Genomic DNA, 144,179 nt, shown 5'->3' on the forward strand with positions numbered 1-144,179 from the left:
TGACAGATCCCTGAACTTTAAACATCATTTGCTGTACCCCAATTTTACAAATGTAAAGCCCAGAGGGACTGATTTACCCAAAGTCCTATCATTGTAAGCAGAACAGGGGTCGGAATCAGGTTTTTGGACTTCTGCTCCAGGATGGCTTCTCCTATTACATTTGGTCTCTAAACTGTAGTTTACTGCAACCAACTTGCTCAAGGATGCCAGGACTTTCTGCACATACTTGGAATTCTCAGAAAAATCAGCAGATCATGAAAACACCTGGGCTTTTCTTATGGCTTCTTTTAACTGACTGTGGTTTTAACATATGATCATGTGTAAACTATGAGAGCTCCACTATCAGAGAGACTTTAGGCCAACATACTCTTTGCCATGGGGCTGGAGTTGCACTGAAGTAGTTAATGGCATTCTCTGTTTCATTTTTGTATGCTAGTTTTCTGATACTTAATACATATTGATGTTTGGGGCAAAGTTAATATATTTAACACTAGAGGCCCAGTGCAGGAATTCATGCATGAGTAGGGTTCGGTCAGCCTGGCCCCAATCAGGGAAGATTGGTGGCAGACCTGTCGGGAAGAGGAGACGCCTGGAGGTTAGCCAGCAGGCCCTGCCCCCGATTGGAGTGTGTGTGTGTGTGTGTGTGGGGGGGGGGGGGGGGAGGGGTGATTGGGTTGGGGCTGGCCATGCTAAGGGACTGTGGGTGGTGGCCGGCCAGACCCACCCCCAAATGGGGTGCAGGGGGCCGATGGGGGCAGATGGCCTGGGGGAGGGGCCATGGGTGGTTGGCTGACTATCCCTGCCCCTGATTGGAGTGTGTGTGTGGGGGAGGCTGATCAGGAGTGGAGCTGGCTGGGGGGAGGGGCTACAGGAGGTGGGCTGGCTGACAGCTTTACCCCCTCTCCCCCTGCTCAGGCTGGTTTGCTGGCCGCAGTGGGCATCATAGTGATCAGTCGTTCTGGTGTTCAGGTCGCTAGCTTCATATATATATATATATATATATATATATATATATATATATATATATAATTTTATAATAGTATGATGTTCAAATTACCTCATTTCCTATTCACATACAAAAGTGGTTCCCAGATTCTTGAATTTAGAAACCAGTAAATCAACACCCTTGAAAATTAGAAGTAACAATATTATGGTCAGCTTTTTTTTTTTTTTTTTTTTTAAGGATTTTTTATTGATTTTTTAGAGAGGGGAGGGAGAGGGAAAGAGAAACATTGATGTCAGAATGAAACATTGATCTGCTGCCTCCTACCTGGGAACAAACCTGAAATCTGGGCATGTTCCTGGACCAGGAACTGAACTGGCAACCTTTTGGTGCATGGGACAACACCCAATCCATTGAGCCACACTGGCCAGGGCTATGCTATCAACTTGTAATTTTGCCAAATAAAAATAAAAAATATTTTTACAACTATAGCATATTACCATATTGCATAAAAGAAAGAACTTTTAACACCACATGAAGAAGAGACCTTGTAAGCTTCTCTTATGTATTCAGATGGAATGTCATATTTCAACAATATTCCTAGAGAATTCAGGGAGAGGAGAGGCATACATTATTTGACCATCTCTATTGTCCAAAGAAAGTAAGAAGACTGGCTCATTACAACGTTAAGATAAGTTATGGGAAAATGCTTCCAAAACTAAAAGGGGAAGTGGGTGGTGGTACAGGATGAAATGAGAGTTGGTAATCCTGAGTTGTTCATTGTTGAAGTGGGTGATGAGTACACTGTTACTTTCTGTACTTTTGTGTCTATATTCAAATTTTCCTCTAATAAAAAGTTAAAAAAATGTTTTCCAATACAGCATAATGTTAAGATTTGACGAAGCTGGGTATGAACATACAGCGGTTATTCGGTATCCTGTGAACAGACTTTAACTTTTGCGTTTATGATCACTGCTTTGAAGTTCTTGTGGGCTACATCCAAAAGGTAGGTCTACACAGTTTCTTCGGACAGCTTCTTTTCTGAGTATGGGTCATGCTTTCTTCTTTGCATTACTCATAGTTGTTGATTGAAGTCTGGACAATTTAGATTATATGTAGCAACTACTGATTGCGATGTATTTCTCTGATTTTAACATTTGGATTTATTATTTTTTAAAATATATTTGTATTGATTTCAGAGAGGAAAGGAGAGAGAAACATCAAAGATGAGAGAAAATCATTGATCAGCTGCCTCCTGCACGCCTTACACTGGGAATCGAGCCCACAACCAGGGCATATACCTTTGACCCTCAGTCCGCAGGCCGACGCTCTATATCCACTGAGCCAAACCAGCTTGGGCTAACATTAAATCTGTCTTCCCTGCAGGAGAGTGTGGCTGCTGATGTCTCTGCTGTTTTACATCATTAGTTTAATCCTTCACTCTGGCCTACCAGAGGTTGCTGCTACAGGGCTGGATGGTCAGCAGGAGGCTGTGCTCATTAGACACACACAGCCCCTGTGGCTTCCAGCCGCTGCCGATAAATGTGGGTGCAGATTGAAAATACAGGCCAGGCTCTGGGTGGCTGAAGCTTTCTTCTCCTGGGCTCTCTGGGTTTTCCCTGGGCACGGCTTTCTTAGCTCCTCATTCCATTTCCACTGGCCGGCATTTGCCCCACCTGGAGTTGCAACCGCAGCCTAGCAGAGCTGAGTTTTCTCCAGGTTTCCTTCCAAGTTCACCACTTTTAACTGGCAAAGTCATGGATTTTGCTCAGCTTCCACTCCATTCCATGGAGTTCATGCCCTCGGGCTACAAAGCAGCTGGTTTTCAGACTGGCTGCGGTGGGGGGAGAGAGGAGAGTTGGGGAGCTTCAGGCAGGAAGCTACGGACTCCAGTGGTTCTTACCTGAAGCTCTAGAGTCTAGATGGTTTTAAAAAATCAACCATTTTCCATTTCTTGTCTTTCACCATTTTGGTTACATGTTTTTTTTTGCAGGGAGGATTGGCTGACCTCTTCACCCTACCATAGCCAGATGTCCATCGGTCCTAATACCCTTTTGTTTATTCCTGAATGATTGAAATATTTGAAACCCCACAAATAAAGGATAAAGGCATAAGTAAAATTACTTCCAGGTAAAGCTAATGTTTCAAGGGAAAAAATTAAGAGTGAAAACACTTTAAAAAATGGAAATCCATTCCTCAAGTAGCAACTCTACGGAGAACTGATTTCAACCATCAGTACTTTTCAACACGGGAGCGACAGTTGGCGAGTGTGATCCTAAAGAGCGCCACGGGTTGAATGCATACATCTAGTGAGCCTGCATGTGCGAGGCATGCCAAATGCTTTAGGGAGATGACTTTGAAATAATTCCAAAAATGTTCAAAGACTACACATTCCATATATGTTTTCAAAAATAAAAAATTACCTCATTAGTCTAGAATGTGTAACTTTATCACCATCACCCCATTTTTTATTAATGGAGAGGGCCTGGAACTGCCTTTTAGACAGAAATGAATGTGTTAACTCACAGATGACACCGTGGTGCTTTAAATATGCTTAAACGGACAGAGCTGCTTGGAAACCTAAAACAAAGCTATGTTACTTTGCTTCCAATTCTTTTCTTTAAAAGAAATGCTTCCCTCCACCATCTGGAATGGGCCTTGCCCTTTGGGAAATGAATTCATTCAAGAATATACATTGACTCACCACTGTTAGAGGAAAACTTCTCACAGTCTAAGTCCTTCCACATTGAAATGCCTTACATTCTACAAAAAAGCATTACATTTTTAACAGCCCAAGGAAAACTAGGAAACAACTTCACCAAGCTCTTCCATTAAGTTCACAAATATTTTCAATCACTGAGATTTAACTTCTGAGGGTCAGAAATAGTTCACTGAAGACCAAGAATGTTAGAGCTGAAAAGAGGAGTAACTCGTGTAAAAACAGCCACAGCTGAAAATGATCACAGTTAAAATATCATCATAGTGCGAATTATTAATTTCTTAACCCACGAAGGGCTTAACGTTTGATGCACAGTAGTAGCCAAGGCAGAAAACAAACTAAGGGGTCAAACATTTGCCTTAAGTGATCCATTTATTAACATTCTTGAATTTTTTCTTTATCTCCAAAAGAAATATTGGTGTATTTATAAAGGATTCTTAATTTGTTGGATGTATTAAATTATGACAATAACATGCTGTACAACCTCCCATCATATCATATCCTATGTTCACATGACCTAAGCCCCAAGGACAGGAAAACACGTTCAGGTTAGTAACATTTGTGTTCCATTAGAACTGGTTGGGGCAGGACCGCTGGACGTTAGCTTTGCTAGCTCGCTTCCCCCTAGGGTGCTCAAATGTTACGTCTTCTAACCACCACACCCTCCTCCCATTTGCCTGCCAGGGCCAGCCCAGGGTTCCCCAGCCCCTCACTGCTCTGGCAACGTGGACATGAGGCTCTCTCCCACTAGACTGAGTTTCTCAAGCCTCACACCCCTCATTTTTAGTCCATAAACCTCCCTGCCGATCCCACAGAAGAAAATTCCCACAACTACCCAAGTCCATTTGCTCTCTGCATCTCCCTCTCTTCCACTGCATCTGTGCCAGCAAAGGAGTCTTTCCATCCAAGGCCGATGCCTCCGCTGTGTTCCGGTGCTATCCATTCCCTCTCAGGAACTCTTCTCTCCGCTCTCTCCATCCCGTAAGCATTTTACATGCTTAAGCCTCCCAACTTAAACCAATTCTCCCTCTACCCCATTCTCTTCTCTCCTCCCAGTTCCTTTCCCCTTGACAATGTAGTTTCTCAGAAGAGTCGCCTACAAACACTTAGCTCCAATGGCTCACCACCTACTCAGCTCACTGAAGACTGGCGTTTCCTCCCACCATTCCGCCAGCACCAAGTCAGATCCAACAACGCCCTGGTCCCAGGATCCAGTGCAGTCTTTTCAAGCTTCTCTCACTGGAGCAGCAAGCACTCCACACTCCCACCTCTCCCACCTTCTTGAAATAATTCTTGGCTTTGGCAATACCCCCACACCTGACATGCTTACCCCCTTTTTGGCAATAATAATCTCAAGTTCTGACATCTGTATAGAATTAGATTTTATAAAGCATTTCCACAAGTGGCACATTTATCATTTAATAAATACTATGAATGAATGCATCATTTGATGTTTACAACCCCATAAGCTTATTACACAGGTTATTTGAGATGAGAAAAATCAATTCCATCAAAGTAATGCTGTTAAAAGTCAAAAGAAGCCACCTCCCAACTTAAAAACCTATGATCCTTACAATGCACGAACAGTTAAAAATATTCAAATTCCACATCTCAGAAAAACGAAGACAGGATTTTTTTACTGATCATCTTGCAGAAACATGAAGGCCGGATGATGCATAATATCCCCTCTGAACAGGCTGGCTAAAACCTCTCAGATCCTCTTTTCATCCGTTATCTTACGGTAAGCCTCTATAAAACTTCATACTTAACATTTCCAAGGCTCAAACAGTATGCTCACAGCAGACATCCGGCGAGCACTTGAAGACATTAGCTTCAGTAGTTGATCAACGGCTGCTATAAACAACATGTGTAAGTCATTTCTCCCCCTTCTAAAGAAAAAGTCAGCAGCTGTTTGCTAAAAACTTTTTTTTTTTTATTGTGGATGCAGACATCGCCAACTCACATATATCATTTTTATTTGGAGTATTTTTTTGCCTTGCAGTGCTCCTGAGAAATTCAGAAATGCATTGACTTAAGTTTTATAAAATACAACCCAATACTATAGTTGGGTTATAAATTTCCCCCATTAAGTTATTTCCCTAAAAATCAAGACAATTTATCAATTTTAAGTACAGAAACCTAGAAGTTAAAAAGTAAACACTGGCAAATAATCACAAATGTCAGAACATTAAAAGTGTCTTTACTTTTTCCATAGGAATATATAAAATAAATATCAAGTATAACTGACTTGATATTTACAAAATTAAATTTCTTGATGGAAGACGCTTTAAATACTTTGATATATGAAAAACTTCATTAGCTTTATAAATCAAATTCAAATGCTCTAAGTTTGATACATAATAACTTTCTCTAAGTATTCTCATCCCACCCCTGTCCCTGAGGACACTTTTATATTTTCCACCTAATGTTAAAATAAGTTATTTTGAGAACGTTTTTCTCACTTTTGATAAACCACTGAATGGTTAAAATAAACTGGAGGCTTTATTTGAGGGGATATTTAATATTTTAAGTGGCTTATTTTAAGGAATTAAATTCTTTCCCCTACTTTTTTCTCTTAAATAAATAATGGCAGGAAACTAAAATTCAAACAGCCATATGATACAGAATTGTACTAAATCAAATTCAATGTCTGGCTGGATTTTCTATTATAGTATTAACAGTTGAAAACCATTAGGAATGTTGTGAAAAACTGTGGCAGCTAAAGCAAAATTCAACCACAAATCCTAGTAAGTTTGCAGAAAAGTAAACAGTAAAATTACTGTCGTTAAACTACTGCAGTAAATTATTGTTAGAAATGTCCTATTGCTGACATTAGAATTATATGCCTCATCATTGTATGGCTGGTTACTAAGAAGATTCCTTGAGCAGATGGTTCATCTCTGACACAACTTAGTTTCAGGAAAGTAGATGAGTTATGTCTGGTTTAGATCAACAAACACTTAGTATGCATACCAGTCAGCTATAGTTTCAATGATGATACGACTGAAACATTAGGTACTACAGCTTCAGTTCAAGGTCTCACAATTAAATAGCAGCCATGTAAGGTCATGCTGTATGCCCATAACAGCTTTCAAACTCATGTTAAACTATGGGGTGAAGGGAGATAGGCTGTTTTGAATCGGGAAGGAAATACTTAAGATGTCATAAAAGGCATTTAAAATATGATGACATGCTACTTAAATACCCACTACTTAAATTTTAATTTTCAAATTATAGGAGAAAAACTCTTTGCATTTTCTATTTCTTCAAAATAAAGGATCATGTCTTTTCTTTTTTTTAACTTAGAAATTTTTATTTCAGATGCTCCACACTGAAATGAAACTTCAATGGCAAGCAGCAAATAATTTAGGCCGGTCAGTGAAAGTACGTTTGAAAGGATCCCAAGGGTAATAATTTTATAAGAGAAATAATGGGCAAAGCAGACAGGAGGCAGTTTGGCAGTTCTAATATAGAACTGGATGGCCTCTCCTTAAGTACCCTAAATAAAGAATGGCAATATAAATAAGTTAGCTAAGGAGAGGGGACGTAGTGAAGCAGCAATGTCTCAGTTACTGAATTTCTCAGAAAAACCAGTTTCACCCATCAGCACATAAAGACTTCCAATCTTCTAAATACAGTAGGAAGTATACAGTTAATCACAGCAAAATTTACAAATGATCAAATTTAGCCCTGGCCGGAGCCAGAACTATTTACATATTTGGATTAATATCATTTCCACCTTTCCTTGTTATACAGATGTTTCCATTTTAAAGGCATACTGAAATTTACAAAATTTGCAAAAAAAGGTCTTTAAATATACAACTTCAACAACTAATACAAACATGAACATTCTGATTAAGTTTCATGCCAGGATTTATGACAGGATTATAAAAAATTAAAGAAATACTCCCTTATTCTTAAGTTCCAAACACCAGGTGCTGGTGTTGCTGAAGTAATTCCACTGCCCTTGATGACCATGAAGATGCGAGTGGACAACTCCTGGACATACGGTACCTCTCACATGGACAGCTCAGACAGAGGAAGGAGGGGCCGTGTTTAGCGATATTACTAATTATAGTTCTGTAAATGCACCTGTATGATTTAACACTTACATGACAGTTGTGTGTATAGGTGTGAAAAAACAAGTACTGGTAGTTTTAAGATGATAACTTTAAAAAGATACCTTAGCTCTTAAAACCAAATCATATACCCATAGTATGCACTTGACAATAAAAAGAGAAAGGCCGATACATGCAATAATTTGGATAGATTTCGAAGGGCATTATACTGAGTGAAAAAAGTCAATCTCAAAAAAGGTTACATCGTATAGGATTCCATTTACATAGCACTCTACAGAATGGGAGAACAGTGAGTGGTTGCCACAGGTTAAGGGAGGGGCTAAGGAAGGAGGCGGCTATGACTGTAAAATGGCAGCACGAGGGGTTCTTGGTGTATCTTTTCTGTAGGGGAGTTCACATGGATTTACACATGTGATAACGGTGCATAGAACAAAATACACACATTCCCCCTCAGGACACCTATGTCCTCCCAGGGGCAACCTTGCTCTTGTCCTGTCTACACCAAGTCCTCTATACAGATGATTACTATGTAATCAACTTATAAATTTTCTGCGTGATGCAGCGAAGCCATAGCTATCTATTACTTCTTCCTTTTCTTTTCTTTTTTTCTTTTTTTCTTTGGGGGGTGTGTGTGTAAATCTCATGATTATCTTTAAAAGACAACCACGTATCTCGACTAGCCTAAATTAACTTGAAAATCAGAGAAGAAAATTAAAAGCTGACATACAGCTACTTTTATTTTACTTATTTCCGTAAGTTAAGATTAAAAAATCAAATGTTTCTAGCCTGAATTAGGTTAAATTAGAGAAGGGAAAAAATATATAACAAACACTTCTTCCTGTGACACCTGTAATTTCTAAAAACAATAAGAATATGTTTTATTAAATTTAAAGAAAGTACAACTGCAAACAAATACATGACTTTTTCCAAAAGGCCACTTCGTGATAAAGTACCTACGTTTAGTGTTTCTCTAAAGTGCTGTGCATGTCGTCTCTGGCTTGAGAGTCATCTATTGATTCAAAAGGTCCTTCAACACAACCCCGGCACTGTTGTCAGGCGACACTGGCAAAGGCGTAAACGTGGGCAGCACATCTGAGATGGGCTTCAAAAGGAGGTGCCCAGGCCCACCAGGCCCAAGCCCAGCCGGGTTCACGAGAGGCACAGCCGCAGAGCGGGGGGCCAAGAACGGACTCACGTCTGCTCTTCTCCCAGACCTGGGTTCTGCCGTATCTGAATGACAAAATGTGAATTATTTAGTCTCCTACATGTTATTTATTCAGCACTATACAAGTGTTTTAGGTTCCAAGATTTGAACCCTAAATAAATTTAATTCATATGCTGCTGGGTCCTGGATCCAATGCCCAGGGTCTATGAAATAAAGAAGGACGAGAGAAAGAAATGGGAGAGAGGAAACAGGACAGAAGGATATTTTTGAATGTGTTACTAATACTTCATTAAACTCATTAATGTTGTCATTTTATATTTAAATACAAGTTACATAACTGATAAACTTAATTTACTACTGAAGGGGAACAAAGTTTTGCCTCTTAGGACATTGATTTCTAAGCGGCAATTGACTCAGAAAGGAACTTTGAGCCTCCCCAGCAGGGGCTCTCGGGAAGCTGGACTGTGTGGTAAACAGGAGGACTTGGGCAGGGCCTGCTGGCTAGATGCCCACCATGTGCCAATGTACCTGATTGCTGAGCAAGGATTTTCCTGCCACGGGCGCTCTGGTCTTCCTCAACTACCTGCCCATTCTCACTTCTGACATCTCAGAACCCTGCCCGTCTCCGCTTTCTCTGCTGTCCAAAACTTCATATATATCCAATGCTGCCTGTCTTTGGAATTCTCATGTGTATGTGAGCACCCTGCCCATGTACATATATTAAAAATTTGATTTTCTCCTATTATTTTGTCTGTTAATTTATTAGTCCAGATAAAAGAACTCAGAAGGTGGGAAGAAAAGTATTTTTTTAGCTCCCACACTACAACAAATCCAGGATCAAAAACTAAACTGATCCTGCAACTCCTGGAGCAATCAGAACATCAGGGGCTTTGGAGTCTGATTAGTACAAATCAGCTGGTGCAGGACTTGTAAGGGAATGGAGGAGAGGAGGAAGAGGGAGAGGGGGAACAGACCGAGGGGAGAAGGGGTAAAAGAGAGGGAGAGCCTGCCATAATGAATTTTGGAATCCTCTTTAAGCTGTTATAACCTAGTGTAACAAGAAAAAGTATTTTTAGTCTACATCTGTTAAAATTAAGACTTTTCACTAAATTTGGCAGTCAAAACTTTTATCTGAACAAATAAATTTTACTACTTCCTCTTTCTCTCTAAAAGTTGAAGAAAATATAGCTATTTGTCTAAATGACTAAGCAAGTTTTAAAATTTTCAATATATAAATTATTTAATATCTTTTTCAAAATGTAGTATCTGACATGTGATATAATTATAACATACTATAGAAGCCCGGTGCATGAAATTTGTGCATGGGGGAGGGGGTCCTTCAGTCTGGCCTGCACCCTCTTGCAATCCAGGCCCTCAGGGGATGTCCGACTGCCTGATCACCCCTAACCACTCTGCCTGCCTGCCTGATTGCCCCTAGCCGCCTCTGCCTCAACCCCCGCCACTGCGGCTTCATACAGAAGGATATCCAGAAGGTCATTCAGCTGTCTGGTTTAATTAGCATTATTACGCTTTTATTATTATAGATATGTACCTTTACAATTCCACTAGCAAACATGTTAGTTTGAATTAAAATATAAAGATTTCAGAGGGGAAAAGAGACCTTACGATAAATAATCTTTTTGTAGTTTAGAGGATATATTTAAATTTCAACTCAAGAAATTTTACTGCATGCTAATATAGGAGATATGAATATAAATAAGACCCTTATAAATTAGTGGAATAAAAAATTATGTACACAGCCCTGGCCAGTTTGGCTAGGTGGTTAGAGTGTCAGCCAATTCACCAAAGAACTGCAGATTCAATTCCTGGTCAAGGTCACATACCTCAGCTGCAGGCTCTATCCCTGGGGCCCTGCAGGAGGCAACCAATTGATGTCTGTGTCTGTCTGTCTGTCTCTCTCTCTCCCCCAACCCTGTCCCGTTCTTCCCTTTCATTCTCTCTGAAAATCAATGGAAAAAATATCCTCAGACAAGGATTTAGATAAATATATAAAACACATACTGTGGTACCACCAAACTACTTGCTTCCAGGCACATCTTTCATTATATAAGAATGTTTCATAACATTCTTGGATATCTAAGCCAGTTTATTAAACTACTCTTATAAATATTATTAACATACCAAGGTTGGGGTACTGAGCATAACAGATTTTCACAGGGGAAAAAAATATTTCTCTAACTGTAAACTACACTTCTCTGATTAGAAATAAGTACCATGAGTGCGAAAGGAAAACAGGTGCCCAAACAAAGGCTTACCATTTAATCACCTTTTCCAAGAAGAATAATTCACAGTGGCTTATGCAGAGAAAACAATGATACCAATATTCAAAGGAAAAATATTACATATTTTTTAAATTAATCTAAGCCAATTAAATATCAGGTTACCACAAGAATATATGAAACCAAAATATAATGTCTTATTGGAATTTTAGAAGAAATCACTGCACATTTTCAAAAACATTAAAAATTTAGTTAATACTGCTGTAAAACATCAAAACTTAAACATTTCATTTCTTAAATTGAATAAATAAATATCTGGTTTTACCTTTAAAACTTTCCGGTACATTTATATCTATTTTTCTCCTTCTTGGTGAGTCTAAAGGTTTCATATCATGAACAGAAAGCTTTGGTGGTGGAATAGACGGATGAGATTCTGTTTCTAGAAATTTAACAAAAAGTTCTGAAAAAGACTAAAAAAAAAATATTTTAGTCATATTAGGCCAATATTAAAACTGTATTCGCTTCAACTCAGAAAATATACCAGTATTCTAATTAAATATTAAAAACTAACCATGCCATCTGAATCATCTATCTATCTATCTATCTATCTATCTATCTATCTATCTATCTAAAAGCCTAAGTAACTAGCCAACCGGCTGGTAGCTATGCTGCACAATGATTATCGGGGGCAGATGCTCAACGCAGAAGCTGCTGAGTGACAGCAACTTTGCAGAGGGCCCTCTCGCACTCTGGGAACCTTAGGGGGGATGTCGGACTGCCTGGTTTGGCCCTATCTCCGAAAGCCAGGCCGAGGTACCCCACCTGCCAGAGGGACCCCGCTCACTCCCCTGATGCCTTTCAAGCCCCAGAGCCACTCTAAGAGCAGACAGCCAGGGAGGGACTGCAGGAGGTTCGCTCCAGGGCCTGTCCGGCCCATCTTACGCAGTCCCACCCCACTGACCACCTTCTAATTAATTTCCTTTCAATGTGCACAAATCCGTGCACTGGGCCTCTAGTTTCTTTATAAGCTTTATGAATAATTAAAATGCTAGCACTTTTAACCCCCTGGCAATGAGCAAGGAGACACCTGATTGGTGGTATTGCTCTTATATCGATCAGGGGCAAGGCAGATGTACAATCCTTAGTTCATCCTAGCTTGATGCCTGTATCAGTGGCCAGAATTGTTTCATGCCTGAGACACATAAAATTATAATTCCTAGTTCTTGGAGGGGAAAAGATTAAAAAAAAAAAACTGGTCTCATAACAAGTAGATTATTAATATTAACTGAGGCTTAGGAGGGAATGTAGTTTTAAAATGTTTGTGGAGACATTGTAATTAGTCTAGTAACTTCCAGATAATAGTAAGTAGATAGTTCCAGCACAACTCCATTAAGAGTGAACATGTCACCTAACAGTTTTTGTGGCAGTTGTGCAAATGGATATATGTCATTCTGCACATAAAACTGGATGCTATGAGAATAATAAGTGGATCACTATTGACTTAGTGAAAGTTGGGTGGAGGTTTAGTATGGTAATATTGTAATTATTTCAGAGGGCGGTTACTGTGAATCATATATTCCCAGGAGCCAGAATGTGTTCAAATCCTGAGTCTCTGCCATTTAACTGTCAGTGTAGTCTTAGATGCATTTAAGCGGCCTGCTTCTCACCTGAAAAGTGAGTTTCAGTGATGGTGCATATGAGTTGTTGGGAAAAATAAAACACGAGAAGTACTTAAAATGGGGCCTGGCATTGGTAGCCAATAACATATATGTGAGCAATTATCTTCTCCTGGGTTCAGGAAAAAAAGTGCTAGCACTTCGGTGACAGAGGTATCAAGTAAAAACTTTAACGTAATAATTTCTGATGACAACACTTCACGAACCTATGGTTAGAATTAGTCACCTGTTAGCACTTAAATTTCTTAAATAATTTCAATAACTTTACATACACAGGCAAACTTGTATTGACAGAAAACAAATATTAAACTCATTCTTCTAAAGTAATACACAATCAGTGAATATACAAAAGCTCACCAGTAACTTTATTAGATTAAAATCATGCAGTGTAGACCTTTCCTTTAAACTTTAGGCCACCCCATTTAAAACAGGGCTTTATCTTTATCAAGTTGTGGGTAGATCACCTATCCTCAGTTTCTCTTCATTAAAAAAAAAGAGAGAAATAAACTCCACATTCTATCTCACAGTGTTAGGCCATTCAATCAGCCCACTATGTAACAGGCACTATTTTTCATGTTTATTAACTATCTGCCTCCTCCAACAAGAGGAAGTTCGGCGAGGGAGGCACTGTATCTGGTGTGCTGCTGCATGCCCAATGCTTAGCATTCTCAATGCTTACAATAGTTGGGTACACAGCAGGTGCTCAGTAAGTACTCATTGACTCAATGACTAAGTAAAATCTCATAATTTAGTAGTAAGACAAATGACTGTATGCTTATAGCACTATGATTAAATACAAATAAAGGAATAATACTATGAAAAATAAAAATGCTATATAAATAATAAGATATTAAAATAAAACCTATATGTAGTAAACTTATTATACCTGGCTTATTATCCTTAAGCTAGTTACATCTCTGGATCTCAGTTTCTAGAACTTCAAAATAAAAGGGCTGTATAAAATCACCTAAAAGAGAAATCTGATTCTTGCCAATGAATGTGAGGTACTATCATGTGACTATTCATATTCAGCAAAAATAAAGTCAGCTCTTACACTATTAAACACAGATTGCTGATTTGGTCTCAGAGGTGTGTTGGGGACACTTTTTGATCCTCCTCCAAGCCACCCAGTCATCCATCTGGTAACTCCACCCTGATCTTCATTCAACAACTGAAAAATTATTTTAAAACAGAAAAGTGTTATCAGTACAAGAAAAGAAAAAATAACCATATTTCAAATCCAATTCTTAGCAATTCTTAGTGAGAGAGGCTACAAATACAATGAAATCTTGAATAAAAGTTGAGAACTATCAAAATTTCAGGAGAAGAGGGGTGGCATATAAGTTATAAAATATTTAAACTGATATTATACAAATTGCACAAGTCCACACCTTTACTGTAGTATGAAATTATTCCATTTTCAAATTATTGAGAAAATTGTATTCAGGAAAAGTTATATAATATACAGTAAAAGAAAACTTTATATGATGCCACTACTTTAGTTAGAAATGTATTCAGAAAGGTTTTTATTATTCAGTTACCTGCTCCATATCCTCCTTTTTGATACCCAGAATGCTTCCCATTAATCTTAACACTTCATGACGCTGGTTCTTTGGTGTGTGGAAATGTCCAATGAAGAGGTTTCTCATTAGGATTCTATGAAAATGAAGGCAGAAACAGCTCAAGGTAACTCTACAAGCTCTCCCCAATATTTAGTGTACCGAAATAATAAATATGTGCTAAGCATATAAATACTTAGACTTAAATAATACTTAATTATAAAAAGCATTACCCATATTTTCTGGCGTATAAGACGACCCCCTAATTTTACAGTTAAAACATAGGTTTAGGCCTATATTCGCTGTATAAGACTACCCTTCCCCCCCCCCCCCCCCCCCCCCCCCCACTTCAAAGAAAGGACTTACTTTGCCGTCAAGATCTGCAGGTAATTTTTGTGCAATTTTGGTCTTTTGCCCCTGATTTTCGGTCGACTTTTTTTCGTTTCAAAAGTCGTCTTATACACCGGAAAATGCGGTAAGCATATTTTAAAGTAACACTTAAAAAATTTTGATGTGTCTAATTAAGAATATTTCAAACAACCCAAAATTATACCCAGAAAACATAACTTATTATGAAACCACTTCCTTCAACAAATCAATCAACTGAGATGGTGACCATTAGTAATACTCAGTGCCTAGCTGCATTGAAGTCAACCTTAAGGAGACACTTCAAATTTTCCCACCCCACCTTAAATGGTGATGACAGTTCACATGCTTCATGGCTATGTTTATATTTCCCCATTCACACTTATTAAAAATTTGCTAATAACATGGAAATATTTAAAATTTTAATGATGTACTACATATATACTTAGATTTGAGATCTAATACATTTGAGCAAAATATGCTCATTTAAGAACAGTAAAAAGAGCATAAAAGCCCTGACCGGTGTGGCTCAGAGTGTCGTCTCATGCACCAAAAGATTGCATGAGACGATTTTTAGTCAGGGCATATGCTCAGGTTTCAGGCTCAATCCCCAGGAGAGGGTGTGCAGGAGGCAGCTATCAATGTTTCTCTTTCTCTCTTCCTCTCCCTTCCTCTATTTAAAAGAATGGTAAGAATAAACTTTTTATTTTCTAAGTATGGTATTGTTTTAACTTTTCCATATAGTTTTAAGAAAAAGAATTTGAGCTGGAAAAACCTATTTAGAAGCCAAGAGAAGTCCAGTCAGCATGGCTCAGTGGTTGAGCATCAACCTATGAACCAGGAAGTCATGGTTTGATTCATGGTCAGAGCACATGCCCAGGTTACACTCTCAATCCCCAGTGAGGGGCATGCAGGAGGCAGCCAATTGATGTTTCTCATTGATATTTCTCTCTCTCTCTCTTAAATCAATAAAAACATATCCTAAGAAAAAGAAATAAAAGCCAAAAGAAAAAAAACTACTTTACTGTCTCATTAAAACTACATATATCTCATCATTGTATAAGAAAAAGAAGATTTTTAAAAAAACCCAATCCTATCTAATAAAGAGGGAATATGTAAATTGATGCCACAAGATGGCGGCACCCAGTCCTTTCAGCCCTGCCAGAGGGAGTGGGTGGTGGCATGTGCCGGTGTGGCCGGACCTGCCCTCAGTCCCCCAGCCGCCCAGGGCTGGCCCAAGGCAGAGGCAAGCCTGGGATGTCGGCTGCCCAGCTGACGCCCCAGGCACAGGCAAGCCTCAGATGTCAGCTGCCCAGCCGCACAGGACCGCCCAAGGCTCAGGTAAACCAGGGCAGGCTGAGGTTTGTGCTGTGGATTGTGCTGCCAGCAGTGGCAGCAGCAGGTGGGGGTGTCACCTTCCCTACTGCCGCCTTCCCCTGATTGTCGGGTCACCTCCCACCCGAGGGCTCCCGGACTGTGAGAGGGGACAGGCCAGGCTGAGGGACCACCTCCTCCAGTGCTGGGCCTCTAGTTACATATACACATCTACATGTAGAAGTTTTACCATAAAAGGAGTCTTCATAAAATACGTAAAAGTAAAAAGAAAGAGCATACTTGTCTACTTTTCCTTCTGTGCTGTTTACTAAGTTCATCAATTTTTTTTGTACATCATCCAGCATTTCTTGTCGGAGCTCATCTGTTTTAAAACATGAATAAAGATAGTCATTAACTGATTAAAACAATCTGGGTGAATATGTAATGAGATTTAGGACATCTTTGTTGTGAATTCTGAATGTACGTACTTATTCAATGTACGTACTTCCATTTCATCTCTTCTTTGGTTTAGTGGATTAGGTTGGCTGGTACACAATCTACCTGGAAGCTAGGGTATGAATTTGCTCACACAGTTTACCCCCAATAAAATAATCAATTCTTTAGCAGAAAATATAAAAATCAAAGAAAATGATTTTCCTTCGCTTCGGAAGGAAATAGCAAAGAAGAGATTCCCCCCACTGCTTCCTTGCAGGAAACATTTCCAAGCCCTCATTAATGGGAAGAAATGGAAAGGACAATTTTAGATTTTCCTTTTTCCATTTTCCTGGCTAGACTCAACTTTTCACGAGCTACAAAAAGTATCTAACAAAACTAAGGCCACTGCTCTGGATGTCGCTCATAGGGCAAATTCTGTAAAAAAATTGCAAAATACAATTTATATCACTGGTTCTAACATACTAATCAAGATACTATAATTTATGACTGACTCAGAAGGATGTTTGGACTCTTTTATTTTCAAATTCTTACTTTAAAAGAAAGCAGAATCTGTAAAATGTTGGTGGAATAGTTCAAATTTGAGCAGTATTAAAAGCAAAGTCTAGAATTTCAACAGGAAACAATACTCTGTTCATAAATCCAACCATGCCATAGGGCCAAGAATTCCTAGACTAAGGAGCTCTCAGCCAAACCCATGGAGTTTTCACCTATTACCTCAGAAATGAACAGTCTGAGCTGAAGGAGATGCTTATTAACCTCAAGCTACATTACACATTTCATTCCGAAAGAAATGAAGACTGCTCTGCCTCAGAGCTCCATTTTTCAAATTAAGAGACACATCCACACACTACACTCTGACCCCTTTCCACAAACCTACTCTGACTTATGCTGCATTTTCCTAGTAGTAGCTGGATACAAGTTCCCTTACCAGAGATACGACTTGCAAATATTTTCTCCCCCTCTGTGGGCTGTCTTGTCATTTCACTTTCTTGATGGTGTCTTGAAGTACAAAAGTTTTTAGTTTTGCTGAATTCCCAACTTTTTTTTTGTTGCTTGTGCTTTCCATGTCAGAGTGAAGAAACTGTTGCCTGACTCAATGTCACAAAGATTTAGTACTGTTTTTTTTTTTTTTTTTTTCCTAAGACTTTCACAGTTTTAACTCTAAAATGTATGTCTATGACCCATTTTGAGTTATTTTTGTGCATGGTGTAAGGTAGTTGTCCAACTTTGTTCTTATGTATGTGGAAATCCAGTTGTCCTGGTACCATATGTTGAAAACTATTATTTTGGCACTCCTGTTGAAAATTTATTGACTATAAAAGTATGGTTATAGACCAGGAGGTCACAATTCGATTCCTAGTCAGGGCACATATGCCCAGGCCCAGGCCCAGGCTCAGGCTGTCTTCAGTGTGGAATGTGCAAGAGGCAGCCAATCAATGATTCTCTCTCATCATTGATGTTTTTATCTCTCTCTTCCTCTCTGAAATCAGTAACATATATATAAAGTATGGCTTATTCTGGACTTTTAATGCCCACTGCAAGACTTCTGTACATGATTTTTTTGTCTGCCTGAAAAGCTCTTCTCCATTGGCACTACCTATTAACCCCCTAGCCACTCTGCACATCTTAGTTCCTAGGTCGATTCCTCAAACAAGTTTCCTCTGAACCTACAGATTGAGCCAAGTCCATTTGCTTTCTGTTTTTTGTGTTTTTTTTTAATTTTATTTTTTTAATTTTTAATTTTTTTTTTAATATTCCATTGTCCAGGTGTTCCACAGTTTATCCATTCACCTACTGAAGGATATCTTTTTTTAAAATTATTTTTTCTATTAAATTATCATCTGTGTACATATTTTACCATTGCCCCCCCCCCTCCCCCCCCCCCATACATACCCACCCTCCCCAGAGTTTTGTGTCCATTGGTTGTACTTATATGCATGTATACAAGTCCTTCGGTTGATCTCTTATCTCTGCTTTCTGTTTTCATCTGTTAGGACAATGACTAAAATTCAGACTTACATATAGTACTAAATATATATAGAAAATATCCAGTTTAACTGTTTGCAATGCCTTATGGGTTTTCTAAATTGCCAAAATCTAAATTGCAAAATGTAGTAATTCATATAATAGGCTAACTTTACCAAAATAGAGATGGTTGCCATAATCATATTATAAAAGTGAGGCTTGTGTTTGGAAAATTTATTATAGTTTTCTTTCTTTCCAGTAAGAAATTTAATCTTGGAGGGGATGGGGGGTGGGGGGGGGATGGGGGGGGAGAGAGAGAGAGAGAGAGAGAGAGAGAGAGAACGAACACAAGACTGCTATTAAAGTTGGAGCCAGTAAAGACATTTTAGATTATTAATGTGCACATATATACTATGAACACATGGTGTTCTTTGGGCTTTTCTAGTACTACATTCTGAATATAAATAGAACTCGCAACTAGTCAGAGGAAAAATAGCAAGTAACTTAACCATTGTGAATTAACCATTCCGCTCACGAGCTAAAGTCAGACCAGAGTCAAGATGGGCAGTCTTTGCTTTCTCTCCTTCCCAAGGTGAAGAGAGACAGTAGAGAAAAGATCAAACTTCTCCTGACCCTACCCTTCCTTCCTCTCCAGGATTCCCTTCTCCTATCTACTTTCTTTTAATATTTAATAATTTTTATATTGATTACATATCAAAATGATATTCCTGACATATTGGGTTATATAAAATATAGTACTAAAATTAATTACCTTTTTAATGTGGTTACTAAGAAATTTAAAATTATACATGTGGCTTGCATTATTTTTGGACAGCACTGCTTTGGAGCATAACCAGGATATAACCACTATCCATACTGTAACTTATTTAAATAGAAACAATAAAACTGTATGATAGACATATTCAGAGTAAAATTCATAAAGCAAAGAGCTGATTCTGATAAAAATGATTTTACTAAGGTAAATTAGAAAAATATAACTTTGCTCTATGAAAAACTGATCAAGAAATTTTTCTTAAGAGTTTGTCAATATTTTTTTCTTAATGAAAATTCATTAATATTTATATAAAATTGATAAGAGTAGGTGTTCTGAAATATAGGGTCAAAACGTCCTTAAGGCCAAAATATCAAGGTAAACATTTCTTACACTCACTATCAGAATCCAAGCTAGCCCTGAGCTAATGTGACAGAGAACTGGTAATTGCACCTCCCTGTAGGCATGCGCGGGGCTGTTTCAAATCTAAGCAGTAGTTTAAATGTGTTCTGATATTTGAGTCCAGATAAAAACTTCAGAATTTGGGGGAAGAAGTTGGAAGGCTGGTATGAACTAGGAAAGGTTTAGAAAAGCAGAGACTTCAGGGTCCCTACAGACTGTCTTTCTCTCCAGGCATCCTGCTCTCCTCCCATCAGAGATTCTGAATATTTCTCCACAAAAACTGAACACTAATTCAAACCACAATTTGAAATCAGAACTGTATTTATATAGGCAGGCAAAACATGGTTATTCAGAAATGTGTTTTTAGCCAAATACAATATCCCCATGAAATAATCTAACATGCCAAAAAAATACTTTGAAATTTAAAAAGAGAGAGAGAGAAAGAGAAGACAGTAGGTACACTTTAAGGTTGAGCAATAGTCTAGTTTTAGTCTAAGATTTAATTAGTTTAGGGGAGAATTACTCTGAAAAAATGACATCCTAAGACCTGCCACATCAGAGCCTCTTCTCCATAATGCCTAGAGATGGCACCAGGACCTTCACCACTTGATTTAATCAAAACTAAACACAAAATGCAATTGACTACAAAAGATTAGTACATCATAACTTTACATTTTACTTATGATTAGTAACACTGCACTGTAAAACCATCTTCAGAGAACATCATAAAATTAAGTCACAAAGTCATTTGGCTACTTCTTGACTAAGCTCTCTTGGACTAGACTTAAGCCAATGTAAACAGTCACTTGACTTGAAAGAGAATGGTGGCTGGAGAAGGACTTGAGAATCAGACCTGCATATGAATTATGGTTCTGTCATAAGACTTGGGTATGAATCATGGTTCTGTCACCAGGGTCAATTTGTTGCCTATTTTATAAAAAGAGCATGTTTATCTCCAAGGATTTTTAGAGAGTCTGAGTGATTAAATGTGACTTTTCTAAACAGAAAAGTACTATATAAAGCATAAGTACTCATTCATCTGATTTCGTAAAATATCATCTCTCAATCTAGCCCTAAACAATATCAATAATATGTATCACTTTGGTTAACATTAACATTGATATTTTCCCTCCATTTTGCCTTGTCATCTTTACAAACCAAGGCAAAGGAACCAAAAGAAGGAAGAAAAAATATTAAAAAAAGATTATTCTACCTATGGATATTTTAGTAAATAAACTGGGTCTTGTGTCTTACTTGCACTGGTTACCTAAAAAAGAAATTTAAATTTAATAAATTAAAGCTGATATAAGAAAATTCACCTCTTCATTTAATTAAATTAATCAAAGCAAAAGCTAGCAATTAGATGCTTTCTTATCACAGAATTTCAACTTATACTAGATCATTTTCATTAGAGCACCAAATAATATTTTTAAAAGCTTGGCCAGAGTGGCTCAGTTTTTTGGAGCGTCAATCCCATGCACTGAAAGGCAGATGGTTTGATTCCTTGCAGGGGCACCCACTTGGGTTGTGGGTTCAATCCTCAGTAGGGGTATATACAGAGAGCAACTGATTGATGTTTCTCTCCCTTTCCCCCAACACCTCTCTCTAAAGCATTTCCTCCAGTGAGGATTAAAAAAAAATTAAAGGGCATTTTATAATTTATTTATACCTGAAGACAGTTTGCTTTGTCTTTTAATTCAATCCTTTCAACATATCTGACAGAATTTTAAGGGGTAGAATACATGCTGAATATTTTCTTGTTCCATAATTATAATTATTACTAACTGAAATAGCAAAGTTGAGGTCTACTGGATTATTTGTACAGTTAAATTAGAGTTACTATGTGCATTTGAAAGATATTTTATATAAATATTTAATGTGACCAGATTAAATTTATTCTCTCTACAATCTTTCAGCATGAAATCTGATATTTTGTACAGCACTTTCCATATCAAAACATTTTGTTTAAATGTGAGTCAAATTATATTTAATTTATAAAGCTTTACACAGTCCAGCTAAGTCCCCGACAAAGGAAGGCAATTTTGTAAAAAAAATTTTAAAAAGTAAAGTCATTATAATAATCTTGCCACTTACTGAATATCATTCTCACTATAGAAAACATACCAATGACAAAGGCTTTCTAAGCTGCAAACTGGACCTCACCTCATTCCTGAAAGCTCCCTGTTGCAAATCAGTACAGAGTAACTCTGATCCCAAAAGGTATCTTCAGCCAACACAGGGTTTTTAGAAAAAATTGAATTAGGTGTCACAATAAAAAAAATGAAATATTTCACATTAAAGACTATATGTCCAGTGTTTCTTGAAAGAGCTGAAGATCTACCAACACTGGGCCCACATTCCTGCATGGCAACAGCTGAGTGGAGATGAGCATTTTCTGCCCCCCTCTAAGAAACTCTCCAATTCACCATAGTCTCCACTCAGTCCTAATTGATCTTTCATGTTATAATTTGGGCCTCAGTTTACAATTTGTGTTTGTGATTCACACTTATGATTATTTCTTCACATAGCAACCCACTTCCACCTTTGTCCACTAGCGCGCACGCGCACACACACACACACACACACACACACACTCCTTTAGTCATTACTAGTTCACCAGACCTTCAGCCAGTTTTCAGATCATGTCACATAGCTTCACATGAATTCCTCCCTCTGTCTAGAATGTTCTTCCCCCATTCTAGCAAGCTTGGCTCAGTGGATAGAGCGTTGGCCTGGGGACTGAAAGGTCACAGGTTCAATTCCAGTCAAGGGCATATACCTGGGTTGTGGGCTCAATCCCCAGTAGGGGGCATGCAGGAGGCAGATGATCAAAGATTCTCTCTCATAAAAACATCAATGATCACTGATGTTTCTATCTCTCTCCATTCCTCTCTGAAATCAATAAAAACATATATATATATATATATATATATATATATATATATATATATATATATATATATATGAATGTTCTTTCCCAACTTGCTGTTGGCTTAGCTGTGCCTATTCATCATTCAAGTGAGGTCAAGTATACCTTTCCTACTCTTCCATACCACGTCTACCAAGTAGAATGGATTTCTCATTCCTTTGTAAACAATTTGTTGCCTGTATATGATTACATGTAGCTTTCCCCTTCTTGCCTGACAGTAAACTTTCTAAAGGTAGGACCCTTGTCCCTTATCTTTGTATCTCTAGTGCCTATTTTAGTGCTTGGTACACAACAGAAAACAATGAGTTTTTCATGAATAAATGAGTGATTTTTCTGTGTGAAGGGAGACTAGCTGGGAATAACAGAACACTGGACAAAAGGAATAAATGATTTATGTTCTGAATTATGCATCCATATGAGAGAAAATATACAAAATGTTAATTCAAAACACTCATCTCTACATAACTAATTTTCCCCTTTATATTTATAAGAATTAATAAAACACACATGTAAAATATAACCATTAAATTGAAAAGGACTGAATTATTTACTGATATAAACTTTTTTCACAACTAAAATTTTGGCATTGTGTAGTGTATACCCAGATGTTTATATCGTCATAAATTACTTTTTTAACCATTTATGGCAATTCAGAAAACTGCATCTGGTATTTCTTATATGTTTCCTCTAAAATCACCACTTCTGCCAAAAACATCTATAAAGAAATCCCTCAAAAGGTTTGGGTAACAAAGCGTCTGGGAATGTATTTGGCTTATGTTCAACAGGACATTATATGTTTTCTTATATAAATCATGTCCTGGAAAATGGAATGTCTTTATTTAAAATAAAAACTCTGCCATCCAGCACCCAAAACGTAGTTCCATAAAAAATACTGTAAACTTCTCTTATATTTGTAGTTTTAACTCATGTTTTTATACTTCATTCTATAGCAGGTTTACTGGGTCTCATTTTTACATTCTAGATTTTCTTTAAAAACAAAACAAAACACACTAAGGCAATTTTCCATTCTCAACTCATAAAAGACTTTTTTTTAAAAGCAGTGACCAAACATTCCCTAAAACAACAACAACAACAAAAACAACTACCAGTAATGGAGCCCTTTAAAATAAGGGTATAAACTAGCAGACAGGCTAAAAGATTTTCCCAAAGCTAGAATCTAAACTTGCACTGTTTATGAAAACTTATTTTTCTTTGTGTACCACAAAATTCACCACCATTTTGAATAATAGTTATTAAAACAAAAACTATTTTGTTCTTTCCATTTCAAATTTATTCCATCTTCTTCATTTCAGCAGAGATTTATTTTAAGAATGATGGTACAGAACAAGATGTGAAAGAAGAAAAAGAAAAACATCCAAGCTGGCTATAGACACAGCAAGATAACACTTCTTTCAATGGTTCCACTGTAGTCTACCGTGCTTCCCCAAAAATAAGACATCCTCCGAAAATAAGACCTACTTAGAAGTTTCCTTCTGAGTGAAATATAAGGCATCCTCCCGAAATTAAGGCCCCCCCAGGCTAAACATGAGAGATTTGGTCCACTGATTCTGAAAGAAATGGGGTCACAAGAAATTCACCAGGAAATTCAGGAATTGGATTGTTATGATGTCCCAGAAGATGATGACATGATTGTCACTGAATAAATGAATAAATTCTTGATACTGTAGGATTCACAGTTTATCTGGTTTGTGTTGACAACTACCGTACTACCATACCGTATACAGGTAATAAATTTCCTTTATTTTCATTTAACAATAAATGTGCACCGTATTCTTCTTCATGGAAAAATAAGACATCCCCTGAAAATAAGACCTAGCGCATCTTTGGGAGCAAAAATTAATATAATACACTGTCTTATTTTCGGGGAAACAGGGTAGGTTTACATAGGTGTGTGTTTTCTCATGAATAACAATTTCATGGAAATTATGAACTCTGATCAACTCAGAAGAATTAATGAGTGGTACTGACCTATCTGTTTCATTAAAAAAAAAATCAATAAAAAATAGGGTGACATGTGAATTAAGTCTTTGGAACTATATTGAAAAAGAACACTTTCAGCCCTAGCCAGTTTGGCTCAGTGGATAAGAGCACTGATCCCCAGGTTCAATTCTGGTCAAAAGTATGTACCTTGGTTGCAGGCTTGATCCCTGCCCCATTTAGGGGCATGTGTGGGAGGCAACCAATTGATGTGTCTCTCACGTCAATGTTTCTCTCTGTTTCTCTCCTCTCTTCGAATGGAAAAATATCCTTGGGTGATGATTAACAAAAAAAAAAAAAGGGGGGGGGGAGGAAAGAAGTGAGGGAGGGAGGGAGGGAAATAGAGAGAGAAGGAGGAAGGGAAAAAATAATAGAAAAAGAATATTTTCTGGCAAAATGTTGCAAGAATAACTTCTAAAAGGAAGGAATGCACTAATTCTTCGACAAGCCAACAATATCTATTAAAGTACAGCAGCACCTCTATCATCTTAGGATTTTCTTTTATTGTTACTTTCTCTTAGGAGGTAGGGGATGAGAGAGAAGTTTGCACACTGTCAAGGTGAAAGTCCTGGAAGGGTTTGGGGCTCTGCTCAAGCTCCTTCCCATGGAATATTCCTGCCCCTTAATGGGGTTCTCTAGGAACTAAATATGCACTGTCTGAAGAACACTGTTGTACACCATTGTCTGAAATTATGAACCTATGATGTACCTGTGCTCTGTCACTTCCTTGAAAAAAGGAATCCTATCTAGTTTCTCACACAGCATCAAAAATGAAGCCAAGTAGTTGGTTGTCATTAAGTATTTAATGCCTGATAAGGCATCTTCATACTTTCCACCCAGAGCCTAAACTCACAAGCACAGTTACACGTACATGGCACTAACAATTACGTATTCTAAGAATAATAGAAATCATCAACAATTACTGTTTTAATCCTGGTATTATATACAATAGCTCCCTTTTCATGTTCAACAAGACTTAATCATCTCATTTCTGGTAGCAATGACATAATCAGCATTTTGAATAAAATATCACTTTTTAAAATAAGTTTCCTAATATTGTTTAAATGTTGAAACTGCATATCAACTAATCATCAGTCAACATACGCTTAGAAATAAAACAATACTTTGCCTCTACGATTCAAGTCTCTATGTACCTTCTTGCAACAAAAGCCAATCTGTCCTTTTCAAACTTGTTTCTCCTGGCAAATATTTTTGCTGTCTGGCCAAGTTTTGTGTTAAAAATAAAGTACAGTATTACAACATCAATCAACATTTAAAGTACTTAATGATCTGTGAAAGAAAATATACAATGATTCTTTTGAAACAACCAAGCCAATCAAAGTTTTATTTATATTATCAAATCAAGAGTGTAGCTTTGAGAAAATAAAATCACATTTGGGTTTAGAGATATAAAAGCAATATCAAGTACTTAGGTAATAAAAGAAAACAGAATGTTAAGAACAGTGTAAATGGCAAGAATAGCTTAAAGGCATAAGAGAACTCTCTCTACCCCCTACTTCCTGTCTATGCAGTACTGGCCTTTTGCCTGCCTTTCAAATATCAGTTGTATAAGCATAATTAGGGCTTTTTCTACAGCTAATATTGACTCCACAAAGTAAGTCCAAAGGTACTATACATTTACAATGAATATTAATTGTAAATTTTTTACATGAATAGGGACCTAGGCCACTTAAGTCTTGTCATTTATAACCAAAATTTGAAAATCTACTACTGAGAGCTTAAATGGATGCCTAAGTACTAAGTAGTGTAGGAATTCTGATTTTTATCTACTATGATAAGAATAACTCAGGTAGATGTCTAAAAGGGGATGTGGCTTCAGACATTCTAATAGCATGACATACAACACTGAGCTGTCACCGACTGAGGAGTGACAGAATACCGCTTTTCACCTCCATTAGTTAGCCCTGCCCTAAGATAGCAATTCCCTCTGAGTTGCTCATGTCTTCCAGATAATGCTGCAGCTGCACTAGCCTTCAATCTAATTTTCCCAATAAATTCTGTCTCCAGATAAGAGCAACCATTTCAACATTGAGGATACTGTCCTCCTTCAAAAGGGATGGAGATATACAGAACAAATATAAGTCAGTCTATAAAAAGCCATTTTCCTGACAGGAAGAAAAGACATAACATGAACTTTGGCCAAAGGTAAAGCATCAGAGTCCAAATTTCAGCTTCTTTAACTTATAAAATGGAACTAGTACTACCTACTTTAAAGTTGCTGTGCAGAGTAAAAGAAGACTTAATATACAGTAAATGTTATAGAAAATGTCCATGGTGCTTAATATAAAACTGTGTGCTTGCTGCCAGCTTCCAGGCCCTCTGAAGCATTTAGAATTCCCAGACTAGCCAAGTCCTTCAAAGTAAACGGAGGACTTGAAGTTGGCCAGTAATCTGCCTCCGAATGAAGTTATTTCGAGAGAAATGACCTCACTTGATCTACCTTATAATTTTCTGAATTCCTAAAAACCTCTTATCTCCTGACTCCTGCTGGATGTAGGCCCACTTACTCTGGCTTGTCATTTGGTATCCATGTTTCAGAGGTTCTTGTCTGCTTGCCTCTTTAGCCTCCAAGTCCTGTTTCTGTTGTATGATAGTATCTCTGCTGTGCCACCTTCTAGTTCTTCCTGTTTCTAATTTCTATTTTATTTTAGGTGGTACATAAATTTTGGCCAAGGGAAAAGTTCATTCTGTGCTATGGTGCTACTATGACTAACCCAGAAAACTCAAGTTGCTGCATTTCTAGATCCCTTTATCACCTTTAGACAATCTTCCATTGTTACCTACTAAATGCAGCCCTACTTGAGGACTTTTAAGCAGAGATTAAATGAGCACATGCCATCCTTGTCAGATGTTAGATTCAACAAAGCACTTGAGAACCACCTGATTTTCTGAGATCCAATTCATATTCCTAAGTACAGCACTCAACATAGTGAACTGACAAGGCTTAAGAGAAACCTTATAAGCATCAAAAAATACATGAGTGGCCGTTATGTAAAGCACCATCTATAATCATAAAAAGCTATTTATGCCCAGACATTCATTACACAAAAAGTTACTTTCACTTGATGATACTGCACTCTCTAACATAGGGGTGTCGAACTCAATCAGAGAAGGGGCCAAAATCTAAAATCCAGCCTAAATCGCGGGCCCAATGGTTTACTGAACAGTCATAAACTGACAATGTCATAAACTGACAGCGGAGTGCAGTGATGACAGTGCGGTGTGGGCCACATTGCAAGGCCTGGCGGGCTGGATTTGGGCCTTGTGTTTGACACATGTGCAACACATCCGATGGCTTTAAGTAGGATGGCTTTAATTCCCTTTAAGCTATTCTTAAGTAGGACTGATTAGGGAGAAGACATAAACATAAAAATCAGGTAAATCAAATTAATCCCCTTGATGGTCAACAGTCAAGCCCACACAACTGGACTGCCTCGATACCAAGGAAAACTAACCGGACAGCCAGGGCCAATTTATGAGTCTGATTTCACTAGGACCGTATTCAAATGGAAGCAAATTCGTTAATGGGAGATGGAAATGGAAGCCACACAACAAAGGAAGTTGGTCTCACTCAACTGTACCAATGCACAGGAGACGGTAACAACTAATTCAATACTAGTTTGTAGGAAAAAGAAAAAAAGGAAAAGAAGAGAAAAAACCTACTTTGTTTTTTAAGTTGTTCAATTTGTTCTTCCTTTAAATCTAATTGCTCTGTGAGTCTTGATGCTGAATCCAATGCAGCATTTGCTTCATCCAAACGTTCCTGAAGAAGAAAAGTTCATTAAAAAGCAGCAGGTAGCCCTAGCTAGTTTGGCTCAGTACTATAGAGCATCGGCTGCAGACTAAAGGGCTGTGGGTTCAATTCTGGACAAGGGCATTATCTCAGTTGCCTGAGGGAAGCAACCAAACAATGCATCTCTCTCACATCCTGGTTTCTCTCTGTCTCTTCCCCTCCCTCCTACCCTCTCTAACAATCAATGGAAAAATACCCTCCGGTGAGAATTAAAAACAGAAAACAAACAAACAAACAAACAAACAAAGCAGCAAGTAAAGCCCTGGCCAGAGAGCTGACAACTGGTTAGAGCATCATCCCAATATGCCAAAGTTGTGGGCTCAATCTCCAGCCAGGGTACATATATACATACATAAATATTTAAAAAATAAAAAGCAGCATGTAAAAACTATTTCACAAACAGGGCTATTAGACTTCCTAGAGTCATCAAAACTTTTCATTTCTGCTGATGACCTTGGGCAAGATGAAGCAACTAAAGTGTGAAAGACAGAACCCACACTTTACAACACAATACTCTGTTAAGAGGAACTAATCAGAAAAGAGTACTACAAAAAGACAACATAGTGACAAAAGTTAAAAAAAAAAAAAAAAAAAAGGCCGAAACAGGTTTGGCTCAGTGGTAGAGCATCCCTCTGCAGACTGAAAGGTCCCAGGTTCGATTCAGGTCAAGGGCATGTACTTTGGTTGCGGGCACATCCCCAGTAGGGGGTGTGCAAGAGGCAGCTGGTCGATGTTTCTCTCTCATGGACGATGTTTCTCTCTCATGGCCGTTTCTAGCTCTCTATCCCTCTCTCCTCCTCTCTGTAAAAAACCAATAAAATATATATATATATTTTTTTTTTTTAAAAAGGTAACAGTACTGAATAAAAGCTACAAAAAGCAGATACAGAAAATCAAGAAAGATAGTAACAAATGTTCTTTTTAATTTCTGTAAGCCTGATGGGTATAAAGTGATGTTACATCATTACTTTTTATTTCCTTAACTACTAGTGAATTTGAGTGTTTTCTCATGATTACAGGACAGCTAGATCTGCTCTTCTGTGAAAACCTCTTTACATACATGTGATCTTTTAGATTTTCTTACAAGAAATTTAATATTTTTAAAAATATTACCCTTTAATTTGCATATTACCCTTTAATTATATAGGATACTGTTTTACAGCCACTCAATAGTTAATAATTTCAAAACTTTATAGGAAATATGGCTTTACCTATTTGGAATATTAATGAGCCTGAACAACATAACAGATAAACAAATTTTATTTTCCACTAGTGTCAATTTATGACTTAGAAAAGTTTATCCTAAATCTAAAAGCAAGTCACTTTGGTGTCTTATCTGTTCATGAAGGTTCATTTTATTTACATCTTATGATTTTTGTATATATGAAATATAGCATAATAATAAAGATAAAAATATTTTAAAGGATTATTCTGCAAAAGAAAAATCTAATGGGATAACATAAATTGCATCATAAAAAATAATATTTTCAAGGGAAATTATTTCAACCAACCTGTACTGATATCAGTTTTCCTTCCAAATTTTCTGCCTTTTTCTTCCATTCAGCTCCAAGCTGTTTGTGCTTTTCTAGTTCAGCAGAATACATAGCTTTTTCCTCTAAAGAGGAAAAAAGTTACATAGTATTTTGCAATTGTGTGATAAAATTAGAATTTTAAACCACTAGAAATTTTAACAATTCAACAAAAACATTTCATATGTCTCAACAATTATACATGCCTTAGTGATAGGGTTAATGGAATTAAGGTAATGAGATCAGTTTCCTCTGCCTAACTGCTTCTCCAGCTTGTCCATCTTGCAAACTCTTCCCCCCCTCCAGAACTCCACCCAAATATTTCCTCTTTGGCAAAGCTTTTCCTATGGCCCCAGTACCATATACTTTGTACACATGTTCCGTTTAGTATTATATAGAGTAGATCTAAAATCTTATGTTTAAAATTCATTTCAACCATGAGTAACCCTGAAGGCCTAAATATGTACAAATTTAAAGTATGACTAAGGCACAAAACTAGAACTCTGTTGCTTCATTAGCCTCATATCCCCTAATCACCCACTTGCCTTCACTAGCAGTTAATTCATTGCCAGTAATTACTGAATGTATGAATAAACAAATGGATGGGTGAATGATCTAAGGGGGTAAATCGGAGGATGAGAGATAGATGTGAGAAAGCATATTCATTTATCAGGGTAAAACTGCTCCAGCCATTATTGTGTCTCCAAAAATTATTTTCCACCAGGACTAGAAAACATAATTACCTCAAAGTATAGATGAAGAGCTAAGAATAGGCTCATCAATATTTCAAAGGACAGCAGTTACTGATGATTAACTTTTTGAAGTGGATTCAACCTCCAACCGATACCTTAAAAACCTAACCATCTTTTCTACCAGTGCTCTCTCTTCCTTTGTATCCCCCTCATTATCGCGTGATAACTTATAGTTAGTTACCCAACACTAATCTTAATAGCTCATGACATACTAAAATAAATTTTAATAATTACTACATATAGTTTATGTTCTCTAGTCTTAATTATAAAAGCAGTCTAAATTAACTTGTTGATGGCTACTTATCTTCCCTCCCCAACTAGTGGGTAACCTTTCAAAGATATCCATATCCCCAGGCCTAATCTAAAATGGCACTGAAATAAGCCATAATTCCCAATAACTAGGATAATTTTTCTTCAGTGAGAGACTAACCATACTACTCACCTTGCTGGAAATGCTCTAGGACCATCTGCAGGTTGGAGAGTGATAGAGCATACTGCTTTACTTGTTCCCGAGACATAGAAAGCTGCAGGGCAGTCTCATCCCTTTGCTTGGAGACTACATTCAATTGTTCCTGCAATGACTCTACCTGCAAATTGGCCTGATGGCTTCAAATAAAAAAGAATAAAAGTCAAACTGTTTCTATTTAGGTTCTTTACAAGCTGAAACATTTTCTGTACATTTTGGTGGAAAAAATGCAAATTAGACTTCATAGTATTTAGATAACTTAAACAAAACGAAGTCTCGTTCCTACTTTTTTTATTTTGGTAAAATATATATAATATTTACCATTTTAATCATTTTTAAGTGTAGAGTTCAGTGGCACTACCAGTAAGTGCATTCACATTATTGTATAACCATCACCAACCACCATTCACCTCCAGAACTTTTTCATCTTACCGAGCCAAACGCCACACACATTAAACAACCCCCCATTCCCCAGCAACCATAATTCTACTTCCTGTCTCCATGAATGTGACCTATATTTTATTGCATTAAAGAAACTTGAAGAGTGCCTCTGATCTTTGTTCTCCCTGTTTTTAACCATCCTTCTTGTGAAAGTGACTCTAAATGGCAATCAATTTTACAGACAGCATTGCGTAAATAAGAACTGTCACCACGAGGAAAATTAAAAAAAAAAAAAATAGCAAGCAACTCTATGATGTAATTTATTATAAAATTCTAAGTTCTAAGGGCCCTTGGAAGGCATTTTGTCCAGCTTCCAATCTAATGAGCAATGATTCTATGACACCTCATGCTGTTAACATGTGAAGTCATGATGAAGTCACAGCTTTCCTAAGGTGAGCCCATAGATTAACTGATCTGTTTACTAGTTAATTATCTTTTACCATCATCTTTCTGTGTATTAAATAACCTCTACAACTGCCCCAAAAGATAAATCAGAGTCCCCTAAGAGATTTACATAGCACCTATCCAAGCTTATGTCATTGATGTACTTCCTTAATGTATAATTATTATATACAAAATATTATAATAGTCTTTCTTGGGTTTTTAATACCCAGTTAAATTCTTACTTGAGAAGCCTGTCAAAGTCCTTTTAGAGCAGCTACTCTGAAGAAACTTTACCCAGTAGCACCCTCTTGTGGAAAGAGCAGTAAATTGATAAACAGGAGACAACTGCCCTTAGATGTCTCTGAGTTGTATTCAATTTTGCTGGTTAGAAAATCACTCAAAGATAGTAAAGACAAGAGTTTAACAGATTACCACATGTTACTGTTGTTAGGTAGGTTTGTAGATATTAAACTATGTGTGTGAACATATGTTTGTGGGAAGGGTACAAAATAAATGACATCATTCCTACCCTTGGTAACCTTACATTCCATTTGGGTGGGAGAAAGTATAAGATGAGTCAACATTACCTGTACTCTAAAGTATAATAGAAGTGCCCTATTAAGACTCAAATTACTATTTGGGTTGAAAGGAAGTATCACACCAGGGTTTGGTTTTGGGTTTGAGGAGTGGGGTGGAAAATAAAGCATTCTTTAAGAAGAAAATGCTATTTGAAGAACATGTGGGATTGACAGAAAAACTGTTAGGATCAGGCCCAATTTCAGGTAGAAGAAAGAACATAAACAAAAAGTAGAAAGAAATAGAAAAATAGCTGTATCTGAATAACTGAATGATAAAGTTTGGATAATATAGGTGATAGTGAGAAATAAGACTACTGATTTTGGAAAAAGGAGTAACAAGATCATCCACTCAATGAAGGCTATTCTGGCAATTATGAAGGGTAAATAAAAGGGGGCAGAGACTAGTTTTAATTAGAGAAAAAAGGGCGTGAGTGGGGGGGGGGGCAATGGGGAGATAAGGACACATATGTCCTTAATCAAATCAATCTATCTATCTATCTATCTATCTATCTATCCGCCTGGTTTTTCAAAAGTTCTAAGAAACCAAGAGTAAATTCTTACTGACCCAGTTTAATTCTTCACCTTGCTACTTCCTTTACTCCCTTTTAGAGCCAAACCTTGTTCAACCTCAGATCATTTGATTAAAAATAAAATCACACAAATTTAATTAAATTAGTCCTTTAGGAGCTTGAAAACTAAATGAATCAGTTGGGATGTAAGCCTAAACTCCTAAATGATGAGAAGCAATTATTTAGGTAATGGTTAAGATTCCAAGAAACCTCACTTTGAATGCCAGATCTAGTTAAGAGTTAGACCTCAGTATGAAACCCCCACACACTGCCTGACCTCAGAAAGGTTACTAAACCTCTTTTCTCTAAGTTTCTTCATCTATAAAATAGACAAAATAAATCTTATAAGAAAAAAAATAAGGCAAAATATGAAAAATGCTTATTGGGTATTATAATCAAGATTTGTTAATAGTAAGACTAAAAAAGGGAGAAAGTTACCTTGCATTTTCCATTGCACTAGAGGATGAAACTAGCTTTTCCTCCAATGCTGTGACTTTCTTTCTTAGATTAGCCTCTCTATCTTCCGCAGCCAAAGCTTCACGGGTGTAAGAATCTTCTGTTTCTAAAAGATGGTTACGCAATCTCTCTAGTTCCTGGTTTAAGCGTAATTCTTTGTCACGTAAATGTTGAACCTAGATAGAGGACATTTCTTTATTTTTCTTCTATAAAATGCTCCCTCCCCCTCCACAAGCCACTACCTATTATCAAATTTCCCTCCAATTACTGAAGTGTAGTAACTGTATATTATTTTCTCATACTGCAAGATGTATTTATGCTAGGAAAAAAGTCTCCTGAAATGATCCTGAATATTCATGTGGAAGGTTTCTTTTGTAAGACCTCATGCCTGTGGCTATGATAGTAAATGGAATTACACAAAGATTAAATTTTTGTCACAGACTACTTTTTCAGTAAATCTCATTTTTTCCATATTTTATGATGGGAATTTTTTTCTTATATCCAAGATATGCCTTTGTTTTCACTTTTTTATTTAAAAAAAATCAAGGTATAATATAATTTCAGATGTACAACATAATGATTAGATCACGATTTTCACTTTTGAGAACTGAAGCAAAATGCATTCTAGGAGATCAAAATCCTACCATAGCACATTAGAGCAAGAATAAGCAAAAAACCGCCGATGAGAGAAATTCATTTTAAATGCTAATGTTGACAGTTTTCTTCATAATTATTAAACTTGGTGTTTGAACCTGTTTGTTTAAAGTGAAAGAATACCTCATTCTGCAGAGCAGTGTTTTCCATCTGTTTCTGTTTCAGGGCAAACATGACTTGATCTCTCTCCTGTTGAAATGTAACCGTCTTCTCCTGCATTGACTTAACCGTATTTAAAAGCTGATTTAACTCCCCTGTCTCGCCCTTTAGGAAAGAAATAACATTAGCTTTAAATAAAAATACATTTAAGAAAGACATTTCTTCATTAATTAATTTTAAAATATAGTTATCCATGTGAAGATCAAAAAAGGGAAGTCTGAGGAGCTGTCAGTCTAAAGGAGCCTAAGAACTCACGTGGTACCCTGGATGGCATCCTGAAGCAGGAGAGGGCGTTTGTTAAAAGTTAAGGAAATTCAAATAAGGTGTGAATTTATTTATTAAAATCGTTATTGTTGAAAGTATTACATATGTCTCCTTTTTCTCCCATTAACTCCCTCCAGCCGACTAAAGTGTGAACTTTAGTTAATAGTAATGTATCAATATTAGTTCACTGCTGTTACAAGTGTACCATAGTAATGTAAGATGTTAAAAATAAGGGGAAATTGGGTGTGAGGTATATGGGAATTCTGTACTATCTTTGCAACTTTCTAATAATCTAAAATGATTCTTAAAGAAAAAGTTCATTAGATATATGCAAAAAGAACTCAAAAGACACAGTCTCTTCAAATTTACCCTAAACAACATGTTCACAAACCCCAAATCACTCAAAAAAAGTGTGTGCTCACGTGTGTGTGTGTGTGTGTGTCCCCATTCATCAGGCATTCACAATTGTTGCTGGAGAAAGTAAGTATCAAGATGCTGAGAAATAGGGAAGTCATTTTATTTATTTATTTATTTTTTAATATATACCTTTTTATTCATTTCAGAGAGAAGAAGAGAGGAAGAGAGAGATAGAAACATCAATGATGAGAGAATCATTGATTGGCTGCCTCCTGCAGGCCCCACACTGGGGATTGAGCCTACAATATGAGCATGTGCCCTGACCGGGAATCAAACTGACCTACTGGTTCATAGGTCAATGCTCAGCCACTGAACTATGCCGGCTGGGCTAGGGAAGTCATTTTATATGTACAATCTAATTCTAAAGAATATTTTGGCAACAATTTAATGAAAGAAAGCAATTTTGGAATGACAGCTTGCTAGAATGGTTAGGAAAAGGAATGATTACATTCCATACAAATACAATATATTAAAAACAGCAGGAGGAAAAAAAAATAACCATTACAAAAATAGGGCCATGAGCCTGGCAGGTGTGACTCAGTGGTTGAGCATCAACCTGTGAACCAGGAAGTCATGGTTTAATTCCCAGTCAGGGCACAAGCGCGGGGTTGTAGGCTTGATCCCCCTAGTAAGGGGCGTGCAGGACACAGCCAATCAATGATTCTCTCTCATTATTGATGTTTCTATCTCTCTCTCCCACTCTTTTTCTCTCTCTGAAATCAATTAAAAAAAAACAAAACATAAAAAATAAAAATTCGGCCATGAAATTAAGGTGATAGCTGCAATTCTAGAAAGCACAAAAAGGTGACAGGCTATTTATAGCCTGTTTTAAATCTGCATACCTTATGGGTCTATTTATAGTTAGGTATCAGCCCTAAGACACTACACCCAATTTTGGTTAGTGAGCAATAGAAAGCTTCTGCTCTCAAGAGTCTTTTTCATACCAATTCCAGTCCAGCACCACAAGAAGCTAAGGCGTTATATGTAAGGGAGAACACCTCAACACTGTTAAGTGTACCTACTTAAGAAGGGGAATATTAAACAAGACTTTTCTTACTAAAGTGAAAACTACATGAAGCATTTCCCAAACCTTAATCTAGGATTCTAATAGAGAACCTAACTGGCAAAAGAAGTTAAATCATTTTGTATCTTGTGCCTGGCAGTACATAAATGCTCAAGAAGCACTAGCTGAACAGTCCCATTTCTTTTCCAAACTTCTACCACTGAAAATATAGAAATCAGAGTAATAAACACTACCAAAAAGCCCTACACAACATCTATCATAGTATGATGTAGTAGAAGGTCTTCAATACATTCTTATTAAAATCAAAATGCAAAAATTTAAATATAATCAAAAGCTACTGATGCTTTACATATATAACTGCTACAACCCTCCATTTTATTATTGAATAAACAAACCAGTAAGGTCAAAACATAGCCAAAGTCACACTAGTGACAGAGCTGGGATTAGGATATTTACTGAGCCTACTATGTGAAAAGCACTACTCATGGCTAACAGCTTTGAAAGCCTAGGTTGTGGCTGATTCATAAAAGTCAATTTAATGCAAGCATGTCAAACTTTTTAAAATACAGAATCACACATAGTAAGGGTAATTTCTAATTCCTGAAACTTCAGTTTTACACACTTACACACACACACACACACACACACACACACACACACGGTAAAATGTATATCCTATTGCAGATTGTCAAAGATGGAGATGTATTTCATAGAGCTTCTCTTTACATACAAAAACCTATGAAATGTTAATATTACTAGCAGCTACTAAAATATGCCTAAAATTTGGTTAAACTGCACGGACTTAAAATACTCTTGTAGCACATTTCTATTTTCTGAAAATATTATTACTAAACCTTTCCTACTTAACAGGCTCTAAAAGATTAACTCAATATTAAAAAATATTGGAAATAACTAGTAATTTGGGGGAGAAACTTCCAGATGACTCTGAAGAATATTTATTTAGAACAAAACACGACACCTTAATATAAGTATTTCTAAATGAACAAATTCATATTCCTCTTCAAAGATAATATCAATGGAGTAACGTAAAAAAGTCGTCTCTACCCGAACTTCCTTCCCTCAATACATAATACCCCACCCAGAACATACCTCTTTTTCTTTCAGTAGATGCTCAAAAGCAAGAGCTTTCTCCTTCATTGAGTGGCACTCAAACTCTTTTTCTTGCAACATCATAGAAAACTTCATATTAGTCTCTTGTAATGCTTGATATTCTGTTTCCTTTTCCCTAGTTTTTTCTACTATTTTTTCATTTTCCTCTTTTAATTTACAAATGTCCATTTCTAAACTTAATGTCCTCTCCTTCAGGTTTGTTACTGCCTGCCTTAAAAGTTCATTTTCATTCACTTTGTTTGTGAAATTTTCATTTATAGAAAGTAACTGATCACTTTTGGCTTTAATCAAGAGGTCTTTCTCTTTAAGTGACTTTTGCAAAACATCTTGTTTCTCCTTCAGCTGTTTAATTTCGGAATCTGTTTGTTTGTGTTCTTTTTTTTCTAGCTCTGAGGTGGCAGCGATTGAATTAGACAGTCTGTGATTATTTTCCTGGAGAGTTCTAATTGCTGTATCTTTCTCCTGCAGCAACTTTCTTAGCTCTTCTATCTCCTGCTGAGGAGCTTCACTTAATGTTTCAGACTTAGCTGCTGTAAGAGACTCTGCAGACTGGGAGGCAAGCAATGATCCAGAAGAGAACTGAGGTGAGATAATATCAAGTTTTCCTAAAAGAAGATCTTTGGTGTTGCAAAGCTGCCCTATGCTATGCTGAACTTGTGCTAGTTCGTGCCCAAAAATTTTGAGTTTGGTTTCATTCTGCTCATAGCTTTGGATCAGGCCAGTATAGTCCACTTGTAACTTAGAATTATTATCACTGTCAACCAGCACTTGTGCCTGAAGCTGGTGGAGTTCTTCCTGAAGCTGGGCTGATTCGTGCTGCATATTCTGTACTGTGGTCATTACCTGCTGCTTCCACTCTTCCATCTTCTTTACTTGTTGTTTTAATTTATCACGCTCCTGTAGAAGCTCCTCAAACTGATTACTATTCACACCTCCCACCGCATCGCTGGGGCTGGATGTTTGTAAAACTGTCAATAAGGTCTGACATTTCTGACTTAATGCATCTATTTCAATGTCTTTTTCTCGAATGATACGAGATAAATTCTGAACAGTTTCTCGAAACATTTCTTGGCCAGCACCTTCAAATTTAGTAGACATTTTCTTATTTTCATCTTGCAGCTTAAGGAGGGCTGCTTCTTTGGCAGCAACTATATCCATCATTTTGTGATATTCTGTTTTCAGATGGCTATTTTCCCTAGTCTTCTCATTCAAAACAGCTAATACTTGTTCTCTTTCCATAGCAAAGGCCTGAAGCTGCTGTTGAAGGTAAACAATGTCCTGGTTGTAGGAAACTGAAGAAATTCTAGCGTGGAGAGCCTGAATCTCCAAATCTTTCTGTTGGATAATTTGAGTTAGCTTCCCAACCTCATCCTTGGACAGCTGGTCAATCTGTTTGGTTAAAGATATATTCTTTTCATTTAGAAGTTTAATCTCTAATTCTCGTTCCTTTATTCCTTTAACTAATCTGTCAGTTTCAGCTTTAGATAAATCATGCTTTTCACTTCCATTTTCTATGTTAAGGCTCTGAACTTTTGTTTCTTGAAAAATATCAGAATTCTCTGTTTGAATACCCTGCCTTTGTTCATGCAACTGGGTTTTGATTTCTTCAATTGTTTTTTGTAAAGTCTTAATTTCCTCATCTTTCTCTAATAGGAGTTGGGTGTGCGTGACATTCATTTGCTCATGCTGGTATTTAAACTCATCCATTTCCTTCTTAAGCTCTTGTAAAGACTGAAGCAGTTGCATTTTACTCTGATTTTGATCTTCAATTATCTTTCGATGCTGTTTTATTTCCTCTTCAAGATTATCCTTTATTATATTCAATTGAGATATCTCAGATTCAAGTTCCGTAATACAGTCAAGGGTTTTAGGCTCAGCCACTGGTGCAGCTCGACTCTGCTGTTCCCTGAGTCGTTCCAGTTCTTCTTTTAGGTGATTGTTTTCTTCTTTCATGGATCCAAGATGTCTGTCTTTCTCCTCTATGGTTTGCTTCAAAATTTCATTTTTTCTTAAGGCTTCAGTATATTTATCTAACTCATCCTGGAGCTCTGAACTTCTCTCTTTAAGTCTTTCAATAAAAACTTCTTTCTCATTTATAAGTTGTGTTAATTGCTTCCTCTCTTCTAAACTAGATGACAAAATGTTCTTAGTCTCTGTATGATCAATACCTATCTGCTCAATATTCTTCTTGAGTTCTGCGATTTCCAAGTCTTTCTCTTGACTGAGCTTAATTAAGCGCTCATGTTCCAGCTGTAAAGTAGAGGCACTCAAGTTCCGTGCATTTGACAGTTCTTCAATGGTCTGCTCATACTTGTTTGCTTCTTCCAACAGCCTCTTTTCAGCCCGACACAATTCTGCTTCTAACTGTCCTTTTTCCGTTTTTAGAGTCTCCAAAATGGTGTTTTTTTCTAGAGAAATCTGATTGTTACCAGCAATAGATTCTTCCAACTGAAGTCTTAAGTCTTTACATGCTAAAACCAACTTTTCATTTTCCATTTTGAGATCAAAAGAAGCTTTCTTTAAATTTTCATTGAGCTGTTCTACTTCTGAAAGATTTTGCTTTAAGTTTCTGATGTCAGCTTCTCTTTCTTTAAGTAAGTCATCCTTAAGATTACTGTTAGAGTCTTGATTAAGAGGCTGAGTTAATTCACATCTGACTCTAGAAAGTTCCTCCTCCTTTTGTTTAATATGTTCCTTAAGCTCAAAGTTCTCCTTCTGGATATTTAAATTATTGTTTTGTGATTTATTCAGTTGATCTACTAAATCTTCTATTTTATCCTCTAGCTCTTGCTTGGTTAAATTCAAGTCATTTAGGACCAGTTCACTTTGAATTAACTTTTCTTTCTGTACGTCTAACTCTGTAGTAATGTTCATTTTATCATCTTCAAGTTGATGAACTCTCTTTTTTTCATCATTTAGATCTATCTTTAGTTTATTGATGATGCTATCTCCCTCATTTTGCTGTTTTGATAGCTGATCTTTTATCAAAATCATGTGCTGCAAAAAAAAAAAAATTAATTTGCATATTAACTTTAAAACATTCTCACTTTAGTACCTAAAGGCAATTTTATAAAATGTCATATACAATAGAATAATAATTCTCAGTTATTTCTAATCTTTTTATGAGACTGACGCGCTACCTACTGCGCTAACGAGGCACCTTCTAATCTTTTTAAAATATATATATTTTATTGATTTTTCACAGAGAGGAAGATAGAGGGATAGAGAGTTAGAAATATCGATGAGAAAGAAACAACGATCAGCTGACTCCTGCACATCCCCAACTGGGTACATGCCCTGGACTGGAATCGAACCTGGGACCTTTTAGTCCATAGGCCGACACTCTATCCACTGAGCCAAACCGGTTACAGCTATTTATAATCTTTTTTGAAAAAAATGTTTTTATTGATTTCAGAGAGAGGAAGAGAAAGAGACAGACAGATAGAAACATCAATGATGAGAATCATTGATTGGCTGCCTCCTGCACGCCTCCCACTGGTGATAGAACCTACAACTCTGGCGAGTGCCCTGATTGGGAATCGAACTGTGACCTCCTGGTTAATAAGTCAATGCTCAACCATTGAGCCATCCCAGCCAGGCTCTAATCCTTCTTAAAACTCTTTAAAAAAACAACAACAAAGCCCTGACAGGTTTGGCTCAGTGGATAGAGTGTTGGCTTTCGGACTGAAGGGTCCAGGTTAGATTCCGGTCAAGGGCTTGTGCCTTGGTTGCAGGAGGCAGCTGATGGATGTTTCTCTCTCATCGATGTTTCTAACTCTCTATCCCTCTTCCTTCCTCTCTATAAAAAAATCAATAAAATGTTTTTTAAAAACCAACAAAATTACTAATATTTTATAGCATTTTATTATTTTAGAAATTAGAATTTAAAACTAAAGAAGGTAAAAGATATATGTTATTTATTTTCAACTTTAAACACTGTGCAGGAGTCAACACACCAGCAGCCAATGGGGCAAATCAGGCCTTCCACCTGTTTTTATAAATAAAGTTTTAATTGAAACAGTCAGGCTCACTTGTTTACATATAATGACAACAGAGTTGAGCAGACGCAATTTAGACTACATGGCTTGCAGAGCCAAAACATTTACTAACATTTTACAGAAAAAGTTTGCCAACCTCTATGACTACAGCATGAACTAAAATATTAAAACAAAATTAAATCACACCATTCACCCTGCTTGTTAATCTGATGTTCAGTCTACTGGCTAGAATGTGCTACCACACCGTCTTTAATATGGTACTTATTACCTTTGTAGCTTCTTGATTCTGCTTATCCAGTTCTTCTAACTCAGCTATTAGTACTTCCTTTTCGATAATACTCTGATTGAGCTCTTGTTCCTTTGCCTCCAAATTAAGTCTTAAGTCATGTAATTTTGAATCCAAATCCATGTCTCTCACAGTTGTACTTTTAATTTCTTCATATTCATTGTTTAATTTTAAAAGTGATAAGTGAAGCTCTTCCTTAAATGATAAAAGGGGAAAAACACAACACATACTATCAATTGGAAGAAGAGACACTAAAAGATTAAAAATTATAAACAAAACCCAACATAACATTACAAAATCTTACTCTATCCTTGCTACCAATACAAACAAGAGACCCTATTTCTACCATTGAGAATGTCCCTATTTACCCCTCACCACTTAAAAATTCCTGTCCACCACACTACACACATTCTGGGGCACATAAGCAGTATATATAGTTACTATAGTATGCCTCTCCAGGCTCCTGACCCACCTGTGTATGTTGCTGTCACGACTTCATCTGAAACCAAAGAACCTTTACCTTTCTTTTCTACTCATATCTGTACGCCTCCTGGTTTATCTCTAAATAGAAACTCTACCAGGCTCATATACTGAACCTTGCCCAGTACTTCAACCTGGCCTGACAAGCATTGATGAGATCAGCTGTACCTTCAGAACTAAACACTTATTTTGATATAAACTGGCTCTTAGCCCTGATCGATATATAATATACATACCATTTTAATTCTGCCTCCATTTTTATTGCACCCACCTTTTCTTGAATCAATAATGAATTCTCTTTTTCTAAAACTTGAACACGCATTTTAAGTTCCAGATTGTCTTCAGTGAGATTATCCTGTAAACATGTTAAAAACAATTTTCAGATAACAGGAAATTTTGAGTTTATAAGAAAGAAGGCAAGCTATATGACTGGACATTTGTATTCTGCATTTCTTTAGTGGCGTAAAAATTACAAGCACGCAGCACTGAACCATCTAAAAAGCCCATACTCATTTAACAGACATTTGTAGAGAGAATTTCTTTGTTGTATTTGAAAAAATATACAAATACATTTACAAAATAGGCTGTAATATCAGAAAAAGAAACAACTCCTTAAATATCATAAAGGGAAACCAAAATGCATTTCTCATTTTGGTAGAGGATCTGTCTCTACAAATATAACATTTGTCTAATTAATATTCAAAGAGATATACTATAACTTTTCAATTATGGAATTTTTTAAATTGTCAATTTATAATACAAAACGTTTGTTACTAATCAGCAAGCATAAAATTTTTAAGATAAAAGTTCCTAGGATAAGTTCACATGAATTTATTAAAAAAAAAAAAAACAAAAAAACCCCAACAGCCTGGCTAGTGTGACTCAGTGGTTGAGCATCGACCTATGAACCAGGAGATCATGGTTGGATTCCTGGTCAGGGCACATGCCCGGCTTGTGTGCTTGATCCCCAGTTTGGTGTATGCAGGAGGCAGCCGATCAATGATTCTCTCTCGTCCTTGATGTTTCTCTGTTTCTTTCTCTCTTTTTTCTCCCCCTCTTCTTTTCTCTCTGAAATCAATAAAAATATATTTAAAAACACACACAGAATAAGCAACTGTAATGGTTTTTCTGGGTAAACCAATAAAAGCTTTCTCTCTTAAAATTTGTTTACCTGGTTTAAATGACTCAGTCTTGTTATTTCACTTTCAGCATCTGTGAAAACAGTGGGTCTGACATTAGAATTCTTTAAAATAACTTCATAATTCCATCCTAAAATTCAATTCAGAAGTGAAACCCAATTAAAATAAAGTATATTTATAAGCACAATTAGCAAGCCCTCAGAGTTAAATATATGTTTGTTATTTTTATTTTGACTATTCCAAAGAAGCCATAATATAAATGCCAGTAATAAACTATGTTAAAATCCAATTCTATGAAACAATATAAGAAAAAATTATAATTGTATTCTGAGTGAGTCATATTTATTGCCTTGATAAAAACAGTAACAACTGTTTCAAAGTGAGCTGATTAGTGTGTGTAATAGTAAACAGCATAAGGACTAAGGCCAAGAGGGGGAAGGGCTTAAAACACAAATGTATATTTATACAACAATATACAATCTATCAATTCTCTCAAGTGTCTTAGACATGACTACTAATAAAAAGACCATTCAATTTGGTATTCCGGATAGATACATAAACAGAGGGGTTTTAGAACACAAATACAGAATACCATGACTTTAGCTGAAGTAATTCATTCAATGTTCATATAGGAAATACTGTACATTTACTATGATGTCAGCTGTTAGACCACAAAATGGAAAAATTTAGTCTTTGTAGCTCTTAAGGAGCTTACAATTCAGAGGGGAAGAAAAGTAAGCACATGCCCTAATCCGTTTAGCTCAGTGGATAGAGTATCAGGTTTGATTCCGGTCAAAGGCATGTACCTTGGTTGTGGGCATATCCCCAGTAGGGGGTGTGCAGGAGACAGTTGATCAATGTTTCTCACTTTCTATCCCTCTCCCTTCCTCTCTGTAAAAAAATCAATAAAATATATATTTTTTTAAAGAAAAGTAAGCACATGATTACAGTACAGTGTGATACAGGGAGCACAAGGTTCTATTAGGCCAAACAGGGCCAACTCCTAATCCAGAAGAATGGGGTGGGGTGGGGTGGCACATGGGGCCAGGGAAGCAGCTGCACAAATGCCTCAGAGTGAATACAAGACCTGTGTTGAATGTTAATATACAAAGAAGAAGGAGTGAAGAGAGACATTACACAGAGAAAACAGTAAATGCAAAGGCAACAGAGCTAAGAGACAACATTGCCAGCTTAAGGAGCCATACAGAAAGCTGAACATGACTCAAGCTTAGAAAGGTAGAATAGGAAGAGTTGAAACTGAGGAGGCAGACAAGGAACAGATCATTAAGATATTACTTGTCTGATCAAGAAGTTTCCCAGGGGGCCACAGAGTACTAGACAGGAATGTAACCTGCTTTGCATTTCTGAAAAAATCATTCTGACTGCAAACAAACAAACAAGCAAACAAACAAACAAAACTGTTGAGACAGGCTCCAAGCTGGGCACAGGGCTCTTCAGAGCAGTCTGGGCTGCAGCGCAGTGGGTGCATGTCCACTGTGGGTGGGGAGAAGCATGGGGACCTGGGCAGAGGGCACCGATGCTGCTGGCCCCTTCAGCTTCAGCCCGGAGCCCATGCTCGAGAACATGTACTGCCTCCATGCAGTTTGCTGCTGAAAGAGACAGGCCAGGTCCACCAGCCTCAGAAGCTCCTCCTGGCCTTGGCTGGGGACGGGGAGGAGCTCACAGAGCTTTCTGTGGAATCCTTTCAATAGGAGCTTAGTGATGTCCTCATCTCCCTGGTAGCATTACCAGCCTGCTGCCATGTGGATCTGCTCCAAGCAGTGCTCTCTCTGACACCAACTAGCAATGCTACCCAGCACATCTGTCCTGTGGCTCTTCCAGCCAATATATAGACCTGCCCCATGAGGCCATCTCTGAAGACCAACTGTGAGGACTGAAGACCTTGCCTGTGAGTCCACGGGTCTTGCAATGAGTTTGCGAGCTGCAGTTTGCTGACCACAGGCCTAGGGCAATAAGTTTGATTTAAAGCAAATAAACTCATAAGGGTCACCCAATACATTAAATACATTTATTTTCAAAAGAGCTGAGCTACTTTGAAGTCAAATGAGAAAGATGTCCAGAATCTAACTTGCACAGCTTTCCCTTTGCCTTCATGGGCAGCTCCCAAGACTAAAGTACCTATGAGAAACCCTACAGCTCATCTGGGAAACAATACTGAAGTACTAAGAACTTACAGAACTTTCTAAGGGATAAGTTCAAATTTTCTGTTTTGGGAGACTGATAAATGCTGGCAATTACCAAGGTAGGAAAAGGAGAGAGGAGAACATGGAGATTTCACTTTGAACCTAACTTAAATTCAAATTTATAGACTTGGCACTCCAGGTCAAGAATTCATGACAAACAACTAGATGGTGTGTGTGGGAGGGAGGGGAGAAGAAAGGGCGCGAGGGGGGTGTGGGGAGGGGCACTCACAAACACACAAGGGCTAGAAACCTCCAGAGCAGGAATGAATGAGTTCATATAATCAGAGTTTATTGTGAGAAGAGGACACAGTGGAAAATAAGATGCATCTTTTCAGCTGAAGAGCTCTTGTTCTGTTTTCCTTGCATGAATTTAGTACTGCTGGTTGGCCTAATTCATTTAATACTTATTTTTTGTAACACAGAACACTGGTATGGTAACTAAATATCACCTTGGGTATGGACAACTATGGAAGACCTATGGCTCCTTTCATTCTCAGGCTTGCATAGATTTAGGAGATCATTTGGAAAGGTAACACAAGATTTTGAAGAAGGTAGGTTAAATTCCCTAACTGGAGGGTCTGAGCCCTAGTAAGTTATAGGAAATATTTGGTTCTTTAGAAATTAACAGAAATAGGACCACTTCTCCCTCAAAAAAATGTCTATACATGGCCTCCTAAGTCAATGAGTTTCATGCAAATACTTAAAAGATGAGGAACAGAAGTTAAGAGTCACCTAAACAACATTTAACTCTTTTTAGTAGAAAATTCCTATTTGTAATCTATTATGACACTGAATCTAAACCAAACAATTCTATTCAAATTCCAGTCATTTTCACAAATATTTCATTTCCACAAAGTACCCAGCTATACAAAGTGCTAGTTGTCTCTAAAACAACTACCGTGTTTCCCCGAAAATAAGACATCCTCTGAAAATAAGACCTAACGCATGGAAAGATAAGACATCCCCTGAAAATAAGACCTACTGCAACTTTGGGAGAAAAAATTAATATAAGACACTGTCTTATTTTCGGGGAAACAGGGTAGTATGCAATGAAGCACCAATCAGGAATAGGTTCCAAACATTTTATACCAGACAGTGCCTGCTGTAGTCTGAACACCTCTTCTTCCAGTGATGTGCTCTGTGGAAGAATGCTTTCTTCTTCCTTCACAGCGTCACTTTGTTTCATAGCATAAGGCTGCAATTTACTACATTCCAGTTTCAAGCTTTCACATTCTTTACTTATTTGCCTGTTTTCTACATTTAGTCGTTCTTGTTCCTTCCTCAAAACTTCTCTGTCATTTTCTGAAGACGATAATTTTTTACTTATATCTTTTATTTGTTTCTCAAGTTCTTCTATTTTTTTTGTAGACTCTACTTTTTCAGTTTGTAGAACTTGAATAGTTCTTTGCATCTCATGGATTTTAGGGTAATCAGTTACCGCAATTCCTGAGCCACCTGGAACATAAACATAAAGTCAAAAACAAAAAATATACCAATCCTATATAATAAAAATGTAATATGCAAATGGTCGTTACATCATGAAGCGCAACAACCAATCGCATAACAACCGGATCACGTGAAAGAAGTGAAAGAAGACAATCTGAAAAGGCTATACAATTCCAACTTTAATAACAATTCTGGAATAGACAAAACTATGGAGGCAATAAAAGGATCAGTTGCAGGGGAAAAAGAGGATGAAGAATAGGCAGAGTTTTAGGGCAGTAAAAATACTTTGTACGACATACTTTGTATGACATCATTACAATGATGGATACATGTCATTATACATTTGTCCAAATCATACAATGTATAACACCAAGAATGAACCCTCAAGTAAACTATGGATTTTGGGCAACTATGATGTGTCAATGTAGTTTTATCCTTGGTTAAAAAAAAAAAAAAAAAAAAAAGTGCCATCCTTCTGAGTGAAGTTGATGGTAGTAGAGAATATGCATAGGGGTGGGAGTAAGGGTGGAGGCAGAGAGTACAAGGGAAATCTCTGTACCTCCTTCTCAATATTGTTGTAAATCTAAAAATGCTCTAAAGAAATCAAGTCTAAAAAAAGTTAAATAACTACAATAAGTAAAGCATTTAAAAATAGTTGAGGAAAGATATTATTTGAGTAAAATACTAAAAAGTCTATGTATCTGAATTTGAAAGAAAGTGAAATACACCAAACAATGCAAGAGTCTCCGTATTATAATTTTTTCCACTTTTGCAGAACCATGACAATATGAGTGCCAGTGCAAATTTCTGGCTGAGGAGCAGAACTAGTCATTTACTCATTCTTTAGAACTTTGTCCAACTTCACATCAGTGTCCTGATCTTACAGTGCTAGGCTTGTCATTTAATTATGCCAGCTAATATGTTAAATTAATAACCTTGTTGTAACAGATTTTCCAGTTCTTCAATTCGTTCTTCATATTCACTTAATTCTTCTCGATGCCGACGAGTTATTTCTGCCAATTTCTGTTGATGTGCATTCTGTAATACTGACATTTCATGTTGATGATCATCTATTTCCTGACTTCGGTTCTGTTTAAGTTCCTTAAAAAAATAAAAACAAAGTCAACCACTTTAATAATCAATGAACTTATCTAAGCTATTTCATTTTTGCCCAAAAGTCTCTATTATTAAAAATAATTCTCCAAAAGTATTAAGGCTGAAAAGAATTTAAACACATGCCCAACATTTGGACAATTCTGAGACTCCACCCACCCTTTCCTCGCTTGAGCCTTAAAAACAGTTTTTCTACTTTTAATGAGGGCATACCAATAAGAAAAACCTGAAACAAAGTGAGCAAAAATATCTTTTTTCCTTAGCATCTGTGACCATGAACTTTCCTTAGCATCTGTGACCATGATATTCCACTAATATCAGTCTCAACTTCTAGCTAATGTATGACTGTTGTCCTATTATTCCATTCTCCTGCTGTTTTTCCTTCCAGTCTTGCTGGGACTCACAAATAGTCAACCAAGATGCCTTGCTACTACCCAAGTTGAGACCATCACTCTCTCTGCTAGGAAAGTAGATCTTGGGCTGAGTCTCTCAAAAAGGGAAATTGCTTAAGCCAGAAGCATTATGATAGCTGCACCTTGAAGAATCTGTCCACTGTGCCCCACTACTTAGATCCTCAATGCTGTTCCCATTCCTGCCTTTTTGGAGGCCAAAATGCTCAACTCTTCCTTCAGTCCTATCAACAAACTACCCAGGGTCCTTCCAATCAAGCAATCCAATCAATCAATCCTCTTTTGCTTTATTTAGCCAGAGATGGTTTTTGCTGCTTGTAATGAAGAATCCTAATCTATAAATTATCTTCTATTTCCTCAGAAGACAAGTGAAGTTATTCTTTATTCCTCAATACTTACATCTCAGCACTAGGCAAAGAGCTTTACACTTACATTTCAAAACAATTCTACAAAAGAGGTATTATGACGACATCTATTTTACTGATAACAAAACAGAAGTTTCCCAAAGAAGCACATCTTGTAAATAGTAGACCCTGGATTCAAACACAGGTTTGACTCAGGAACCCACCCACACTAGTATTGTAATAATAATAAAACCCCAAACTGACCAAACTAGCAAAATTCTACCATTAAAAGAAAATAATTATTTGTAATGAATAACATTAGCATTTTATTTTATCAATATCCTCTAACCCTAAACCTTGAAACTTCAGCAACCTTAGAATTCTATTTTAATAAAGACCATTTTGTGAAATGCAATAGGAAACAAACACAGAATATAAACTACTTAATAAATGTTCAAAACAAATGATTTTGTAGAGATATACCTGACTTGTCATCAACACTAAAGAAGATACAAAATGGTAAAAAGAAATAAAGACCATAATTTGTATGGTTACTTTTACAACTTTTATTAATTTAGGCTTATGATTTTCATAAGCAAATTTTAAACGTATACTAGCCATTGTTCCGACAATCTGCCTTACCTTAATTATATTTTGCAGTTTGCAAATCTCACTCTGATCAGAGCTGCTTGATCCTTGTGCTTTAGAAATCTAGATCAGAAAAACAGAATTGAAAAATTATATTAATTTTCTTATAAAAAGGAAAATCACGGACTAATTTTATTAAAAGATACTTTTAAAAAATGGGGCATTTCCAAGACAAATTCTGGTTTTAAAATGCCAAGTATCTTTTAAGAAAACTAGTGAGTAAAACACAATAAGTAAAAAGATACCATTTAACTAATAGGGGAGATAACAGTTTTATAAAATAAGGAAAACACCACATAATATTCTACTTATTTAAAAAAATGTATATTAAGAAGTCTCTGTATAACTTTTTACCTCAAAGGCAAAAGGACCTTCCCATTTTTGCAGAACTAATGCAAATTTCTGGCAGATGAGCAGAGTTAGTCATTTACTCATTCTTTAGGACTTTGTCCAACATTATATCAGTGTCTTCAAAGGTAATTTCTAAAATGAATGCCAATAATAACAACAAAAATATTTTAAAAGGATTTCATCCAGAAGACTCCAATATAGAATAACCTTTGTTGTGACAAGTAAATAAAATAACTTGGATTCTTCTTATTCAAAGCTTGTTCATTTACCTCTATTATTATTTACTATAAAGTGTGTTAAGGAACCAAACATTGATCTCTGGCTAAAAAAAGTGAACACAGGACCCCTGGCTGGTGTGGCTCAGATGGTTGGTGTCATCCTGTGCACCGGAAGTTTGCCAGTTCGATTATTAGTGAGGGCACATACTCAGGTTGAGGGCTTAATCCCTGGTAGGGAGTGTACAGGAAGCAGCTGATCAATGTCTCTCTCTCTTCCCCTTCCTCTCTCTCTAAAAATCAATAAAATAAAATGTTTTTTTTTAAGAAAGAACACAGTATAATAGAAAGAACTTAGGGTTGAAGTAGGAAGACATGTTTTGAATCACAACTTAATCACTGTGATAGTGGGTATATTACTTAAACTTTTACTTTGCTCTTCAATGAAACAGAATAAATTCCTCACATACCTACTGAGGATGGTATAACATATACTGGGGTAGTATAGATGGAAACATCTTATAAAGTGTAATACAAATATTAACTTTATTATGCCTTGCTAGAAAATTAAGTTTCCTAAAGGGTCCCAATTATGCCCTTTTCACCTTTATATCCCAATACAGGTCTGTCAGAGTATGCTTAAGTAAACACACAAAAAATCCCTCTCTCTATGAAATCTTACCTAACTAATGTTTCTTAAAATGTTTTACTAAATTATCAGAATCACCTGATGAGTTATTTGTTTGAATGCAGTTTTCAACACCCCAAAACAGGCTACAAAACCCTGATCTCTTAAGGGAGGACAGGGAATCTCCAAGTTCCCCAGATTATTCTTACATGAACAAAGTTTAAGAATTACTACTTTTTAGAGATAAGATGGACAGAAGGATCATTCTCTCCTGATTTACTTTGAATATTAGAAATGTCCAGCAACTTGGGATGCAGGAAATAATTTTAATTGGGAGGATTTCTCCTTTACATAATTAGATTACACTGACAAAAAGACAGAAGACACTTCATTTTTTTATACACTCATGAATTAAATCCGTATGAACAATATGCCAGTATATTTTTTTGTCCCAGTATATTTTGAATCTCATGTCTACTGACAGCCTTGGTAGTACATATAAAATCTGATATGTAAGACAAAAAAACAAGAAAGTTTACAGCCCAAAATAGCAAGTATTTGATTTCTTATGCATGAGAAACAACACAGAATAGTTTTAAAAATTTATAATGCCAATTATAAGATTTTCATTTTACATATAATTAATGCAAACAGAAACCTCAGACAATATCTAAGCAAATAGATTCAAATCTCGTGCCTTGGAGCCCTGATTTCCAACAGCAAAGCCTTAGGAACTCCAGGGAAAAAGATGCTGGTTCAACCACAGCAACTCCACTTTTATTTTGAAAATTTCTTCCCAATATTGTTCAGAAGGGGAAACTGAGAGAGAAAGATGACCTGATTAAAATCACTTAGAAAGTTATAGGCAGAATTAGAATACAAGTTTCCATTTCTTAGTCCATAGTTCTATAATGAAATCTCTACACAGCACCCGTATTTTTACTCACTTAACAGTCTCTAAAAATTCATGAAAAGGTTACCTACCTGAGCAATATGCCTCCAATGTGCAACTTCAGATTCAAGCCTTGAAATTTCATTTGACAATCTGTTTATTTCTTGTTGAGATGAAATTACATCACCAAAGTCCATGTCATCATCGTGGAAAGCGGCAGCATGATGGCTGATACCATAATTGAATGATGATGATGCAGTGGTTGTGGGCACACTGCCAGCTCCTGAATTTACAGACTGAGCAGCGGACTGCAGCTTTAGCAATTGGTCCTGTAGTGCAATCTGTCTTGCTTTAAGATGGCTGATTTCCACCTATAATCCGTATTTTAGAGAAGGTACTTTAAAATAACCATATTCCAGATTCATAAAATTAAAAGTCATAATAATTTAACATTATCCAATAATTGTATGCTATCAACTGAATCTAAGTTTTTAATAACATCCCAACCACACATTTTTATTTAAAAGCAAACATAATTATCATAGTTAAAATATAGATAATGTTTCACTCATATGGTAACTAAAGCAATGGTATTTCTCAGTCAAACAAGGATTTACTAGCTTCTATGTATCAGGTAAGACAGGTAACTCCTCAGAGGAAGTAAAAGCTGTGTCAGCCTATGCATTGGAAAGTTTCTTGAGAACAATTGGTGGAAGAGTCTTACTAACTGGTTATGGCTGGATTTAGGCTTAAAATGCACCACGAATCAGGAAATTGTTGTGGTCTGTACACTGCTATCAGGAGAATGCTTTGATTTATTAATCCAGTCTTTTCAGATAACACAGTGAGACTGTAGTTACTGGCTCATAAGTCTTAGAAGGAAATTGTGCATTGACAGAGGGCTTGGCTTTAGTCTTGGCAAAGAGAGGCCAGTAAAAATTTGACTCTACTCAGGGAGATAACATAATAAAGATTCTAAAACCCTGAGCAGAGTATCATTGTCCAAAAGAAATTATGAACACAGGACTTAACCATAATGTCACATCCACTTGAGACAAAACATAGAAGCTAGAGAGACCTGAAATATGCTTCCTAAAATATTCTAGCTAATCCAGAAGACACCCCCTCCGCAATTGAGGAAAACTGAAAAGACAAACCAACAAGTAATATAGTATTTCTACCCGTGTAACATCAACCAACTAGACAAACAAACACCAAACACAACTACGTCAAATGTCACAACGAACATGTTTTGCACATCAGAGTTCCTGCTCTACTGGAGGTTTTAATAGTAGTGCACAGATTTCATTCATTTTCCCATACACAGTACGAGGCAAATTGCAACTTTAAGGAATATGAACATCACAGTGAGGACAGCAAATAGATTCTGCGAAAGTATGTTTATGTAGTATCTTTCATTCTGGTAAAGAGTACTAAAATGCACTATTTTTTCAAATGTAGCTATAATACAAAGAAAGTTCTCATTATACAAGAGACGTTTATATCAAGTTGTAGAGTTAATAAGTGTAAACTCTAGTTATAAGAAAGAGGCATTTCTAAACTTGAATGCTTAATTTGGGTGTTTAATATCAATAGTTAAGTAGAATATAAAATGCCAGAGTTTTCCACAGTGGTGTTTTCAATGAAACCACCTATGAATTTTCAAAAAAATGCCAATACTCTTCCCAGTATGCTAATCTAGAATCTCCTGGAAAACATGAACCTATGTATTTTTTAAGTATCACTTATGATTCAGCTATAAGTGATGTAAACTACTGTAATATCTGTAAGTCAGTGCTACTCAAAGAGTGGTGTGTGGACTGATACCATAAATGTTTGCTCCCTACCCATGAAAAGTACAGAAACTCAAAGAGTAAGGCTTTACCGTATTTTCCATAAAAGTCTTTACCAGTAAAGACTTTTAAAGCAATTTGACACAGTAATTTTATATCTGTTGAGCCTTTTAAAATAAGGTGGGTTTTTAATAAGAACTTGTAGTTATGCCTTTTTATATTCATTTTTGTAGTAATTCATTCTATTCTACTTTATGAAATAAATTCCCAACAGACTGGAAATTAAGCTCTTCTTTAAATGGTTGTATTTATCTTTAATGTGGTTTGCTTTAATTTTTCATCTTAATGTGTCACTAAAAGAACTAGAAATCAGTGCATCTAAATTTAAAAAACCCAAATAAGAATTTATGGTAGAAATGAACATTTAATCAACAAAATGAAGAACACCCACATGATCTGGATAATGAAACAAGATATGGTTCTATTCAATAGAAGTGCTTACTGAATTCTAGTTATGTTCTGAACACTAAAGAGAATTCAACAACAGAATGAAACAGAGATATAGCCCATATTTTAAGGATTCATGATAACATCAGTTATCTATACTAATAAAAGGGTAATATGCTAATTAGGGCGGACATCTTCTGGACATCCATCCAGACAAAGCCACAGTGGCTGCGAGGCCTGGGGCTCAGGCAGCCGTGGGCTCAGGCAGCCATGAGCCCCTATCAAACTAAAGGAGAAAAAAATTATAGAACAGTCTAAGTCAACTATGAAATGCTTAATATTCTGTTTTTCTATGGAAAATCAAGTAAATGTCAACATAGCATATATTAACACTTGTAGTTAAAATGAGCAATGATCACAGATTTCAAACAATTTTAAGTAAATAAATAAGAAATTAAGTTTTATAAAATGTAAAATTATAAGCAACAAATGCCTAAAGATATCTTATACTAGAGGCCCCATGTACGAAATCTGTACAAGAGTTTGCCTTCCTTCCCCCCGCTGCCAGCACCAGCTTCCGGCCGCTGTCAGGCACCCGGGACCTCAACTTCTCTCCCAGCCCCAGCTTCCTCCGGAAGGTTGTCTGGTCTAATTAGCATGTTATGCTTTTATTTCTATAGATAGGACTTTTCCTCTTTTTGGAAAGCAGAAATTAAACTCCACAAAAGTTAGTTTATGTAACATAAACATAATGAAAAAGCTTACAGAATTCTTATTAAATTAATAACAAACTGAATTGGTAATTATTAACTTCAACACCTTTTCAATATTTTTATGGATCTAAATACAGCTTGATTTATATTACAGCTCTTAAAAACTTCCTCAATACTGCTCAGTGAAATAAGTATGAAGTAACTGTGATAACCTTTACCTCTTTCTGTTGTAGTTCATTTCGATAACTGGTAGATTGGTGCTTTATTTGAAGCTCAGAGGCTTCATGCTTTTCTTCTAGATCGGAACAAAGTTTCTTTAGTCTTTCATTCTAGAAGCACAGAAAAAAATATTTTAAAAAAGACTAAAAAGTAAAACATATTAGTTATTTCACAGCATTATGAAAACATTTCTTTATACAAGAAAAAAAAAGATGTAAAATATAGATCTAACAAAATTCTGGTCTTTACATTGTTTCATTAAAGTCACTAGTGCAATAAGCATCTTTATAGAGATTATGCATAATTCTAAAGCAAAATTTAAAAATAAATCTTTCTCAGTTTGATTTTTTGCTATAACAAAACCACTGATCAATGCTTACCCCATCTTCGTATATAGAGTGTCTAGCATGGAATAGGCAGTAAAATGGTAAATGAATGAGCTAGATTACATATTTAAACTTTTGTTTTCTCCCCAAACAGAAGAACTTAAAGAAATATTTTTAAAAAGACTTCTAGCTGGAGTGCAGATAGGAGGCCAAAGCCTTACATCACTTGTCTGCCTAAATCCCAGAGGCACCAAAAAATCCAATGTAAAAACTATCTGGTTTGAAAAACTACAGTTCAAAAAACACAAAATATTCTAAGTATAATTCAATGAATCTAGATATCACAGTTCTTTGTTTTAAGATGTTGACATATAAAAATAAAAGTATTGAATTTTATATATCTAAATATTAAATCTTGACCTATTATCATTCTCTGAAATCTGAATAAGTACATAATGGAGCAAGAAAAATGAACCCTAAAACTTTCTGCAAAAGAAATTTACAAATTATTACACATAATAATTTACTAAGAACTCTACTAATATATCTACAAACACAGCTTAACAATAATAACTGAGTCTAAGGAGCCTGATGGTGGAAGAGAAAGCTGCTGCTAGGAAGTGAAGACTTTTTCACTTTGAGGATATAATCTGTTGTCTTATATTCTAGCAATTTCTTATATTGACAGATGTGAAAATTATGATCCAGGGAGATTATGTGAATTCCCAGAGAAAAATCAGTGGTGTAAATTAATGGAAAAATTACAACATACACAAATCCTAGTTTGGGAGACTGTCTCCAGAAATCTAACCAGACCTTGGTCATGCTGAAGAAATATTAATAAAAAACTGGACCAATGGTCCCACAACCAAGTACTTTCTATTCTATTGGCTGCTCATGCATTATTTTCTGTTAACATGAGCAATGTCATACATAACTGAAGCAATACAATATAGTGAAGTCAAAAATCCACTTTAGGCTTTTTCACATACAATACATATGGCTATCTTTAACTCTGCTGAATAAGTAGAATTTAAAAAATTTTCAATTTGGCCACTACCTAATTTAATTGGTTGTCTCTCCTCATCTCCCTAGCTGTGTGAGTCAGAAAGGTTAATAAAGCACATGAAAGACAGACTCTTTTCATGTGCTGACCCATAACACATCAGAAGCTGCCAGGGACTATTTCTATTATGTGGAATATGAAGCAGAGGGGGCTAGTCTGAAAGGAGAAAAGAATAAACACTTATGAAAAAGAAGAGAGGAGCTATGACAGAGAGATTCCTGAGGGCTCCAGTTCTGGTTGCAGATCCTTCTCAAAGATTAGCTATAATACAATTTCTGCCCTTGGAATCCACAAGATACTCTTATTCTTAAACTAGAAGGCTGGTGCACGAAATTCATGTACTTGGATGTGGGGGGATCCCTCAGCTTGGCCTGTGCCCTCTTGCAGACTGGAAGCCCTTGGGGGATGTCCACGAGGAGCGGGCCTAAGCCATCATTAGGACATCCTTAGCAATGCTGCAGAGGCGGGAGTCTCCTGGCCGTGAGCTTAGCTTCTGGCTGAGCAATGCTCCCCTATGGGAGCACACTGACCACCAGGAGACAACTCCTGCTTTGAGCATCTGCCCCATGTTGGTCAGTGTGCATCATAGTGTCTGGTCATTCCACTGTTCGGTCAATTTGAATATTAGCCTTTTATTATATAGACTAGAGTAGGGGTGTCGAACTCAATCAGAGAAGGGGCCAAAATCTAAAATCCAGCCTAAATGGCGGGCCGAATAGTTTACTGAACAGTCATAAACTGACAATGTCATAAACTGACAGCGGAGTGCAGTGATGACAGCGCGGTGCGGGCCACATTGCAAGGCCTGGCGGGCTGGATTTGGCCCGCGGGCCGTGTGTTTGACACATGTGGACTAGAGGCCCGGTGCACAAAATTTGTGCATAGGGGGGCACTCAGCCCAGCCTGCACCCTCTCCAATCCAGGACTCCTTGGGGGTTGTCCTAAACCAGCTGTTGGACATCTCTCTCACAATCCTAGACTGCTGGCTCCTAATTGGGCCTAAACAAGCAGTTGGACATCCCTCTCACAATCCTGGACTGCTGGCTCCTAATCGCTCACCTGCCTGCATGCCTGGTTGCCCCTAACTGCCCCCACCTGCCGACCAGGTAGTCCCCACTGCCCCATCCCTGCCAGCCTGGCCACTCCTAACTTCCACCCCCTGCCAGCCTGGTTACCTCTTACTGCCCCCTCTACAAGCCTGGTTGCCCCCAACTGCCCCCCTCAGCTGGCCTGGTCATCCCCAATTGTCCTCCCCGCTGGCCTAGTCGCCCCTCATTGCCCCCCCACTGCCAGCCTAATTGCCCCCAACTCACCCCATTGCCAGCCTGGTCATCCCCAACTTTACCCCCCCTGCTGGCCTGGTCATCCTTAACTGTCCCCCCAGCTGACCTGGTCGCCCCTGCCAGCCTGGTCACTGCCAACTGCCCCTCTCTGCTCACCTGGTCACCGCTAACTGCCCCCCCTGCCAGCCTGGTCACCCCACACAGCCTGCTGTTCAGTCATTTGGTCATCCCTCACTAACCTCACTGCTGGCTTGTTTGCCCCACGCAGCCTGCTTGTTCAGTCATTTCAGTCGTTTGGTCGTCCATCACTAACCCCCCTGCCAGTTTGGTCATAAGTGGCCATCTTGTGAGAGTCAATTTGCATATTACTTCTTTATTATATAGGATTATTCCATTCTGCTTAATCCGTATTATACCATCAAGGTCTCCTGAAACCAATTTTAGCCTATGAGTTTCATTTTTGAGTAGTTCTAACTATCAAAAAAGATTGAGATTCATGCCCTAGCCAGTTTTCTCAGTGGTTAGAGTGTTGGCCCACTGATGCAAGTGTCACAGGTTCAACTGCTGGCACACACCTTGGTTGCAGGTTCCCTAGCCTGGTCAGGACACCTGAAGGAGACAATCGATCCATGTGTCTTTCTCACATCAATGTTTCTCTGTCTCTCTCCCTCCTCCCTCCCTTCCACTCTGTCTAGAAATCAATGGAAAAAATCCTCAGGTGAGGATTAAAAATATAAATAAATAACTGATATTCATATCTTTTCTTCTTTTATAGAGGTTTTCCAATAAATAGAGAAAATATATTTTTTAACAGAATAAAACTCATTCTATCTTGTAAGTACCAAAGGATACATGGGCCCTTTTATAAGTCCAAGAATAATCATGGGATCATAATGATCTTGTTTTCCATATCTTAAAACATTTTGTTATTTTATCATCCTAAGAATTATTTTCATCAATTATCCCCCACATGCTAAAAACAATCTACACTAATAAAGAGAAAGATGCATATTTACTGTACCTTTGTGACGCCCACTAGCCAATCAGGAGTCAGTATGCAAATTAACCCAATAAATATGGTGGATTCATTTGCATATGCAGGCGCCGAGCGGCTGGGGGTGGGGCAGGGCAAAGGCATTCAGCACCACCCCAGCCGCTCGGGGCCTCTGGGCAGCATAAGCAGGTGTGGCCAGAGCTAAAATGTGGTGCCAGCAGCAAGGGAAAGGAAGGCCCGTACTTGCACAAATTTTTGTGCATTGGGCTTCTAGTTTAAATAATAAGAAAATAAAAGACTAGTGGAATCATCTAAAAGAATGATGCAGTAATGAAATAACCAGTTTTCCGACTGTGTTGCCCAATGTATTACATCATCTTTTAAAAAGATAAAAACTATCTGGAGATATCATCTTTGTAGCTTTTTTGTTTTGTTTTGTTTTCATTGAACACAGTTGAAAATTCAGAATTTTCATTTTTTAACAGAGAAGAAAACAAAAAATACTAAACAATTATTACACAACTAAGAAGACAAATGCAAAGAGATAGAAAACAGCATTCTACAATAGAGTCTAACAGTTATGGTGAAACTAAGTATAGAAGCAAAATCTCAGACAAATCTTCAAATAACAATACCCTAGGTAAATTTTCTCAAACTCAAGAACTAATGACTCAACAATGCATTCCTAAGAATAAAACGGAAATACAGTATTCTCATCAAGTTAGTCATTCAAATAAGAAAATATTTTTTCACAACATTTTATTAAATATTTTTTATTGATTTTTTACAGAGAAGAAGGGAGAGTAATAGTTAGAAACATCAATGAGAGAGAAACATCAATCAGCTGCCTCCTGCACACCTCCTACTTTGATGTGCCCACAACCAAGGTACATGCCCTTGACCGGAATTGAACCTGGGACCTTTCAATCCGCAGTCCAACACTGTATCCACTGAGCCAAACCGGTTAGGGCTCACGATATTTTTTGACAAGAACTTGAACATCCCACTGTGCTAAATGGATATGTGACAGTATTCTTTCATTATGAACGTTTGAACATTTACTTGATATAGTTCATACAGGGGTAAATGCTGAAGGCAGATGACTGGGAGGAAACAGATGACAAAAAAAATCAGAGGATTGATCGTTTAAATTGGCATTTATAAATAAGAATAAAAATGTTTTGCAATTATGGGGCAAAGATGACAAGCCACTATTTCTGCAACAAAATCAAGAACCATCAGAAGTATTAGGTTTAGTGACACAAATGAAAAAGAAACAGAAGTTAAATAAATAAGCAAATATCTATTAGAAATATAAGTGAATCTAGAATCAGTATTTACAAGATAAGATACATTCCAGTTCATGAGTAAGAATTAATAAGCAGTAAATTGCATTCAAAGAACACTGCCTATTTTGAATATATGTTTTTTTGTGTGTTTTTTAAAAAATATATTTTATTGATATTTCACAGAGAGGAGGAAGGGAGAGAGAGAGCTAGAAATGTCGATGATAGAGAAACATCGACCAGCTGCCTCTTGCGCACCCCCCACCGGGGATGTGCCCGCAACTTAGGTACATGCCCTTGACCGGAATCGAACCCGGGACCTTTTAGTCCGCAGACCGACGCTCTACCACTGAGCCAAACCGGTTTCGGCTGAATATATGTTTTTAAAACCAGAAACATATAGAATAGAATTTTGGATTTGCTATATAAGCGCTTATTAAAATATTTAATAAAGTTTTTCACTGTGATTTCATTCTTCTGTAAATTACATGTAAAATAATTTAATATTAAAAAAATTAAAAGAGCCCACTGGATCCAGATGGTATATGTAATAACTATTTTTTCTTGGTATAGAGGGTTAAATTTGCTTAGATTGGCTGCTGTTACTTGCAACTAAAGAAACCCAGCTAATTCAGTCACCTTCAAATACTAACATCTGTACGGAAGTCTAATTTCCTCTGGAAAACACACTGGCCTCTGTCTAAACTAAAAGTTTCCAAATAGAACTTGATATTGTAAGTTTCCTGATGGCTTCAATCATATCTTCACCTTATTCTTTCATTGCAATCACACAGGATTTAGGGTGTGAAATGCTTATGTGCTGACATAAGGCAAGAATCATGCACATTTAAAACCACCTTAGAAAACAAAGCCCTTGGGAAGCCCAACAGTGTGTTTTCCTCTAGTACTTGGGTAGCTCACGTTACTCTGAATAAGCATCAAATGAGGAAGTGGGTTTTCATTTGGGGATGTGTCATACTAAAAATATGTATTTCTAAACACTAGAATCATATTTGCCATGTAGCCCAATGGTAATGCTATGAGAGATTAGAACTGAGATCAATGAGGGATGGAAGGTTTCTTTCTATCTCCCTTCTCAAGCTCTATGCAGAGCAGACATCCATTAAGCTGGTTAAAACCCTATTTACTATTTCCCCCAAAGATGTACAATGGCGAATTTACCAAAATTAATGCTACTACACACAACTGGCGAATAATTTTTCTAGGTGGGTCTGTACTAAAGGTCTATCGCAGGGGTCCTCAAACTTTTTAAAGTGGGGGCCAGATCACGGTCCCTCAGAGAGCTGGAGGGCCGGACTATATGAACTACTAATTCCTACTGTAACACCTCGGCTGCGCTCACTGCCCAAAAAACCTGGCGGGCCGGATCAGACTCCTCTGCGGGCCGCATGTGGCCCGTGGGCCGTAGTTTGAAGACCCCTGATCTAAGGACTACAGGAACAATTTTCTATCTCAGTCTTTTTAAAAAATATATATTTTTTACAGAGAGGGATAGAGAGCTAGAAACATCAATGAGAGAGAAACATCGACCAGCTGCCTCTTGCACACCCCCTACCGGGGATGTGCCCGCAACCAATGTACATGCCCTTGACCAGAATCGAACCCAGGACCTTTCAGTCCACAGACCGATGCTCTATCCACTGAGCCAAACTGGTTTCGGCTCTACCTCAGTCTTACAAAAAAGAAGCTATTAAGTTCACCTGTCATAAAAGCATCTACTTACTAAGTAACCAGAGACCCGGTGCAAGAAATTTGTGCACTCGAAGGGGAGTAGGGGTTACCTTAGTCCGGTGTGCACCCTCTCTCAGTCTGGGAGCCCTTGGGGGATGTCTGACTAAGCATTAGTCGGACATCCTTAGCACTACCACGGAGAGGCTCCCGCCACTGCCGTTGTACTGGTCAGCCATGAGTTGACTTCTGGCTGAGCGGCACTCCCCTTGTGGGATCTGGCAGAAACTGGCACTCTGACATCCATCGAGGGGTCCTGGATTGCAAGAGGAAACAGGCCAGGCTGAGGGACCCCACCAGTGCACAACTGGGGCCAGGGAGAAATATAAGAAGTTGGCCAGCCAAGGAGTGACTGTGGGAGGGCTCCAGGGTGTGTTTGACCCACATCCTCTCCAATCCGGGACTCCTAGGGGGATGTCAAACATCCCTCTCACAATCCTAGACTGCTGGCTCCTAATCACTCACCTGCCTCCCTGCCTGGTCACCCCTAACTGCACCCCCCCTGCCAGCATAGTCACTCCTAACTGCCCCCCACAGCCGGCCTGGTTGCCCCCAACAGTCCCCCTCGCCAGCCTGGTCACCCCATGCAGCCTGTTCAGTCATTTGGTTGTCCCTCACTGCTGGCCTGGCCACCCCACACAGCCTGTTTGCTCAGTTGTTTGGTCGTCCCTCACTAACCCCCCTCTCTGCTTGGTCACCCCACACAGCCTGCTCAGTCCCTCACTAACCCCCATATCGGCCTGATGTTAGGCAGCCATCTTGTGAGGGCATGAGGGTCAATTTGTGTATTACCTCTTTATTATATAGGAAGATTACTGATAGCGTCTCATTACTGATAGAGAGAGATTCTCTTTCATCATTGATGGTTCTTTCTCTCCCTCTCTCTTCCTCTCTAAAATCAATAAAAATATATTTTTTTTAAATCCTTTCATGTTCTTTGTGGTTTTCCTTTGAATCCTTTCCAAGTTTCCTCATCACTATTAAGTATGCAAAATGTCCAGAGTTAAACACCACAAGGCACGAACTAATAATGAAAAAGAAGATAAAAGTAATTTGCTATACCTATATTACCTATTTGCTATACCTATACCTATATTATATTGTAAGTCCTTGACAATTTTTCTGTATACCAATATTATACTTTTTTAAGTGTGTAATTTAATTTAGCATAGTCAGAACATAGTAAGTCCTTGACAATGATAAATTGTTATTATTATTATTTCTATATTTAGCAGTTTTCCTACTCCCAGCATAGAGAAGCAGAGATGGAAACATTACATAGCAAAGTGCAGTAACATATAAATATAGTCTTCATCTAAAGAAAGTTGATAATGCTTTAAAAAACTTAAAGAGCAATAGACAAAAAAAAAAAAAAAAAGTGGCAAACAGTGTATTAAAAAGAGAGGACAAAAATAAAGCATGAATAACTTTCATGACTTTGAAAAAGAAAAATCTAAGTTCAACAGTAGTCTTTAATTTTCCTTACCTCTGATCTTAAGATTGCATGAATGGCTTCAATTTCCTTTCTCCTAGAATTAGGTAATTCTGCTATAAAAGAAACAGCACATACTGAATATATGATCAACAACATATAAACTAATAAACAGGCATTGTAAGGGAAATATACTGTACTGAGCTTTTAAACAGAATGGTATGCTGATCCTAGAATCTATTCATAAGATAAATATCACTTGATCTTATCACTACTTCCTACTGCTACAAGTGTTCTTTATTGTCAGAGAAGTCATTATTTTTTGCATATCTTATACACCCTAGGATATCTACTTTTATCCCTTGAAAGTGTTCATTAAAATTTGGAAAATTAAGTTTTACAAATGAAATCTGTGTTTAAATGAAATTTATACAACTGGGTTTTAAGGCCTTATGTCTGACTTCTCCCACTACTATCAAATAACTAATGACCTATAAACAAAGAATGAAAATATGCTAAAAGAACACTTACTTCAAATAACATAGACACGATTTATTTAAAATAGGAATAGCTCCGCCAAGCTAGTGTTGCTCAGTGGTTGAGCCTTGATCTATGAACCAGGAGGTCATTGTTAGAATCCTGTCAGGGCACATGCCTGGGTTGTGGGCTCAATCCCCAATAGGGGGCTTGCAGGAGGGAACTGAATGATGGTTCTCTCTCTTCACTGATGTTTCTATCTCTATCTCCCTCTCCCTTCCTCTCTCCGAAATCAATTAAAAAATTGTTTTGTTTAAAAGGAATAGCTTAGTCTAGGTTCGTACGTTTTCATATAAGAAAAGAATCAGAGGCCAGTAGTGGCAAAGCACCATTCATGCGACCAGAAAATTATCATGCACAGTTAGGTTTTTCCTACATACTAGTAGTTTCCATTACTCATAGTACTTTAATTCTATAAAAAATAAGTTCTCTGAATTACAGTTTAAATTAGAAGAAAATACAAGTGGCGTACAGTAAAAGTGACAAACCCACTCTTCTTGTTTTGAAAATCACCAGGTGCAGTTGCTTCTGTGGTTGTTTATACATCTTGCTTAAAACTCTGACAGGACTGTCTAATTGCTACTCAGAAGAGAACAAATTATAATCTAATCTGTTTAGGAAGGTGATTATAGACCACAAATGTTTCAAATAGGGATAAAACAAAAAGTTAATGTAGACCGTCCTCCATACTCTTCTCCCCCCCAAAAATAAAAATATTGGCCTTTTTAAGAATAAAGGGAAGATGTAATACAGACAAAAAATTATTCCTCAGAGAGGGAAAACAAGAACAATAGCTACCATTTAGTAATGCTTACTATTCTCTATGCACAGTGCTAGGTGTTTTATACTCATGACGTCATTTAATCCTCCCAACCTCATGATAAGTATGATTATCCCTATTTAACAGATAAGGAGACTCTGCTTTTTAGAGACTAAGTACTTAATAATTTGCCAAAGATCCCACAATTTTTAATATATGGAAGGAGAATTTCAACCCATGTTTGACTTAATAGCCCAAGCTCCTAACCTTGAATATATCAGTACAGTGTTTGCTTGGCGGAATAGCAACTTTCTGATACTGTAAACATGGATGATTCTCAAGCTGTACCAACAGTACTATTTCAGAACTATTATCTTGTTCACTGCTGACACAGGATACACAATCAATAAATACTTGTTGCATGAATAATGAAGTGGACTCTGACCCGATTTTTAAATGATTTATAAAACCAGTAACTAGGTGTTAAGCACGTCCTATTTTAATACAAAGGAAAACAAAAGAACTAAGCAACTTTGAAGATTTTTAATTACTGAGCAACTTTGAAGGTTTTTAATCACTTCCACTATGTACCAGGGAAGATGCCACATAAGGATAAATAAAATGCAGTCCTTACCCAGGGCATCAAGAAAAGAGATAAATTATAACTCAACGTGGTACGTGCTGTCAGAGATCCACAAAGTTCTGATAGAATACGGATCGCCTGCAATCAATTCAACCTGCCGTGGAGTGAGAATGGTTTCATCAAGTACCTGGCATGTGAGCAGGGCCATACAGGAAAAATTGCTTTCCAAGAAAAGGAGGACAGAGGAGGAAGTAGAAAAGGAAGGACTTACCCTGCAGAGGCTTGAAGTTGTATAGGCACACAAAATTCCATGTGGCATAAGCTCTGGATGCAAGCACAAATGTGTATGTGTATGTGACTGTGCATATGTTTGACAATTGGAAGAGAAGGGGAGAGAACAAGAGGTAGGACTGGGAAAGGTAGGTTGAACCCAGATAGGATAGGTTTCTGGACTCCCAAAATTAAGAGATTTGGATTTTATCAAGGAAGGAATAGGGCCAAGAGATTTTAAAGCACATTTGTTTTTAGAAGAGTAACTGGCAGCACAACAGAAAATGGAGTGGAACAGGAAGAAATGGATGACAGGATGTGAAAGAGAAAAGTACAGGGGAAAAATAATGGGGTATGAGTTAAAGAAATAGTAATTAAGGAAAGGACAGATATAAGAAACAATTCTGGCACAGGATGACCAATCAGAAGATGAAAAAGAGGCAAAGCAAAGATGACAAACATTTCTATTCTATAATAGGAGAATGGGTGGATGGTGAAACCATGAAGACTGAGACTATAGGAGCATATTTGGTGGGAAGAACAAAATTCCACCTTCAGCCTGCAGGACATCCAGGTTGGGAGTACGCATATTTTCTGATTTAGGGTCAAAGAAATTGCCAACTGTCTTCCCCTATGTAGTATTCAAGGAGAGAGAAGTCACTCCCCATGTCAGGCGGCCCATCTCTGCTTCTGACTTACCTCAATGACCCTTTCCTTCCCGGACACAGGAAGAATCCCTTTCACGCCCATTCCCAACCTGCCCCACCTGATGTACCTCCCACCCCAGGGATACCCCAAGCAGTAAAACAGATTCATTTTCCTCCCCTCTAAATACTAAACATAAGTACTATCTTTTTATCAAACTAACTTTCCTTCAGCCAAATAAACATGAAGGTTCAGGTCAAACAAGATTTTAAAAATTAACCCAGAATGCTAAATGTATTAATGTATGAAAAAATAAAAATGCCAAAGGAACTGCTCTCATCTTAGGTCTGGAGGCAGACCTAGGTTAAGATGAAAGAACTCTGCCCTAACCGGTTTGACTCAGTAGATGGAGCTTCGGCCTGCGGACTGAGGGTCCCAGGTTCGATTCCCATCAGGGGCATGTGCCTTGGTTGCGGTCACATCCCTGGGTGTGTGTGTGTGTGTGTGTGTGTGTGTGTGTGTGTGTGTGTGCAGGAGGCAGCTCATCTATGTTTCTAGCTCTCTATTCCTCTCTGTAAAAAATCAATAAAAAAAAAAAAAAAAAAAAAGATTAAAGAACTCTTTTTGAGTCCCTCCCCTCTTGGGGGTGGTGACACCGCTTGGCTGTTCCTGGCGGTTTCTCTACACCCTCTCTATACCTCTGTAAACAGTCTTTTTAATAAACCCATTTAGAATGGTCCTAGAAAAAACAACACACCGACACCTCTTTTGATCTAAATATTACTTGTTGAAAGAAATATCAAGAAATCAAAACAGTAATTAGCCATCGAACACCAAGCAACTCCGAGTCACTGTTCATTAGTAACATAAAATGACGACTTCAAAAACGAGTGAAGGTTGCTAAGGATACCCCAAAAATAGAATATCTCCCTTGTTCTACTGGGAGATTGGGCAGAAAAACACATTTTCAGTTGGAACGCTGTCACCAGAACAGGCAAAACTGTAAGATAACGAATCGGAAAAACATAGCTGTGTTTCACTAACAATATATTCAAATCGGACAAGGGTGAGCGATACTAAATACTTTATGAATTACTGCTACTGTTACATCAATCAAAGGAAATAAAAGTGACTGTATCGTCCACAAATCATTTTTTTTGAAACTGTCAGTATAAAGGAAAAGTATCAAAATCAGTTCCGCCCCCAAGCGGAGGACAAAGTCAGCGGTGGGCGTGGACGAACCCAACAAAAATAAACTACTCCTCCGAGGAGCAGGGTCGCTCCGCTCGGGGAAACCCAGATATGTAAGGGGAGGAGAACCCCCATCCTTTCCCCCGACGCCAGAGGAGGAAAACCCGGTCCAGAAGAGGCGAAAGGAGCGGAAAGAAAAAAGGGGCGGAGTGACCTCCCCGGCGGCCCGTCCACGTCTCCTGACGGATGGGCGCGGGGACCAAACGGACGCGTCCGGGTCCCAGGAAAGCCCTCCCCCGCGCCCCAGCTGTTACCTTCCACTTCCTCCGCGCCCTCCATCAGCATATCCTTCGTAAAGTTTGAAATCTGGCCAGTGAGGGAAGCTAGGCTGCCCCCGACCTGCCCCAGCGACTGGCCCAGGCCGGAGCCGAGGCCCCCCAGCCAGGACGACATCGCCGCGGGTTAGACAGCGCCCCGCTCCGCTCCGCGAAAACGCGCCCGGAGCCGTCGGACGACCCCGCCAAATGTCCTCTGGCGGCTGCCTTCGCTCCAAACTCTACGCCCTCAGGAGCCGAGGACACGGGGCGGGGTTCCTAGGCAACGCGGGCTTCTTCGGGGGCTTCCCCGCCGACGTCCCGTTCCGCATAGAAACGCGGAGGCCCGGCCTGGGACTCTCGGGGGCCCGCCTCCGGTCACACGGCCACCCCCGCGGGGCCTCGGCTCATGCCCGCGACTTCCCGCCGTCCAGCTGGGCCACCTCTTCCTCTGCTTCAGTGCCTTCCCCCGGTTCTGTGAGCAAATCCTGCCAACTCGACGCCGGCCGCCATGACATCCCCTCGCAACGCGGCGACGGATCATAGAGAGGCGCCACGGCGGCCTAGAAGGGCCCTGCGGGACGGGCGGACGTGTCCTTAGCGCAAGGGAGCGTGGGAACGCGGAAGACCGAGCGGGGGCGGCGGAGCGCCAGGTCGAGCTCCAGCCAGGTGGACACCGCAAGAACCCGGGCGGCGCGGCGCGGTCGGCGGGCGGAAGGTGTGTTGTCAGGCAGAGCCCGCCCTCGCCGGGGGCGCCCCCGAAGCCCACGTGGCCCGGAACCCCGTGGACTCACTGATGGTGGAGTCCCAGTGTTTTTATTCTGACTCCCGCGTAGGCATTGGTGCCAGACTTGGCGGAGTCGCTCCATTGCGCAGGAAGAGGCTTGATGATCACAGGTTACTGTACCGATGGTTACACGGCCTGTCAGGAGGGGCTACAGGAGCAGATGGCACTATTTGTGGATGGAGCATGGCGATGTCTCCTCTAGTGGGAATCGGAGGGCGCCAGGCAAGCTCTCCCTGAAATCAGAATGGTGTTAAAAGGACACCTGCGTCTCGTAAGCATCTGCCCGCCGGTTAGATGTGCAGACCGTGGGACTGACTGCCTGGATCTTTCCCTCGTTAGCTCATCGGTTTCTCATTTGTAAAATGACACACACACACAAACACACACACACACACCCCTTATTAGCTCTGTAGCATTTCAGTTAATTTCCTTGGGTTGTCTAGGCATACAATCATTTCAGCAAATGATAATTTGGCATCATCCTTTCCAGTGTTTACGGAAATTAAACCTGCAATAACATGTTGACAGTATGGAGATTCACTTAAAGGTAATTGGAGTGATGGGACTAACCAGCTTTAGGAAGGCTGGACTCAAAATCAGAGAAGCTGGCCCCTCCGACGTGCTTCAGTGGTCTAGCCTGGACCAATGAACCAGGAGGTTAGGGTTCAATTCCCAGTCAGGGCATATGCCCAGGTTTCAGCAGATTCCCCAAGTAGAGGACATGCAGAAGGCAGCTGATCGATGATTCATTGATGTTTCTGTCTCTCCCTCACCTCCCTCTCTGAAATCAATTTTTAAAAAGAAAAAAGAGGCTGAAGATGAAGTGAACAGCTAAGATGTTACTGCATATGATAGGATGTTCTGAACCAGAAATGGCTGAGAAAGACAAAAAGGGAATAAATGGGAGAGATGCAGATGTTAGCCACTATAGTTGATGATGTGATTTAACAACTAAGGTTTCAAATCTGAACTATAGTCATCTGATAGTGATGAAAATAATTGCATAGAATCAACAGGAAGAAAAACAAAATGCACAAGAGGGTAGTGAGTCTTGACTAAAATTTAATCTGCAATTGGTTAAACAGTATCCTTAGTGTTAAACATTCAGCCAGTTTTTTGGGTTAAGGTGAACACCGGCATGCTCTTTGGTGGATGTAGTTGATGAGCCTCATAAAAGGTTTTTTTAAAATACATTTTTATTGATTTCAGAGAGAGAGAGAGAGGAAGAGGGCAATAGAAACATCAATGATGAGAATCATTGACTGGCTGTCTCCTGCATGCACGCCACTGGGGACTGAGCCTGCAACCCAGGCATGTGCTCTTGGTCAGAAATCTAACCCGGGACCATTCAGTCCGCAGGCCGACACTATCCACTGAGCCAAACCAGCTAGAGCGATTTTTAAAAAATAAAAATAAAGGCTTGGGAATATTCTAGAAAGTGGAGCCAAAGTGCTTGGTGTAATAAAATAGAATTCATACCTTTATTTATGAAACCGTACATGTTAAGATTTTGCCATCCCAAAATCAAGGTCATCCCAATTTTCTCTCTTGTCCACTACCTACTAGCTTCTTCAGCCTTCTCTCTGCTCGTTAGGAACGAGCAGCCGCCGCTCACCTCAGGGCCATCATGCTTGCTGTGTCCTTTGGCAGGTCTGGTGACACCACACCTTTGCATGGATGTTCCATCATTTTTGGTGTTTGTTTGAATGTCACCTCTACAGAGGCTTTTCTTGAACCCACTCGGAAGCAGTCCTCCTTCCCAGTCACATTCTATTATATCAACCTGTTTGTCTTCCTCTCACAGAACAAGCAATTCTTAACATGTTATAAAGTCAAGTTCATTAATTTAAGTGTTCCTTCTACTTATCAACCAGCTAGACTACAAGCCCATGAGAGCAGACATGTTATTCATAGCTGTTTCTAAGCTTCCAGAACCCTATCTAGCACAGACAAGCGCTCAAATGTTTTGAATGAATGACAGGAATCACTTCTCTCTAGCAGCCTATGAGGAAAAGGGTGGCTGGGGTTCCAGACACAGGGAGAACTGGAACGATCTTGGGAGAAGAGGGCGCAGCACAGTGATAGTCCAGCTGAAAGAGTCCTTGGAGCAGGAGATGGCAAATGAACTAGAGGAGCAAGAACTCAAAGGGTGCAAAGGAAAGGAGACAAGGAGTGTTACAGCGTGCCTGCAGCTGGGAAAGGCCCGGGTTTATCTGAAGTTCTGTAACGCCCACTAGCTTCTTCAGCCTTCCACTAGGACTGAAGTGGGACTACAGTGAGTTAAGGGGGAATGTCAAAAGGACAAGCTGAAGTCATCTGGACTCATGAATTTTGAGCATTTGGTGATACCAAATAGTTAAAAGATGGGGGAGATATGGAGGACACCTGTAATACTTCCAACAATAGATAATTTTTTAAAAAAATGGTTAAAAGGGTCTTAAATATGCAAATCTTCAGGGTAAGGATAACCCCAAAATTCCCTTTAATAAAAGATGTTTTTATAAAACATGAAATAGGGCCCAGCCAGTGTGGTTCAGTGATTGAGCATCAACCTACGAACTAGGAGATCATGATTTGACTCCTGGTCAGGACACATACCCAGGTTTTGGACTCAATCCCCAGTGTGAGGTGTGCAGGAGGCAGCCAATCAGTGATTCTCATCACTGATGTTTCTCTCTCCCCCTGACTCTCTGAAATCAATTTAAAAAAATAATATATATATATATATATATATATATATATATATATATATATAAATTTTTTTTTAAAGAAAACATGAAATAGGCATTCAAATCAGCATGTTTCACAAGGCCCACAGGTGAGTGTTGATGAGATCACTCATTTGGTGGCATCCAAATTCAATGGTCCTTCTAAGCACCAAGCTATTGTTAAAAAGATCATATAATCTATTTGAAAAAATTTTTGAAGTTTTTACCCAACCCTAATTAAGGCTAAAATAGATATACAAGCTCATAATCCCAGGATACTATCTGTCCAGGTGGAGTCTAATTATTAGATTCTAGTGTCCAGAGTTGGATAAAATAGGAGAAAACCAGCACTCTTAAAAATTATCATGTGGTTTGGCCCTGAGTTAAAAATAATTGAGCCAACATTCAAAACTTAATTTCAAAAAACGTGGGATGCTTAGCGTTTGAGAAAAGATCTGAGGCTCTAGTAATGATGGGCCCTTTGGCAGCAGTTAGCTGGAACAGTGTCGGTGGGCCTCCCCAGGCCTGGTATAGTCATCACCAGTCTGTAAAATAATGCTTCTCCAACCTCACTCTGCACTGGAATCCCCAGGGATTTTGTTAAAAAGAGGCTCTCAGGAGGTCGGAGTGTGGCCTGAAACTCTGCATTTATGAAGTTCTCAGGGTGGTACAGCCATTGCTGGTCCTCCAACCAAACATTAAATGTTAAGGCTATGAGTTAACAATAAACACAAAAACAGAAATAAAAAAGCAAACATTACCTTTATTTAATAATCTTTGATATTTAAAATACAGTTGTAGAACATCCACATTAACAATAGAATCCTGTGTTCAACAGTGATTTGGAAGCCCGGCTTTGCTAAGGACCACACAGGAATGCCCGGGTGTGTACTAACGGCAAAAGACTCAGACAGGTGCACAGATAAGGGCTGCAGAGTTGAGTCCTGAGCAAATGGCACCGTCACAGTGCGCTTGTGTCATGGCCAAGACAGTGCTTTTTATTTCAGATGTTTTTGTACTTGAATTTCAAATAGTTTAGATAGAAGACTGATTTTTTAAAAAAATTATTTCTAGTAATCCAGTGTTATAGAAAGTAGATAACCACATTCAAATGTACATTTTGCTCTTAAAAAAAAAAAGCATTAAAAACATTCCCAGAAACATTCACCTTTGAACTGTGCCAGAGAAAACTGAAGTGCTTCCTCAATAAGTCAGGAATTTCCACTATTGCTTCCCACTCCTGTCTATGAGTCCACAGTTGTAAAATATGATTCATTATTAATTTAACATGCCAATTACTGTTAATTTAGAAGTATGTTACTATTATTAATTCTTAAAATGCCAGCTCATTTTGGGGGAAAATAAAAACAGCAAATGTTTCCTTCAAATTTAAAAAAATCAAAATTCAGGAATTAAGTAACCATGTCAATAATCTTTTTGTTCATGAAAGCAGAATGGAGCAAAAAAAATATTTTTGTTATGTGTGTAGTAAGACTAAAAAATACAAGACAGCTCACTTTAGCAGAAGATACTGGTTATAAAGAGACTAGGAACAAAGGAGAGTTTTTATTTGAAATATTAGCTCTGTTGGTGTGGCTTAGTTGGTTGAGCGTCACTCCATACACTGGAAGGTTGCCAGTTTGATTCTAGTTAGGGCAAGTGCCTGGGATGAGGGTTTGATCTTCATTCAAGGAGCACAGAGAGGGCAACTAATTGACCTCTCTCTCTCTCTCTCTCTCTCTCTCTCTCTCTCTCTCTCACTTTTAGGCAAGTGCATGGGATGAGGGTTTGATCCTCATTCAGGGAGCACAGAGAGGACAACTAATTGATGTCTCTCTCTCTTTCTCTCTCTAAACACGTCCTCTGGTGAGGATTAAATTTTTTTTAAATTGTCTACACTACTGAGATTAGCTGATCCAATGATTTTTCTTAATTAAGATCACACACATAACATGTCCATACTCTTGAGGGCCCCTCTACTTTGAAAGTAGAGGTCAGAGGCCGCTCTAATTGCAGGTCAAGTTTTTAATAGGAAGCCATCAATATTAATTATTGAATCTTCCTAAGAATTTAAAACATCAAGATTTTTCAACTGAAGATATTGCAATTATTATATTTTGTGTATTTATTGAGTCAATTCTTTTTTTAATTTGGACAGGTCCAATGGGCCAATTTTAAGACATTTAGTAAATCTTGGCACTAGCATGATATATTAAGTATAGTATCAAACAAGCAGACATTAAAAATGTGATTTAGGCTCTGACTAGAATAAAATTTACTTTATTGAACTTAATAGTATGAAACAATGTGATTATGGGTAGTTTTGCAAATGAGTCTCAACTAGTTTTGAGGTTTTTTTCCTCATTAACTTTGGCATGAATAAAGTCATAATTAACCAAAATCAAGTTTTAAAGAAAAAAAAAGCACCTTCTTAAATATTCTGTGAATTGTAAATTATTTGGTCAAGATCTTGGAGCTGAAATATAGTTTACCTACTGCAATCACTTCAAACAATTTACAGTACTGAAATATTTGTAAGTTAATTACTGTAAAAATGTAATTTGATGGTTTTAGATTAGACGTTAACTATTCCAAAATTTAAAACATAAGTAACTATTTATTAAATCTGACATCTCAAAATACGAAAGTGGCATTTCCAAAGCCTGTTTAAACTTTGCTTCTAACACTAGCATTGCCACTGTATGTGTTTTATCCTGGTAATACAAATTATACATTAGAAAAATGATACCAATAGTTTAAATATTAAACATTAACGTGTTCCCAATTGGTGAAACAGAATGGAAATCTTAATATAAAGTTGTTAGCAGGACAGTTGTAAATTTCCTTGTTCTTTCTTCTAGGTTCTTTATAGTAAATGGCAGTTCCTGATGTGTGATCTATAGCTTTCTGTAACTTTCACATTTTCTGATACTGTGGTGATGAGCATCAGCATCTTTTCATACTGGCCAATCAATGGAATTTAAATGCTCACTTAGACTTAACCTAGTTCTAACAAGATGGCACTTTACTAATGATTTGGGATCTGCCTGCCAAATATAACGATGTAACAGCAAACTAAATAAACACATTCAAACGAATCCAGTCTGTGCTCAACTTTGCTTTTAAAAAAATCCCTAGCAAATGAAGGTTGTCGTGCTATATTTTCCTAAAGGCTTTGACAAAGGTGGTAATATAAAAACTTTATAAATCTAGGTTAAAACTTATGTATATTCGTCCTCTCATTTTTATATTAAGTACCTAATCAATTCAAGTGAATGAAGAGTTTTAAAGTAAATTTTCAATGAAAAAATAAAGGCCAAATACATATTTTGACTTTAAGTCTTGAGAGAGTGGTACTAAACTCTAACATCACTTGTAGTTCTAAAGTTTTATAATTCTTCTGAAACATTTTCAATTGTCAAAAGAAAACTAGATTTTAAAGTAAAACTCTAATTTTCTGTAAGGGAAACTTCAGAAGATTTCATTTGGCACAAAATAATGACTAAAAATATCTGTCTCTTCCAAGAAAAAGCTATATCATAATCATAAATAAAATGCATTTTCTCATCTCTTTTCACTTAGCAATAAATCCTAGATCAAAAAAATTTCCCTGATAAAATGTGTGCAGCCACACACCAATGTGGCAAAATACCATACTTTAATTATCTAAATCATCGGCTGCAATGTCTTCTTAAATTTTAGCTTATAAACAATTTGACATTCAAAAGGGCTTCAAAAGGGGATGGAGGATGAGGGATGTGGAGTAGATGACAGAATCTAAAACACCCATTTCAAAGAGACCTGGTTAATTTTCACTTAAATCATACCATTGTATTGACCCAGCAAGAAACTTTGGTCATCCCAAAGAATATTTATCAAAACTAAAGACTTTCTTATTTACAGACCATTCAGTTCTATGCGACTTCTATAATTCTTAAGCTATTTTAAACAATTAAGTGTTAAAGCACAGTATAAATTTAAATATATTTTGTGAGGAAATTATTTTCATATTCCATATCATCATCTCTGGCAAGCTATACCTATTAGAAGTTGGGCAGCAGAAGCTGGCATCCATCTACATTCCATGACCCAGCTGTAAACAGAACAGACAGCTCCATCACAAGAGAAAAACATAAACTGGATCTGCTACTAAAATTAAAGGCCAAATTTTGTCTAGCACACATTCATGGTGGGTACTAGATGTTGTCTTACAACAGAAGGAAGCTTGCTGGCATACAGTGCTTGTTTTTCTCACCAGGAAAAGAGGAAAATAAACGTGCTGGGTAGAGGGTTAGACACAGCTGCCAAGTTCCCACACAACCGAGAACACATTCGTGAAGCATCTGGGAAAGGATATGCTCACACATTTCAGAAATGCTCATTTATTCTTAAATACTTGTGCAGAGCTGACTGGAGAGTTTAGGAATGCACCAGAATCATGACATAATGATCCCACCTTGGAGGGCTTAAAAAAGAAAACCTCAAGAAAAATTGCCATCTTTTAAGAGTTGTAGAAAAGTAATAAAAACCAGGTAGCAGATAAATTGTGACCAGAGACAATAACATGAGAAAACATCCAAGTGCACCATACAGAGGTGGAGGGAGAACACATATCCTTTTGGAACCGTTACTATTATCAACACAGAGAAGAGACCCTGTCCTAAAAGGTTATCTTAGTTAATGAGACATAGAACAACTACTGTATTTAGTGATGAAAGTGAGCCAATTACCTACACAGAAGGGAGGAAAAGAAAATGTATGGAAAAAGATGTGGCAAGAGCTTATTAGTTGGTCTGCAAAAAGAGTCAAGAAAAATGCCCTAATTTTAGACATGTTAGATATTGCACACTCAAAAATGAAAAAGGAACATTGAGAAAACTATTATTAATTTCTGTAACCGCTGGATGCCTCTTTAGCTAGTATTTGAAGGATTATTAGTCCCACAACTGATGCATTATTTTACTTTCTCATCTTTTTGTTTGCAGACCACCTAAAAGTCTTATTTCCTCTGTTGAACCCTGTTCTCTTTGACACATTACTAAATAGACCCTAAGCTTTAATCATACAGGACAATGTTGGAAAGTATGACTATTGTAGAGATTTGTGAACGGTATTATTTTTTTTGTTCGGTTATGAAATTATTTCTAACAGTTTCTAAAGACATGGTCACAGCTGCCTGAAGCATGTCTTCTTCACTCGTATCACCTGTGGGGAAAGAAAGTACACATATTTCTTAGATATTTCTGGAAAATTATCAGTCATCAAAAGATAAACTCTTAGAAAATGTTATTTGTTTGATTACCATAGTTTCCTTTTTGATTTTTAAATTTTAAAATAGTAAACTTCACTCATTTACAGTTTTGTACTTTTTGACAAATGCATTGAGTTGAATAACCCCCATCGCACCAGACACAGAACTGTTCCACTGTCCCCTGCAAATCCCCTCCCCTTTGTGGCCGATCTCCATCCCCTAATCCTAGACAACCCCTGCTACATCCTCTGCCCTACAGTTTGCCTCTCCCGGCATGTCAACATAAATGGGATGATACAGTATGGATGGAGCCTTTTGAGTATGGCCTCTTCATTAGCAAAATACACCAAGTGGAAGAAGATTTAACTTTGTTGTGTATATCAACAATTCATTACTTTAAAAAATCTGCTTTGAAAATTTATTCACAGAAGTCACAAAGATAATTCAGACAGGACCTGGGTACATTTGGGCTCAATTTCACCAAATCTTATGTAAGTATAGCTTAAGCCAAAACCTGAATATTAACACCGGTACAATGTTGTGTGTAGTTCTATGGTATTTTATCATATGTGCAGATCTGTGTAACCGCCACCAAGACAGAACTGCTACAGTACCACACGGATCTGCCTCCTGCTATCCCTTTATACTCATGACCACGTCTCTCCCCATTACCTTCCCTAACGACAAGTAACCACTGACTAAGCTATGAATCTGTTATTTTTAGAATGTTATACAAATACAGTATAAGCACTTTTGAGGTCTTTTTTATTTTTTTCCACTCAGCATAATGCCCTTGAGAGTCATCCAAGTTTGCTGCATGTATCAATGGTTAGTTTCTTTTTAATCCTGAGTAATGAATTCCAGTGTGGATGTACTAATTTAACTATTCACCTTCTGAAGGTCATCTTGATTGTTTGCAGTTTCTGGTTATAACAAATAAAGCTGCTATGAATATTTGTGTGCAGGTTTTTACATGGACAGAAGTTTTCATTTCTCTGTACTAAATGCTCAGGAGTGTAACTGCTGGGCTGTGAGAAACTTCCAAGGTATTTCCAGAGTGGTTGTACCAGTTGAAATGAAATGCAGAAACCTGACCTCCCTTTCCATCCCTTTACTCTCCCGTTTAAAATTGCCTTAAATATTTTGTAAATACACACTAAAAATCAAATCAATGTGGTAATTTTTACTCTATTATTCTTTTTTCCTTCCTGATGTTCCAAGATTCTTTACTGTTTAGAGAACTTCCTTTAGCCATTGTTTTAGAGTAGGTCTACTGTGACAAAGTCTCTAATTCCCCCCTTCATTCTTGAAGGAAATTTTGATGGGATATAGAAATCTACATTGAGAGTTCTTTTCTTTCAGCTCTTGAAAAATGTGCCATTTCCTTGACATCCAAGATTTCAGATGAGAAATTTGCTATCATGCAAATCACTGTAGGTTAAGTTATTTCTAGCTGTCTTCAGATTTTCTTTTTTGTGTCTTTATTAGAAATTAGAGTATGTGCGTCTTAGTATGGATTTCCCTGGATTTCTCCTGTTTGAGATCCACTGATCATTTTGAATCTGTAGGTTTATATCTTTTGCCAAATTAGGAGAATTTTCAGCCATTACTTATTCAAATACTTTTTCAGCCCCATCCCTTTTTTCATTTCCTTCCTGGATTCCCATGGCACAAATGTTAGTACATTTTTTATTATAGTCTCACAGGTCTTCAAGGCTGTTAATTTTCCTAGTCTAATTCTCTCTTTTGCTCAGAATGGGAAATGTCTTTTCTTTTTTAAAAAATATGTTTTTATTGATTCTGAGCGAGAAGGAGAGAGAGAGATAGAAACAGTAATAAAAGAGCACATCAACCTGTTGCCTCCTGCATGGGGATCGAGCCAGCAACACAGGCATGTGCCCTGACTGGAAATTGAACCTGTGACCTCTTGGTGCATGGGATGAGGCTGAACCAACTAAGCCACAGCAGCGAGCAGAATGGGAAATTTCTGTTCTGTTTTCAAGTTCACTGACTCTTCCTGTCCTTCCATTAGCCTGTTGGGTCCATCCACTAAATTTTAAAATTTCAGTTATTATTTTTCAGTTCTAAGAGTTCCATTTGGTTCTCCTTTAAAAAAAAAAAAAAAAGTTTTTTTTTTTAAATTAATTTCAAAGGAAGGGAGAGAGCTAGAAACATCAATGATGAGAGAGAATCATTGATTAGCTGCCTCCTGTACCCCCTATTAAGGATTAAGCCGAAACACAAGCATGTGCCCTGACCGGGAATCGAACCATGACCTCTTGGTTCATGGGTTGACACTTTATTGAGTCATACCAGCTGTGTTTGGATCTTTATAACTTCTTTCTTTCCAAATTTTCATTGTTTCAAGCATGTTTGTAATTGCTCATTGTAGCATTTTTATGATGGCTGCTTTAAAAATCCTTGTCAGGAAATTCTAACATCAGTGTCATCTAGGTGATGGTGTCTAGTAATTTCTTTTTCTTTCCCCAAATATATTTTATTGATTTTTTACAGAGAGGAAGGGAGAGAGATAGAGAGCTAGAAACTTCGATGAGAGAGAAACATCGACCAGCTGCCTCCTGCACATCCCCTATTGGGGATGTGCCCGAAACCCATATACATGCCCTTGACCGGAATCGAACCTGGGACCTTTCAGTCCACAGACCGACGCTCTGACACTGAGCCAAACCGGCTTCGGCAGTAGTAATTTCTTTTGTTATTCAAGTTGAACTTTTCCTGATTATTGGTATGACAAGTGATTTTGGATTGACTCCCAGACATCTGGATATTAGAAGACTGTGGATCTTATTTAAACCTTCTCTTTGCAGGCCTCCTCTGACAGCACCAGTGGGGGGAAAGGGTGCGAACCTGCTGCTGCCAGATAGGGGAGGGCTAGTGAGATCCCGATTGCTGAACACCCGTGGGAGTCCTGGCTTCCCACTGCCCTCCACCGATGTCTACGGGACTGGAGGTAGGACGGCCTTGTTACTGTTTCTCACCGACACTGTGGGAGTGGCCTTGTTCCAGCCTCAATGACAACCCTGACACCCCCAGGCAGGAAGCCAGAGGGACGCCTCTTATTGCTGGGGCAAGTCCAGGATCCTACGACCACGGACATCACGGCAAGGCGGCCCTGCTGCCTCCTGGAGGAAGTACAAATCCCAGTTCCCGCCTGCCTTTCTTGAACACCGCCGTGGCCAGGGGGCGGGGAGGTGTGCTCATTACTGCAGGTGGGGAGACAAGGCGAGGCTTCCACGTGGCCTCTGCTGACAGGGTGAGGTGGCAGTAGGGCCAGTTTATTTACCTCATCCAGTTTGGCTGGACTAAGGTGTTTATTATCAAAAAGTTTCCGTCTTGTTGGGTGGTCCCTTGTGGCTACACAGAACAGGTTTTCCTCAGCTCTTTTTCTTGGTTTGCACCTGTGGTTTCTCCAGCACAAGGTCCATGGCAGATGAGGCAAAAAGAAACCCCAGGCCACTCACCACTCTGTCATTCCTCTGCTCTCGGCTTCCTAGCACGTCTGTCTTCTCTCTACCGTTCAGACGCTTACGTTTGTTTAATAAGAATGCTCAGGGCTGACAGCTGTACTTGGCAGGAGTGGAAAGCAGTGCCAGTTCACCCCTTTTCATTGCTGATGTGGTCCACTGTTTGGCTGTGCCACTGGCTGTGCATCCATTTGCCCACGGGAGGACAACATTTAGGCAGTTTCCAGTTTGAGGCAATTATGAGTAAAGCTGATCTAAGGATTCACATGCAAATTTTTCCTGTGAAAACCTCCGTTTTCTTTTTCTTGGCTCATACACTTAGGAATGGGACCAGTAGGTCACGTGGTTCAGTTTACCGTTTTCCAAATGGCTATGCCATTTACATTTCCACTAACCATGTATGCGAGTCCCAGTCGCACTGCCCCTTGTCAGCCTCTATGTTGTCAATTTTATTTCTTTAGCAAACCATTCTCAAAGGTGTGTAATGGCGTGTCATTGTGGTTTTAATTGGCACTTCCCTAATGATGAGTGATGTTGGGCATATTTTAATGTGCTTATTTGTCACCCATATATTTATCTGGTGAAGTATCCGTTCAAATCCTTTGCCCATTTTTTGAGTTGTTTTCTTATCTCAGTTTGAGAGTTCTTCACACATTCTGCTTAGAAGTCCTTTGTCATATACAGTTTTTCACTCAACTTCTACTAAACTCTATTTGACCAAAGCTTAAGACTTATTACACCCAGGCCTCTATGTAACTCTAGACTTCCTGTTGCTACTTAGACTACACTTAGGTGGTTTTAGTTGTCTAGGGGTTAAAATGTATTTATTTTCTACCTATCAATATTCATTACTTCTGAAGAACTTGCGTAGAATGTACTAATTACTGTGACGTGGCAGGGTATCATTTATAATTTTAAAGAAAAATATTCTTTGAGTGCTCTAGTCTGCCTGCTCCTTAACCCAGAGAAACTTAGATTACAAATTCGATACAATTAAAGAGAGAAGCAAACAGCCTGTAAAGCCAAAATCACACAGAGTCTGTGTGTCAAAGAGTGTGGAGGTGATGACCGTGATGTACAGCCAGAGGTGTACCTGTGTCACTGCCAACCGCTCTGGAACTTGTGGTGGGTGCTTCACGTGGGTGCGAAAGCTGTGCTGGTGGGTCCTCCTGCTGCGCCGGTGGCTGCTGCTGCCTGAAACATGCAAAAGAGAATCAAACACACCAAGCTTCAGAATAAAGAGCCATGAGAAGCGCTATTCACATGGAAAACAATGGGTTCCCAAAACGAAAGTCACTGGCAAGAACACCACAACAGGATGCAGAAGCAACGAGTCTGATATATGTTCAAGTATCACCAGTGCGAGCCTAGAAAATCTGGATGTAAAATGTGCATTTATCAGAGAAATTAATAGACAGGTACTTTTAACCACAAAATAACACATTGTACAAAAGGATTCACTGGCAGCTATTTTTATGCAAATGTGTTGGTTTAAGGATCCTTGATATTGTGGAAGGTCACTGAAAATAAGCACTTCAAGGAAAGTAAAGCATCTCATATTACTGTAAGCGTTATCATGATCTATGGAGGACTCCTTCCTGTCATTCAGATCTGGGTTTCATATCTCCTCAGAGATAAGCTTTCCTGCCCACCCTCCTCAGTGGCCACCTGGCATTCCCCCTATCCCATCACTTCACTCTAATTTTCAGCATAAACTTATCACCATCTGGTGTCTTCTGTCTTCCTCTTTAGAATGTAAGCTAACAAGAGTACACCCCTTATCTTGTTTGTTGCCCAGTGCATAAAACTATGCCAGCCATTAGTAGACACTCATCTAATACTTGATGAATGCAAGAAATGTAAACTATTTAATATACATAATCAAGTTTCAGTAATATCTATTACATTAAAATAAGTTCTCCTGTTATTTTTTTTAAGCAGGAGACACAATGTCATAAGACATTTAAACATGATGGTTATGATGGTGTAATAGGTAGGTCCTTGTACTTAAAAATATACACTGAAGTGTTGACATGTAATGAGAAATCATGTCTGCAAGTTATTCTCAAATGGTTCAGAAATGTGACAACTGGGAATCAGAGTGATGGGTACATGGAGCTCTGTGAACTATTTCTGCATTTATGTATATTTACATGATTTCATACATATATATGCTAAAATTTAAGCATACTGACATCTGCACGTTTATGACTGGTGTGCAGGCTAATGATGTACATGTGGGCAGTATACTCCCACTAGCATACTCTGACTCTGGAATGTGGCACAAGAAAGACAGGTTGTGAATTATGTGGATTTCCTAGCACATCAGGTATCTCTCCATGCCCACTTCTTCCACTCAAGAAAACACATCAGAATGCAAGGGAGTGACAGGTGAGACAGCGACTGTGTAGAGTGGCAACTTTTATTCTACTTTAAATTCATGAAAAGTGAGTAAATGAACTGCCAATCTTGAAACACTTGTAACACCTTTAATATGTGATGACACCGTAAGATAGAAAGTGCTCAAATAGCATTCAGCATCCATTCCCACTGTGCCTCTGTATCACAGAGTCGGGAAAGCTAAAAGTGACATGCTTAAATTGCTTTAGACCTCGGATTCTGGAAAAGGAGTGCTTTTAAAGTATTTGCATGAGGTTTAAAGGGCAGAAATGAGGCACAGCCATCTCTCTGCTGCTTTCGTTGTTCTCGGCACCAAGTCAAGTCATGGAGATGCCAGTCCCAGAATTCACTTTACGGCAGTTGCAGTGCAGCCAGATTTCATGCTCCTGAGTCTTCATGTCTGGCCAACTGTGGTGGCAGTTTCCTGATCCTAGGATCAGAGCTCAGGCAGTGTGTTCCTAAACTCCTTATGCCGATTCCCCATTATCTCAACGTGGGCAGCGGTCAAAGCTTTTCTGACAAGTTGGAATTCTGGAGGCCTGGCCTACAGTCTATATTCAGCTCCTTCTAAGACTGCGGAAGGCCTTACCTTCTGTAATTAAGTACTTTCTGCTGAAAACACCTCTAAGTAGTTTATCTTTCTTAAACTGAACTCTAACCAAGCCATGCCACTGGAGTAGTGGCTCAAGTGTTAGGCAATCAAAAAATGAAAGCACGCCGAAACCGGTTTGGCTCAGTGGTAGAGCGGACTGAAGGGTCCTGGGTTCGATTCTGGTCAAGGGCATGTACGTTGGCTGCGGGCACATCCCCGGTAGGTGGCTAGTCGATGTTTCTCTCTCACCAACGTTTCTAGCTCTCTATCTCTCTCCCTTCCTCTCTGTAAAAAATCAATAAAGTATATTAAAAAAAAAAAAAATGAAAGCAATCCATGACCACGAAAATAGTACTTGTTGGGAATCACTTTTTAAATTAAGAAACTGCATCATTTTAGAGAAAACCTGTGAGAAGACGTTAATCAGGCTAACAAATATCTGTGGAGCACTTTACAGTTTATGAAATAGTTTTGCATACGTTGCCGAATTTTATGCTCATGAAGTGAGTGAAGGCAGGTTTTGTAATGACATAGCTGATATAATAGTTTTGCTTGGGGTTTTATGATGGGTAAAATGGGTTTAGAGATTATTACGGGGGGGAAAAATACGGGCTATGAAAAATTTAATGACTCATTCATAACATATGAGCTTGTAACAGGTAGATTTTTAACAGTATTTTTATGCTACATGCATGAATACATTAAGTATGAAGCTTCAAATGTCCTACAAAAAACAAAAACTCCCACCAAACCTATAAATTTTAATAAATAACAAGTTAGCACCATGGTCAGTCTGAAGAGAGTCAGAAGGAAGAGTTAACTCGAGAAGCTTACAGCCACATTTCCAAAGATGGAAGCAGGAGAGACAGGGGCCCATCTAGGCTTAATAATCAGAAATTCTAGTGAAAGGCAAATATTAGTTTTCAGCCCCTTTATTAATGAGCCCTACATGATTTTGACTGCTAGTCAATGTTAAAAAAAAGTTAGCTCTTAACTCCACTCAGCAACATTTGACTCTAAATCTCTAGTTCTCCATTAGTATTTTTGTTTGATTGTTTGTTTGTTTGTTTTTATTGAGCCTGGCCAGCATAGCTGTGGCTGAGCACTGACCCAGGAACCAGGAGGTCACGGTTTGATTCCCAGTCAGGGCACATGCCCGAGACATGCCTTAGTTGGGCTTGGTCCCCAGTGTGGGGCCTGCAGGAGGCAATCAATTAATGATTTCCTCTCTCTCTCCCTCTCTCTCTCTCTGACATCAATAAAAATATTTATTTTAAATGTTTTTATTGATTGGAGAGAGAGAGAGAGAGAGGGAGGAAGGATGAGGAAAAGATAGAAAAATCGATGAGAGAAATATCATCAGCTGCCTCATGAGAGCCCCTACTGGGTAATCAAGCCCCAAACCCAGGCATCTAACAGGAAGCTAACCTGTGATCTCTTGGTACATTGGACAATGCTCAACCACAGAGCTACCTCAGCCAGAACCCCACCAATATTTGTGAGATCAAACCAAGAGGGAGAGGATGAAAAGCTGAAACTGGAAACCTTCACTGCACATCTTCCTCCCCATCAACCACTCTCCAACCAGAAGGGAGCTATACCGACGCTTGGCCATCATGAAAGGGAACAGGACTGATAAACCATCTGCATTAGTTATCACTGGCATTGTGTTTGTTAGAACTTACTTAGTCATTATGGAATGCTACTGCATTATTCTTCCCACTCTAAAAAGTTCAATGTATTGAAAATTCCACATTTCTGATCCAAAACAATCTTTTAAAATTTTTAAATAAGAGAGGGATTTTTTATACTTTAAAAGATGGCTTCCTTTTCTTAGATGTATTTGTGAATTTTGTGGAATCTCTATTAAGTATGTCTGGACAATTTTATTCTGGCAAAAAACAAAACAAAACACAAAGTCTGAAAAAACACATGGTAGAAGAATCACTTGGAAATTATTTGGAAAGCAGTTTAGAAATCTGTACCAAGGCCTTAAAAATGATCATGTTCTTTTACTAAAAAAATCTGACATCCTCAGAATAATTAGAAGAAACAATGATAGATTTGAGGCACCCAGTCAGTAAGTACATGGATAGTTTGTTGCACTACCTACACTAATAAAAGAGAAACACACAAATTACCATCATTCCGCTATGCTACCAGCCAATCAGAGTGAGTATGCAAATTAACCTGAAAACATGGCAGCACCCCCCAACCAATCCCTCTCCCCCTCCGCCACTCCAGGCCTGTGAAGGACTGAGAAGTCTGGCACCAGCACCTTGAGGCTGGCTGCAGCCCGGGAGACCAAGAAACTGCCTGCCCTGTGATCCCAGGCCGCAGACAGTAGCAGAAGCCTCACGTCCATTGCCTCATGTCCTGGGTGAGACAGAGAAGCCGGGCCCCAGCGCCTCAGGCTGGATGTGGCCCGGGGTGTGGCCCGGGAGACAAAGAAGCCACCTGCCCCATGATCCCAGGCCACAGCCAGCCGGAGAAGTCACCAACACTGCATCCCAGGGAAGACAGAGAAGCTGCCCACCTGCGGTCCAGGTGCCAGCACCTACAACTGGCTAAGCCTGGTAAATGGAAAAGCCACCGACTCTGAAGTCCTGGGCACCAGTACCTGAAGCTGGCTGTGCCTGAGAGACGGAGAAGCTGCCCACCCAAAAGTCCCAGGCGCCAGCACTAGCAGCTGCAGCTGCAGCTCAGGCAAAGCCATCTGCCCACCATCCCCTATGACTGCTGCCGGCCTGGGCACCTATAGCTGACCAGAAGGAGGGAAGCCCAGATCCCAGGTGCCTGTCGTCGGCTGGAGGAGGGAATTCTGGGTCCCCGATGCTGGGCCGAGGCAGAGGTGGCTAGGGGCAATCAAGCCAGCAAGGGAGCAGTTAGGGATGATCAGGCTGGCAGGCAGAAGAAGTTAGGGGCAATCAGGCAGGCAGAGTTAGCAGTTAGGAGCCAGCAGTTCTGGATTGTGAGAAGGATGTCCGACTGCCATTTATCCCCTGAGGGGTCCCAGATTGGAGAGAGTGCAGGCCAGGTTGAGGGACACCCTTCCCCTTCAACCCCCATGCACGAATTTCGTGCACTGGACCACTAGTTAATTATAATAGCAAAAATCAAAATGTTCATATATAAATTATGATACATACTTTAATTTTACAAAGTATCATATAGCTTATTTACAAAGAATACTTACTATTAGGGGAAAATGGGTACAAGTAATATATATGTGTGTCTGTGTGACCAGAGAAAATGTACCAAATACTAACATCAGTTATTAAAGGAAAGTAAAATTGTGTTTTCTTTTAATTTTGTTATGTCTTAAAATAAAACTTCTAGGATATTAGTTTTATCTAATTAAGTGGTTTAAAGTTATTTTTAATACTAACTAGATATTTTATGATACTATAAAATAGTATTGTGTGACAATAATTTGGCTATGTAAAAAAATAAGCTCATATATTTTAGAGAGGAGTACTGAAATAAATAATAATTTAGATTAGTTACAAAAAAAATCCCAGGTTGGAAGTAAAAGAGTGAAGAGCATAGAAGATGGGGACATAAAAACACAAGGCTGGTCATGTGCTAATATTTGTTACATCTGGGCAATAGGGGTTCATTATGCTGGTTTCTCTTTTCATACTTTTATATGAATTTTTTAAGTTTGTCATATTTAAAAAAGAAAAGTTAAATTTAAAAGAAAGTAAGAAGTACTAACAAGCACTATTTTGAAATTTTACATATAATTAAATCCATTAATCTATCACTGAATAAAGACTAGAAATATCTCACATTAAGAGGATGTCAGTTGATCAGAACTTTCCTTCATATACTTCTGAGCTGTGACTTAAAAACAAACAAACACAGAAAACAAGTAAATATTATCTCCATTACACCATTAAATTTTAGCTCCAATATCTTAGGTACCACTAAAATACTGCCAAATATGATTCTGAGATGCTTCTCAGGTGTAGAGATATTGAGATGTGAGAATATATGCATCTTAGAATTGATGAAGTACAGTAATTAACAAGCCAAATTCAGCTACTGGCCTTTTGATTTGTGATCTGGGATCAGAGAATCTGAATATCTATTATAGATGTTGTAGTTTCCATGATGGATTTTTATCAATAAGATAAAGGGAAGATCTGTGAGTGATAGTTATTGGAAGGAGTGGTATTTTTCTGGGATACAATTTTTATTTTAAGGGCACTTTTTATAAAGCTGGTACGGTTAGGTTTCAGGAGCTGATGATTCAGATTTATGGTCTACCCTCACATCCCAGATGCTGCCAGTCCTGCAGTACCGCACTAGAATGCATGAGCAGAGCTCTTAGTCACCACCTCTACTTGTGGTAGGAGTGTGCCCCCCTACCTTAAATGCTGTTTGCTATGAACAGAAAGAACACTGCAGGATTAGGAACTGAGAAGCACATTCAAAGGATTATTAAGCATTGTTCTTGCCTTGATCCAGTTTCATTTTCCTTTGGATGATTGAAATTTCACAGGGTTTCCTTCACCCAATTTCATGTAAATTTAACTAATATTGGGGCAAAGTTTCTCCCTAAAACAACATTCCATTTCACAGCTATTTGTTGTAAATTAAAATAAGTACATTCAAAATGCTCACAGGGTCAGGGAGTAACCAGTCTTCTTTAAAAAGAGAATCCTGAATAAAATAAATAGTTTAAGCCAAAGCTATAAGTTCACAAATAGAAAAACAGCCAAAGTAAAGACTGAATATGCAATTTTAATATTGTACCAACTACTTTACTTTTCAAAGTAGGCTTCTCTTCTCTTCCGTAGCTCTTCCGAAGAAAGCTGTGCACCTGATGTCTGTGGAACGTCTTGGGGTATATTTCTGGAACTGCCTAAAAACAAATGAAAATAGGATAAAAACAAACAGTTTACTTACCAGGTAAAGTAACAATATGTTTATACTTATGTGAATTACACACAAAAGACTTTTTTAATTTAAATTCTTTATTGTTTAAACTATTACATATGTCTTTTCCCCCCACTGGCCTCTCCCTAGCCACTCCCACCTTCTCACACAAAAGCTTTTAAAATGTTTTCTTCTTAAACATATTCTGCTATTATTCTGTAAATACTAGATGCCCTAAGCCTGCCCTGTGATCCAGGCCTATCTGGGCCTTCCAGCTGCCAGGTGGGGCCTTCCTTCCTGCTGCTGGCCAGGGCCTCCCTTCCCCAGCTGCCAGCTGGGACCTCCCTTTCCCCGCTGCCAGCTGCTGGCCAGGGCCTCCCTTCCTTGACTGCCAGATGGGGCCTTTTTCATTCTGCACCTGCCCCTGGTGGTCAGCGCACATCATAGCAAGCAATTAAACTCCAAGTCTCGGTCTCCTGGTCAAACTCCCGAGGAGACACTTAGCATATTAGCATTTTATATAGATAGATAAGAAAGGGTCTGAAAGCCTCAGAGGATATCTGAATAACACAGTTCAAACCTAACCAGTATCCACTACAGCCAAAGCTGTCACCCAACTGTGGTAGCAAATGTGAGAATTTAAGCCCAACAACCAACTAGGGAGAAAGAGCCATTAATACCACTCTTGCAGGCTCTCTTTAACTTATTAGACATCAATTTATACTTCCAAAGACATAGAATTCCTTAGAACCAACTTAAAGCAGATGATTATAAAACAAACACATTCTGTGTTCCTTTATCTTCAAAAATTTGGGTCCTACAACTTAAGTATATTTCCATGATCTCATTTATTGCACCAACCAGAGATTTCGCACAAATTGTGAAACAAAGTGGTAAGGAGAGTGAATTACACACAAATAACTAAAATTGCAAAAGCTGGTGTCTGCCATTACCTCAATTTTATTTAGATACTAGAGGCCTACCATGCAAATTTGCATGAGACCCAGACCTGCTGTGCATGAGTAGCTCCCCGCCATGAGCCACTGTGCTGGAAAACAAATCAGTTTCACTAAAAAAGAGATGTTGACAGGAAGCCAGGAAGGCTGGTCAACAACCTTAACTGCTCTAATCTTTAGTTGAGATATTGTTAGCTGAAACAGCCTCCACCTTGTTTGTCCCGTGTAAGTTTCTGTTATTTCCTGCCTAAGGGCTACATGTAAATTTCTATTTATGTTGCCTAAGATGTTTTCCCAAAGCCTCAATAAAAGGGGATGGCAGGGCCAGAGCAGATAGTTCTCCCACTAGAGTTGGACTACCGGCTGGCCCCCATATCGCCAAGTTGAATTTCTTCAAGTCTCACGTCTCTTCATTTGTGTGTGGCCCTTCTCCAGAACCTGAACCCTGAATTGGAACTCTTTCTATGTAGGCCATAGAAAGAACTCTTTCTGAGCTCTTCCTACATCACTGCACTGAGCGAGACCCTCCCTTCCCCTCCCCATGAGCTGTAAGAGCCACGAGCCCAGCACCCAGCAGCTCGCGGGCTCAGGGGTGGGACTAAGAGGTGCTCCGTGCACCTCCTGGTGACCAGTTATTTGGTCATTCCAGCATTCGGGCGTTCGGGCCACTGGTCTCTATCGTATAGATTTCAGGACTTCAACCAATAATTTCATTAGAAAGTAAAAGGCAAAATCATTAATTAAATGAAAACAAAACTATCAAAAGAAATTCCTTAAACTTTTATGTAAGCCACTTAGAGCTACAAACCAGACATTTCCTTCCACCTGGATTCCCTAGGTAATATGTCTTACTTCTCCTCTGCTATGGGCTTACATTACTATAAAAGTGTCAAAGTGGACTCAAGCTATACGTTGCACAGACACAATGTTAGAGTTTTCCAAAATCCATTTATATTCTCTGTCCAGGCCTTCCTTTGGGTCCAACAGCAAATACATTTATGAAACAGTTGGCCTTGGTAAGAGTTCCCCCACTTTTGCCCACAAAGACTAACCTCAGTTTATTGCTGTGTTAGTACAGTATTATAACCAAATGGAATAACCAGAAATAAAAATATAGCTGGTTGTCTGTGACGGGCTGGCAAGGCCACAGCATACTCAGCCCCAGGGCGCCTTATGTGCCACACCAGCTCAGCCAGGTTCAGTGACCCTGAGAGGGGGCGGTGAAGGATTGAGAAAAGACAGACAGGAGAATAAAAGCTGGGTCTGAGTGGGACGCTGCTCCCAGAGACTACAAGCCCTGTCTTTATTTTATAGCCCGATTCCACAAGGCAAAGTAAGGGCATGGTCAAGATGTTTACAACATTCTCTTGAATTTTGATCCTACTCAATTACATGCACCTGAACTCTACCAAGCCCACATCACTCAGGCACGTGGGGCCATGTGTTCGGACCATAGGTTCAAGCTTACAACTGTAGCTTATTGGCTATAACTGAGCTGTGAAGGCTCTGCCCTCCAAGCTGGAACTTGCATGTGGCAATGTGAGGACTGTGCCCTCTCATTAGTCCAAGGCTTGAACCTGTCCAAACACTGTGGCCAGCGTGGGTTGGCTGGTGGGAGCATTGCCCTGTGCTCCAAAGAGTTGTGGATTCAATTCCCAGTTGAAGCATGTGCCTTGGCTGTGGGTTCAGTACCCTGGCCCTGGCAGAGGTGTGTTCAGGAGGATGCAGCATATTGATTTTCTATCTCACATCAATGCTTCTCTCTCTCTCTCTCCCTCTCTGACCTGCCCTTTTCTCCCTCCCTTCCCCTCTCTCTAAAAATCAATGAAGCATGGCCAGTGTGGCTCAGTGGTTGAGTGTGTTGACCCATGAACGGAGGTCACAGTTCAATTCCAGGTCAGGGCACATGCCCAGGTTGTGGACTCGATCCTCAGTAGGGGGTGTGCAAGAGACAGCCGATCAATGATTCTCTCATCATTGATGTTTCTATCTCGCTCTCCCTTCCTCTCTCTGATATTAATAAAAACATATTTTTAAAAATATCAATGAAGAACGAAGATGGAGGCGTAGGTAAACATTCCTAAAAGGCTGCCGGGCACAAGTCCAAAGAAAACTATAAAACTAACGTCTATCTCCCAAAAACCAAATGAAAGCTGGCTGAGAGGAAGCCCTATATCTAGAGAAAGAGGAGAATCCAGGGCACAAGCGCTGAAAAACTGAGGTAGGAGGGCGAGGATGCCATAAAGGCTGGCAGTGGATCCAGGCTGGCGGAGGGCGGTGCTTTCTTCAACCCGAAGAGAGACAAGTGCCCGATCTCTCGGAAATCCAGTCTCTGGGGAAAGGCTAGACTGTCTGCCATCTGGTCAGAAAGTGAGGCCGGCTTGCTTGCAGAGCTGAGATTCTTTGCTGTGCTGTGGTGCGAGATGCGGGGACGCTATTGGAGAGGTGGCAGGGTGTGTGTGTGTGTGTGTGTGTGTGTGTGTGTGTGTGTGTGTGTGCGCGCGCGCAGCCATGGCTGTTGCCCACGCCCCAGCCTAGTGAGGCCTTGAGACTCCGCCCTGAGACTCCACTCCTCACAACACATCCAAGCTTGAAGCAGTGGACTTTGCATATGAATGGCCCTCTCTGTTGCAGTTTAGAAAAATTGCGATCTGGGGCAAACAGATCCAAGGAGGACAGGACTGTGGTTCATGCTGTAGCTTCTGCGACAGAACTGGCCTCAGACAGTGGCTGAACTGCACCTCATTGAGACCCAGAAACCAGAATTCTAGTGCTCAGTTTCAATCCCTCACACCCATAAGTGACACATTTGGGAGATGGTCTCAGTGAGCACCAAAGCCCCACTGAAACAAGGTGTGTCTCCAGCACAGCAGTTCTTCCTTTATAGACACAGCCAGTCCTCACAGACAATTGGCCTGGAGGTCAATTCCTCCCAGTGTACCAACAGCAATCAAAGCTTAATTACACCAAGACTTTGCACTAAGCCCACAAAGGGATATACAAAAGCGACCACCTCAGGTGATTGGGGAAGCTGAGCTACTGACCCCTATAGATCATTGACCACACAAAGCCACTCCAACACAGGGAGGCAGCCAAAATGAGGAAACACAGAAGCATGACACAAATGGGAGAGATGGTGGAGAGTAAACTACTGAACGACACACAGTTCAGAATCACATTTATAAGATTACTCAAGAATCTTCTAAAAAGCTTTGAGAAATTTGATGAGACCTCCAAGAAGCTTGGTGAGACCTTCAAGGACCTTAATAAGAATACCAAAAAAATGGAAAAGGACCAGCCAGAAATTAAGTATACAAAGTCTGAAATAAAGAATATACAGAAACTCAACTGTAGATCAACATGCCCCAAGAATCAAGCTAAAGACCTGGAATATAAGAAAGCAAAAATCAGCCGAAACCGGTTTGGCTCAGTGGTAGAGCGTCGGTCTGCTGACTGAAAGGTCCCGGGTTCGATTCCGGTCAAGGGCATGTACCTTCGTTGTGGGCACATCCCCGGTGGGGGGTGTGCAAGAGGCAGCTGGTCGATGTTTCTCTCTCATCGATGTTTCTAGCTCTCTATGTCTCTCCCTTCCTCTCTGTGAAAAATCAATAAAATATATTTAAAAAAAAAAAGATTACTCTACCCAGCAAAGCTATCATTCAGAATTGAAGGTCAAATAAAGAGCTTCACAGACAAGAAAAAGTTAAAGGAGTTCATCAATACCAAACCAGGATTACATGAAATGTTGAAGGGTATTCTTTAAGAAGAGGAAGAAGAAAAAGGTAAAGGTAAAAAATTATGAACAACAAAAAGGCATCAAATACATACCTACCAACAAGCGAATCTAAAAATCAAGAGAATAAAAAAAAAAATCTGAAGAACAAAATAGACTGGTGAATATAATAGAATCAGGGACATAGAAAGGGATTGGACTAACAATTCACAGGGGGAAAGGAGTCTGAGGGGTGCAGGAAGAGATTGGACAAAATCTTACACCTATGGATGAAGTGGCAGGGGTAAGGGCGTGGGGTGGGGTTGGGAATCAGGTGGAGGGGAATTAAGGGGGGGGGGGAGGGGAACACCTGTAATAATCTGAACAATAAAGATTTATTAAAAAAATATATATCAATGAAAATGACCTTGGGTGTGGATTAAATAATATATATTTAGTCCCAATATGACATAGGTTGTAAAAGTTATATTACAAGAAAACCAAAAGAACATCTGACTGTACATAGCTATTGATTCTGCAGTAACTGTCAAAGAACATCTAACAGTTCATTAACTTCCAGGAAACCAAGAATCATCTGAATCAATTCTTTAACAATGAAAAGCCCTGTCAGAATGTCTGTACCTTGCATACTGAGCTGAATAGCCCTTCGGAGATCTGCTTCCTCATCTTCCATGTCAATCTGTTGGCGACTTAGGGCCAGAGCCCGCTGCAAATCCTCCTCCTCTCCATCTAAGATTCCTGGCCCATCATTTACTTCTAAGGTTTGTTCGTCCGAATCCACTGTCTGGACTCTATAAAGAATGAAAGCACTGATAATAACTACAGCCCAGTCTTGCATTTTAGATATAAAAATATTTATAAACTGAAGATTTTATATAAGTCAAAACTTACATATTTCAGTTAATTGTTGAAAAATAGAAATAAAGAAACTTAACACGTTTTCTTGCAGATAAGGTCTAATAATATCAACTTTGTGTTGCGATGTGACTCTAAGTTAACATTTTTAAGTAATTCAAAGAATTGATTCAAGTTTGAACCAATAAACTTCACTAAAATATATGGGTCTAAAAAAATCACTAACAATAATAGGACCACAAATCCAATGATAGCATGAAAATGTACTTCTTGCCGAAACCGGTTTGGCTCAATGGATAGAGCATTGGCTTGGGGATTGAAGGGTCCCAGGTTCGATTGTGGTCAAGGGCATGTACCTTGGTTGCGGGCATATCCCCAGTGGGGGGTGTGCAAGAGGCAGCTGATTGATGACTCTCTCTCATCGATGTTTCTAACTCTCAATCCCTCTCCCTTCCTCTCTGTAAAAGAATCAATAAAATATATTTTTTTAAAAAGAAAAAAAGAAAATGTACTTCTTGAAATGAAATAGTATCATACATTCCATACTGCAGAGTTAATTTTACCTCTGATCTTTCATTTGTGCTAATTCTTCTCCAATAAGTTTTGGTCGGTGCATCTGATGGACCCTGATCATCTGTAGGAGTTGGTCAGCTTCACAATCTGGCAGATCACCTTTAACAACAAATATAGAATAACCTAAAAAAAAAAGACAAAAATAAACTAAAACAGCTAGTAAGAGATTCAAAATCAGTGAAAAATGATAGTAGCTAGAGAGGCAGCACGGTATATGGTAGTGAAAAAAATGTAAATTGAGGAATCCGAAAAAGCTGAGCTCAGTAATGATTCTCGTACGGACTGGTAGGGTAAGCCCGGACAAATTACCTGTCTTTGAGTGTGACTTCCCTCACCTGTAAAATGGGAACAGCCATCTCCCAGAGCATCAGAACTAAAGGAAATAATATCTGTAAAGGGCCCTCCTAAAACAGTGCTTGGCCAAGTAGGCTACTCAGTACATGGTAGCAGAGAAGCAGTAAAGGACCGGGTAAGAGCAAGGAATGTGGGAGCAGTGGGCCTCATTTTTAATCCGAGCTCTTCCATTTCCCAGCTGCATGGTCTCCGGTAAATCACTTTGCCCACCTAGATTACTTCAACTGTAAAAGAGATGATACTGTACTTCTTCTGAGGGCTACTATGAGGACACGATCAGATAACATATGCAGTCATCTATAATCAATGTAAAATAAGTTATCTGTGGAAAGAGCTGCCTCCCCACCTTCACCCCCCCCCCCCCGCCCCACCTTTCCTAACTGAAAACAACAAGGTCTGAGAAGCAATACCTAAAATCTGCATGAGGTATGAAAGCTGTGGCTTGTCTTTTGAAAGAATTACACTGATCCTATAGAATTTTTTATAAATATGACTCTAGAAAACCAGTTTTCCCAGCTGAATACTCCACGTAGTAGTAAAAACTGAATAAGGTGGGCTAAAACTAAGTCATTCTAGTCGATTTATATTTTTCTACCATAAAAATGTCTTCAACTTTGGTGCTTCTTACTGGATATCCTTTGTCAGCATTAATAGATAGTGAAATACCAAAAAATAAAAACAGATTATGAAACAAATAAATAGGACCAAAAAGAGTATTAATGAAAAAACACAAAACAGTAAATCGTTTAACCTTTAAAAAAAAAAAAATTCGTATTGATTTTAGAGAGAGGGAGAGGGAGAGATATAGAAACATCAACAATGAGAAAGAATCATCAATAGGCTGTGTCCTGCATACCCCTACTGGGAATTGAGGCAGCAACCCAAGCATATGCCCTGACCTGGAACCCAACCATGACCTCCTGGTTCATGGGTCGATACTCCACCACTGAACAACACTGGCCCGGCCAGCCATTTTGGTTTTACAAGGAAGAGTGTGCTCAGAGTTCAGATGGTTTAACATGTTTTGTGTCAGTAATCTGTTTCCAGATCCTAGAAGAACTATGTTGGCTCACCATGGCATTCCATGAAGAGCAGAATTCTTACAGTAGATGACCTGTCTATTCATTACTTGCAATTAGGGTTTAAGAATCCTAGGTTTTATTCAAGACTAGATTTCATTCTGTGTGCTGGATGGGAAGCCACTCAAAGGTGAAGGGTGAGGTTGTACCAAAATATGCATTATGGTTTATTTAAAATCACTCAGGGCTGTTTTATCAATATAATATATTGTAACCAGAGTGCAAGAAAGTGATCCTTACTTGAAATGGAAAACCTGAGGGATAGTGTGGGCCAGGGAACTGAATGCGAAACCATTGGATCCTACAACTTAAGTATATTTCCATGGTCTCATTTATTGCACCAACCAGAGATTTCACGCAAATTGTGAAATAAAGTGGTAAGAAGAGTGACTTACACACAAATAACTAAAACTGCAAAAGCTGGTGTCTGCCATTACCTCCATTTTATTTAGATACTAGAGGCCCAGCATGTGAAATCATGCAAGACCCAGACACACCAAACCAGTGGGACCCCAGACCTTCCATGAACAAGTAGCTCGCCACTGGGTTCATTTCAGAAATTTGAGAGTCAAGTTCAAAAGGTTCCCAGTGTCCCAAGATGGAACAATCTGAGTATCAATATGAATATTATAATAAACTGAAACATATAAACTATGTTTAATGGATTAGTTTAAAATGACTCTTAAAAAAAAACACAACCATTCGATTGATTACCTTTGGAGGAAAGATACTATGTAATGAAATGATTTAAAAACCTGATAAAAGAAATATTTATCCTGCCGAGACCGGTTTGGCTCAATGGATAGAGCGTCGGCTTGGGGACTGAAGGGTCCCGGGTTCGATTCCGGTCAAGGGCATGTACGGTGGTTGGGGGCATATCCCCAGTAGGGGGTGTGCAAGAGGCAGCTGATAGATGATTCTCTCTCATCGATGTTTCTAACTCTCTATCTCTCTCCCTTCCTCTCTGTACAAAATAAATAAAAAATATATTTATCCTGCTTTTGCTATGTGACTATACTTGAGGATAACCAAATATTTGATGAGGGAAAGTTTATTTGTATAGAAGTCTTTCAGCTAAATAATAAATGCAGGAAGGGACAGGGGAGCAGTTAAAGGTTTGAAGAGAGAAGCTGTGAAATATCCATCATGGAGAGTAAATGAACTTACAAGAAAACAGTAAGAATGGCAAGTAGCACTAAAGGTTCATTTGAAATTTGTGACCATAGATTTAAAGCAAAATATCATCACATTTTATGTAATTCTTTTTTTAAAATATATTTTTATTGATTTCAGAGAGGAAGGGAGAGAGATAGAAATATCATCGATGAAAGATAATCATGGATTGGCCACCTCCTTCACGCCCCCCAGTGGGGATCGAGCCTGTGACCCAGGCATGTGCCCTTGACCAGAATCGAACGAACCTGGGACCCTTCGGTCCGCAGGCCGACATTCCATCCAGTGAGCCAAACAGGCCAGGGCTTATGTTATTCTTTAGCCATGTGCAGCTGCTCTGGTACAGGAATGGACAAGACCAAGGTTTTGGTTTTAACCAGGTTTGGAATTTTGTTATGGAAGTATGATGGAGAGAAAGGAGGAAGGAGTTGAGGAATGCAGTGATTATAATGATGGATTATAGAAAATAAGCAGACTAAGGTAAGAAGTAAGAATATAAGAGGATGTTTGGACCTTGTGATAGGGTTTAAAGAATTGTTGCAATGGACAAAACAGAAAAAATATGGTGCAAAGATAGGAGGCAACAGCCAAAAAAATAGGATGCTTGCAATTAGGATTTAAAGATGGTACAGTTATTGGTAACAGCAAGGAGTGGGGAAAAAAGATATTTGGAAGTAAGAAAAAAGGTTTTGGATTGATCTTTGACAGAAAAGTCACTAAGAATGGTGAAAGGCGTTCAAGCAGAAAGAAGACAGTAAGTCAGACCCTAACATCTTCAATGGAAAAGAGAGCACAGATGGCTACAAAAATCAGGGGTCAAGTTTAATCTAGTGAGATGTATGTCAAAAGAGCTGGAAATTTTAGGGAAGAACAGTGGCCCAGAAGGGGCAAGGAGGAGGAAGAGAATTAATGACCTGCCCCTTGGCTCTGTGGCATGTGAAGTTTGGGAGGAAAAAGAGCCATTACTTAGAGAGCTGCAAAGGAAGCAGCATCCTCAGGCAAGGGCCAGTGGGAGAACTCTACCTGAACAGTATCAGTCAGACCACAACCTCAAGCTTACCATGTAAAACAAAGTTTTGCCGAAACCGGTTTGGCTCAGTGGTAGAGCGTCAGTCTGTGGACTGAAAGATCCCAGGTTCGATTCCGGTCAAGGGCACGTACATTGGTTGCGGGCACATCCCCGGTAGGGGGTGTGCAGGAGGCAGCTGGTCGATGTTTCTCTCTCATCAACGTTTCTGGCTCTCTATCTCTCTCCCTTCCTCTCTGTAAAAAATCAATAAAATATACTTTAAAAAGAAAAAGTTTACTTCACTGCCACTGCCATCAAAATAGTCTTATTACATTTATATCTAATGAGTTAGTTTTATTTAGCTTCTTTGAAAGATAACATTATTAAATTTTCCATTTTCATTTACCTTCCTGTTGTAATTGAGCCAAAAAAAGTGCAAGGTATGTGTCTGATATTAATTCTGGACCCGTCAAGAGAGAATTCAAGTTGAACCACTGAAAAAAAAGAAATTGCCAACATTCAAATTAATATACATTGTAATTAAGAAGGAAATTTCACATGTTATGAATAGATATAACCCACCTAAGCTTATTATGACTGTCTAAACAATGAAAATAAGTCAAACTGAGATTTTTTTAAATGCGATTTCAAAAACCTGAAATAGAATGTTAAAAATTTATCACTATTAAATCCTTTTTTGAAAAAATAAAAGTTTGCTATAAGCCATAAACTTTAAATCCCCCCAAAAAGAATAGAAACTGATAGTACTTTAAGGTACTATATTTATAGCTATAATTAAATCTCTTGTCAAAACCTGGTTCTAATCACATTATACTGTGGACTGATGTGGAAGAAAAATGATAACCACACAAAGTTTTCCTACTACTGATATTTTGGTCAAAGATTTCAACTGTGAGAAAGCCAGTCTATTCTAGGAGGAGGATTTGTAATCACCAACTCATTTTAAAAAGATCACTAAGCCGCCACTGCATGGAATTAACATTATTTAATCACTGCTTCACCGGATTCCTAATTTAACCACAACGGACCACAAAAATATAAATTATAGCTAAAGTTAATAAGCCAAAATTGACATTTCTGTATTTGTCAAAAATAGAGTAATTTAAAATGTGAAAATTCAATTTTGGAGAACTAAATTTTAAAACCTCTCAAAATAATGGTATAAGTTTACATACAAATCAATACAAAGGAACTTCTGGAATCTAATCTTTTTTAAGACCATTTTAAAAAATCCATTGATTTTATACACAAAAAGTAAAGAATACTTGGTCATAATTGTCAAAGATATAAATGAAAGCTAGAGGTTAAAGCATCTTGTTAGTGTCCTGCCCTTGCTTCTCCTTAGAGTCCATTCCCATACGGGTCTCTCTCTCTCTCCAATCTACCAACGTCTCCTTCTCCACTCCTGCTCTGAGCTTCTCTGGGCGGACCTTAAGATGAAGCTGCTGACCATCCCACAACCAAGAGACTGAACATACCCCATCGCCAAGTTCCTGCGCCTTGTAACCCTCCTTTATCATTCTTCTTTGCCTTCCTCATCTCCAAGCAAACACTGGTTGACTGGCTTTCTGTCCCTACAGAATAGTTCGAATTTTCTACACTTTTATATAAATGGAACCATACAGCATGTAGTATTTTGTATCTACCTTCTTTTACTCAGCATAATTATTTGGAGATTCACCTGGGTTGCATGCATCAATAGTTAATTCCTTTTTCTTATATTAGCCCACTTTCAATAACAATCATTCAAAGATTCAAAATTCTAAAAACAGATTTTAAGTAATTTCTGTTTCAAAAATGGAACCATGTATACAAAGGTAATTAGTAATTGTTTTTTAAAATAACAGTTTAAGTATAATTCTTTATCTTTATTTTTATGTTAATCCTCACAGAGGATCTCCCCCCCCCCCCCCCCCCGCCCTCATTGATTTTAGAGAGAGTGAAAGGAAGAGGGAGACACACAGAGAGATAAACATCAGTGTGGGAGAGACACATCAATTGGTTGCCTCCTGAATGCACTCTGAGGATGGAGCCTGCAATCAAGGTACGTGCCTTTGACCAGAATCAAACCCGGGACCCTTTAGTCCATGGACTGACCCTCTATCCACTGAGCCAAATCAGCCTGGGCATAATTCTTGATCTTTAAAAAGGCTTGTCCAAAAACTGATTTTTAAAAATAGAAATGATTTTATGTAGATATATGTATTATGTGGTATTTGGGAATGTGAATTTATCTTGCTGTGCTGAAGCAAACATGGTTGAAAACTTTTATTCCCATGGAATACTGTTTCAGGTTTTGTGCTAAATACAAATCTATTAATGGAAGAGTTAACTGACAAAATATTAATTACAATAAAACCCACTTTAACCCTTTTTTTTTTTTAATTCTCACCTGAGGATATGTTTTTATTGATTTTTAAAGAGGGAGAGGGAGGGAAGAAGGAGAGGAAGAAGAAGGGAGGAAGAGAAAGAGAGAGAGAGAGAAAAACATCTATTAGTTAGTTGCCTCCCATACCTACCTTGACCAGGGATCGAACCTGCAACCTTTTGGATGATGCTCCTACCAACTGAGCCACCCAGCCAGGGCTGCCATTGTCTTAAATAAATAATTTTTCTTGTGATACAGCTAAATTGTACATGGTTGTCACAAATAGATAATGGAAACTGATACTGTCTTTTAAAATAGTACATTTCTATCTATCAAGATTGAAACTATGCTACATAGTTTCTTCATCAGATCCTGAGCCTCCAATACTAGACTGTTGAACAATTTAGTTGCAAATGAAGTGCAGAATGAGAAAAAAATACAACAAAGGAGGAGAAACATTACCTGTTTTCCTAATTTTCTAACTGTAAACCAGTGTTCTTTATAATTGCATATAAATGATCTTTCATTTCTAGAAAAGGAAAAAAAATACAGACCCAATATTAAGTTGAAGTATTAGCGTTCGTATTCATTTTTTGTCTACTGGTAATTGTTATATAAAACTTACGACAATTAAGATTATGTTTACAATTAAGTAACAGTAATTTTTTTTTAATTACAAACAATTGAATCCCTCTACACATCTGGGATGCTGTGCAAAATGAAGGCATCGCACAGCACTATAGGATCAGCTCTGTGCTACACACACTGGGCTGCAGGAAGGCTTAGAGGGCACCTGTTCATGGACATCTCCAACAGAGAAATAGGGAACGAAATAGGGCGCATCCAAACAAAACATTCAAAATATGTTTTTCTTAAGAAATTATAACTTTAAAAATCAAATTTGGGGGGAAAAATGTAGGAAAAACAGAATAAATCTTACATAGGATCAATCCCGAGTCTCTGATACTCTGGACTGTTGAACAGGATTAGCTCTAAACCCCAAACTTTCAAGGCATTGCTTATAACCTGTTAAAAAAAAACATGAGCTAAAACATTTAATTCCAAATGTAAATAGGGAAAGCCACGTTAGTTGTGCAAACAACTGTACTTCATATATCAATTTCCCTGGAAGGCTATGGCGTTTTTAAAGTGTGCGTGAGATATTTCACTAAATCTATAAATAACATACAGACACGGCATTTAAAACGTCTTTTTAACTCTAGGTTTCTGGGATATTCCAGAGAACCACACAATTCCTAGCTAAAACTGCCTCAAAAGTCCGGATGTATATTCTTAAAACTAGTCCTCTACATACACATGATAACTTGGATGCTATGATCCTACTACAGAAAAGTTATATTTCAGAATATTTTTTAAAAATATATTTTATTGATTTTTCACAGAGAGGAAGAGAGAGATAGAGAGTTAGAAACATCGATGAGAGAGAATCATCGATCAGCTGCCTCTTGCACACCCCCTACTGGGGATGTGCCCGCAACCAAGGTACATGCCCTTGCCCGGAATCGAACCCAGGACCTTTCAGTCCGCAGGCCGACGCTCTACCACTGAGCCAAACCGGTCCCGGCCAGAAAAGTTATATTTCAATTCACTACCTGATATGTCAACAATAGTGATAATTATGTCTATTAAAATGAGTTCTTTCTAGGGATTTAAATGAAGTTTTCATAGATTTTAATCTTCTGTTATTATAGGTCTATAATTTTAGAAGACAAAAAAACAAAAGATAAACCTGGTTATTTCAAACTGTCTAGAAAGAAATAGATTTCTGAAAATTCACTACCTATGCTAGGTAGCTGACAAAGCAGCAAGTGAACTTGGTACTAGCAAACAGATGTGAATCAGCACCAAGGGCAGCGCCACACACCACAAAGGACAAGTGCTGGGCTCCTGGGACTTCCATCCTAGCCCGGTAGAAGGAAGGACTAGGGAAGCACTGAATGGAAATGCTGGTGAATAGGGAGTCCAGGGCAGTGCAAGGGGAATGCAAACAAATTATCTTCAGAAGTAGATCCCTCAAGAGAGGTTCCAAAAGAACTCAGAATACACCTCCAAGGTGTTAGAAACACAATGAAAGACACGGATAAAAGAATCTCACAATACAGCTTCCTTTGAATTCTATGGGTGAATATATGTTTAAAAAGAAAAAGAAAAAGCCCCAGACCATAATAAAATAATCCAGTGTTAATAGGCCGATTAAAAGGGAAGACAGTGAGGTGTTGCATTATCAAATTTACACAAGAGTTAGTAAGTTTAAAAGACTCTGACTTATTGGAATTAAGGTTACTAGTATCCTTATAAGCCATAAACTTTAAATCCCCCCAAAAAGAATAGAAACTGATAGAACTTTAAAGTATCTTTAGCAAAATTAAATAACCTTTCAAAAAAAGCCTATTCTAAAATGAAGATTCTACAATCCTAATTTTCATGTTTATCTATATAAAAATTTAATACTTTAAGAGTACAATCTTATACTTTTAGACACAATCCATTAGAGGAACTTCTAAAGGTCATATCATTATAGTGACTATGAAACGCTGTAAGAAGATACTTCTATCAATCATACCCAGGCTTAAACACAACCTGGGGCAAAAATAGCACTTCGTATTGCTGTGACTACTTACTTGAATAGAGAAAAAACCACTATCATCCATATTCCCAGAAGGCTGCTGTTTAATTCGGGAAGGTAGTTGAGGCAGGGGTTGAGGGTGGAGAAAGAAGGAAAAACTGTCATCAATGTGTGTATTTAAAATAACATTTTGTGCATTCTCATTTACAAAGTCAAGAGCAAAGTTATAATTAACAAGTCAGATCCCGAAAGGGAGAATAGTTTGTTCTTTTCTAAACAATATCCACATTTTTTCTTTTTCTTTTTAATACCCAGGTGTGTTTGTGTTTTGTTTTTTTTTGTTTTATTTCTCAATCCCTCTATGTCCTTAAACACCCTCTCCCTCTTATCAGAGCTGTCTTCCTGCTCTCTATGAGTCTTAATACCCACATTAAAAAAAAAAAAAAAATGGCAAGTTTAAAATCAGTACCTGTATAAACGTGCGATAGTCTTCACTAGTAACTCCGCCTTCTGCCATCCTCATCCTCTCTTCTTCATCTAGTTGATGTGCAATAGAAGATAATTCCACAGGGCTAAAATATTCTCCTTGCAATAGATTATTCAAGCAATGCTGAGCACAAAGTGAGCCTTCTTGCTAATATTTCCAAAAGAAAAAATTCAAATGTGGCTTGATAAACAGATTTGTTTATCCTTAAAGAGAAATTTAATGATTAACTTCTTAACTGTCTAAACTGAACCTCTCTAGCTTTAGACAAACAGGACTAACAAAAGGTAAATGCATTTTTATTTAACATTTATTTTATAATTCTGCCATTAGTGAAACCACCATAACTTAGCTATATAATGAAAAACTTAGAATGATTTATATTAAACAAACATCTATGAAATACACAAAATCTCACATTTTACTAAAAATTACTCTATTGGCACTTAGCCTCCTTCATTTTCAGTGTCTAAAATAAATTCACTCAAGATTCCATAGCAAATTACTAATGCTGAAAGGGAATTTTCATCCCTAGAACATTTGTTCTTTTAACAGGATAATGTCTACTTGATCTAAATGCTTGTTCATGTAATTTCATATCTCAAGAGCTGACACAGGTAAGAAAAATCTGAATTAATGAGGCCTCATGCTGCACAGGTGAGGTTTCCTTCAGGGAACTCTGAAGGTAATATACACACCGGGTGGTGCAATGAGCAAGACTGCCCAAAAGGCATCCCTGGAACTCACTTTTGGACAAGCCAACATGGGGGCTGCATCCAAGCTCAGCTCCCCATGGCATCACTGACTTCCTGTTATGGGCGTAGGGGAGTACAACTTCCCATGGGCCTTCAGGTGCTGGGCAGGTGGCTTTTTTACATATATGACAACCCAAGTATATATCCAGACCGCCTGGCACTGAGAAGACTCATCAGCCCTCTCCCTGAAATTATGATGCTTTTCCAAGCTTGCCCTTTAGAGAGAGAGACATTCAAGCCCTGTCTTTGTAGCTTAGTGGTTGAGCGTCCACCTATGAACCAGGAAGTCACAGTTCGATTCCCAATTAGGGCATATGTCTGGGTTGTGGGTTCAGTCCTCAGTGTGGGGCGTGCAAGAGGCTGCCCGTTAATGATTCTCTCTCATCATTGATGTTTCTATCTCTCTCACCCTTCCTCTCTGAAATCAATAAAAATCTATTAAAAAAAAATAAAAAGAAGAGACATTCAAGAATAAATGAGATGCCTCCTATGAACCAAGACCTGGGTCTGCCTCTCTGTGGGATGATGGCAGCAAGGAAAACGCGTTTCTCCTGCTAACTCTAGAAAGTTCTCCTTTCCCCTAACCCAGTCTGCCTGTCTAAGCATGTTACACAATAGATAGTGACCCCAAAGAACAACATCTTGCAAGATACATATTCTTCCTGATCAATTAATGTTCTAGGAATAAAATTCAGCTGAAAAAGATATAAGGAGCCCTAGCCTAGTGGTTCAGTTGATTGGAGCTCCGTCCCATACATCAAAAGGTTGATTCCCGTTCAGGGCACATACCTACGTTTGGGTTCAATTTCCAGTTGAGGGTGTGTATGGGAGGCAACCGATTGATGTTTTTCACATTGATGTTTCTATCTATCTCTCTCCCTGCCTCTCTTTAAAAAATAAATCAATAAACATCCTCAGGTGAGGATTATAAAAAAGATATAAGGAATACAAATGCAATGGAATAGGAAAGCAGCACTGAGACAGTTTGAGACAGGGCCTGAGATAAATTTATCTTCATAACCTGGTCTGGTAGTGAAAGAGGACTTGTTTCCACCTCCCTTTCCTTCTACTCTCTTCCTACCACCAGAGAATCACTCCCACCAAATACTAATGGTAATGCAAACCGAAGAACATACAGACTTCCTCGTTATATTCTGCTGAAAAATTACAGGAGGAAAAAATTATAAGAGGAAAGCCAAATGGCTAACGCACACAAAAAGATGCTCAACGCCATTACCATTAGGGAAATATACACAAAAACCACAATGCGCCGAAACCGGTTTGGCTCAGTGGATAGAGCATCAGCGGGGCTGAAGGGTCCCGGGTTCGATTCCGGTCAAGGGCATGTACCTTAGTTGCGGGCACATCCTCAGTGGGGCGCGTGCAAGAGGCAGCTGATCGATGACTCTCTCTCATCAATGTTTTTAACTCTCTATCTGTCTCCCTTCCTCTCTGTAAAAAATCAATAAAATATATTAAAAAATAAAAAATAATAAAACCACAATGCATTACTACCACACACCTCCAAAATGGCTAAAATGTTGAAAAGTACTAGACACATCAAAACTATCATTTGCTACCAGTGAAAGTGTAAATTAGTATAACCACTTTGGAAAACTATTTGTAATACCTACTAAAGCTTAACATGCACATATCCTATGATCTAGCAATTCTACGACTAGGTACAGGATATAAACAAAAGAAATGACGCCTGGCCTGTGTCGCTCAGTGGTTGAGTATCGACCTATAAACCAGGAGGTCATGGTTTGATTCCCAGTCAGAGCACATGCCTGGGGTTGTGGGCTTGATACCCAGTGTGTGGGATGCAGGAGGCAGCTGATCAATGATTCTCTCTCATCATTGATGTTTCTATCTCTCTCACCCTCTCCCTTACTCTGTGAAATCAATAAAAAATATATTAAAAAAACAGAAATGCAAAATTATGTTCATCAAAAAACATGTACAAAAACATTCAAAAAAGCACTACTTATTCATAAGGACCCCCAAATTTGAAACCAGCAAAATGCCCTTCACAGTATGATAGATTCATTCATTGTGTTATATTCACAAAGGAAAAGTACACAGCGATGAAAATGAATTAACTACAACTACCTGCAACAATATGAATGAAACTCTCAAACCACGTTAAACAAAAGAAGACAGTATATGATTCCATTTACAAAAGTTCAAAAACAGGCAAAACCAGTCTACAATGTTAGACTAGTGCAGGGGGTAGAGGCAGGGTTGGAAAAAGACAGGGAAATACATGTTTGTTATTCAATCTCAGTATTATTCACACGTATGCTTACTTAGTGAGAATTCATTGAGCTGCACTCTTATGATTTGTGTGCCCCTACATGTATTATATTGAATTTAAAAATTCCAACAACAAAAAAGCCTCTGCTAAGATACAGCTATTGCACAGCAAGAGTTACCTAATATGGTCACCAGACAATGTATTTTCTGGGATCAGTCCTAATGCAGATTTTTTCTCCTGCTGTCATATCTCAGTTTGGGGCTCTTAAACTACCATACTTAAACTATATATAGAAACAATGACATCCAAATATTTGATATAAAAAATGAAAAACAAGCACTTGTCTATAAAACTGTATCGCTATAATACCATTCTGTATTTTTACTATGCTTTAATGAGAGAAAATAACACACTGTCCAGCCCAAATTTTAAAAGCACTTTTTTTTAAAGTCACAAGATGAATCAAATGCTACATGAACCCCCCAAAAAACCCTCTTAAGATTATGCATTCCCCTCTCCACAAACAATCCCTACTCACTTCTTCCTCATCAAGCGTCAACCAAAGCTGAACAGAAGTTCCCTTTGCTACAGTTTAAGTTCAGAGGTGTTAGAATTCCAGGATTTTAGTCCTAGCTTTGTTTTGGGATTAGAAGATAAGCAAAATGAATCTCCAGCTTTACAAAACCACAGAAGGACGAAGTCCCCCACTGCCCTCAGTCTTTAGGACCAACCGGACACCAGCTCAAATTCCCAGAGAAACTACTGACTTCAGGTGCGCTCCACCCAGTCAGCCAAGCAGCACTTCATCTCAACCAAGTTATACGAAGGCCCACGCCTTCTGAGGGTCAGCAAACACGAGCATCCCAATAACAACAAGGCCAGCACTTCTACAAAACAACGTGCCAGGCAGTATGCTGAGCACTCACATCTCTGAGGTGGACACTCCACACTAGAGGAAGAAACTGGATCACAGGTAATAAGTAACTTACCCAGATCATACAAGTACGGTAGTAAATGAATGGCAAAGCTGGGCTCCAAACCCAGGCAGAGTCTGCAAGTCTGTGTTACTACCTACCACTTCCTCTACCTCTTATGTATTTACTAAACCTCAACTATCCTGAGGATGGCTAAGAACCAGTAATCACAAAAGGGCATGCTAGATGTCATAAACTCAATGCTCAGCATCTTTTCAGCATTTCCACTAATTTTAAATATAATCCCAGCAAGTGTGGGTACCATTCTCAGTTTACATTACAGTACATAAAAGTACCAATTCAGATAGCATAGTGAACTCACCAAGAGCAGTCAGCAACTGAAGTGATAAGCCTAAAATATTTACAGAAAAATTGTGTAGACACACAGCACCATATATATCTTAGAAGCTCCAAGAACTCAATGTATTCAAATATTTATTGAGCACCTACTATGTGCCAAGCACTAGCTTAGGTACTGGGGATGCAACAGTAGGCAAACTTGTTGAGTTTATATTTTTACTTAATAAAAGGACCCTCAAAGTGACAACTCTAAATATGAGGGAACCAAGATTCCAAGGGGAAGTGCTTGCAGATCCTTTTGGGGCAGGTATCCAGAGTTGGGTTTTTGGCTCTCTGAACCCAGCTAGCAAGGGCTAAATATATGTGGCTGGAAAATGGCTTATTAAGCTCATACATTCTAAGAAGGGACTGTGATGAGATTAACAACGGGCCTTATGATTATGGGTGCTTCCCATACTCTTGAAATATGCCTGAAAAACTTTAATTCAAGAGCCTTAATTTGTTAAGTACGTATGTTTATAAGGGTAAATATATTCCTGAAATATCTTTAAGCTGATAATTGAGTGACTTAATTCATGTAAACAGATTTCTATTAGGCTATAGGTCAACTTCTTTTGATCCATTGGTTCACTAAAATCAATCTAAAATAGGTAACAGTCTATATTTTTAAAATATACATTGCACAGTTCTCAAGAAATGGTGTGGAAAATGTTTAATCTTCCATGTTGAAACATTTGGTCTTATACCAAATTTTTATTAGTAATAAAAATATGTACATACAGGGTTAGCTTTATCCAGTCTCCTTAGCCAATTAACAAAATTTCTATTGCCCAAGTTTCACAAATCATGTCAAACAAGTCAAGATTAATAATACTTATACCACTGAGTCCTTCCTCCCCACACATAAAATTAGTCTATTCCAGTGCTAAAAGTTTTCTTTACAGAAAACAAAAGCTCCCTAGCTGGTCAAGGTTGTGGGCTCAGTCCCCAGTAGGGGGTGTGCTGGAGGCAGCCCATCAATGATTCTCATCATTGATGTTTCTGTTTCTCTCTCCCTCTCCCTTCCTCTATGAAATAAATATATATATTTCTTAAAAGAAAAGCATTCCATTTAACAACTTTAGATGAATGCCTCCTTATTCTTTATCTGATTGCTTTACTTGATGGTGGTGTGTGTGTGAATCTTTTCAAATAGATAAGTGCTCATTTACAAAGTACTTAACAAGACAAAACCCTCTTCCCTCCTACTAAATAAAAGCCTCACCAGCAACCCGTTCAAAAAACGTGCAACTCTTATGAAACAAGGTATCATGTGTGCCAAAAGTTTCACTCAAACCTACATAGCTACTTAATTGCATGTGGGGAAACACGAGTTTCTCCGCGTGCCACACACAGTATCTTTCAAGTTCCAGGTCGTGGAAGAACCAAAACAAAACAGGCGGGGCGGACCACGCTATTATTCCTCCGGTCCCAGCCCGGAGACCTAGTCAAGAAAACTGGTTTCCTAATCCGGCAAGATGGGGCGACCGAAAGAAACGAAACCTAGAGAAATTAAACCCACACCTTTTCGTAACAAAAAACTCTCGTGACGACTTCCCCGTGGACGTGCCTAAATGCCAGGCCCTCCGTGGGCTGGAGCCACGCTCCCCGCACCCCGAGTCTCAGGGAACGGGTGCAGGCGCAGGACCTGAGCGAGTGGGAGGCTCCAGTAGGACACTGAGGAGCCCGGAGAAGGAAAAGTTAATTCTGCCTCGAGGAGGACTGGTAAGAGTTGGCAGGATCGAGGGAGGTGCCCGAGAGGTGACGAGCTACAACCCACGAGGGGGGAGAAAAGGACTGGAGAGGGAACCCCACGGAAAGGGGGGGGGGCGGGGGACGCGCAGAAGCAAACCCATTGGGTGCCACCCCGTCTCCCGTGCCCCGCGGCGCCCACGGCTCAGCCCTCACCCCCTCCCGGCTTCCCGGGACTTCCCAGGCCCCAGGCCCCCCGGGCACCTCGGGCACGGGCACGGGCCTCCGGGGCGGGGAGAGTGCAGTGGGGGCTTCCGTGAAGCTTCCCTCCCGAGGAAGGTCTCCCCGCCCCACGAGATCGGGATGGGGGCGCCGCGAGCCCCACCCAGCTCCGTGGAAGACGGCCACACCGCGCCCCACGCCCGCCCCGGCGCCGCCCACAGGTGCCCCCGAACGTGGACACTCACTTTCTCGTGGAAGATGGACTCCATGTTTATTTGTCTGGAGCCAACGGCCCCCCGCGCTAGACCACCCCCTACTGCTCCGCCCCCGGCCCGGCCCCACCCCTCCGCCCACCCGGCCCCGCCCCGCCCGGCCCGCCCCTGGCCACGTGTCTTTCGCGGACCAATCATCACCGAGGGTGATAGTCACGTGGCGAGAAGAGCGAGTGAAAGCCGGGGCGGTAAAAAGCGGGGACACGTGACCTATGTGACTGCGTCCTCCTATCCACTGTTAGCTGGCAGGCCAGGGGGTGCTGCAGCGCCGCCTGCGGTCTGGAGGATCTTCTCCACTTCCCACCCATTGCTATGGATTCTTAAGGACCTTCCAGGTTCTATGTTCCTACGTTCTTTTTTTAAAATATATTTTATTGATTTTTTTTTTTTTTTTTTTTTTTTTTTTTTTACAGAGCGCAAGAGAGAGGGATAGAGAGTTAGAAACATCGATGAGAGAGAAACATCGATCAGCTGCCTCCTGCACACCCCCACCTGGGGATGTGCCTGCAACCAAGGCACATGCCCTTGACCGGAATCGAACCTGGGAACTTTCAGTCCACAGGCTGACGCTCTATCCACTGAGGCAAACCGGTTTTGGCAGGTTCTATGTTCTTTTTGTTTTCCACTAAACTTCGTACTTTCTACTTATCATATCTCATGATAATTATTTAATATATTTCTCCTCTACCCCCACTGAAAGCCTTATTAAGAAACAGGGATCGCCCAGCAGGCATGGCTTAGTGGTTGAGAATCGACCTACAAACCAGGAGGTCGGTCACCAGTTGGAATCCCTATCAGGGCACTTGCCCTGGTTGTGGACTTGATTTCCATTGCAGGCATGCAGGAGGCAGCTGATCAATGATTCTCTCTCTCTCTCTCCCTCTCCCTTCCTCTCTGAAATCAATAAAGAAATATATTAAAAAGGAAACAGGCATCATTGCCACCAGGAGTACTTATGTATAAAAATTATAGTCATTATTTAGACGGAGATGGGACTTACTGGAGGGTAGGGAATTTTCTGAGCTTTGCATATATTAATGAATTTACTATAGCAATGCTTGAGGCAGGCACTATTATCCCTATTTTACACAAGAGGAAACTGAGGACAGAGGGGATATGAACAGCACAGTGTCCAAGGTTCTGGGCTGGGGTCCAAATCCAGACACCTTGTTATTAGTGTTACATGTTCAGGCACTGAAAAGGAAGTGTCAGTAGAGGGATCTCACGTGGACCTAGTAAAGTTAGGGTTGGGGATCACAAGAGTTTGATGAAGCAGATGGTGTAGGAGATCTTGAAGCCAGGTTACGTGGTTATGTTGAATAATGGTTGGATATCTATAATAATAAAAGTGTAATATGCTAATTAGGCTGAAAGACCTTCCAGAAGACCATGCTACCACAACAACTGGTGCCAGGCCAGCCAAGGCACATGCGATGTGATTGGTCGGGGGCCCAACCATCGCCCAATGATTGACCCAAAGAGGGAGGCCCAGGCCACCAACTGGTAGGCTACGGTGGGTGGGCAGGACCTCCCTCTTAGAGGGAAGCCTGGGTGCCAGAGGGAAGCTGGTGACAGCAGCCAAGGGGAAGGAAGGCCTACTCTTGCACGAATTTTGTGCCATTGGGCCTTGTGTGTGTGTGTGTGTGTGTGTGAGAGAGAGATATCATATAAATGTATATATACACACATATATATAGTCTGGAGTACAGGAGGCTGGTTCAGTTGTGGAACAGGTAGTTGACATAGAAAAGGCTACTGACAGCACAGGTGTGAATAAAATCACCAACTGGGAAAAGGAAGAGATTGAGAAAAGGATCTAGAGCAGAGCCCTGAGAGTAGAGACGTACCAGCCCAGGAGAAGGGAGAAAGAGCAGGAGCATGTAATATTATGAGAGCCCTGAAAAGGGAATGTTTCAGGGAGCAGCCATGTCGCTGCCAATGGGTCCTGCTACATAAGGACAAGGGCCCACTAAATTTTGCTGCTATGGAGACCACTCGTACCGTTGGTGAGTGTGGGTTCAGAGGAACAGAAGGAGCAGTGGGAGGTGAGGAAATGGAAGCTGCTAGTGAGGCCCAGGTGCTCAGGGGAGGAATCAGTTGCCATTTATTCTCTCCATGCAGCCCACAATTCTGTATGGTATTGGGAAAACAGTCCATGTTCTTAAGGAATTGTGGCTCAATTGGAGAAACAAATCATGGTCTCATGAAGCGAAAAAATACGCAAAACATTTTTTCTGATTTTCTTTCCATGTAGAGAAACACATATTGCGTGTGATGTGTAGGTGTGTGCATATATATAATACAAATCTCTGGAAGAATGTGCAGGAAACCCAGAGGTTAGCCTGTTTGAGATGGAAAAGGAAACCAGTTTTTTGAGGATCAGAGTTTTACTCCTTATATATTCAAGAGCTGGTACAGAACAGTGAATAAATGCGTGAATTCTTTTCGACTCATTGGCCCGAGTATTACACTAATTCAGTAGGAGAGGTTAGAGCTAACCAGGAGGGCTCCTGGAGACAGGGTAGACAGAATACATGCACTGCTAGTACTTCCTATGTCAGCTTTTCTCTAACCCACTTCATTAGAACTGTTAACAAGTGAGAGTGCGGACGTTTGTCTTCTTCAACATTGTACCTTTTAAACTGGATTTTGTTACTAAAAACCAAATAGCTTAGAAATTTTAACACTGAACATTTTAAAATTTTTGTCAGTTTGTATCTTGCGTTCCAACAAGAATTAGTGATAATCAGGGTGTATTATTTCATTGCAATTTTATGTCTGTACTCAATCTAAAACTAATTTCCCAAGAAAAGGTAGTTGAACATTAACAGGTGACATATATATCCACTCATGAAACCATCACAATCAAGAAAACATACAGTAATATATCCACTGCCAGGTGTCACTTTGTCAATCTTCCTCTCGACTCCTTTCTGCACTGGATTCGTTTGCAGTTTCTAACATGGTATCTACATGAAATCATTTAGTGTGTGTGCTCTTTATGTTTGGCTTCTTTTATTTAGGATAATGAACCTGACATTCATTACTGTTGTATCAATAGATCATTTCTTTTTATTGCAAATAAAATCTTAGCACCTCCCTTTTAAAGCTCCTTTGAAGCACATGGTTTGAAAATGATTCACTGAAAAATATCTGAGGAAAATACTGGCTACATGAGTATTACTGTGATCTAACTTAGTAACAGAAAATTAAATACTAGTTGTAAAGTTAACATCAATGTACACAACCAGACACTCTAATTATTTTGAAAGCTAGTGTACCTATTACTTGAAATGTAAAATATTACTTTGACATTAAAAGGACTACATTCCAGCTGAAACCGGTTTGGCTCAGTGGATAGAGTGTCAGCCTGCAGACTGAAGGGTCCTAGGTTTGATTCCAGTCAAGGGCATGTACCTTGGTTGCAGGCACATCCCCAGTAGGGGGTGTGCAAGAGGCAGCTGATGGATGACTCTCTCTCATTGGTGTTTCTAACTCTCTACCTCTCTCCCTTCCTCTCTGTAAAAAACCAATAAAATAAAAAACAAAAAATAAAAAAAGGACCACATTCCAAATTGTTCAGTTTTTTTATTTTTCTGATAATTTACAAAATGTGGCCATTCTGTAATTCAGCCACAGCCTTCACTTCCAGGTGACTTCTTCATTGGGTCTCAGTTCTCTGGGTGGAAAGAAAAAGTATTAAAACTTTTATGACGAATAAAAGGGAAAGTCAGAACAATATAAGTTCAGTATTTTATACTCTATTAACCCATTTAATAGATTTTATGTTGATCCAACATATTCTATTCTCTCATGATTTTAAACCTTTACCATCTTTTCAATTATATTTTTCCAGATTAAACTGTAATTTGTCTTCATATAAAAACTCAATGAGCTTATTTTTCGTTTCTAGACCTTTTCCAGCTCATTTTATCTTTCTTGAAATCCTTGCTTGTGAACCTCCTCTGCAGGGACTGTGACTGCTGCTCAGTTCCAGTCCTCTGAGCTTCCTCCTGCCAGCTCACATGCAGGGGCAGACTCCCTGCCTCGTTATCTCCAGCTCCCTGCTGCCAGACACAATGGAACCAGGCGGCTACCAGCTGCCATCTGGTCACTCAACCACCAAGTCTAAAGCTCTTGGGCTGTGATGCTGAGAACAGACCACCAAGCCACACAGCACCATTTATTTCTGCTACACCATGACTTAAATAAGATGGTATGTCATAATATATGTGAAAGCTGTATATAAAGTAGGCCTTGGGGGGCTGGTTTCATTTCAAGCAGTGTTTCCATATTAAAAAGCACTCTGAATTCCAAAAAAGGGGGATTTAAAAAAAAAATCTGAAATAGTCTGATCATAAGCTGAAGACTTGTTTACATTCCAAATATAATCATGCAGTTTTATGCATTCATTAAACAACAAACAAGACTACAAAATATCACTTACATCGAAGACCTTGGGATAAACCCTTCTGTTTATTTTTGTTGTATATGATACTAAGAATACTTCCAAAAGCTGGCTGTTGGTTTAAAAATGCCCAAACTAACCTTTTAAATAATAAACTCTTGTTCCGGAAGGCAGTTAGCTTTTCTTCACTCTTTCTGTCTAGATAACATCCAACGACAAATCCCATAGGGACAAGTATATGTACCCAATGGTCACGCACAAGCTGAATTAAATTCATCCTGAATGCTAAAAAAAAAAAAATTTTAAATAAAAAATAATAATAATAAAAATTCAGAAATATAACTGACTTTGAAATATCTTTTAAATTGCATCTGAAACAGGAGATAGTCCTGAATATAGGAAGAGATATTAAAAGCATAAGCCTCTTGCCCTGATTGGTTTGGCTCAGTGGATAGACAATAGTGTTGGCCTGTGGACTGAGGGATCCTGGCTTCCGGTTAAGGGCACGTATCTTGGTTGCATGCTCCTCCCTGGCCCTGGCCCCGGACGGGCTCACGCAGGAGGCAACCAATCGTGTTTCTCTTACAGAGATGTTTCTCTCTGTCTTTCCCTCTCTCTTCCACATTCTCTAAGAATCAACGGAAAAATATCCTCTGGTGAGAATTAAAAAACAAAAGCATAAGCCTCTTTAAAATTGCTTGGCATCAGAATACAGTATACAACTTAAAAATCTACTTGATAAAGATTATATAATGACAATGATTAGCATAGAAATTGTAATTTCCCTATTTTCATCTGTGATCTGACAATATAATGCAGGGAAATGGAGAGTATAAATTCTACCTGCAAAAGCCTGGCCAGTGTTGCCCAGTGGTTGAGTGTCAACCTATAAACCAGCGAGCATACCGTCAGCATAACTATTATACACTGTTTGTATTTCACCACCAGCAACAAAGTATGTGGGGACTCTCAGTCCATGACCACCTGCGGGCTATCAGCCACTTACTATTGGCATTCCTCCAACATGGCCGGAAGCTACTTTTGTCTGGCTCTACTCTGAGCAGATGTGACCGTACAAGCCATGAGGTTCTTGCTGAATAAAGGTCTTATGAGAGTCCAGGTAAAGACAGGGACTGATAGATATGAGAATTCTGTACATTTAAAACCCAGAGCTGGATTCAACCACCTCAAAGGAAACCTGATTCCATCCCTCAGAAGTAAATGGCTTATCTCAGTCCCAGAGGTATTTCACATTACAAGTGTAAAACCTCCAGTTTCATAGGCTGTGGGAGCAGTAGCACAGAACATACTTTTCCTGTGTATTTCACTGCGAGTGGGTGACCAGGGAAGACAATGATTTAAGGACATAAAACTGAGCTAGGGTGATTTCTTGGAAGAATGGACAGGAGAGGGAGCACAGACAGGCTTTCCAGCTCTTGGTCATGGGCCAAGACAATAAGGGAGAGGGAGGGCCTGGGACAGGCTCCAATGAGACAAGAACGGGTTTGGATGAAGAGGGACGTGGCATGGGTGCCCATGAAGGCACTGTACATACTGGGGTGGGAAAAAGCAGGTTTACAGTTGTGAATGCGAAACAAAGTTTGTTCCTGCGTTATTTTTTTAATTACTGCATTATTTTCAGTAATACATAGTGAAATATATTGCATTACGAACTGTAAACCTACTTTTGCACACCCTGTATTAGTGTCGTCTTTATATGAAAACTTTTTTTTTTTAAATATATTTTATTGATTTTTTACAGAGAGGAAGGGAGAGACAGAGAGAGCTAGAAACGTCGACGAGAGAGAAACACCTACCAGCTGCCTCTTGCACACCCCCTACTGGGGATGTGCCCGCAACCAATGTACATGCCCCTGACTAGAATCGAACCTGGTACCCTTCAGTCTGCAGACAGACGCTCTACCACTGAGCCAAACCGGTTTCGGCTATATGAAAACTCTTAAGAAAAATTTTGCTCTTACTTCAGAACTGGGAGTAGCATGATATCCCTGGGAAAAACAACAAGAAACAAAACTAGTTGGTTTTTATCTTATGGACTCAAGGAATCATAACAGATCAAGCAGCTTTGCGCACCTCTAGGAAGAGCTGACTTCGCAGTCTCTGTAAGGTACTATTCTTAATGCTTTTCCTAATTGCAATTCAAGTAATCCTCTCAGTACTAGACAAGTTTTCATTACTAAAGGTCCCCAATGCAGTTGACCTTTTTTTTTATTTTGAGCAAATCCAGGGTTAATGGATTTGTCAAAGGTCACAGATGCAGCAAGTGGCAGAGCTGGGATTAATGGGCAGTCTGCCTCCTCGAGCCAAGCTCTTTATTTGTGCTTACTGTCTCTTACAGTAAGCACAGAGGTAAATATTTACATAATTCTCCACTTAACATCTTATTTTCCCTAGTACATATTTTTTTCTTCAACCCAATTTTCCCGCTTAACTTCTAAAAAGAAAACTATCTGGTGTGAATTTTTGCACTCCGAATTCACGTTGGAAAAATAAAGATGGATATATGTTTACACACACACACTTCTACTTTTTAACTGTTCCCCACAGCATTTCCTATGTATTGATCTAAAGCACATGTGTCAAACACAAGGCCCACGGGCCAAATCCAGCCCGCCAGGCCTTGCAATGTGGCCGGCACCGCGCTGTCATCACTGCACTCCGCTGTCAGTTTATGACATTGTCAGTTTATGACTGTTCAGTAAACCATTCGGCCCGCGATTTAGGCTGGATTTTAGATTTTGGCCCCTTCTCTGATTGAGTTCGACACCCCTAATCTAAAGTGTCGACTTAGCCGACGGAAAAGAGCGCTGGATGCGTGGGGAAACTGAACTCCTTGGAGTCACCTGTCTGAATGGCACATGCACCCAAGAAACTAAGCACAAAGCAAACATTACATTTTTGTAAAAAGCGCACACCAGTCTGTGGAACGGTCTGCTCCAGAGGGTTTGAGATTTGAGTGAGTGAGAGAGAGAGAGAGAGGTGAGCTTCCCATGGCGAGTCACGGGGAAGGCAGAGGCTCCTTCCAGGCTGCAGCCCTGCACGGCGTCCCCGCCGCCTTCCCCTCCGGTCGGCCCGGGCGGACCCCGCGTGACCAACACCAGGCGTCCCCGTTAGGACAGCCTCGGGGGACCCTTCCTAACAGCCCCGAGAGGGCAGGAGCGGGCCCAGCCGTGCACCGGAGGACACCCCCGCCTCCCTTTCCTTCTCTCGTCTCCTCGGGTCAGAAGCCGGGAGAGGCCAGGCCGCCCCAGCCCCGGGGAGACCCAGACTACAGCCCCCCGCCCCCCTCCATCGTCCGGGGCTTCCCTAGGGGCGCACCCCGGCTGCGGGCACAGCAGAAGCCCGCGGAGCCCACCCCGGACCCACCTGCGGCCTCGGTGCCAGCCCGACCCCAAGACCAAGGGCAGATGCGCGTCCAACCTCCGGCGCCGGCGGAAGCTGCGGCCTCGGAACACGCCATTCGCAGAGCCGGCTCCAAGGTGGGGGGGCACCGCGATGTCATACCTCTTTTTCCTTTCCATAATCAGCTTTTATCATATTTTTATTAGATCTAAAATATTAAAAATTATTTCAAAAGTAAAACTTTTAGGTCTTCGGGGACGAGACGAGGTGTAAGGGCTGTCTCTTTCCTGTATTTCATCCCCACCCACCCCCGGAAGATGGTATCGCCCTGGGTCTCCCCCCGCCTAGGCGGTCCGACTCCAATTCCAAGATGGCGGCCCCCATGACGGAGCTGCCGCGGCCTGGCCGTTAACGGCTGCTGCTGAGCCGGCGCCAGCTTTCCTCGCTCTCGAACCTGGATTCAGCCGGGGGTTGGGGAAGGGCAGTGGACGGCGCTGGGGGGAGGACGGACGAGGCAAGTGCGGGCGGGGAGAGGAGTGAGCCTCTGGATGGGGGAGGGGGTCCTGGGCTGCGGAGTCTGCTCGCACCCCGCCTCCGCCGGGACGGGCTCCGGGGTTTCGGATGGATGCGGCGGTCCGGCTCGGTTTTGGCCGTCGTGCTCAGCGAGGGGAAGAGAAAGTGACGTCTCCGGGGGTGTGAAGCTCTGGGCTTTGGTGGCCGTCCGTTCGAGTCCCTCCTTCGCTCCCCCTCCCTCCCTCTCTGGCTGCTTTCCTGCGCCTCGCAGCTCGCGGTGCTGGAGGAGTTGATCCGACGCCAGCTCTGGCTCCTGAGCCTCCCCCTCAGGGTTTCCCCGTCGCCTCGGGTTGAGAGACCAGGGGGCTACTAAGCACTGGGAATAAAGTAGGCATCCTTTTTGGTTAACATTTGTTCCGACCCTCCTTGGCTCCCGCTCCCCAGCCACCTTCCGTCTATTTTACAGGCTCCGAAGCAAACAGGAGGTCAGACTAGCCACCCCCTGGCAAGTCTGAGCTCCTGCTTTTATTTTATTTTTAATTTACTACCCCCGCTGATCCTGTTAGGAAATCACTGCTCTTCTGGAAATGACCCGGAAGAGACTCCGCATTCAGCTCAGGGGCCAACCAGGACCCTTTCCTTTCCCCTTGCATTTTGCAGAATTCCCCTTAGCTGTCATCGATATGCAGGGTCGTTATTGAGAGAGAGAGAAAGAGAGAAAGGGACTATGATAGCTAATTGCAAGGAAACACTGTCCAGAAGGCGCTTATGATATGGTTAGCGTTCATTCCTAGCCTCTGCACATTTATGTTGCTTTGAGTGCTGCGCTTGGTAGTGGCGATACAAAAGTGACCCTTTACCCTTGGTGCATTCAGTATCCATTCAACAAGTATTTTTGTTTTGTGTGGGTTTTTTTTTTTTTTTTTTTTTTTTTTTTTTTTGTCCCCAGTTTGTGCTAGGTGAAAATAAAGAACTGCCTGAGGACACCAAAAAAAGCTTTATTAAGGAGTAAATACTTGAGCTGGGTCATGAAGGGTCAAAAGGAATTTACTAGATTCACGAGAAGGTCATTCTTACATGGAGGTCTGGCATGTAAAGATTTTAGATTTTATTCAATAGTTAAAAGCCCCGGAATGCTTTGCACAAGGAAGGGCCATGAGTATATTTGTTTTTTTAAAAAGATGGTAGCTGTGTATGGAGGATCAACTTGGAACAGGAAAATTAGATGAGAGGAAATTGCAATCATTCAGGTGAGGTAAGGAGTGCCTCAGTTGGGGTAGGAGAGTTAAAGGATGACATTTTTGAAATGTCTAATAGGATTCAACTGATGGCAGCCAATTTGGTGGTAAGAGGGGACTCCAGAGTTTTTAGTCTGGGAGGCTGAATGTTTGGTGATACCATTCAAATCAAGCCTAAGACATGCACATAACAATAGAGTGGTGCCACCTGCACCTTAGGGGTGGCAGAACACGGTGCTCTGCGTTCAGAAGCACTGATTTGTGAGTCTAGACCTGTGCTATGACAGTAACCAGGAGCTCCATCTTGAAATTGTAAGTGGATCAAATCGAGATGTGTTGTAAATATGAAATACACACTGGCTTTCAAAGACTTAATACAAAAACAGGTAAACTATTTCAATAATTTAGTAATTATTACATGTTGAAATGTTACATATATTGGATTAAATAAAAGTATATTAAAATTAATTTCAACTGTAAAACTTCAGAGTGGCTGAAGAAACTTGAAACTACATTTGTGGCTTGCATTATAGTTGTGTTGGGCTCACCTGCGGTAGTCTAGACAAAGGAATTAGTATGGAAGTGGAATTTGAGCTGGGTCTTGAGATGGTGAGCAGTGATGTCAAGGCAGCTCGCTGGCGCCCTCCATTGCCCGTGAAGGCATTCAGATTTCTGCGTCTTTTTCTTCAAGCAATAGGAAGCCTTCCTAGATTTCTGAGCAGGGGTATTTCTGAAGATGAATCTGGCTGGAATGTTTAAGTTGAGGTAAGGGCAGAAAGACTGGAGCAAGGAAACAGAAATGCTGTGTTAAGGTACTGACAATAGAAATAGGAAGAGTGACGTATGTGCAAGGCATTCTGAGGGAAAACTAACCAGGAGTTGGTAACAGACTGTTCAGTAAAAAGTAAAAAAAGGAATCAAACATATAGTTATAAGCATTGGTTACTTAGATAATAATTAATGAATTCATGTCTTAGACTTAGGAGAAAGCATCAGAGGCCCAGTGCACAAATTCGTGCACAGGTGGGGTCCCTCGGCCTGGCCAGAGATCTGGGCTGATGGGCAGCCCGGGGTGGGCGCAAGACTGCAGAAGGTTGGCTATGAGAGCGCACTGACCACCAGGGGGCAGCTTCTGCATTGAGCATCTGCCCTCTGTGGTCAGTGTGCATCATAGTGACTGATCATTTGGTTGACTGGTCTTAACAGGTTGGTTAGGCTTATATATATATTTTTGAGGGCTAAAGAAATTTAGCCTCAAAAAAGAACCCATAAAGTTGTAAGGATGAAGTAGCCTGCTAAATACTTCCTTTTTTTATCTCAACTTTCTGTACCTTCTTATCAATCATATGCATCTGCCAATAGCCCTAAAATAAAGTTACCTGGGTTATGTCTTCTTCCTACTTGACGATGGATCTTAAAATGTTTCTCTGTTGCTTATATAACTAGGTCCAAAGTTCCCAAGCCTTTCACTATCTGGCCCTTCTCTATTCGATGCCAGGCTAGTTTCTTCACTGATAGCCTGTAATTTTTTTGTTTTGTGCCTTTGATCTTGTTATTGTTTTGTATACATTTTCTTTTTGTCTCTTTCGACCCAGGTCCTACCAATCCTTAATGAATAATTTGAGATTATACCTTAAGATTATACTTTTTTTATGATTTTCAATAACATAAGCTAATGTCAATTAAAAAAATCTTATTTCAGCCCCTAATTATAACCAATTTGGTATATTATTACCTTTGTTTTTTATTATGTCTTTCATTATCTTACCTCTGTGTGTTTTATGTCAGCTTAAGCTACCTAAAATTATGATAGGTTTCTTTTTTTAAAATTTTTAAAATTGATTTTTCAGAGGGATGGAGGAAGGGAGAGAGAGAAAGAAACATTTATGTGAGAGAGGCACATTGATTGGTTGCCTCCTGTCCCATATCCCTACTGGGATAGAACCTGCAACCTTCTGGTGCACTCGACGATGCTCCAGCTAATTGAACCACACCGGCCAGGCGTGATAAATTTCTTTTTTTAAAAGAGACCATATATCATACTGTTTGTTGCTGCTCACAATGTTTATCGTAGGGCAAGACATAGAAATTAAACATCATAATTAAAACTGAAATAAGTCATTATGCCACATTCATTTAGTTTTTTATTTCTGTATCTTTTAGATTTGTAAAGAGCTCTTACTTTGAATTCATGGTGTTTCATCGTATATACGACTGAGATATCAGTAAGTAAATGAATGTCTAATGAAGATAGAGCTTTATTATAGTCTGAGAAGTAATAAAAATACTTCTCATGTGGTGAAATCAGGGTCTGTGTGCAAAGCATTGTAACATGAGCTCATTCAATTCTATCTGTGAGGCACTTTGTGTTTTCACTTCCTGGTGTAAGTAAACTGGGAGGAAAGGTAGATTTAGATGAAAGGAGTTTCTCTGAGGCTGTTGATACATCGTAGTCCGTGTGTTACCTGTGCATTGGCTCCAGCTCCTGGTGCTTATAAATGAGTGATGTCCGCAATGTTCTGCTCAGCTCCTGCAGACTTACACCTACGGCTTCTTCTATGGGGTCAGTGCCTCTCCTTTGGTTTTCCTCTTTTCCTGCTGCTTTCTGTTTTCCCCAGTATATGGCCATTTTCAAAGAGCCCTGCCTTCTCATGATGAATGTGAAGTAAGACAGCCTTACTTTTGTCTTTTTTGTTTGGTCTCCAGTGATGTTTCAGCCTTAATTTGTTCTAGAGCCTACTTGTTCAGATGAATCAGTTTTTTCCTATTAGCTTCTTCACTATTCAACTGTCACATCTATACATAGTAATTGGGAATATGAGGGTATGGATGACCTTAGCCTTGGTCTCAAATAATACACCTTTACTCTTGGTGATTTTTGTTTTTTAATATATTTTTATTGATTTTAGAGAGGGAGAGAGAGAGAAACATCATTGATGAGAAAGGCTCATTGAATGGTTGCTTCCTGCACACCCCACACTGGAGATTAAGCCCGCAACCCAGGCATGTACCCTGACCAGGAATTGAATGGTGACCTAGTTCATAGGTCAACACTCAACCACTGAGACATGCCAACTGGGCAAGGCTTATTTATTTATTTATTTAATTTTTTAAAAATACATTTTATTGATTTTTTACAGAGAGGAAGAGAGAGGGATAGAGAGATAGAAACATCGATGAGAGAGAAACATCGACCAGCTGCCTCCTGCACACCCCCTACCAGGGATGTGCCCACAACCAAGGTACATGCCCTTGACTGGAATTGAACCTGGAACCTTTCAGTCCGCAGGCCGATGCTCTATCCACTGAGCCAAACTGGTTTTGGCTATTTTATTTTTTAATTGATTTTTGTTTTTCAGGGAGAGAGTAATTTGTTGTTTCACTTATTTATGCATTCATTGGTGGTTTCTTGTATGAGCCCTGACTGGAGCTAAAACTCACAACCTTGGAGTATCTGTAAGATACTCTGACCAGCTGAGCTACCTGGTCAAAGCTAAGGCTAATTTATTTTAAGGAGCTAAAATCTGGAATGTTTCTGTGGAGCTCTGTTTTGCTAGTGAATATTTTTATAACGTTTAATAGTCCACAATTGTGGACTAAATCTCAATAGATGTATTCATGTTATATTTTCTTGAAATATGTATAGTAGGTGTCCTAACATAAATTCTACTATTTTTATGTATATATTAATATTTATGTTTTATAAACTGGGTTATGTGGGTGAGGAAAGGTTAATTAACCTATACCACATAGGAGCAGATTCAAATTTGAGTCTGATTCTCAAGTCCTCTACTTTTAATTAAGTCACACTGGGGAGCCATTGCAATACTCATTGTAAACAATAGTGTGTAAGATGTTTGTGCTTTTAAACTTAGCAGTGATAGAAAGGGGTCTTTAAAATGTTTGCTTTTCATGTTTATGGAATTTCTGCCCACTTAGAAATTATATATAATTTTAATTTGTCTAATGTGTATATTATGCGTAATTATATATTTTTTTCCTTTTGAAAGAACCATTTAGACGGTTGTTATTGGACCAAAAAAAATGACATCTATTATCAAATTAACTACCCTCTCTGGGGTTCAAGAAGAATCTGCTCTTTGTTATCTTCTCCAAGTGGATGAATTTAGATTTTTATTGGATTGTGGCTGGGATGAGCACTTTTCTATGGATATTATCGATTCCCTGAGGAAGTAAGTTACTTTTAATATTTCTAGACTTCTAGTACAGTGTTTTTCAACCTTTTTTGGGCAAAGGCACACTTGTTTCATGAAAAAAATCACGAGGCACACCACCATTAGAAAATGTTAAAAAATTTAACTCTGTGCCTATATTGACTATATATAAAGTAATTCTCTTGAATAGGAATCAAATAAACACAAAGAAAGTATTTTATAATTACTTTATTATGAAATATTAAGTAAACAAAATAGTGAAAAATTATAAAATTCTTGTCTTGTCTGCACCTACGGCACACCAGGCACCAGCGGTTGAAAAACGCTGTTCTAGTACATCAACTTTTCTACATTGTAATACAATTTTCATGTTAAATAGTGTTTGCTTTTTTGCTCTAATTTAGTTTATAGTAAAGGACTTACTCTTACTTATGCTGAAGAGCCAAGAATGACTACCCTATATAATAAAAGCCTAATATGCTAAGTGTCTCCGGTCATCTAGTTGAATTTCATGTACTCGGCTTCTAGTTTTCACTTACAAAGTTGAATCGACTAATAGGCTATCTTATTTGGAATTCAGCATACTCTTTTAAGTTAATTGTTACTTGGTTAATGGATCTCAGTAAAAATTTTGCACCCAAATTTTAGAAAAGAGTAAGTTTATAAGAATTTGAAGAGAGAAAGAAACCCTCCATGTGAAAGTTCTGCAGTCAGATCTCATAGCTTACTTTTTGATCTTTTGGTGCCATACATTGAGACCTGTTGCTCAGAATAGTTACTGTGAGATACAAAACAATAGTAACCCATTGGAGAAAAACTCAGTAATGTTTGCAGTATTGTACTAATTAGGGAAGGAAAGAAGACTTAAACATTTACAAAACTTAGAAGTTGTAGCAAAACATTTTTTTCTTTTGTCAATGAGAACCTATGCTTCCTTGATTAAGTAAAGTTTTACTATAATGAATATGCTATCAATTGCCATGATAAATAGCTGGGCCAAAAATCCATAATAAATATGTGGCTGTTTAAGGATTTCCTTTTTTTATTTCTGAAATTCTAAGCTGAGTTCTTGAACTTAAATTAGTGGTATATATTATAAAGTAGACATTTGAAATCAGTTTACATGTGGTATCTGTTTCTCTTTTCTCTTTTAAATGTATCTGTACCCTATACACTTAGTGTGACTTATAGCACGATTTTGCTATCTATACAGGACAATGGTGGTCAGAATTAAAATTTGTAGGCATCATACTTTTAGCTCTTTTACTCCAGCGTACTCTTCAATTCAGAATACTGCGAGGAATCAGAATTGGTGAATTAGTTTTGAGTGTCCTGTCCTCATCCTTAAAACATGACTAGGGAAATGGTAATTTTGCTGGTGTTCTCCCAGGCACGTTCACCAGATTGATGCGGTGCTGTTGTCTCACCCCGATCCTCTCCACCTCGGAGCCCTCCCGTACGCTGTCGGGAAGTTGGGTCTGAACTGCGCTATCTACGCGACCATTCCTGTTTATAAAATGGGACAGATGTTCATGTATGATCTTTACCAGGTAATATAAGCAATTAAAAAAAATTTTAACGGTTCTGCAGTGATCATTTTTAACCTTTTATTTGTATTATTCTTTTAGTCTCGACATAATACAGAAGATTTCACTCTGTTTACATTAGATGACGTGGATGCAGCCTTTGATAAAATACAGCAGTTGAAATTCTCTCAGATTGTGAATTTGAAAGGTAAAAAATATTTCCATCAATAAAATAATTGGATTAATAGGATTTAACTTACTGAAAAATGCAAGGGGAATTTGTAGTAAAAGTTGTAGGCACTGTGGTCTGAGGAATACAAAATTAGCATTTTTTAATAAGAACTCTGAACCTCCCCCTGAGTCATTTGGACTGGAAAATATTCCAGTGAAATACTAACAAAATGTGAACAACTCTGGCCTTTTTGTTCTTAATCCTCACCCGAGGATTTTTTTCCTATTGATTTTTTTTAGAGATAGTAGGAGAGAGGGAGGGGGAGAAAGAGAGAGAAACATCAATGTGGGAGACACACATCGATTTGTTGCCTACAGTGCGAGCTCCAACTGGGGCAGGGATCAAGCCTGCAACCCAGATAAGTGCCATTGACCAGAAATCGAACCTGTGACCCTGTGGTGTGGGGGTGGACATTCTAACCACTGAGCAACACTGGCTAGGGCAACAACAAAGGCCTTTTCTCCTTTAACTTGAGAAAGACTTATTTAGTGTCTACTGTGTGTAATGCACAGAGGTGACGTAGGCAGATCCTCCTCCTGGGAGCTCACAGTTCGAGGAGAATAAGCAGCTCAGACAACTGGCTCTATGGACTAAAGGCAATGGAATGCGATGGCAGCATAAAGGACAAAAATGACTGAATTCTAGAATCAAGCATTAAAAAGTTTATTCTCTCATTAAGTCAGGAAGTTACTTAGTAAGTTTATATTTACTATCTACGGAGATAATAGTATTAAAGATTTTCAGATATGAACCCTGGCATTGCAAAAATGGTGCAACAGAGGATTCTGAAGATTTAGCCAGGAAGTAAAAGTGGTCTCAATAGTTGTGCATGTACTGAATTTTTCTCTAGGATAAATTCTTCAATGCGGTTGGAATGGTTAGTTTAGAGGTTAGCAAAAATGTAAATACTTAATAATTGTGTGTACAGTATTAGTAATAACATTTATTAGTTCGTACTAAGTAATTTATTAATAATAATAACTTTAAGTCCCATCTCCAGCCTTTTGTTCATAAGCACAAATATGTCTGTAAGAATCCTATATAATAAAAGGCTAATATGCAAATAACCAAATGGTGGAATGACCAGTTACTATGCTATGCACTGACCACCAAGGAGCAGACACTCAACACAGGAGCACTCCCGCAGGGGGAGCACCTCTCAGCCAGAAGCCCGGCTCATGGCTGGCGAGCACAGCGGCAGTGGTGGGTGCCTCTCCCGTCTCCATGGCAATGCTAAGGATGTCTGACTGATGACTTAGTGGGCCTAAATTGTCAGTCAGACATCTCCCCAGGGCTCCTGGACTGTGAGAGGGTGCAGGCCTGGCTGAGGGGACCCCCCACTCAAGTGCATGAATTTCGTGCACCAGGCCTCTAGTACTTAATAAAGAACAAAGTGGCAAGAGCATTTGCTTCCATGAGGGAATGGAGTAGCCAGGGGACAGGAGAGTGAGACTTGCATTTCACTGTATGCCTTTTTACTTTTGAATTTTGTATCGTTGTCTGTATTACCTGTTAAAAAATAGCTACAGATAAATAACCTTTCTGTAGGGATGTAAGAGAAATCTGAGTGTTGTCATTGTCTCGTTGATCTAGGTAAAGGACATGGCTTGTCTATCACACCTCTGCCGGCTGGTCATATGATCGGTGGGACCATTTGGAAAATAGTCAAAGATGGAGAAGAAGAAATTGTTTATGCAGTTGACTTCAACCACAAGAGGGAGATGTAGGTCTATCAAGAGAAAAGCTAATAGAAATACAATTGGTATTATTTTATACTTTGGAGGGAAAATTAGAAAACTTCTTTTTTTTAACTGGAAATCTAAAGCTATTTAAATGCACCAATTAGTGAATATTTTCAAAATTACTTAATTACTTACATTGTAAGAGAAAACTATGATACTAAGAGATAAAAAATATATTTGAAATTTACATGTTAGTTTCCACTCTATAAAACAGATTTCTCCCTGGAGATGCTGCATAGGAGATAAATTTTTATACATCAAACTACTTTATATGCATTTGACCTGCTATTTAAAGGAACTTTGTCTTTTTTTTTTTTTTTGGTAGAGTTAGTAATTACCATCTAATACGTTATATTTAAAGTCAGATTCCCTTTAAAAGGAGACACAGCAGTTTAATTTTAAATACTTCATTTTGTATTCATAGCATATTATATCAATCACAAGAGGCCCGATGCACTAAAATTGTGCAAGAGTAGGCCTGCCTTCCCCCGGCTGCCGGCACTCACTTCCCTCTGGCACCCGGGAGCTGGGCTGTACTCTGGCGGCCTGCTGGCAGGCACCCAGGACCCAGGCTTCCCTTGCAGCCCAGCTTCGTCCCGAAGGTCCCCTGGAAGGACGTCCAGTCTAATTAGCATATTATGCTTTTAATATTATAGATGTCTGAGTGGTGGTACTCTGGAAGATCTTGGTTTTCCTTTTTTTTTTTTTTTTTTAAATTATCAGTGAGCATATATGTATACTTTTATAGTTAGAGGAGGAAAAAGGCTTTGTAAAAGATGTAGCTTATTTTCAGGTAAGATAAGCTGTTGTTTATTTGAAATGATATAAAATATTTCTTCCTTTCACATTTGTTATAGCCACTTGAATGGATGTTCCTTGGAAATGCTAAGCAGACCCTCCCTACTTATCACAGATTCATTTAATGCTACATATGTGCAGCCGAGGAGAAAACAGAGAGATGAGCAACTGCTGAGTATGTATTACATAAGGTCCTTTATAAAGAGCCATGGAAGTGCTTGGTAGAGTGAAATGCTGCTTGTTCTGTTCTGGTTATCACTTTTCTTGTTATAAGAGATTGTCTAACTAGTTATTTAAAAAAAAGTATGTGACCATATCAATTTTTTGTACAAAAAGATGCTTTCATTGGTTTGAATTTAATTTTTGTGGAATTAAATGGCTTCTCCCTGCCATTCACCAAATAGTTAGCTCTCCCTGGCACTCAGTGGTATGTGTCTAGGGAATACCAAAATATAAAGATCTTACATAAATCAATAAGAACACAACGGTACTTCGCTAAAGAATTAAAGATAACTTTATCCCTGTTTTCACTATAAAAACTATGATTTATAAATAAGCCATTACTATGCCAGGTACAAAATAAAATTTAAAAAAAATGAGAGATAATCATTGATCCACTGCCTTCTGCACACCCCTCTACAGGGGATTGAACCCTCAACCCGGGCATGTGCCCTGTCTGGGAATCAAACTATGTCCTCCTGGTTCATAGCTCAATGCTTGGATTCTACTTTTAAACATTTTTGAAACCACTGTCTTTATCTATTTACTTAAAAAGCATATCTCATATACTATGTTACACTAAGAATGTTTTCTTTTTGCTAGCGTTGGTTTTACTAAGTATTTTCAAGCAGACTTTTTTAAAAAAAATAATTTTATTGATTTTTTACAGAGAGGAAGGGAGAGAGATAGAGAGCCAGAAACATCGATGAGAGAGAGCCATCAATCAGCTGCCTCCTACATGCCCCCCACTGGGGACACGCCCGAAACCAAGGTACATGCCCTTGACCGTAATCTAACCTGGGACCCTTCAGTCCGCAAGCCGACGCTCTATTCACTGAGCCAAACCGCTTTTGGCTCAAGCAGACTTTTATCTAGAGCAGGGGAATCTATTGAAATCTATAAAGATGCATTTGTTGGCAGAGAGAATATGATCTATTTTATTCTACTGGCATACATACACATATATAAAACATGTATGTATTATGTAAAGTCCACATTAAGGGTTGGAAACCAGTGATTTCCAGTGTCTCTGTGAAAAAAAATTGAGAGCTAATGGCATTGTTTTTTATTCTTAGATGTATTCAGAGAATAAAATACATTGTAATAGTCTGAGCAAAATTATTTTATTTTGTATCTGGCCTGGTAATGGCTTATTTATAAGTCATAGTTTTTATAGTAAAAACATGGAGATGAAGTTATCTTTAATTCTGTAGCAAAGTATTGTTGTGTTCTATAGGGACATTACAATCTTGTTTTCTAGCAAATGTCCTGGAGACACTTCGTGGGGATGGCAACGTGCTGATAGCGGTGGACACTGCAGGCAGAGTTCTGGAACTTGCGCAGCTCCTCGACCAGATCTGGCGAACTAAAGACGCAGGCCTGGGTGTCTACTCCCTGGCCCTCCTGAACAACGTCAGCTACAATGTGGTGGAGTTTTCTAAGTCCCAGGTTTGTCTTTACACGATCCTTTGTAATATAGTTTGCTACACAGATTGGGCTTATGGACAGCACTGTTCTAATTGCACTTTAGATTTTATTTTTCTGTTGAAGGGGATGTGATGATGACAATAATAAAAGCTAAAAATTAACCACTTACTGTGCTTTCTGCTTTACATGTATTATTTCACTTAATTCTTATATACCCTATGAAGTAGGTTCTGTTCCCCCGCAGCCCCCCTTTTTACAGATTGGGCAAGTTGCTTCTCCTCTAGCACTTAGTATGGCAAATGGGGACAGAAATTAAACCAATGTTACAGGCTATGAATGTAAGAATTCACTTTTCACTTCCTTTTGAATAAATTCTTGAAATAGCAATCTCTGGGTTAAGATACTCATTTAGAACTTATACCCAGCCGTCTCCATAGGCTTAAAGTGATTTATAAGTGAAAACATAAGGCACAGTTGGATTTTTGGGGGTGAGCACTATGGTGGTGGGATCTAATGGGGGCAGAAGCAGAAAATAGGCTGCTTGTCCGAAAGGTACAAATTTAAGCAACCAGTGGGGTGGGGGTGGGGGTGGGGGCACACTTGAGCTAGATCTCGAATTTCCTGGCGGTGGTAGAATACATGAAGTTATAATACAGCATTTTCTTCTCATTGTCATCTTCCCCTATATTAGGTAGAATGGATGAGTGACAAATTGATGAGATGTTTTGAAGACAAAAGAAATAACCCGTTTCAGTTCCGCCATCTCTCTCTATGCCATGGCCTTTCTGACTTGGCTCGAGTGCCCAGTCCTAAAGTGGTGCTTGCCAGCCAGCCCGACCTGGAATGTGGATTTTCCAGGGATCTCTTTATTCAGTGGTGTGAGGACCCTAAAAACTCCATCATTCTAACTTACAGAACTACTCCTGGGACTTTAGCACGCTTCTTAATTGATAACCCTGCTGAAAAAGTTACAGAAATAGAGGTAAGTGCTTGCATATGAACTTTATCTTAATACCATTTTGAATACATTATAAAACTCAAAACTTTTAAGATTTTTATCACAAAAACAGTAGAGAACCTTTAACAGCCCAAATTTCAGAGCTACTTAATTGGAAATACTCATCCTTGAACCCTTCCATGGTACCTTCTGGAACCACCGCAGACGGTCTGAATGTACACTGTGTTCTCACTTCCCCTTTGAAAAGTTGCTCTGCGTCCTTTCCTTAGTTGGAATCCGGCGCTTTCCTAATGATACTTTTTCCTGTAGCCCTCCCAAGTAGACGCTCTTTTTCCTTCTTTCTCCTTCCTTCACCTTCCATATACTTTGGGTGGGGTGGGTGTTGTATGTATTGCAGCTTTGAAGCCATTTCTCTTCCGTCTGCAGTTCTTATGTCAGACTTGACAGTATACTCACCCCTCCTTGTTCCTGACAGTTAATGGTCTCTTCGTCATTCTGTCATTCATCTGTGACGTTGGAGCATGGTGCATGCCTTCCTGTCCACTCGAACTCAGCACTTCATTCTTGATGATGTTAGCATTCTTCTCTTCCCAGGTCCTTGGCTCTCTGGTTTCTTGGTGATCTTTTCCTCCATTCCACCTCCGTATCTTTCCTACCTTCATGGTGTGTATTCCCATGGTCATGCCCTTAACCTTGTTATGATTGAACAATTTCCATATCTCTGCTGCCTCAAGCATCCCGCCCTGGCCTTACCGATGACTCTGTTTCTGCCATGCCAACAATTCTTTGGTCCCATTGGGACTTTAAGTTCATGAGCCTCACCACTCTTGCTATCGCCCTCCCTCCAGCTTTGAGTCAGTGGTCCATCGTTATTTTGTGAACAGCTTTAACTCTCTTATCCTTCTTCCTGCTATTGTACTCACCTGGCAAAGCCTTGACTGGTTAAACCATTTGCTTAGTGTGTGGCTGTACCAAAGGTCTTAAACTCGCTGCTCTGGGGATAGGTTTTTCTGCACATTCTTGACCTCACATCTCAGAAGGGCACCCAACGCTAGCACTCAGCATTTTGTGGCAGGTTCTTTCTGCACTGTCCCATAAGACAACTTCATTCCTTCTTTCTTCTCAAAACACCTACAGCTCCATCTCAGTCCTCACCCATATAGCACGTGATGGCGTGGGAGTTGTTGATTGAGAAGTGGGAGGCAGATTGGAATTTCCTTATCTTCTCACCACTAAGTAGCCTCACCTGTTTCTTCATCTGCATTGCTGCTGCCTTATTTCCTGTTACAGGAGCAAGACAGTCAAATGACCATTATATTATATAATCATAATATATCAATTTTCCAAAACTAGTATCATTAACCTAAAGTTTATAACAATTGATATTGAATGATGGGTTAATGCCTGCCAGAGCTGGGCAGAGTTTTAGAAGACTGCTTTTCATTTTGTCTTCATACAGCCATTTTAAGGGATGTCTAGTTTGTTAAAGCTGAGTAGGAGCAGCATCTTATTAACTCTACTTAAGAAAACAATAGTAATAGTAACTAAAATCTGGTACACATTCACTGTAAATACAGAATTATTGAGGAAGGATTCAAAGCAAGCATACCAATGTAAAATACTGTCTTTTGGGTTATTTTAATAGCTTAGAAATACAAAGTTTAAAGAGCTCAGAAATATTTGAAACAGTTTCATCAGATATGAAATGCTGTATTAGAAAACATTAATAACTAGAAATTCAATTTAGGCAGATATGAGGAATTCTTAAAAGAATATTAAATGTGGTTTAAGTTTGAAAAAATAGAAAATGACATTCAAAGCTGAAACTTGAAATGCTAGGTTTTTAATTTTTTTCCTAAGTAGTACTTATGTTCAGGATTCATTCCCTCTTACCTCTTTAGGGATATTTCTTGTGTAGTTACCCTTTTCTGTCCATTATCTATTACTTTTTCCTCTACTTGATCACATCCAAAACAATGTTGACTATGTCTTCTCTTTCCCCAAACTTCCTTTTCTTTGAACTTTCCTCATCTCAGGGAATAACAGCATTTCCCATGTGTTTACGCAAGCCAAAAACCCAGAAATTTAAAAAAAAAAAAAAAATGCTCATTCAAGTATAATATATATTGAACAGTGTGCATATTGTACGCATACAGTGTGATGAATTTTCACAAATCGGACACACTTGGCTAGCCTGTATCTAGACCAAGAAATAGAATATTCCAGTACCTCAGATGCCCCCTTTCTGGTCTTCCCTACTTCTTGGTTCCCAGGCTAAACACCATCCTGACTTGTAATGCACAGATTATTAAAACTTATTTTAACTTCCTTACTTTTAACACCCATAATCAATCTAAGAACAAGTCCTTCCTATTGGCTTGACCTCCAGATATATCCTACAAGTCTTCTTGGCTGTTATTTGTTTTTCTTATTTTAGAAATTGCCTATATATTTGCTCTTTTCTGATGTGTTGATCATCTTAGGAAAACAGTAGCTTCTGGTAGTCCTATAGTGCTGCAAATATATTTTTTAGTTTCTTTTAACTATGAAATTTAAAGAAAATGATTTTATTTTTTATACTGCCACTACAGGCCAGGTGCACGAATTTGTGCACCAGTGGGGTACCTCAGTCTGGTCTGCGGGATTGTGCCAAAACTGGATCTCTGACATTCCATGAGGGGTCCTGGATTGCGAGAGGGCACAGGCCAGGCTGAGTGACCCCACAGGTGCATGATCAGGGCTGGGGAGAGACGCGGGAGGTTGGCCAGCCTGGAAGGGACCTCAGGAGGGCTCCAGGGCATGTCTGGCCTGTCACGCTCAGTCCCGAAGGCCAAACTCCAGTAGTTGGAGCGTCTGCCCCCTGGTGGTCAGTGCATGACATAGCAACTGGTCGACCAGTTGACTGACTGCCTCCTGGTGGTCAGTGCACATCCATTATGATTGAGCAGCCTTAGCATATTATTGGCATATTATGCTTTGACTGGTTGAATGGCTGACCAGTCGACTGGACATTTAGCACATTGGACTTTTATTATATAGGATATTTATTCATATTTCCCTTTATGGCTTTTAGGTTTTATATCATGGAGGTCTTGCCTACACTAAATTGTAAAAATACTTAGCTGTATTTTCTTTTCCTGATTGGTGATTTGAAACCAGTTTGATTTAAATTAAGCCCATTCTAAAAATGGGAAAGTTCAATTTTTGTACTAATCTAAATAGGATCTGTAAGGGCCCATAGGGGACACTTGAATAATTTTCAGAGAAAAATTTAGTTTAAAGATGATGAATCAATTTAGAGATGCAATATATCTCACACCTCACTTAGCTTAATCTCCTAATAATGATATTTTCTTTCATCTGCTATCTTTCTTTAGTTGAGGAAACGGGTAAAGCTTGAAGGGAAAGAACTTGAAGAATACTTGGAGAGAGAGAAGCTAAAGAAAGAAGCTGCTAAAAAACTTGAGCAGTCAAAAGAGTGAGTTATTTCACACGTATAGGTTTATGTATGTAATTTGAGAAAAACATTTCTAAGACAAAAAAGTTTAATTGAAAATATTTAACTTTTGTTTTAACCTCATTACTTCCGTTACATCTTTCAAATGGTTCTGAAATCCAAATTCTCTCATTGCTAATGTTAATATGTATTTATTAACTGACAGTTAATGCTATGTTTCACAAAATATCAATCCAATAATATTGGTGATTATATTACCATCCAGTTAATATTCAGTATCAATAATAATTTTATGAGCATTAATTCAAAATCTTTTGGGAACTCTATGATCTTTATTCTAAAATTCTCCCAGGGCCGACATAGATTCCAGCGATGAAAGTGATGTTGAAGAAGACATTGACCAGCCTACGGCTCATAAAACTAAGCACGACCTGATGATGAAAGGTGAAGGCAGTCGAAAAGGAAGTTTCTTCAAGCAGGCTAAAAAGTCCTATCCCATGTTTCCTGCCCCAGAAGAAAGAATTAAATGGGATGAATATGGAGAAATTATCAAGTATGTGAGCAAAACAGCTTTTCTTTCTTACAGATTAGAGGGATCAAGTATGTTATTGGAGTCCACTGAGTTTGTTCTTTCTGGTCTTTGTGTACCTTGTTGCTTTCTGAGAACTTCAGCTTGAAAAATGTAGACTTACAGTGCGAAATGTAAAAGTAGCAAGGTGGAGAAACATCTAGAGTAGGGGTGTCGAACTCAATCAGAGAAGGGGCCAAAATCTAAAATCCAGCCTAAATCGCGGGCCGAATGGTTTACTGAACAGTCATAAACTGACAATGTCATAAACTGACAGCGGAGTGCAGTGATGACAGCGCGGTGCGGGCCACATTGCAAGGCCTGGCGGGCTGGATTTGGCCCGCGGGCCTTGTGTTTGACACATGTGATCTAGAGAATTGAAATTAAAGGAGAGCTGGTAGTTTGTTTTGTTTTGTTTTTTTATACTCAGGTATCATTTTATTTTTTAAATTTATTTTTATTGCTTTCAGAGAGGAAGGGAAGGGAGAGAGAATTAGAAACATCAATGATCAGAGAGAATCATTGATCGACTGCCCCCTGCACGCCCCCTACTTGGGATCGAGCCCACAACCCGGGCATGTGCCCTTGACTGGAATTGAGCCCGGGACCCTTCAGTCCTTAGGCTGATGCTGTATCTGAGCCAAACCGGCTAGGGCGGAGAGCTGATAGTTTTATTACTTTGGATGAAGACTTCTATTTCCCACTTAAAAAGAGAGATAAAGAACATGCATTAGGAAGAGACTTAGGATAGGAAGAACTTTTGATGGGTGGGATTATGTTAAATTTGGGAAATGGGTTATGTCTCAGAAAAACTTACCAGAGAAACATGAGATAGCATGAGCAGAACCATGGAAAATCTATAAAATCTATACCCACAATTAGAAAAAGAACTGAAATCACATGTTCTAATCTCAAATCTGAAAACACTATGCTGTATAAAGATCCCTTAGGGTGCCTGTTGCTTTCAGGTAAGTGTCAGTGCCTCAGCACTGCACAATGTCTTTCACGGTCTCGTTTTTCCCTCCTGTTCTGTGATGTTTCTACATCCTTCTGCTATGTCCGTGTTCTCCAGCCTTCTCAGATTCCTTCTTGGCTTTTTCATGTTACCCCTTCCCGTCCCAGGTGTCTGGCCCCACAAACTATTGGAAACCTTCCCCGATTCTTCCTTGTACCTCAACATGGTTCCTCTCTTGTTATTCTCTTTGTACTTTCATAATACTGTCTTGAGCCTATTGTGGACTTAGGTTTTAAACTCACTCTTGGGTCTAATTAGGAACATTCCACTGTCTACTTGGACGTCTAAAATACTAGAGAAGAAAAATAATCTAAACAGCATTGGTGAGTTTGCTTACCATCCCACTTAATTAATGGCCAATCTGTTTAGCATATGGATGGTGCTTTTTAGCTTCAATTCCTTGTCTGGAAAATGGGGTAAGAATTAAGGTTGTTGTTTTTAAGGCACTTAGCATACAGTCTGACTCATAGTAAATGCACTTCTGGTGGATGACAATGGGCGACTGGGCTTCTGGGGAAAGAAGCTGCAGCAGTTTAGGTGCTGGGTACAGGGTGGGATTCCAACAGTTACAGTAGTTAGAGAAAACAGTTTTAAAAGTTTGTTTTTTAATTTTAACATTCAACTCTCTGGTCATGGAGGTAAAAATGGGAAGATAGATGTATTAACAGTTGGTTGAAATAAAGACAATGGCTTTTGAGGGAGCTGATGATTTTGTATTCCAGTCTTCTTGTTAATGTGCAAATGGAGAGTTACCTGCTTTCTTTGAGCAGGGTGGGAGGACTGGGGGTCTTAAAGAAATCAAAGGATATGAGGTTTGTGAGAATTGGGAGGTGGCCAGGGAAACCACAGAAAATGGAAACAAATGCAGAGTCAGGCTGTAATAGTACTTACACTAACCACTAAGATCTTCTGATGACCTGTCTAGGGGCTCTCACTGGCTCACAGGGTGTGTTTTAAAGAGTACTCCTTAATGGCCCTGAAGAACATAATATATGCAGTCATCTAATAATTGATATTATGAAGTTGCATTGGCTTTGGATCAACTGTATATTTAAATCTTGAGATATGTGAGGAGTCTAAAAATTATGCCATCTACTAGTCAGTTATAGTAACATAATATTAGTTTGTTAGTTACCACTTCTAATTAGAGACTTCTTATTTAGACCAGAGGATTTCTTGGTGCCAGAACTTCAAGCCACTGAAGAAGAAAAAAGCAAATTAGAATCTGGCTTGACAAATGGAGATGAACCCATGGATCAGGATTTATCTGATGTTCCTACCAAGTGTATTTCTATGACAGAATCTATTGAAATAAAGTAAGTGCTTTCATTGCATTTTGTAAATAAAAATTTCAAACACTTGAATTACATAATTTACATTGTTCCCAAAGTGAAACTTCTGAATATCCTCTAGGAGGTTGGACTTTCAAAATTTAATTTATTTTTTCATGGAAAGACTTGCGAAGTATGGAGGTATTTTCTCTTCATTAATTATATCTGAATGTCAGCGTAATTGAATTGGTGGAGAGGAGGGGTAAACATTAAATTGTACATTTATATAAAGAAACATTCTTTTTGGCATTTTTAGTATGTCCAGTAGCAGGTGAAGGCATACAATTCATAGGTTTAATTTTCCCAAGTGCTTGTTTAATATACTTCTTGACTTAGATATTTCTAGTGTCCTAATATCTTAAAACTGCTATTGTGACCTGAAGTAGTTCAGAAAGCTTTATTTCCTTCTCTGCTTGGTACAATTAACATCAGTAAATCATCATTTTTGAATTTTAAAAAACTCATTAGAGAGAAAATTGGTTTATATCTGTTCAGTGATATCATTTAGTAGTATTCTTGGGTAAAGCTAGTTCTCGATGATGCATTTCAACAGTTTTGCGAGGTCTCTCCAGAATGGCTGACCCAGCTTATGTTTTCACTAGCAGAGCAGGAGCTTCCTCTGCCCTCTCTCTCCAGCACACTGCTTATCCAACTCTTTAATGCTTTCCCGTCTCATAGCATAAAGTAATATGTCAGTGCTGTTTAAATTTCTCTTACTGTGATGATTATTGAGTTTGATTATCTCTTCAGTTGCTTGTTACAGTTTTTTTCTCTTCGGTAAAGTCCATGTTTTTATCTTTTATGCATTTTTCTCTAGAGGTTGCTGCCTTTTTGTTAATTGATTTGCAGAAGTTTGGTGTATATTCTGGATATTATTGCTGGCTAGTCTTAGACAATGCCAATAAGTACCACCTCCCATTCTAGTATCCTATATAATAAAGAGGTAATATGCAAATTGATCATCACACCCTCACAAGATGGCTACCTATGACCAGGCCAGCAGGGGTGTTAATGAGGGACAACCAAATGACTGAACAAGCAGGCTGCCTGTGAGGTGACCAGGCCGGCTGGGGGGTTGGTGAAGGATGACCAGACAACTGAACAGCAGTCTGCGTGGGACAACCAGGCTGGCGAGGGGGGTGGAGGGGGATGCAGTTGGGGACAATTAGGCTGGTGGGGGGCAGTGAGGAGGGGCAACCAGGCCAGCAGAGGGGGGAGGCAGTTGGAGGCAACCAGTCTGGCAGGAGGGCATTTTGGGGGTTACCAGGCAGGCAATTAGGATTGTGAGAGGGATGTCCAATTGCTGATTTAGGCCCAATCCCTGGGGCCTAAACCGGCACTCAGACATCCCCCTAGGGGTCCTGGACTGGAGAGGGTGAGGGCTGGGCTGAGGGGATCCTCCCTCTCCCCCCCCTCCCCCCCTGCCCCAGTGGTCCAGGATTGTGAGAGGGATGTCCAATTGCTGATTTAGGCCCAATCCCTGGGGCCTAAACCGGCACTCAGACATCCCCCTAGGGGTCCTGGACTGGAGAGGGTGAGGGCTGGGCTGAGGGGATCCTCCCTCTCCCCCCCCTCCCCCCCTGCCCCTGTGCATGAATTTTGTGCACCGGGCCTCTAGTTTGTTTATAAGAGTTGCCCATGGTCTACTTTGTTTAAAAAAACTTCTTTAATTTTGATGTAAGGAAATAATAGAATATTTCTCATTAGGCATTTGGGGTTTCATATTTTAAAAAGTTCTTCCCTGTCCTTGGTCACAAAAATAATTCTTATATTTTATTCCTTAATCTAAAGCTTCACTTTTTTTTTATGGCTTCAACTCACCTGCTGTTTTATGAGGTATTAGGTGAAGACCCAGTTTTATTTTTCTTTGTATAGTGAGCCATTTTTTTTCTAATAACACTTCTTAAAGAATCCATAATACCTCTCTCAAATACACATTAATGATATAATACATGTGTGTTCTTTAAAGCCTCATTTTATATACTATATATGTTTCTTTCTGGATAATAAAAGTCATTAAATCCTAGATTTTGAGTTATCAGAAAAGTAAGATTGAATAATTATGTCTAATTACAGAGCCAGGGTTACTTACATAGACTATGAAGGACGCTCCGATGGGGATTCCATTAAAAAGATCATCAATCAGATGAAACCCCGACAGTTGATCATTGTCCATGGGCCGCCAGAGGCCAGTCAGGATCTTGCAGAGTGCTGCCGTGCATTCGGTGGGAAAGATATTAAAGTGTACATGCCGAAGCTGCACGAGACTGTGGACGCCACCAGTGAGACTCACATCTACCAGGTAAGCGTGCCGGCACTAGAGCCACCCACAAGGAAGTGCTTCCTGTTGCAGATTAGGGCGGACAGCTGCATTAGGGATACAGCAGTGAGTAACACAGACGTGCTCCCCTGCCCTAGCGGATCTCAGTCTATGGGTCTTATAGCAAGGAAATAGTATTAATCACATGGTTATACTTTTCATAGAGAAAGTAGAGGATGTTACGAGAGTCTAAAGAGGGAGACCAACCCATATTTAGAGGTTACAAAAGATTTCCCAGAGGCCCTAACTGGTTTGGTTTAGTGAATAGTGTCAGCCTGCAAACTGAAAGGTCCCAGGTTCGATTCCAGTCAAGGGCACATGCCCAGGTTGTGGACTCGATCCCCAGTGGGGGACTTGCAGGAGGCAGCCGATCCATGATTCTCTCTCATCATGGATGTTTCTATCTCCCTCTCCCTTTCTCTCTGAAATCAATAAAAAAATATTAAAGAAAAAAAATGATTTCCCAGAGGAAGTGATTATTAACTCAAATGGATGGATTCTCAGGGATGTATATAGATTAGGAAAGAGGGAATTACATTTGCAAAAATACACAGCTGAGGGAAATGGTGAGTGTTCAAGAATTCAAAAGTTGTATAAAAATTCACAGATTTCAGGGTCTTACTAATAGAAAAAAACAAGGAGACAGGCACAGAAAATAGGAATAGGGGAGAAATTGATTAACTCTTATTTGTTACTGGGAGATGGTATTGGTGAAGACAGAAGTGATGTCTATGTTTGTTTGGAAAAAATGGATTAGAATTTACCAGGCAAAACAGTCATTCTGGGCAAAGCAGGAGGAAGCAACATTCTAAGAATATGGAGGTGTGAAACCTCATGGCTTATTTAGAAAGCTCTAGGCAACTCAGTATTGCTCTAGTACCATCAGGTATTAGTGAATGACACTTATCAGTGGTTTTCAACCTTACCTGTACATTGGGGGAATCTTTGGGGAAATTTTGGGTCTCAATGCCCGGTCTTATTTTCACTGGTTATATTCGAATCGTTGCAAGTGGCACTGATAAGTGAAAAAAAATAATTGCTGTGTGACCCCAGTCTGCAGTCTGCATTATTAAGCTTTGTTTTGGAAAGTAGACAGGGGCCAAGTGATCTTACAGGTCATTAGGTCATCACCAATCATGATAAAGATCAGATGAGTGAAAGATTTTGAATTTTTAATGCACATTACCAGACTTAGAAAACGACAGTAATAGGTTAACTTATTCCTCGTTTTATTTCTCTTCTTCCCCTTTGCATGTGTAGGTGAGATTAAAAGACTCACTGGTGAGCTCCCTTCAGTTTTGTAAGGCCAAAGACGCAGAACTGGCTTGGATAGATGGTGTCTTAGACATGAGAGTTTCCAAAGTGGACACAGGAGTCATTTTAGAAGAAGGAGAACTGAAGGATGATGGAGAGGACTCAGAAATGCAAGTGGAGGCACCTTCCGATGCTAGCGTCATCGCCCAACAAAAGGCCATGAAGAGTCTGTTTGGAGATGATGAGAAAGAAACAGGTGAAGAAAGTGAGGTCATCCCTACTTTGGAACCCTTGCCACCTAATGAGGTAGGAAAGCGTGTGCTGCTTCTGTCTTTTCCTTCATTTGTCATCCTTGAGTTTCCATTTACAATATATGTCATATGTTCTTAAAAGATACATAATTGTTTCATGATTTTTTCTTTTTTTTTAGTATGGACTTTTAAGTTTGATGATTGTGAGAATCATCTACCTGCCTCTAATTGGGAGATTTATAGTTTTCTAGAATATCATACTCCTGCACTCCAGTTTTGTCTGTTGTCAATACAATTCAAACCACTCGGTTTTGCTATAATTAGAAATCTTTATTTAGTATAAATATAATTCTAGTCTAGTGTTGACATGTTCTCAAGAGATATCTACTTAGCAAGGGTTGGGGAATTAACTTACAGCATTAAGACTGTATTATAAGAGTCTTACATGCATGTCAAGTGCTGGCTTAGCCCTTCTCAGCAATAAAGAGTAGAGACAGCCTCCATCCCTGCCAGCACTGCTCCTGAGATGGAGAGGAGTTAGAATTTTTTCTCTGTGCTGAAGCTAGCACTCGTCAAAGCAATTTCAAAGGAGCAGCATTAGGTTGTACCACTTGTCTTTGCGATTCTGAAGCCCGCAGCATCCCTGCATTCGCTCTGAGGGAGGAAGCACTGGGTTCGGAGAAAATCTCCTCTGAACTAAGCAAAGGGTTTTGGTTCAGCTCTGCCTGCTGGCACTCTACTTGACCCCCTTAAGCAAGTGGGTGAGTGCAGAGCACAACATTCCCAAATGCCTCTGTTATTATGAGGCATGACTAATAAAATTGATGGTGAAGCATTCAGAACATGTGAAGGCCTTTGTAATGTCAAATACTGAGGTGAGATTCAGAGTAACAACTTGGAATGTGATTTACAGTCTTGAGATGATCTGTCAAAGGACTTCAGGGAATAATAGAAAATGTCTTCAAGATCATGGGTGGTTGTACTTTCATCAGTACAGCTATGTGTCTGTCCTCTGTCTGAAGTTCTTCTTCCCCTTTCCCCTTACCCAAGGTTCCTGGACACCAGTCAGTCTTCATGAACGAACCCAGACTGTCCGACTTCAAGCAAGTTCTCTTACGGGAGGGGATCCAAGCTGAATTTGTAGGAGGTGTCCTTGTTTGCAACAATCAAGTGGCAGTTCGTAGAGTAAGCGTGTTTATTAATTAATAAGGGTTGAATTGAACAGCTGCTTCTGATGTTTTGACTTCTATAATTCTTGATTGGCAATTTCACAAAACTGAAAATCAGTAATTTATATTCATAATGATGACCTTGAAGGCTTTAAAAAGTGACTCTCAAAGACTTGATAATTTTATTGTAAATTTTTATTTGAGTTCTCTGACATTTATATGTATGTAAAATTCATGACTTGAATAATATATCCATATTCCGTGAATCAGAGCAATTCATTTCCTGACCAATCCTAAAGTAATCTATTAACATATTTTGATTATTATGTCTGCATTTTAATGGTAGAGAATGTACTAAAGAACTTTTTTTCCCCACTTGGTTTCTAGACGGAAACGGGACGCATCGGATTAGAAGGCTGCCTTTGTCAAGATTTTTATAGGATAAGAGACCTTTTATATGAACAGTATGCCATTGTGTAAAGGACAGCATGTCAAGAAGTATCTGTTTGACCTTTATAAGAAAAGAAAAAAAAGGATTCTTATTCTAAGCTTTTGCGCTTTTTTTTTTGTAATATACAAAAAGAATCTACCAGAAAAACTAAACATGCATTAGATTTTTTACAATGTAAATATTTGGCAATGCTCTAATAAGCATTCTACCTTTTGACTTTGAATGGGAGAAACCTAATATGTGTGTGGGCCTGAGAGGTGAAGAAGGTACTTGGTTCCTTTATAGAATCTAACTAGAAGGGCTCTTTACTTGAATAAAACAATGCAACTTAGCAAACCAGTTCATGGCCTTAGAGAAACATATTTGCATGCATTCTTGCAAACTGTTTCTTATATTTTCTGGAATGCAAACTGAGAATTATTTAGAAAAGATGTGCTACTAGAAAAAAAAAACCTGATAAAAGTTCTTCGAGGCTACCTAGTGAAAGAAAAGGTAGAGTCTGGGCTGTGACTCTTCTCTTGAATTTCAGTATGCGGTTGTCTTTACATGCAGCTATCTGCTCCATGCCATATTTCCCAGATTCAGTAGCGTGAGGTTGGACACATTTGGTTCAGAAATCAGTTTTTATTTCTTCCAGTGCTTGTTTTATCGAGATTTTGTTGTTCAGTTTGAATTAGAGCACCATCATCTGAATACACATAATTCAAAAGAATTCCTCGATGTGTTAGTCTTAAGGGTTCTGTGTACACATTAGACACAGCTTAACTACCAGCTAGATGACTGTGTTAGAAACTGTTTAGTGCTCTGTTTTCAAGGAAATAAATTTGAGCCTCACATTTTGATAAGATAATAGTATATTGATTTGCAAGCTGTAAACGTTTTCATCTTTTAGGCTTGCTTTCTCCCAAGTTTGCCTAAGCAGTGGTTAGAGTTTATATACATTACTACAAAAATAATGTTGAAACTGGAGAAGGTCATCCTTTCTGTTCTTATATCTTGCCAGCCCCGATAATAGTACATACCACCTGTGTTTAAGAATAAAAACGGAATATATGCAATTTTCATTGACCTTAAAAATGAAAATCATATTGCCCTCTTGTAATCTGTTGATACCTTTTTAGCGTGTAGCTTGATCATGGCAGGTCTTTATGCTTATTTTGTAAGTATAATATTTAAGCCCTCCTCTTTATACTCAGCATTTTTAGAAGGATCGGTCTTAATTAACTATGTATAGTTCCATATAAGTGCTATCAGTCTAGAATTCATTTCATTTCATTCCATTTTAAATGCGTACAGAGCTTTTCTTGTGGATTATATTTTTACTGTCTTCTGATATTGAAAATCAGATACACACAATAATGTGACAGAAGATGGAGAGTATGTTTTCCTTCCAGAGCTTTGAAAAAAATTCACTTAAAGTCTTATTCCTGCATAGAATAAGACTAAAATTCTATTTATTTTCCGAGGGGGTGGGGGAGAGTCTGCATTTGTTTCATGGCCTAATAATTGGGTTATACATATTACATTGTATTACTGATATTGAAAATTTGTTGTTTTTTTGCCTAACCTTTAAAAAATGTTTTTTTGGTTTTTTTTTTATTGATTTTAGAGAGAGGCAGGGAGAGGGAGAAAGAGAGAGGGAAACATCAATGTGAGAGAGAAACATTGATCCGTTGCCTCCCGTTCGCACCCTGACTGGGGATCAAACCTGAAACCTGGGTATGTGCCCTGACCAGGAATTGAACTGGCGACCTCGGTGTGCAGGAAGCTCAAGCAACTGAGCCACACCAGCGGGGCTTGCCTAACCTTTTTATTGTCCCGTGAACAGGAACGAAATTTTAAAGTACTGCTTGAAGATAAACTGATGTCATTGCAGGAGCAGTATTTTTTACCTGTTTCTAGATGACAATATTACTAAATTTTCTAAAGTAAAGATACTTGTTTAGCTTAATTTACTTAAGAAAAACACAAATTTTAAAAAGGACTGTGACATAAACCATGAACTCAGAGGAATTTTTAGATCTTTATTGTTTAGAAGCAAAATAAATACAAGTAGACAATCAGATGAGATCTATACATAATTAGGTTTAAAATAAATTTTGTAGTATTTTGTTACAGTGGTATTATAAATGTTAAATATCATTGCAAACTTAAATATTCCTATGAACCAGTAGGTGGTCTCAAATAGAAGCGAGGAAATCAATTTTCTAAGGGCCATTTGCCTTTTATTAAAAATTTGAGATATGATATGCACATACCATAAAGTTCACTCCTCTGAAGGGCACATTTCATTGGTTTTTTAGTATGTTTACAGCATTGTGCAGTCATTACCACTATCTAATTCCAGAATATTTTCATCACCCCCCAAAAAAATCTTCATACCCATGAAGTTCCCATTCTCCCTTTTCTCCAACCCCCGGCAACCATTAACTTATTTTGTCTCTATGAATATGCCTGTTCTGGATGTTTTTTTTAAAAAAAATTGAATCACAAAATATGTGGTTTTTGGTGTCTGACTTCTTTCACTTAGTATAATATTTTCAAGATGCATTGATTTGGTCGTATGCATCAGTATCCTTTTAATGGCTCAATCTGTTGCGTGGACATGCCACATTTTGTTTCTTTATTCATCAATTGATGAACATTTTGGTTGTTTTTTGCTATTATGAATGATGCTGTGAAGAGTGAGTGCAAGTTTTTTGTATAAACATAAGTTTTAAGTTTTCTTGGGTATATACAAGATGGGGCAAAAGGCTTACATATGGAAAATAATACAATAATTAATAAATAGTAATACAAGAATGAACTCTGTTTCATGTACTCACAACTGTAAACCTATTGCCCAACCCTGTATCTGAGAGTAGGAATGCTGGCTCATATGGTAACTATATTTAGCCTTTTGAGAAACTGCCAGACTGTTTTTCAAAGTGGCTGCACCATTTTACATTCCCATCAGCAGTGTCTGAGAAT

At 39.0% G+C, this 144,179-nt stretch overlaps 4 protein-coding genes across 10 annotated transcripts; 1 reads left to right on the forward strand and 3 right to left on the reverse strand.

Annotated features, from left to right (window-relative positions):
* Positions 1-5,571: 5,571 nt before the first annotated feature.
* On the reverse strand, positions 5,572-69,356 carry TRIP11 (thyroid hormone receptor interactor 11). Of its 2 annotated transcripts, none has more exons than XM_084883794.1 (21): positions 66,984-69,356; positions 62,738-62,796; positions 54,547-54,657; positions 51,468-51,746; positions 49,284-49,352; positions 47,710-47,875; positions 46,418-46,783; positions 43,157-43,197; positions 42,257-42,340; positions 41,488-41,700; positions 37,201-40,218; positions 34,350-34,490; positions 33,555-33,748; positions 31,121-31,284; positions 29,909-30,012; positions 28,268-28,367; positions 16,362-16,443; positions 14,364-14,478; positions 13,877-13,993; positions 11,472-11,616; positions 5,572-8,971 (listed from the first exon to the last, which is right to left on the reverse strand). In XM_084883794.1, the coding sequence occupies exons 1-21, from the start codon at positions 67,120-67,122 to the stop codon at positions 8,751-8,753; spliced, it is 5,928 nt and encodes a 1,975-aa protein (XP_084739920.1). In that variant the 5' UTR covers positions 67,123-69,356; the 3' UTR covers positions 5,572-8,750. The 2 variants fall into 2 exon arrangements, with proteins under 2 accessions (XP_084739920.1, XP_084739919.1); XM_084883793.1 differs by having other exon boundaries at positions 62,738-62,799.
* Positions 69,357-72,742: 3,386 nt separating this feature from the next.
* Positions 72,743-108,868, reverse strand: ATXN3 (ataxin 3; the record flags this gene model as incomplete). Of its 6 annotated transcripts, none has more annotated exons than XM_084884331.1 (11): positions 108,767-108,868; positions 102,268-102,432; positions 101,854-101,895; positions 100,152-100,237; positions 99,674-99,740; positions 97,229-97,316; positions 93,198-93,330; positions 92,401-92,570; positions 86,980-87,076; positions 80,308-80,408; positions 72,743-75,683 (listed from the first exon to the last, which is right to left on the reverse strand). In XM_084884331.1, the coding sequence occupies exons 1-11, from the start codon at positions 108,788-108,790 to the stop codon at positions 75,592-75,594; spliced, it is 1,065 nt and encodes a 354-aa protein (XP_084740457.1). In that variant the 5' UTR covers positions 108,791-108,868. The 6 variants fall into 6 exon arrangements, with proteins under 6 accessions (XP_084740457.1, XP_084740458.1, XP_084740459.1 ...); XM_084884332.1 differs by having other exon boundaries at positions 93,198-93,306; positions 101,854-101,898; XM_084884333.1 differs by having other exon boundaries at positions 80,308-80,398; positions 101,854-101,898.
* Positions 108,869-112,361: 3,493 nt separating this feature from the next.
* Positions 112,362-116,718, reverse strand: NDUFB1 (NADH:ubiquinone oxidoreductase subunit B1). The gene is made up of 3 exons (XM_084884423.1): positions 116,589-116,718; positions 113,342-113,486; positions 112,362-112,472 (listed from the first exon to the last, which is right to left on the reverse strand). Exons 1-3 carry the CDS (start codon positions 116,680-116,682, stop codon positions 112,436-112,438), a joined length of 276 nt encoding a protein of 91 aa, XP_084740549.1. The 5' UTR covers positions 116,683-116,718; the 3' UTR covers positions 112,362-112,435.
* A 190-nt stretch (positions 116,719-116,908) lies between these two features.
* CPSF2 (cleavage and polyadenylation specific factor 2) lies at positions 116,909-143,678 on the forward strand. Its single transcript, XM_084883919.1, has 16 exons — positions 116,909-117,078; positions 120,479-120,540; positions 122,326-122,508; positions 123,881-124,040; positions 124,119-124,224; positions 125,842-125,971; positions 126,848-126,963; positions 128,269-128,456; positions 129,127-129,417; positions 132,771-132,871; positions 133,203-133,403; positions 135,597-135,749; positions 137,841-138,066; positions 139,345-139,644; positions 140,640-140,774; positions 141,146-143,678. The coding sequence occupies exons 3-16, from the start codon at positions 122,360-122,362 to the stop codon at positions 141,236-141,238; spliced, it is 2,349 nt and encodes a 782-aa protein (XP_084740045.1). The 5' UTR covers positions 116,909-117,078; positions 120,479-120,540; positions 122,326-122,359; the 3' UTR covers positions 141,239-143,678.
* Positions 143,679-144,179: the final 501 nt, after the last annotated feature.

The sequence above is a fragment of the Pipistrellus hanaki genome (genome assembly GCF_964339955.1).
Source record: "Pipistrellus hanaki genome assembly, chromosome: 1".
NCBI lineage: Eukaryota > Metazoa > Chordata > Mammalia > Chiroptera > Vespertilionidae > Pipistrellus > Pipistrellus hanaki.

Coding starts and splice junctions, on each gene's coding strand:
- TRIP11 (XM_084883793.1), bottom strand. CDS start 67,122: ATGTCGTCCTGGCTGGGGGGCCTCGGCTCCGGCCTGGGCCAGTCGCTG. Junction 54,658..62,737: donor ATGCAATCTTAAGATCAGAG/GTAAGGAAAATT, acceptor CTGTGCTTCTAG/AATGAAAGACTAAAGAAACT. Junction 42,341..43,156: donor GACTGAGTCATTTAAACCAG/GTAAACAAATTT, acceptor ACATGTTTACAG/GATAATCTCACTGAAGACAA.
- NDUFB1 (XM_084884423.1), bottom strand. CDS start 116,682: ATGGCGTGTTCCGAGGCCGCAGCTTCCGCCGGCGCCGGAGGTTGGACG. Junction 113,487..116,588: donor GGCTGGCACCGAGGCCGCAG/GTGGGTCCGGGG, acceptor TTTTTTTTTTAG/CATTCAGGATGAATTTAATT. Junction 112,473..113,341: donor AAGAGTTTATTATTTAAAAG/GTTAGTTTGGGC, acceptor CTTTCCACCCAG/AGAACTGAGACCCAATGAAG.
- CPSF2 (XM_084883919.1), top strand. CDS start 122,360: ATGACATCTATTATCAAATTAACTACCCTCTCTGGGGTTCAAGAAGAA. Junction 129,418..132,770: donor AAAAAGTTACAGAAATAGAG/GTAAGTGCTTGC, acceptor ATCTTTCTTTAG/TTGAGGAAACGGGTAAAGCT. Junction 139,645..140,639: donor AACCCTTGCCACCTAATGAG/GTAGGAAAGCGT, acceptor CCCTTACCCAAG/GTTCCTGGACACCAGTCAGT.